Here is a 129,686-nt window from a genome sequence, read left to right as displayed (position 1 = left end):
GGGGGGGGGGAATGATTTTAGATTGTAACAAGCCCCACAAAAAGGTTGGTTAAATGCTGTCCCACACTGTAAACAATACCCATATTCCTGAAACTAACAGCTTTCCAAAAGCACTAATGAGTCTAAAGGAAAGCTTCTGCATAATCTTTACAACAATGAATACATTCCAGGTCAATATGACCACCAAATTAATACCCTGTATAACTTTATCCATAATCAGTACAGAAAAATACAAGTTAATTAAATATTTTTCTTAAACCTGTATGAATACCCCTATGGACTAAGAGCCTAATTAAGTCACCTTCCATGTGAGTGTACTTTCTAAGTAATTCTAAACCCATCTACTACTCCCCTATAGAAATCACCTACATGATATAGACTCACAAGTTATTCCCATTTCCTTCTGAAATTAATTATACTTTTCTGTTATGATACAGTACCGAGGGACATGAAGAAGGTGGAGAGTTTAATTTTAGTGCCCTACTGAAAAAAAGGTGAGTAAAAAACCATAGACTTAGGCAAATAAATTAACCAGCTTCTGTTGAACAACTTTGAAAACACTGAAAATAGAATAAGTGGATGTTTCATAAATTCAGAATCCTTGTAGTTTTCCTAAAGCAGCTCTAACTGGAAGAAGGATGACAGGTAATTATGGCAACTTCCACAAATACTCAGCATTTGCTGCATTTCTCTACTGGGGAAAAAAAAAAAAAAAAGAAAAAAAAAAAAGAGAAAAAAAGATTGATCTTTCCCAAGATAGAAAAGGCTGTGATTAGGAAAATTGCATGCTTCCACTAGAACTTTTCATTTAAAAGACGCAAACTACAACAACGATTTACAATACCTGTCTACAATGCTGCCTTATTAAGAATTTTCTGTCCTAAGTTTTCACAACACTTTGCATCAGAGAGCTGGGAGGACAAGCCTTTTTATTAGATCTCTAAAGGTTACTATTACACTATGCAACTATATATTATATAGCTGTTCATCATATATATAAAAAGATATATGTTGTATAAATATTTTATAAATATTTTCTACTGTTCTAATTCTTATTTCTTCCTTTTGCTTTCACTTTTTTGGTGGAATTTCCTCTCCCATTCTCATCCTTCCTTACCACATCTGTTTTCATAATCTGTCTACTTATGTTTTTCTTCTTTTACCACCATCTTAAACTGGATGTTTTGGATTCTGCTGTTGCCAACAGAGAGTAAGATTTCTATTTAATTTTATTATTAATGCATGGGACAGACTGAATATAAGAACCATTTGGTTTGAAATAATGCATGGATCTTGTATCTTTCTTATGTGTAGAGCATGACAAAAATTAGATAGTATGAAAGAAAATGATCAGCCACCAATTTTTGAGACAGAAATGCTTTTAAACAACTAGTAAAAGTTAAGGGTGGACCACTCAATACAAATCAATGTATTTCTCTGAATGTCCTTTGGTTTTCACCATCACGTTCTTTTATAAACAGTTTTAAATTGCCCTTGAATTTCCAGATTTTCTCAATAATTTACTGCTTTAAATTCCTGTTGTTATAGAAATTAGAATCAGAAAAATAATTTGCACAATATGCCTTCTCATGCCTATCAAATATGCACTGAAGTTTTGGTCCATCCATCCTTAAACATGTTAAGTGAGAGCATTAATGAAGTCACTTATTCCATAAATGTACAGGCTTATCTGTTACAAAACATTTCTTTTTATTCCAAGTTTCCATTGCTCACTATCATCCCATTACTCCAAGAACGCTTCTTTCTGTTCATGGCTTTTGGATGCTTATTCTGATTTTCCAGCTCCTGAAGATACTACAACCACTTGTCACTAGACTCATGTTGTGCAAATCCAAACTTATTCAGTTTAAGTTCTCATAACCAACTACCTGGGTGAATGCTGTTGTGAATCTGTGTTCAGTCTCTGCTCAGGTATTGATAACACTATTTATAAAAAGTGCTTTATCTTCACAAACACTACAGGATGATGTGGACATCTGAAGTAGTTTGGTTAGGAAAGGCAATAGAGCCACAATAGCCCCATGTTTCACTCAGGTTAACTCACCCAAATTTCATAGGGCCAAAAAAGGTACACAAGGCCCTCCACTATGCAATATGCAACGTATCCAACTAGAAGTGAATTCTGGCTTGGCAGTAACACTAGAACCACAGCTCTCAAGGGAGCCAGCTAGACGAGACAGAAAGAGCACCTATCAAACTTTCTGTAGCTGACATTGGTACCAAAGTTTCTTGTTTCATTATGAACCTCAGAGAAGTTTGAAACAAAAAGGGCATTAGAATTTTTTTTTTGTAATTCTAAAGTAGGGAAAATTTGCTTTCTGAACGATGACAGTAATCAAAACTGTACAGGTTTGAGAGCTGTAATAGAGTAGTTGTGCACACTAACTTCTAGAGAAAATGTAAGGCAAAAAAGAAGTGTTGGTCTCTTTTTAAAAATTTCAAGTAAATGGAGGCCCACATGATAATATTTGCATAATTCTATACAGTAACTCCAGCTGGAATGAAGTGCTAAGTATTGTGAGCTCTCCTCCTAGTGCCTTTCCCTCCTGCTTTCATAATTAGTTTTGAGCAGTGATAGAATTCTAAGAAGTGGTAAAAACTTCCAGTATTTCCAGAAATGTTCAATTTCTGGGTTTAACTAGTTCTTATTTGTTAGACTAGGAATATAATTCATTAAAAGAAGCTTATAAATTTCACTGCATTTTATCAGGTTTTGACCTTTCGTGACTTACAAATCTCTGTTTAGTAAATTCAAGCATACTGATAAATTCACTGCTGCTAGTTGTTTTTCACAGCTGCTTTAGAAGTAATTTCTGTATCCTTCAGGCTTTGCGTGCCACAGGTTGAAGACCGCTCCTATATTAATGAGAACTGATATGCATAAAAACTTATCATGGAATGACAGTATTCCCCATTAAAACAGAATAGAAAAAAGGACCTCATGCTGAGCAACTCTCAAGAGCTATGCAGATTCAAATAGAATTTTAAAGATTATTATTTTGCCACTTCTGTTTTGTCTCACCCGATTCACAAGTGCCTCTCAATCCAGAGGTAATGACCATTCCCACTATAATATAGAGAGCTTCATTTAATACTTTATCTCCTATCTGTAATTTAATTAACCGGTGTTGACATACAGATGTCATGGGCCAAGGAGAGGTCGTTGGGAAGAGGAAGGGAACAGCTGTCACAGAACTATTAAACGGGATAGTGAGCAGAGACCTTGAAGGAGGTGACAGCTGACAGGGTCCAATCAGTTGACAGTAATGGGATAGGGAGGAACCATCTCTGGGATGTACAAAACTATTTTTAACCCCTCCACATATGTTTAAAACATATCAGCTGCATATTCCATTTACAGCAGGTTCACTAAGCTGCATCTTAGTGCCCGCAAGTGCATAGTTAACCTATGAGGTGATCAATCTGAATAAGGGCCCCCAACATCAGGGAGAATAACATAAGGGTGGGAGAAATTTCACGAGTCCAAGTGCTCTGTTACTTTTGGTACACTGCTTAGTTCCTATGGTAGTGATAGAGTACAGCCTAACTGTGGAAACTCGGTGTTTTTATAGGATCAAAGAGAATGTTTTAACATACACAAACTGGCGAGGAGGAGTATTGGAATGGAGAAACTTGCTCAGAGGCAGAGAAACACTTTTTTTGTTTGTTTGTTTTGTTTCAGAATTCAATTAAGCACTATACAAATTAAAACCTTTAGCCTTTAGTACTATTTTACATGCAATTTACCAGCCTTTCCCTGGAATTAGAAAATATTAGTATTTTCAAGGCAGAAACTGTACTCTTGCTTATGATCAAATTTCAGCTTGCATACACCAAACCAGTATTGCCAGATATAACAATGGGATGACACTGAGTAATGGAAAAGCTACAGCAAAAATTAAGGAAGTCTTCTCAACAGTGAGATATACTAGACTGTGGAATTGCTTCCAAATTGGAAATTTTTTCTCATGATGCACTTAAAAGCAACTCACATAAAATATTTTTGAAAACTCCATGAATAATCCTAGCTGCAAATTTTCAGGTAAACTGGTATATACAAATGACCAGATGAGTAGGCAGATAGACAGAGGCCCCACCAATATTTATATAATACATAAGGGAAAATAATAACATTCAAATCTGTTAAGTTTTTCTTATTTTCTATGATTTCGTATTTCCTGTTGAGATACAGTTTGCTCCACAGAACATTAATTGTGCTAGTACAAAGAACTCAGCACATATTAGAGATATTACATATTCCTAGTTTTATGTACTTACAAATCTATTCCAGTTTATATGTATTTAGAAATATTTTAAAGTTGCTCATTGATATGATCAGAGCAAGTAGCCCTAGAGCCACTTATGTTAAAAAAAAATATCTTGGTCTATTTTGCAAATCAATTCAATTGTCCTGCCTTCTCTCAGGCAAAACTACAAACCAGTTGTAGCTGCCCCAAACTAAACAAGCAATATACAGAGAAGAGGAATCCTGATTAAATCCGTGGGTGATGTTGATGCACTGTTATGACAAAGCAAATACCCAGTAGGCTGCACTTATTGCAAGGAATATAAACTTCAGATCAATTCAATGAGCGCTGGTGAGGGTTTAGTGCTTAGTGAGTGCTAAACCACTCCAAAGACATAAGATATTGCATGTCATATTTCATCTCGAACTCATTGAGCTGAAATCCTCTTCTCTTATTTCCTTTCTGTTCAAGAGCTACAAAGGTGATGGAAATCCCAAGCCTGGACTGCAGTACTTTAATAAACGTAGGGCTCTTGTTACAAGCAAGCCTTTTTGGGCAATAAAAGGAGTACCAGAAATGTTTGGTTATACCTGCTGTCTAGACTGACAACAGTCACTCTTTCTTAAGTAGTAATATTTCTCACAGGCTAATATTTTTCCCGGGGGAAGAAAAAGATTAAAAAAAAAAAAAAAGGAAATATGCCCAATCATCATCCCCTTTTCTCTGCATTACCTGATGCATAACTCTCCTTCTTGTTGGGGTTTACCACCTTCATTATAAGGCTACATTCTGCTGCATTGGAATCTGCTTGGTCCTGGTGAAATGGGAGCCACGGAAGTTCCTTTACGTAAAGAATTTTTTAAGAAATTTTAAGAAATTATTTCTTTCATCCTTTCTCTGTTTACCAAAATGCAAACTGTGGCAGGCAACAACTCCATGACGACAGGGCAAAGTAGAGCTATTTGTTTCCCTGTAATGCGACCAGCCATAATTAGGGATAAGCAGAAGTGCTTACACTTATAATATAAATTGCATAGTGGAACTGTACAAAGTGTGGGAGTAAGTTTGGTTTCAATAGGGAACAGCATTTTTCTTAAGGCTATTTCAGAGCTTTTGCATGAGCTCCTTCATGTCTCTGGTACTGAAGCACAGGCTTGTTCTGCTAAAGGGGAAGGTGACACTCATGGCTCTTTTGTTTTAACACAATGCCCTCTTTCTTGCCCATTGGGATGCTGCATGTTTTTCCAAACGGTTCTCTGCATCATTCTGGAGTACAGCAGCTTCTTGCGCTCAGTAAATCGGTAAGGTTACACCAATTTCTTTTTCTATTCATGATCTTTTATACAAAAAATATGATGACAGAAAAAAGAATGCCTTTCCCAAAGCCAGAAAACCAAATTTTCACTTGATTTTGCTAAACCAAACATTAATGCTTAGTCACTAGTTCTTTGGTTAAACTATAAAATAAGTAGTCCATTGTAAATATTGTCTTGTTTGCCACTACTCACTCTTCTATATGTCTTTATGTTTTATAGATTACTATAGCCAACAACTGTCTTTACAAGAGATGACAAATATTTTAATCATCTGTGGTTCATTTTAGTGAAGTCAAAAACCATCCTGAGTAGAAAAGAACTTGTTTCTTATTAATATAAACCAACCGCCTTACTTCTAAGGCATTCTCAGGATATCAGTTCAGTTCCTTGTTTTGCCACATATTTTGTGTATGACCATCATACACAATAAGTCTCCTTGTGTTTCCATTACCCATTATTAAAGGGACGTTAATATTTATTTGCTTTGGCTGTTAGAAAGTAAACCCTTCAGTACAGCAACTGGATTTTAATCCCTGTGTATATAAATAGAACTATAACTGGTCACCAGTTTTACTCCATTATTTGGGGTAATATAGCAAAAAGTTAGACTGCTAAATTCTTTGTTAAGAAATAGCTTAGTCAAGCCAATATGTAGCTTGACGAGTCTATGGCAGTTTTTTAAATCCTCTCAATAGTGGCATTCAGATACTCTAATCCCTTTCTGCAGAGGTGAAGCAAAATCTGAATCACACTCTGATGTCGATGTCTGGGAAATCCTGAGGAAAGCTCCTCCTTCCGAATATGAGAAAATTGCTTTTCAGTATGGTATCACAGATTTGCGTGGGATGCTGAAACGCCTCAAACGCATAAAGAAGGAAGAGAAAAAAAGTACAGGTTGGCAAGCTGTATTTATTCCAAATATATGTGCCCGTATCTTCCTCTTCAGGAGTTCTTCAAATACTAACATCAGCTGGACAGCAGTCAGATGCAAGAGCATGAGAAATAGAAGTTTCCTATTCCGATTGTTACACAGATATGCCCAAAGCTCTGAGCTATCTTGCTCTGAAACTCCAGATATTCTGAACCTGCTCATTTTACTGGTTTCTTCTGCTCTGCCCCTTATCTTTCCCTGAACACAAAACAACACCCCTCATTCCCTTCACCCCCTGAACTGGTCAGTATATCAGGCACCAGTGATCCATTTAAAGAATTTCATTTCCACTGGGATGATACATTTGGAATTCTTGAGCATTTTCTAGTCTTGTGAAATATTAGTTACCTTATTTTAACTAACTTGTTTTAAAAGTCTGAAACAGAGAAGGCAAATTGCCATTCATTAGTACCAAGAAGACCAGTGTCATTTTCCAACATGGGTAGACGTAGCTGTAAGTCTGTTTAGGATGTGTTGAAGTACATACTCATATCCAACTTAGAATATTCTACTTTGCTTATTTTAGCTTATATCACATGCTATCATCCTATGTTAAGGAATAAGAGAAAACAGAACAGGATGAAGAACAGACAGAAATGGTAAAAATGCAAACAGGGATGCAGAAAGTGGGGAAGGTTTAAGATGATGGTAAACAACAGGAAAGGGAATAAAGATATACTTTGCTGACAAAGAATGTAAAAGAAAAAAAAAGTTTAAAAATCAAGAATTTTTGTTTTTAAATCATTCTTCATCATAGCATTCCTCAAGAAACTGGATCCAGCTTACCAAGTGGACAAAGGGCAAAAGATTAAATTAATGGTCGAAGTTGCCAATCCAGATGCTGATGTGAAATGGCTGAAGAATGGACAGGAGATCCAAGTGAGCGGCAGGTAAACTAGAAATATGGGAAATCCATGAAAGGATGGGATACAGCTTGGACAAAGTGGAAGAACTAGCTTTTCTTAGAAAGAAAGCAATAAAATAGGGAGAAATAGGAGCTGAGAAATAATCTACATATTTTGTAGTGCTTTGGCTCAGGATCAGTTTGCTGTTCTCATGACTGTTTCTTTTTCTTCCCTTTGCTCTATCTACCTACACGTGGAACTGGATGCTTACATCTGCCTACTTAGCAAGTAAGTCCTCACATTGTATTCTGATCTTTATGTGTATATCCAGTGTTCAAAATTACTTCCTCATGATATGGGATATACTTTGGTGTAGCTTGTTTGTAAGACCAATTTCCAGTGATTTTGTGCTGAAGCCATGACAAGGCATTTTTAACAGTCAGGTCTGTTGTACAGATAGATGTTAGAAAAGCATCCAACACCATTTACAAGAGTTTTTGTGTCTCACACTTGTATGAGGAGTTCTCCATAATTTCCTATGCTAGTTTTTCAAATGCTACTTCCATCACTGAGACAGGGATATAGGGCTTGAGTCTTAACAAACCTTGCCACTGATGCCAGAAAAAAGTAGGAATCTTTTTCTCTGCTAGGCAGGGGGAAACAGTGACTGAGTCTGAAAGAGTTACTCTCTGATTATTACATTCGGTTTCTCCTTTCAGATATATTTTTGAGGCTGTCGGAAATAAGAGAATACTGACCATAAACCACTGCTCTCTGGCTGATGATGCAGCATATGAATGTGTGGTAGGGGAGGAGAAGAGCTTCACAGAATTATTTGTAAAAGGTGAGCAATGGTAGCAAAAGGAAAGAGATCTCCCCTAACATTTAACATTGTACTACCGTCACCTTCTCTACTCGCAGATTAGTTAATTTTGTAGGAAAGGAAATTCTCAAACATATGAACAAATTCTGACATCTGTTGAAGTAGATATTTTTCTTATAGTTAAATGAGGGAAAATTTTCCGTGTAGCTGCAACTAAGAAAGCTCAGGAAAACAGTAATAATTACCATTAACTCTCATTTGGAAAGTGATTTGTGTCTTCCTAACTACAGGGCTAGAAACTTTAAAAATTTGATTGTGCTCAAGATAAACATGTGCCTCAAGCTCTACGAGCAGATCAAGTAGCATAGAAAACTAATGCCTCCAGTTTAGAATTTCAGAATATATATATGAAAACTGATTTTGTGTTTGTATTCTGCCTCATGAAGCAAAAACGAAAAGGTCATTTGATAACAACTATAATGTGATCTGTCATAGTAAATTTTAAGTTCCAACACAGAGAGCATCACCATGAATTTGGCATGGGGTTCTGCCCATGGAGTGCACAGTGATGAAATCTACCTCTGGTCTTCAGTCTTTCAGAATACTGTTTTAATAAAAATCTCTTCATTTCCAGAACCTCCAATCCTGATCACTCGCCCACTGGAAGACCAGATGGTGATGGTTGGAGAGAGAGTGGAGTTTGAGTGTGAAGTGTCTGAGGAAGGAGCTACTGTGAAATGGTAAGGGAATAGAAAAGGGAAAAAAGCCCAAACAACATCAAACCATATCCTTCTATGGGCCATCCTAGGACCAGTGTTTGTGGACAAGAATTGTGGAATAAAAAGGAAGAAGGCATCTTATGTAACTGTTTTCAGGAAAAGATTGAACCTCCTCCTATATGTCAAACATTAAGGAAGAACCGAGAGGCCAGAACATGGCAGAAAACAAATTAAGTATAGATATTTTATAGTGTCTCTAGAATTTCTTGTTTAGTGTTTATAGGATGCTACTGACTGTACCAAGCTGTTAGCTTTCAAGTTTTCTAAACACTTGACAAGTAATGTCTAGCTATTGTCCACATTAACCAGATCTTTATGGTGACTAGTTCGCTATACTTAATAGAATCTTCGGGTCTTCGCAATGAGGTTGAGGATTTTTTAAAGTATTTTTTTCTTAGGTAAAAAGTTAGTGTCTTAAGACAGAGAAGGGAAAGTCATTGACTTCTTTTAACACATCTGTTGTGGTAATCCTGCGAAGCTGGTCATTATGCATATGCAGCAGGCAGGACTAAGATGACAAACATCCATTTTGTTGGGTATTCCAGCTGAACGGAAGCTGGAAGGTTCACGCTGCTTGGGCAGGCACACTAGGCAGTGCTCACATACCAGGTCTTAGACACACTTCATTTCTCTACCAGACAAAATTCTCCTCTGCTTGTTAACAGCTTTAGGCCCATGGTTATCAACTGCTCCCACAATGCCCGTTACATTCCTGGAAAGTGCCAACCACTCATCTGCTCTTGCAAAGGAAGGAACTGAGAAATTAAATAGAGCCCAAGAGCATATGCATTACACTATTACAGCCACATGCACAGGCATGCTATTGTTCAGGAACTGCTTACAGATGCCTGGTCACAAGAGATGGGGACAACCAAATCTGTCCCTCTCAGAGCACAGTGCAGCTGCCACACTTTGATCCTACGCCTCTGAACAACTCCCATACATCTTGCAGAGCTGGTATCTGTGGGATGGGCATTTGGTGTGACAAGGGCAAGTCAGCAGCTGTCTCAGCCTGAAATGGAGCAAGTGGTCAGAGAAACTCTTCAAATCATAGCAACAGAAAACTGAGCACTTAGACATTTACACTGTATTTCACTGGGTTTATTCCGTGAGAGTCAGTCAGTGCTCTTTGGCAAGAAAGGGAGCATTTTGGACAATGGAGACAAGTGTCCAGGGAAAACATGAAAGACAATACGGAGAGAGTTTCAGGTTTATGGCTCATTAGGGAAATGCTCAACAGTTTAAGCCAAGTAACAGGCACTAACTCAGGGCACCTGTTACAGCTCTTGCACCCTTTAAACCTGGGATATGAAATCACAAGCACATGAATAAAAGCAACTATGTGACTTGCACAAGACAGAAATAAGGCTTACAGCCTCTTAGGCATGGCCATCAGATTAGGGCCTGGAGAATTCATTAGGTGGGTCTCTTCATAGTAATCAGGAAAGAATGTTCTCTTGATCACCTGGAAAGATCTCACATTGTTATTATGCAGTACCATGAAACGGTTATTTCTAAACTTCAGGTGGTCTTGGAAAAAATATAATTTTTGAAGAAAAAGATGTAATAAAATACATACTTTTGACCTGATTTTTCCATCTCTGAATGCTGGGTGTATCATCAGCTCCAAAAGAAAAGAAACTATAGTAATGAAATAATAATAATAATAACAACAACAACAATAATAATAATAATAATAACAATAACAATAATAATAAATAATCTGTGTGTCCCCATTATCACGTAGTACCTACATCAGTGATACCTCAGCAGACATTAACCAATTTATCCTTAGAATCTAAATAGAAAATAGGAAAGCCATTTCCAGAGTAAAAGAGGCACTGAGGGGCAAAGTTGAGAACAGATATTTGATCCTGCAGATGTTCAGGACTCAGGCAGACTAAACCATGGCTGTCCTACCTATTATTGCACTAGTTCTGCTTCAAGTGTGAGGCTGGACAAAATTACCTGTGGTGCTTTTTAAACCAGTACTTCTAACGGTTCTATAAAATCCTCCACTTAAACTTTAATTTCACCTGATTTTTCTACTTCATTGCTCTAGTTACCAAAGGGAGGCCTCTAATATTACCTTATATCAGGTTTTTTGCTTTTCACAGCAACAGTGTATTACTTTAAGCCAAATGATATCTAGGAGTTCTTTTTTGAGGTTTACAGTTTTATCGCTCCACTATTTGTCAGTACATCCCTCTGCAAACACTCTACTCATACACAGCATCAGTAATGTGCTAGTGACTAAGGCAAACACAAGTTAAATATACTATTCCCTTCCCAGAGATTTAAGACACTAGTCATTGCAAATAATCCATTTTCATTATTTAGACAAGATTTCAAGAGATCTCTTTCTTACCAGCGGCTGAATAGAACATTCAGATATCTTTGATGAGCCATGTGTCAAAATACATCACTGAAAAATAAATTTAGAAATTCAGCTTTGGAACACTAGCCACACTGCACGTGCCTGGTTTTGCCCAGCAGGACATTGAACTTCTGGATTACAGCCCATTCTCTGCAGTTCAGCTAAGGTTTATGCATTGCACTGTAATCCTTGTTCCAGAACTAATCTGCATGAATGAGAATATCAGGTTTAGGAGAGCATCTTGCGTGTGGCCTCAGGCTCTCGCCACTCCGCAAGCAGAGGAAGCATTACCCTGACGTAACACTAAGCACTGTGTTTTATGTCCTTGTTACAGGCGTCCTCTGTTTCCTCCCTTCTTAGTGCTGTAGTGCTGTGATCTGGAAGGGGGGAGAGTGTTTTCCTAAACCAGCTATAAATTCCAGTAAGCTGCGCTGCAAAGAACAGTTAGGAGAGAGTAACCTATAGGTGTTCTGAAATGCAGTTGCAGCAGGTACATCTGAATCACAAGTTGTAGGATTCCTGTCTCTGCATAAAGTTTTGATTTTGTGATTTACTTCTGCAAACTCTAGAGGCAAAAGGTTATCTTGCATATATCTACCCAAAATTTGGAAATATATTATTTTAATGAGTCCCTAAATAGCATTTCAATTTGCTAACCTGTAAGCTCATTTGTTAAGCTGAACAGTCACTGGTAACAAATAGAACAAATAACACAGGATAGAAAGAAAATTTTTACTCTTTTAAAAGCATAACTTTTCTATTTATTTTTTCACATGAGTAAGTATCAAATACATTTTCATTTACAAACTGATGCAGTATTCAAGTAGCATAATATAAATATATTCAAATAATAATGAAAATACAAAATGCTACAAAAGGAGTAAGTTGAAGAAACTACGTCATTTTCTCGCAGTCTATGTTACTTAGGATTAGGAACAGGAAATCTTTAAAATGTCTTATGTATTTTTGTGACCTTGACTAAACAGCATGAATCCTCTCTGCTGATTTCCCTTCATGACGACTGGAAATTACAATAATTAAATTTCCTCTCAGGCTGGAGAGTGAAGCTTAATTTAGTAATGTCTTAAATATACTGAAGCGTATACTTGAAGGGAAAGCACCACAAACTCCAAAACACATCTTCATCCTTAAATTTTCTTCTTTTACTGATGCCCACAAACCATGAATTTATACAGTTATAATTCATATCTGGAAAATTAAGGCCTTCAAGTCCTTTCCCAACAAGTCCCATTTACTTTATGGCAGCTTTTAAGACAGTAGAGTCCCTCCTGGTGAAGCATGTCTTCATCCCTGAATCTTCTAATGCATTTAACATACTTCCATGTTTATCTATAACATATAAACAGTAACAATCTAGTAATTCCTTGTGAGTGAACTCTCTTGAACCAGAAGTCAAGTATCTAGTGAAAATTAATGGTCAAGCTAGAAGCATTCTAGTTGTGGTTCCACTAACATTTGTGCAATGGTTTCTTTTTTACTAACTGAAATGCTACAAGGATTGATCTTGTGTCTTCCAACCTCTAGTAACATTGAGCTGACTCTTACTCTCCTCTTCCAGTCACAGAAAAATGACTCAACACTATTTGGCATTGCAGGGAAAAGGATGGAGTTGAGCTGACACGGGAAGAAACATTCAAATACCGATTCAAGAAAGATGGAAAAAAGCAGTATCTAATTATAAATGAGACAACCAAGGAGGATAGTGGACACTACACCGTGAAGACCAATGGTGGGGTATCAGTTGCTGAACTAATTGTACAAGGTAGGCACAGGTAATCGTACAGAACCAAAGAAGCTGAAAAATGAAAACAGGCTGAAGGTAACCTTCTCCAGGATAGTGCACAGGGGTAGCACAATCCTCACGCCAGGCAAAAGGAAGGCTTAATAAGGGGCACAAGGTTTGATAATAAAGGCCTCGGTGAGAACTCAGGCCTGTGTGCCGGATGTAACAGATACCCTGATGATAACAGGTGCTTCGCTATCAGTCCTGTTAAAGCCCTGCATGCTGTGGATTTCCCTTCGTATTTCACCTTTCCACAAACAGCTTGCTCAGCCCTAGCCTTTTCTACTCGGTAAATCCACAGCAACTGTTTACTTACAGAGCTATTCCCATTTGTTGATGTGTATATCGATTATTCTCACAATATCAGAGAAAAAGCTGGAAGTTTATCAGAGCATTGCAGACCTGACAGTGAAGGCACGTGACCAGGCAGTCTTCAAGTGTGAAGTTTCTGATGAAAATGTGAAAGGAATCTGGTTAAAAAATGGAAAGGAGGTGGTCCCGGATGAAAGGATAAAGATCTCCCATATTGGCAGGTTAGTCTTGTTTCAGAAAACAGGTACAGGCTTTGGTACTGAGTTACAGTCCACAGGAACTTTTATCTCAGGGGATAGGAATAAAAATCAAGACTTTGTCCTGGGTCTAGCTAAAAAGAAAAAAAGTTTAAAACCTCCTTATATGCAATCAACATTAGTCACAGACTTTCTTTGGCATGTTTGCAGTCTTTCTGTGTTGGTACCTTTTACGTGTCTGACATATAGTGGTATAACAGCAGAATTCATTCCCTGTTTTCATTAGGATTTCATGTTTGTTGGTGTTCAAACAATCTAGAAAACATATTGTTGTTAACTTTAAAATCAGCAGTAATATTTAAATAGATTAAGATAGCACTTACATAGAAACCCCTTCAGAAAAAACTAGGGTTAATACAAACACATACAGTTGCGCAGTTCTGTGCTTAAGTTACTCAGCAGTCTAGCTACTACTGGAACTGGAGACCAAGAAGCTTCAGAAGATGCCTAAGGAAAGATTTCTTTATACTCCCTTTCTGTATTCTGGTTTGAATTTACAATAATACAGATGTGGAGCATCAGTTTTTAGTTAGTTTCTCCAAAATTTATTGCAGTCACAGTCTGATGAAATTAAACCAGTCAGCAGTGTTACAACTGCCTTTGTAACGGTAGAAGACCGGACTAAAGCAGAGAAACTGCTTCCTCTATTCAGACTAGACTATGCATCTACCTTGACAAGAAAAATTGATTCATAAACAGCATGCTGACATGGATTTGCTTGAATACCAAAAGTAGAGCAGTCTACAGCCCTGATGGTAGGACAAGGGGAGTAGAAATAGTAATGTCTGTTAATAGCCTGTACCTTGTCTCTTGAGACAGCCCTGCTTCTCCTGGCGAGGTAAGGTAAGAGAGTGGAATATATCTGTTCATGTTTCCAGAATCCATAAGCTAACTATTGAGGACGTAACACCAGCTGATGAGGCTGATTATTCCTTCATCCCTCAGGGATTTGCTTACAACCTTTCTGCCAAGCTTCAGTTCTTGGGTAAGTTATCTTAGAACATGCAATGGGCATTCCAGAGGGATAAAGTGATGGCATTAATCATGGTTATACCAGGAAAGGGTATGCAAATCTCATTCCTCATACCTCAATATGAGCACGTTGCTTTTGCCTGTTATTGCGCGTTATCATTATCACATCGTTTTACAGAACTCATTTTCCAGTTTATTGCACTAGTCTGTATCTCAGAAGTGTATGACTTAGGAGATTTTAATGATGGATAGTTTTTAAATTACTTCGTCAATGCAGATGTTATGTAAATTCTGTTTTCTGATCTATTTCTCCTACTCCCTCTCCCTGCTTTTTTTTTCTCCCAGAGGTCAAGATTGATTTTGTACCAAGAGAAGGTAAGAAGTCATTATTTATATGCAAGTAAACATGTTTTCAATAGCAAAGGAAGCAGTGTTTTCATATTTAATTTAATGTATGAATATTCACTTTTTTTTTTTTTTTTCCTTCAATACAGAAGTCTCACACTATATTTAAAACTGATTTTCTCTGCCTTTGCTATAGAACCTCCCAAAATCCACCTTGACTGTCTGGGCCAGTCCCCTGACACTATTGTCGTGGTGGCTGGGAACAAACTGAGATTGGATGTTCCCATATCAGGAGACCCAACACCCACTGTGATCTGGCAGAAAGTAAACAAGGTAATGTGTAACCTGTCCCAATGTCCAAAGCCAGAAAGTCACAACAGGAATTTTATTTTCTTTCTCAAATCTTACTTTGATTTACAATTCTTAGCTACAAGTATTTCAACCTTCATTTCATTTTTTTAAATGTCAAGAAAAAACAAAAAAAGAGAGGAAATACCTGAAATGCAACTTGGGATTTAGTTGGTTTTGTGAAAGTCATCCTGAATTGTTCTTTTTCTGAACTGTTTGTTGTTTTTCTCTTCCAAAAGAAGGGGCTGAGTATATGTGAGTAGAAACATGTACATGTAGACAGTAGGATACCATACACGTTTATTCTCTTCCTACCTCAGACAAAAAGAAATACATGATGAGTCATCTCCATCACCTTCACCTGATAGGATGGACATGTCATAGGATTGCAGCTTCTTTTTTAATCTTTCTCAAGAATTCTACAGTCTGTGAAGAAAATGTCTTCTTAGCAGACCACTGGGGTAAAACTGTATTTGGTATAATGAAAATAGAGGATGCTTGCTATTTGCCTTATCAAAGCAGTTCCAAAACATCAAATAAATAATTTAGAAACTAGACACAAAATGTTAAGTGAGCTTCCTTTCTGGCTATCTCAGAACATCCCCACCCCTCACCATCTGTGGGCTCTTGAGCTATAACTAGCACAAAACACAGAAATACTTTGCATAATATTCTACAGCATCATTACACTTCCCACAGGCATAGATACAGGCAAAATAATATTGCCTATTATACTAATTTCCTCAATCTCATTTCTTCGTGATTCTGCTACATTCTTTGTTCAGGTTAGTGTATTTAATAACACTTAGGACTCTCTTCTGCAATGCAGAATTAGTATGGAAACAAACAAAAGAGCCATTTGTCTCTCTTTTGGGAACTAAGAGAAATTAACTCTCTCGTACAAAAGTTTCTCTGATAAATGATGACGGTGTATCAGAAAACCCCTATACAGTGTTAATTCCAAGGTGTGAGTTCTCAGCATATGAGTAAAAGACGACAGTCTTGATTTGAAGGATGTGTGACATACACTTACTAAGGAAATCCTAAACAAACAGCAGCACAGCTTCAGAATGCACTGTTTGATGTGTGTTACAAACCTGACTGTATTTCTGAGTGATAAAAACATTTACATCAATTTACAACCTCATTGTTGCAGGAAGAAGTAATCCTAATTTTAATCCTAATTTTTGTAGCTACACAAAATGAGTAACTAGTACCACAGGACAGAGATTCACAACCAGCTACAGTTCTACTGCATGCATGTCATGCGGCTTTGTTTGTTAAGCTGTAAATTCAGTTTTTGCTGATTTATCCTTCCCTTAATTCACTGCAGTCTGATACAAAAGTAAAAAGCAGAAATGGAAATAGATGTACCAGCTGATTTCCTTCCCAGGTCTGCTTGCTGCCTTACTTTGCTCTTTGCTTATCTCAAACCTCCCTATTCAACCCCCCTAACAAACTTACGGACTCTTCTCCTCTCTCCTGCAGAAACAGCTTTACTGCTCTGCTCAGAAAGACTTAGCTGACTTTCTGTGGTTTCTTTGCTTATCTAGAGAAGTGACCTTGTTCGCAGTAATGATGATTCCATGACTACCTCAGAAAACAGCAGTGATTTAAATACTGATGGTAAGGTAAGTCCCTATTTATGCAGACACACAAACATGCTTAGTGTTTTCCAGATAAAAGGTCATATTCAGAAGGAAATAAAATTAAAGTCAGTAGATATTAAAGCTGGTGAAGCAAACAGTACATCAGGCCCAACATCCTGCCTCACAATGGTAATTACAAAACATTTTGAATGGGCACAAGAGATCCGGTGAGTAATTTTAGAGTAAGATGCTGACTGAGGAAATCTCTAATCACCATCACATGGTGGCTGGATTGCAAGGAATCAAAGCAGTTGTTTGAAAACTTTAAAAAATATATTTATGAATGATTATCCTCCTTTTCCCCCTACTAACCTGTAAGCTTCGATAACTAGAGGAAAAAAATAGGACAAAATCTTACAGGACACAGGGAAAGATGACAATGGGTCAAGAGAGTGGACTATATATGGACAAAACAGTGAAAGAGGATTTGTTTTCCAACAAGTTTCCTTTTTGTCAAAATGAAAGTTATTTATGATAGACCACAAAAATATTTTACATTTATTATGCAACAAGAAACCTTTCTCAGGGTTAAGATTCTACTGTACTAGTCATTATTCAGGCACATATTCTTTCTAATGGTTCCTGTTCTAAGTCTAAAGATAGGCAGGCACATGAAGAAAAAAGGAGTTATAAATGTACGACAAAGTTGTTGTCGTTATGTTTAGACCTCAGCTCAGAGAAGAGTAGAAAGTTACCCCATATGACATTTTTGAGTGACAGAAATCACACGGATGCCATTAACAGTTACAAGAAACATGGTAAATATTTTGGAGGGAAATTCTTCAAATCCACATTATCTGATGCAAAATGTAGGTACTGTTGATCAGGAATGTTTGCTCAACTGTCTGAGTTTGAATTTGCAAACTTTCTTGAATTTACACAGTACCCAGCTGTTACCCATGAAACTCCTCACATAGATACCAGCAGCTATCCCAAGTAGTAATTTGTGGAGGTACTTAGTAACTTCTTTGAAACATCACTGGTTATGTGTAACTAACAATGAATCTCAACAACCTGCAGACTTTCAGAAACAAAAGTTATTTATGTGAGCCACTTAGTCTATATTCTCTCTCTTCTACATACAAATAGAACTGGAAAAACTTTATAGCTTTTCAATAATTTTTGTAATATTCGGTGATCTGAAGATTTTCACCAGCTTACATAGAGGTTTATCAGGCCATCCCTGGCACAACTTACAGTGATTTATCTGTTACTTTCATTGCCCACAGCTTCTGTTTGAATCTGAAGGCAGAGTTCGTGTGGAGATGCATGAAGACCACTGTGTCTTCATCATTGAAGGAGCAGAAAAGGAGGACGAGGGAGTATACAGAGTTATAGTTAAGAATCCAGTAGGAGAAGATAAGGCTGATATCACAGTCAAAGTTATCGGTAAGTGAAGGAAGCAAACAACCAGAGCATCCAAGCATCTTGAGTTCACTTAAACTCACCCTTCTCTAAAACCTGAGGCAAGTTCTGACTTTATGTTTAGAAAAAGCAGAAGAGGATCATAAAGGCAGGAATACTATCAATCACAAAATCTGGCAGAAGGATTCTCCACAGGTAGTTGCCTTCTGTGTGAAAAAGATAAGAGAACAACTCCCAGTAGAAAGCCATATATTTCCTTTTTATATATTTCCAGTTTCAGGTGATCCTATCATTTTATACATGACATTCCATTCTGAAGTACACACTTCATGCTTGTCTGAGATAAGAACCTTTTGTCATTTTGTTGAGGTTTATATTTTTAAACAAAGATTACTTCATCCTACAAGCAGTAAATGGTTAATGGAATGAAGAAATATAATGTATCTGACATAAGATAAACAGGTTGTCACTATGAGTCACAAAAGAGCTCAGGGGAATATGATTTTGAGTCAGCAATTTCTATAAAATTTTTCATAATATTTAACTTGCTTATACCCTGCCACACATATGACAAAAGCCCAAGTTATAAGCAAACATAGAAACGATGAACTAAAATTTCACCTACAGTATTAAAGTTTAGAATTCACTGCTTAGGTGAATACTAAGTCTCTTTTAATCTTTTATAAATCTTAAATTAGGATATTTACTACTAATATCTCCAAATTAATAAAATGTGAGATATGCATCCATTGTATTCTATATAAAGTTTATTCTAGAGAAAATAGGAAACCCTGGAGCAAGCCTGTTCTTACAGAACAGATCTACCTTGTTTTTGCAAAAAAAAGTTGATTATATCTGGAAAGAACAAAGGGAGCTGAATAATCAAGGGTATTTAAAGGAAAACCAACCTAACATAGAAGCCTCAAAGAGCAGGATTCACTTTAGACTAAGATGACACATTCTCAATTGTACCTACTGTTGCTCTCTGACAAAGCTGTAACAATACGATACGGAAGAAAAGTTACGAAAAAATATTCCATTGACTTGTATACAGAAATTCAAACAGTGACAGCTCTCATTCATTCTCACACTTTCTTCAGATGTTCCTGACCCTCCAGAAGCTCCCAAGATCAGCAACATTGGAGAAGATTGCTGTACCGTGCAGTGGCAACCCCCTAAATATGATGGTGGGCAACCAGTGCTTGGTAAGAAGTGATAAAATATAGGCTCCAGCTGCCTTGCCTATCTTTTTTTCTGCTCCTTTAAAATGGCACAGAAGGATTGTCTATGGTTATTCACTATAGGAAGGCTGACCCTCAGAAAGTAATTAATATAGTAAACCTTCAAAGTGGTCTAAGATCCTGGCCCTTCAATTTTAGGGAGAGAGTGCCCTCTACCCGTGCTGTTTGCATCAGAGAGATATTTCAGCAAATAAGTTACCAAAGCACAAGACGATAGCAAAAATAGTTAAAGCTAAACCTTGTCATTCAAGACTGAAATTTTAGGTCAGTATACAGGCCTTTGGATTTATGTAGGAATACCGAAACAGATCTGTGGCCACTTCAGTTATCAACTCCAGTTGTCTGCAACCTCAAGCACTCATGCAATACCTGTTTCTTTTAGAAAACTACTTCATAATTCTACTTCATATAGAACCACACACTACGGGTCACAAAACACTTAGCAATCACTTTAATAACCTTAAAATCTGTACTAAAAACTAGAGTTATCATGAGATACAGGGAATGAGCAGAAGCAATCAAGACTGTCACCAATACCTCTGTGAAGCATGGTTGGTTTTAGATGAAACTCCCTATGATCCTCAGAAGGAAAAGAAAGTAATCTGTGATCTTGGTCAATTTTAGGGAAAGTTCCTCTGGACTCCAAATTTATCAATTTGTTTAATAAAGATCACTGAGGTTTGAGTCTCTTTTTAAAAAAGATATACCAAAACCCACGTGGACTCCCATGGGAATTCCAGGGCTAGAAACATTCTAAGAATCTTTTCACCCACTGCATAATATCTGGAAGTGAAAAGTTTGTATTTGCTTTTGGATATTTGGGCTTCATCCACTTCCTCAAGACTAATCTCATTTAATTCAACAGAATTTATCTCTCCTGGAGTAAATAAGATACTACTGGGAAAGTACTTTGTGGTTTCATCTTTTCTGTCAGGAAGCAAGCAAGAAGTTAACAATTTAAACTATTATGTGCAAAGATATATACCGATAGCTGTCCCCTTAGTGTAACCAATGCCCCCTCCCCCTGCAATTATGCAAAGCCTGTGATTTGGTTTTGTGGAGTTTTCAGGGTACATATTTTGTAAAGTTCTTTATTTTGTTTTCACTGTCAAAGGAAGGATTTTGTTAATGGGCCACTAACAACCCTTTGCACTACATGAGGACATGAGGAGGTTTCTTCATCTAGCACTGGACTGTAGTACTAATAGAACTAGAATAGAGATAGAGTACTAATAGAGCTGGAATCCCCCTGGAGGGGGAAAAAAAAAAAAGCCGAGGTCCAGCACTACCCATTCAAACAGAGCTCTAAAAGCGAGTTAAAAAGGCAGGGGAAAAAGACATATGTGTTCTTATCTGTCTCCATATTGTTACAGATGGTATTGTAGGCAGTCTACTACAGTCTTTATTAGCTACATCCAACAGATATAGCAAATAAATTCACACCTCATCTTTACTGTTACACGAACGTTTCATAGGGTCTCATGTACTTTTTATATTACTAAAGCATTATCTTTACCTATCGCACATTCTGTGCATTTGGAGAAATAAACTGCTTTATGAAATGTCACCAACAGTACCGGTATTGTCTTTTTACATTTCTTTTTTTTTTTTTTAAGTTGCAATTTGGTATGCCACAGTGAAGTGTCTCAGTTCTGACAGGAAACTACGCATATCTAGAATGGCAGAAAAACAGACAGTGAGTTGCTGAAACTTCTCTCAGTTTCATAGACCCTGGTAAAGAGAAAAAAAAGCAGGAATATGTCAAAGGAACCATAGGATCTTTGCTTACAGCGTTTAACCCTGTTTAAAAGCTACTGAAGAAAAGTATGCCGGGAGTAACTTTATACATTAGAAGTGATGATACAACCCATCAGCAAAAAGGTACTTCCAGCACTGATTTCCCAAAACATTCTGTAGACTCCCATGCTGCTCTTGCTATTCCATGTAGACAGGAAAGGCTCCCGATGCAGGACATCTGGGCCTATAAAACATCAAACGTGCCTGTTGTTCTCCATCTCCCTTGAGGGAGTGTGAATCATACTTCCCAGGTATATGAAAGGGACATCCGCACGTTTGATAGCCACAGCCCTTGTGAGTGGCAGGGACCTACACAGCTCAGTTCAGAATTACAATGTGTTTGCTATAGACTTATGCTGTTGTAGCTGACCACTGCTAGAGACATATCCTCTGTAGACTGTGGGTAGAAACAGACATACAACATACAAATGCCCAGGATGTGTAAATCGCCATTCAGTGTATTTTCTGATTGTTCGCTCTGTACTTAAAAGATGAACAGCTTTCAAATCAAAATGTGTTTACAAGAAGTCTCCATGCATGACATCCAAGCATACCATCCACAACACAGAGAAGTAGCATCCTCCATGTTAAGGATCAAGAATCACAGATTCCATTCCTAGTTTGGGGAAATGTGAAATTTATCTTTTAATCTGATAACCCAGCCTGATTTAGTCATTTGGAAAACCAGCAGAGAAAACCAGTGTGAGAAAGGCCGGGAATGTTGAGGGGACGAGGAGATGTACTAAAGACCTGGATTCTGGGCATACAGGCTACAACAGATTTGTTCTGCAGTGTATCCAGCTCTCTTGGTTCTCTGTAACCATACAGGTTCACTTTCCTTAATAAAGGGAATCAGAGCAAGAAAATTGGTGCATAGCTGGGACTCACTCAATTATAGGGCTGAAGCAGAGCTGGGATCTGCACTGCCTGAGAAGCACTGCACAGTTCTTCCACTTAGCAGCAGATACAGATCTAACACCAGTTCTCTGACAAATCATATTAAAAAAAAAAAAAACAAAACACACACACACAACACCCACACACACACACACACCCCCAAAACCAAAGGGAAGTGTCAAACTGTTGTTCCAACTGATTTTGCTTTGGGATTTATGCTGTTAGTCAAGATTACTGAATTGCAGCGGAATGTAGGAGACAAATTATTTTTTTTAATTCTATGTTTCTTCTTACACATTTCAAGGCAATTTCTCCTTCACTAAAAGGGCTAGCTATTGAAATGCTGTTTCTCTGACATTTAGGAGTGCATGACTGCATTGTCACCAGGAAGGATTTGCATTTAAACCAGTTCTGTTAGTATGTCTTTGCATACATCTAAATACCTCAATAGTAGCACATAGCACATAAAATGTGCTTAAAGCCTAATACCAGACATAGACAAGTCTAAATAACTTCTACTCTCAAAAGTATCATTGTTGAGGTAAGAATGTCAGATAGAAGGAAAGTAATACAAAAGGAAACTGCAGGAAAATGTCAACGCTTCACACAATTCAGCTCTATGCAATAATTCTGAATCACATTTGCCTCTTTCATGCCATTGGAGAAAAAAAAAAAGTTTCTTTTTTCTTGTATGTGAGATGATAATTTGCAATTCTTTCACATCATAAGAGCTATCCTTTCCAGGCTATATTTTAGAGAGAAAGAAAAAGAAGAGCTTTCGATGGATGAGACTGAACTTTGACCTTTTAAAAGACTTAACCTATGAAGCCAGGAGAATGATTGAAGGAGTCATTTATGAGATGCGGATCTATGCTGTGAATTCGATTGGCATGTCCCGGCCAAGCCCTGCCTCACAACCCTTCATGCCAATTGGTGAGTTTTAGCACACTCTACAGTATTTCTAAGGACAAAAACCAAAGCAGGACAATTTTCGCCTCTTCAGCTGCCCTTACAGCTACAAAGAATGTGTTAGGAAAGAGGCTATCGATCATCTCTATATTCTATATTTAATCAACCTTTTCCTTTGTAATCTTCCTCTTCTCTATCTCTCATTCCCCTTCCTGTGAAGCACAGAGGTTCCAGTTTCATGAAATTGCTGATGAATTTTTAGTTGTTATAATTAGAAGTGTGAGTGTCAAGCTGGATCTGGAAAGGAGGAGAACTAATTGACAGAGATTTCCCTGTCCCTCTCAGCTTCCACCATTCCCTTATGGGTGCAAATATCACAGTATCCCAACTAGTACTCCCTTAATCCTGACCCTCTGCACAGCTAAAAGGAGAGCTGATTAAGAAAATATTTGAGGAATGATTTCCTATAAATAATCCTTCCCAACACAGCAGTGCAGTGTCTTCTGCAGTCCCTGAGGAAGGAGCAGACTGAAGGAGTCCTCAGCCTGCCTGCTAAGAGCTTTAAAAAGAAGACCCACAAAAATACAAATAGCTGGAGATTAAAATGACCAGAGTTGATAAATCTGCAAATATCAGCGAAGGCGGACAGCCTGCTGAAGGAGATAATGTAAAAACAGATGATGCAGTGAAGGGGTCAGAAAGAAAGGATGAACTGCAAGAAGTGTCTCTTAATTCTGGATTTCAAACACACAACGGCTGGTCTACCACAAAAGAGGGCAAACGAAAACCATCAAGAGGAGCTACTGAGAAAAAAGGTCCAAAGTTTTCATGGGATAGGCAGAGTTTTGCTTGATTAAGGATAAAGTTCACACTTACTGCTTCAGAGAAGAGGTTTGGGGTCTTGATCTTGTACTGTGTGGCTATGTATGCTACCAACTGCCTTTGCCTCCTGCGTGCTGTTCACAGTCCTTTTTGCCATTTAAATATGAAAAATTTTGTCACAGCTACAAAAAGGAAACCGGGTGATATTTTTTAAATTTTTATTTTTTTTTTTTTACAATAACTTTGGGAACCATGATCAGTTTCAGTCAGTTGCATTATTTATAAACCTGTATTTAAGTTATATATAAAATATTTCTAATATGTACAATCTGTTATATATATTCAAATGATTTTCAGTTTAATACATCTACACAGAGTATGACAAACATACATTTCTTTAGCATGATTGCTTTTATGTCATGTATACTAAAATGTATGTCCAGCACTCTAAATGTTATTTTGAAAAAGTTATCCTCCTGTTTGCTTTTTGGAATCAATGACTTTAGAGCAGCATTTGTGTGTATTTGGATTCTCCAGTAAGGGCTTTTTTTTGGTTGTTTTTTTAATTAATAGACAACACCCATGCTTAAGCCTGAATTTAGCTAGTGGTCTTTCTGAACTATGGATTTAAAAATAGCCATGACACTCATGTTCTGAAAAGATATAAAATAGCTATATATAAATCAAGTTAATATTTTTCAGCCCCAAAAATATTTTTCTCAGGCACGTCTGTATTATAAACGCGCAAAGCAGAACTAGTGTTTCCGTAAATATCCAGTCGTAACTTTTGGTCATTTTCTCCACTGTTAGAGAAAAATCAGTGAAGTCAGATTTAGCCACCGATGAATTTGGTCCTCTGGCTATGTGAATTTTGTCTAATTACAAATCAGGGTGGAAGTACAACATACAAATTATATGTGTTTTTATTTCTAAACTTTTCTGCAGACTTCTGCTGACAGTTTGACACCCCTCTACAGCTCTTGTTTTTTTCATTGGCTTTTACCCATAAGGGACCATATGTGAATACAAACTACTATCTTAACCTCTTGTTCCCCTCCCTATTATAGGAATCTTATGCTAAACTTCTACTGAAGTATTCGGTGTTACATTTTAGAACTGTGCTTCAGCTAAATTTATTTTATTAAACCAGACAGTGGTATATAATTAGGACACTAATCACTCCTTCTACAGACTTTGAATTCTCACAGTTATATTCCCAGAATTTACTTGTATGTATTTCCTTACAGCTCCTCCAAGTGAACCAACACACTTTACAGTGGAAGATGTTTCTGACAGCACCGTTGCCTTGAAGTGGAGACCCCCTGAGCGGATTGGAGCCGGGGGATTAGATGGTTATATTGTAGAATACTGCAAAGATGGATGTAAGTAGACACGAGTACTAGGCAGCAGCAACTGAACAATATTAAAATACTACAGTTGCAAGAGCTTCACTGCAATATCCCAATAAATTAACCATATCCAGTATCATTAAATTTGAACTCTAATCTATGACTAACATCCTTGCCAACCATCACCCAGATTTACCACAACATGACTCTAAAACCATGAAAGTCACATCAACAGTGAAGTTTATGGTGATTGTGAAGATAATGTTAATACAGAAAAGTACTACAAAAATACCAGTGCTGTTCTGTAGTCACTACTATACTTTCATAACATTCACAAATTTTGCATTCCTTAAAACCAATATAGCAACATGACGGTAACATCAAACTTTCAAGTAACTGTTACCTTATCTCTCATCTAATACTTGTGATCTGATAATAAAGAGTATAAATGCACCATTTCTACAACACACAATTTACTGTGATGGTACAACATAAATGTTATGTCATACAAATCAAAAAACAAATTTAGAATCACTTCAGTCATGACATTTTCTCTGACACTAACCTCAATTGCCATACAACCTAAACTAGGGTTTTGCAGGGTATCATTTATCCAGAACTAAGTCATAGTCTCTAATGAGATATCATCATGGAATTACCAGAATCCCTATGTTATCATCATAAAAGCATGCTTGTCAATCATACTTCTGTGTCGTTAGAATAACTAAGGAAGACCTAAGAATTCTTCTCTACAGTGTCAATTGAGAAGTTAATAATAAATTCCAAGTTATGTTCTCTAATACTGTTTTCAGCACATGTGGCTCTCACCAATCTATTTGGACACCCACAGGAGATATTCTAGGAAAAAATTCAATTAAGGCTTCATTTTCTTGCTAAAAATTCTTCCCAAATTCTCTCCACCTTGCCTATAACTAATGAAAATAAATGTAAACTCTAAGCTCTATGAAACAGAATGCCAAGGGAACTACTCAGAGATAATTCCCTTACCCATAGCTACAAAGTATATACATTCCATAACTCCATGTGTAAATATCTTCTAGATCCAGAGTTCTCTTTCCAGATTAGTTTGTTCCCTTTTAAGTGTGGTATTGCTCATTAAATTAATTTCACTCTAACACAAATTTACTTTCAATTGTAGATAAGGCATCAGTTTGGAAAAATAATATCTTATTACAATATGCAAATCCTGTACTTGCAGCTACAGAATGGATTCCAGCTCTTCCTGGCCTGACAGAGCGTACATCTGCACTGATTAAAGACCTGGTCACAGGGGACAAACTTCATTTCCGTATAAAGGCTATAAACTTGGCTGGCGAGAGTGGAGCTGCAATAATCAAAGAGCCCATTACTGTCCAAGAGATCCTGCGTGAGTATTTATACTGAATAAATTTTATTCATCTCTTCCCTCTGGTCAAAATTCTGATCATGTACACATGCAGGAAAACACTGGGACTGACAAGCCTGTGCCACCTTCTGACAGTAACACCCAAACAGCTTTCACTTTAATGAGGTGCCCAATATCTTCTGATTGTGAGAACATTACTACACTGTCCAGGTCTTATATTTCTAAAGCACAACTCTTAAAACAAAATTTTACTTTTTACTTTCAAAATATGGATATTTCACCTCTTGTAAGGGCACTGTCAACATTCATGAGACATTTTTTTTACATTTAGCTCCCTGCTAGAACAGCTATTACATTACTGAAAAATGACCGCATTGGCTACAGCAAGAGATCTCTTTAAATAAAAGCAGTTATCTGTACTTGATTGTCCTAGGTTATTAATTAACACCCTGTGTATCACCCGACAGCAGTAGATTATAGCTCATTTGACTGGAGTCCAAAAGATATCAAGAGATGCTAATAGTGGATTCCTCAGCCTTGACTCACACGAAGTGTCAGTCAGTGTCTCACTGACAGTAAAATGACTCACTGTAAATGAAATGAAGTTGCAATGTGTCTCAAAACCAAATGGACATGAAGACAGATACTCCAACTGTACGCTAAGAAATTCTTTCTGTAAATGACTTGGAAAAGAATAAGGAGCACATGGAAAACACAGGCAGCTTTCCAGTGAGGTAGAGGAAAGCAGGGACTGGATGAAAAAACATGCACTAAGGTCCTGTTTTTGTTAGTGAGAAGTGAGCTGCTACAATGAGACTCCACTCCTTCCACCTCAAAGAAAACATAAAGGAAATCCACTGACTGCTCTACTTTCTGAGTAAATCCATAAATATCTCCAAATGGCTATCTACAAGGAGCTGCAGTATCGATATAGCAATAGATTAATCGTAGTCTATAATCCTTCTTTTACTCCAGTACACCCTTTGTCCTATCCCTTCTACTGCACTGATAAAGTTCTCCAAAGAAACAAAGCCCTCATAGAAGGTTCATATTCAGCGGGCCACCCAAATCTGACATATCAGATGTGACAGTTTCATGAATTCTGCTGTCATTGAAACCTGCTCAGTTGTAAATATATAACTGATATCTGCTACTAAATTTGTATTCAGTAGCCAAACACATTTGAAAGTTCATAGAGAATTAGCTACTCTCTAACTGTATAAACAGTATAAACTGGTATAAACAGTATAAATTCTTTGCGCAATTTTCTTATGCTTGCAAGTATCCAAGCCTCTCCTCTTCGATGTTTTGTCTTATTTCTGCTAGAAGTAATATTTCAAATTATCAGAAGCTTTGTATTTAATGTACTAATGCTTAACTGCAGAGCGTCCCAAAATCTGGTTGCCACGCCATCTCAGACAGACTCTGGTGAAGAAAGTGGGTGAGACAATCAATATTGTGATCCCTTTTCAGGTATGTATCAGTTTATGTTTCGTCATGGTTGTTTATCATTACTTACCACAAGTAGTTTCCCTTATGCAAGTTCCCATTGCTTCACTGCTTAAGCAGTATTACATAAAGTATGGCTGATGATTCAAAAAACCCTCTCAAACATTAAAGAAAGGGGGAAAAATCACTCTTCTTTCAGTCACAATTTATTTACAGTAAGTTTCTTCCCTCCTTTTGGGGAAGGATTAAAAATAAGTGCTGTAAGTAACTGCAAGCCCATTCTTGCTTACTGACCATAGGATGTATCTTAGGAGAGAAGTACACAAAAACATAAGAATTCCACTAACTGCTCTTCTGGAGCCAAGGTACATGATGTTACTGGGCAACTTCTTTGCCAAAAGCATCTATGTTCATTTCTGAAAGACTGACCACAAAAATTAGAGTTGGTACATAAGCAGAATATCACAATTGGAGCTACATAGAACCTGTGTGTATACAAAGAATAGCTTGGGTATTACTGTACGTGAGCTTAGGGTGTAAAAAACAGAGCATGCCAAGGAGTATCTAGAGTGCGTGCATGTAACTACACATGATGCTATGGCATGCACGAAGCTGCTAAAATACACACACAAGCTGACCTAACCAGTTAGCCTGTCTTTGCATTTTCTACAGCTGTATGAGCAACTGTAATGATTATTTGTAAAACACCACAATCATTTTCTCTGACTCAAGGCTATAACATCAACACAGTGCAAGAAAGGAAAGAGTTTTCTGAGCAACATGTAGGAAAAGAAATTGTACATTTCAGAGTCTGGCTCTAACAGAGATAGTCTCAGTAATAATAGATATATCATTTAATCTAGTCCTCATTTATAGTTTGAAGAAACTAAAATTTCTCTGCTGTCCAGAGTTGACAGTTATGAAAATGTAATTACTGTTATTTGTGAAGAGTTTTGAAATTCTCATGTAAAAGATGCTGGAGATATTCAAAACAATTTTCCAGCAAGGGAGACTTATATGACACATATGCACACATTACTTATCTTCTTTTATTTGGGGAGTAGCAGCAAGGAAAAAAAAATTATGTAAGAGCAAAAATCTACGTAAAATAAAATATATGTGGCTTTTGCTCTGTGGTTACTGGGTTACATGAAAAGTTGCTTTTTCAGAAAGATGTATCTAATCAGTAAACAGTTGCAAACCAATACACGGAGTAACTGCCTTGAAGTGCATGCTTGCACTACTCTGACATAATCACACGCTTATTTTTTTCTTTCATCTTTCTTATCTCCAAAATTGCTAAAATGGACCCTCCACTGAGGTCTAGCCACATGCAAAATTCCAGATTTTACATCTGATATTTCTGAGTTATGTAAGTCTTTAAAAAAAAAAAAAAAAAAAAAAAGATATATTTTTGCTGCTTTGGTGCCCGAGTTTAAGAAAATTTGCACAAACTTGACAAGCTATCCCACAAGCAGAGGAACCGATAAAGTTCATCATTTTCTAGATTTGTGTTTTATTTCCCCTATATCACCATTTTCCTAGCACAATCCACCTCTTTTGCTCAGAGAAGCCACACTGCAATATTCCCAGAAATTTGCCAGTTCCTTGCCCTACTCCCCTAGGTGACATGTCCTCAGTTCCCCAGGCCAGAGAAAGCACACGTAGCACAGAGCTTCACTCATCCCGGCAGATCGTTCGGCTGTTGCCAAACAAAATGGATAAAGACCAAGTCTTCCCTGAGTTTTTCTCAGTTGGGACTCTAACTGAAGTTTTGGTATTTCACCCCGTCATCAGTTTTCACAAACCCAAGTTTTAGCCTGAGAGTAAAACCGGAGTATTTTAATTCGAGAGGTATGTTTTGAGTGAATTCAATTCGTAATAGTAGTGTTGAATTGCAGCTATAGCTACAATTCTTAATACTGCAAAAGCTGTTTGGAATATGCAGAACTGAGAAACTTTAAAAAAAAAAAAAATAAAAAGCAAAGCATAAAGAACTTTACACTTTGAAAAAGTTTAAATCACTGATGATTTCTACTGAGGAAAAAGACTTTAAGTAGACATGATTGCAATGTACAAATTACAAAAAGTATATAGTAGAAAATACAGATACTGGAATTACTTGAACACTGAGCTAGGGAACACAAGCAGGCAGAATATTATCTAACTGAAGTGTAAGTCGGTGTCTTACACTATTTACAGTTTCTGTGCAACCCTGCCAGTGATGTCTGTGGTCACTACCGTGTCATTTAACACTGAAATTCTATTAATTCTACCTTGTCAAGGTGTCCTGGGCTAAATGCTATTTGTAAATCTATTCAAGTCTTTAGATTAAAATGTACAGAAAAGAACAAGTACAACCTATGTCCAACCCTTTTTCTCTTGAGTGCATTAAGCAGGTGGGACATTCTGCTGAAAGGAAGGGAATCAACACATTCTTGTTTCACAATTAACCGACACATGACTGAAGGGATATTATTCATAAAATTCACAGTATTACTGAGCAGTCTTCTTGCCCATCATATATGGGTGAATAGAAATATCTAAAAGCCTTTAAATTTGTTCTTCCCTGGCAGTAAATTCCCTGAAGTTTCTCTGGTGTGCTATTTACCCACTCTGTCACTCACTGTTCTCTCTCGGGTTACCTATTACACATTGCAGCAATCCAATCCTCTGGGCTACGCATTAGGAACATGCTTTCTATCTGTTAATGATTTTCACAGTCTATAAATATAAGAGTATATGAAAACCAACACTTTGATCACTTGCAATCTTTCGCTGGCACTCACACCACCTCAAAAGAAGAGGTGCTGTGAGTGAACATATCTGATCAACCACAGCAGAATACCAGCAATAGCAAAGCTTGATTTGTAGCCAAGGTATTTCCTACGATAAAGTTAATCCTATGGTTTCTCATGCCCATTTTTGTGTGGCCCATATTTAGGGCCAGATCCTTGATTCACCTCATTACACAATCCATGAAAAACTACTAAATCTTGTAATCAGTCTGAAAAACTAGCCAAAGTATTTGTCTTGACAAATCAGAAATTTAAATAAAATTTCCATATAATTATACCATTTTAAGTAGATTGTTTTTATTTTGAAAGCATTCCCCTAGACAAAATTTTCAAGCAGAATCCTCATATTTTGAAATATGCACATATGTGCAATGTAAAATACAGTCAATTCTTGTCAAGTTCACCAATTATCAGACAGGGATATTGGGGGGGAACGGACGGGACATGACAGGATGACACAAACATCCAAAACACATTATTTGACTTGTTCAAGAATTTCTACTATACCTTCCAGTAAAGAAGGGAAGCCTCTAATAGATTTTTATAGGTGTTCTATGAAATGAGACCAGGGTAAAAGTACACTAGGACTGGACAAAATAATCTTTTATCCAATATTTCAGAGCTACAGGCTTGAGGTGACTATACTCGTTGGCAGAAAGCCGTAAGAAAATCAGTTACCAGATGGGGAAAATGAAAGATCCAAAAACATTATTCATTCAAGGTTTATTATCAGCTCTGATGTAAAATCAATTACAGTAATCCGATAACTTAAATGCCAGAGAAATTAGTAGATATTAAAGAATAGCAATTTCTAGGTATTTTAGATGTACTTTAAGTGTAATCTTGGACAGATCGTAACCTGACTCTTCTAAAAGAAGTTTTTTTCTAATACCACAGAAAAATAAAATGACACTGCACAGACTTTTTGAGCAAATACCAGACAAACCTGAAACAAAGGTGTAGCAAAACACAGATTTATTTTTATTCTGCCTACATTTAGGCATCTAAACCAAGAGTCTGACTCTCCTAATCTCCCTTTGTAGCCTAAAGAAAAAGATAAAGTCTTACAGAGTAAATTCCAGATACCCCATGAACTGAGGAGCCTTTAATAGGTGCTTTCTCTGCTGTTTACCAGACGCGGAGGGCAGTGTGTGTCCTAATTTCAGTGCCTTAGACTTCAGTTCCAGGGCAGCCTAAGCAGACCTGACTGCTGGCTTGGACTGTCCCACTTTCCCTCCCCACTCATTTGAGCTACTCCTGGCATTCATCTAGCCCTGCACTGTGTTGTTTCACCATGCTAATCTGGCAGAAAATTAAAAAAAACCACTGAGTTATTTTCTTCTAGACTGACTATAAAACCAGCAAATAAATATGATATGGCCTTTTTCTGTTTTCTTGGTTTTGGAGCTGTACTATGCAAGTAACAGTCAAGCACTTTTGAAGAACTAAATATTATCTACCAGTTTTCCTGGAAATAGCTGAGTGACAGTGATGTAAGCCACAGATATCTTACTGATTCCACAACGTCATCATCCACGGGTGTAGCAACACTGACTGTTTAGGTTGACAGTCACCGAAACAGGTTTTGCAATGCAGAAAGAATTATCCAGCAAGTTTCATATCCCAAAACTTCAGGACTATCACATTTTTTCAAAAGAGCTTAAAAATGCCTGGGGATCAAGAATCAAATGTTTTAAGAAAGGGAGGAGAAGGGTAGAAAAAGTTAATAAACTCAGATATTAAAGACTTTTGTTACGTAATGATCAGCTCAAGACAGACCAACTGTAGGCTTCGCAGATGTCTGGGGAAAAGTACCAGACCAGCACAGGCATATTTTTTCTGGATTTGTTCTCAATATAATTTCAGTCTCTTCTCTAAATATAATTAAATGGTATCCTCAGGGCATGGTGCCAGTAAACCACACAGACGTGAGCAAATACTAGACCGCAAGAAAACAGAAATTGTAAAATATTTAGACAGTTTACCATCTCAACTCTGCACATTAAATTAGGGTTTCTAGACTGAGAAACAGAAGAATGAAAAATGGAAATCTATTAGAGCCTAAAAAAAAATAAATACATTTTTTTTCTCTTCAGGGTAAACCAAGACCCAAAATCATTTGGATGAAAGATGGTCAAATTCTAGAATCCAAAGATGTGGGAATTCGGAACAGCAACACGGACACAATCCTTTTCATCAGAAAGGCAGAGCTTCATCATTCAGGAGCATATGAAGTCACTCTTCAGATAGAAAACATGACTGATAAAGTCACCATAACAATACAAATCATAGGTAAGAACCTGACAACATCAAAATTTTAAGCATATCAGACCAAACAAAATAGTGGCCATGTTGAGGCAATCCAAAGATCCAACTACCGCAGAATCCCTTCTCCGGCAATGATTGATGGCAGATGACTAGGACAAAGAGCAGGGCTAGCATGTCACTCTATTTTCCTAGTATATTTTCCTAATTTGAAATGATCTGTGGACTAAAGACTTTCAGAGGGAGAGGGATTATCTGTGTATCCCATAGCTCTTGAGGGATTTTTTTATTGCATGATTCTATCCAGTTTTTTAGTCCAGGTCTAGTTTCGGAACGCAAATATACTTTTGTAAGGAATTTCAGTTTAAGTGCATGTACAACCACATATTTGCTTTGTTTTGAGTTTCTCTCCTGATTTGATGTCCATATAGTTTTTATCAGAAAAAAAAACCCATGGATAATCATTTATTCACCTTTTCCATGCTACTCATGATTTTATAGCCTTCAGTCATACTCTCCTCACTTAAACTTTCTCAAGTTTTAGACTCTTTGTTTATCTTCATAAAGATGTCATTCCATACCTTTGATCATCTTTATCACCCTTCTTTCTACCACTCTGAGAGTGGTAGAAAAGAATTTGTGAGTTCTGGTGTTCCTGCCACATTGTCCTCAAGGAAGGAAATACAAATCCTGGAATGGATATACTCTCATTTGGTTTCTTCAGCAGATAAGGACTGTGAAGTTAAAATCATCGCACTAATTTACCTCTACTGCTCCAAGAATTAGAAATGACAAGATACAGTCCTGTCACTTTGGAAAATTCACATTTAATGCCTTACTCAGTGTTAAGAGTGTCTAGTTAGCCAGAGGCTTAGTGGAGGCTTATTCTCTATCATACAATTTCTAGTCTCTTTTCTAGTGTAATTTTAAAGGACTGCATTGCCAAAGTTTCAGTAACTTCCCTTGGGATTCTGTGAGATGTATTCTGGGATCTTGCGTAGTCAGGTTTTATTAATGTTCAGCCAGACATCTTCTACTTCTCCTCATTCCAGCGTTACGTAACATTATTGGTAACTGTTTTTATTTCTCATTCCTCACACTTTCACACTGTCATCCCAAATTTCCTCCAGTGTATCAAGATATTTTTAGAATATGTATCTTGGCACAAAGAGTATTTAAACATAACTCTCAATACTTTGGAATTAAAGATATAATGCTGACTGTATTCTGCTTGAAGTTTTATAAAATAACGTTGGAAGAACAGGTATGCAGTGGTGCAACAGCAAGCAAGAAAGGCGTAACAAATTGGAGCAAATATGTCTAAATACCATCAGCTGTTTATGTTCAAGAGGATGGCTGCAGTTCGGCAACAGCAAAATAAGTAATTGGCAGCTAAAATAAAGTAACCCCAAGGGTAAAGGGGAGTGGTTCAACCTACATAACAAAACACCTTTCTGAAGCTGGTTAGTGACTCTAGATTGTAGCACATTGCTCTTACAGCTTCCACCCATTGTTTGCTAGCGTAGAAAGGCATAAAAACGCATACATGTACCACTGACAAAGAGTTATTTCATATAGAAAATGAATGGTTGAAAAAAACAACTAATCTTATCAGATTAATATACGTCAGAATTGGAGGACAGGCATTAAACCTTCTACTTCTTGGGCACCTTGCTCAAATGAAAAGGAATGAATTAATTTGATTTAATTCCTCGCCAAGAAGAGAAAAGGCTTGTAACATACAGAGATACTTTGGCAAACAAGGTGTCTACTGTGATTCTTGATTCTGTCACTTTTTCATCGGAACTACTTCTTTTCAATTCCGTCAACAGCACTTTTTGGTCTCAGGATTTTATATTCTCTTTCTCAGGAATGAAATTATGGGTGATTCAGGGACTCTTTCTATACTACTATGAATGCTTTGGGTTCTTTAGAACATCGTGTTGAAAAGCCAAGCCAGCTTTCAGAGCTATAATAAATCAACCAGTGATCTTTTGAGGTGTCTGTTCATCAGTAAGCTTCCCCTAGCAAACATCTACTTGGTGGAGTAATGCTTGTAGCTTCAGCCCTCTTTTTTTTTTTTTTTTTTTTTTTTAAGGCAAGAATATAAGTAACTAAATGCTCTGCCTCTATGATGAGTTACCTATCAGTTCCAAACAGGAGGAAACACTCCTAGCACTGCCATCACCTGGCCTTATTGCCAAAACAATTGCTGCAGTTTACTTGAGACCTACAAAATATGGACTCAGAGAAAGGTCTTAGATAATGAAAATGTCTCCAACCTCTGAAAAACATGGTTCCTTCAACTTCCCTCCCTCTAGTGAATCTATAAATATTGCCTTCCATTATGCCTTTTATTCATCAAATCAAACCTCAGTTCCATATATTTAATTTTTTTAAAAAACTGGATTTATTTACTGTTCTTATTATTTATTGTTTGAAAATGTAAATTATCATTGCTTTTTGAAAGATAATTCACACTTTATCTCTTCTTCCATTATGTAAAATTCAGTAATATGCAAAAATCCTCAGATGTGCTTGTGCTGAGGGTTACAGAATATTTTCCCAGAATATAAACTCCCACTCTAACACAGTGTCCTACAAAAGAAAATCATTTGCTACAGATGCATCACTAGGATTAACTTTTACCATCCTCTGTTCACCAGTTAGAGATGTACTGGTTAGTATTATAGAAAGGAATATTCTACAATTCTATGAAGGAATATTGAACATATATTCTTGCAGGTTGCATTATCCTATCAAACCACAAAGATCAAGATTATAAAAATCCATTTATCAAATTTATCCATCTCTACTTTTTGTAAGATTTTCATTCAGAAAGCCTTACAAGTATTGAGGCTTTCAGTACACTCTTTCTCTTTATTGCATCTATACCACCATGGGTAGATGTAATAATTTATTAAAAACTAAAAAGGAATTATTTAATACATCGAGTTGTTATCACATTAATCTAATAGGAGGTTAAGTCTTAAAGTGTTTTTCTGAAATCGTTCCTCACCAAAATCGTATCTATGTCTATGTACATACAGATACATAAGAATGTTTTAAATATATATACACACACATTCCTGAAGTCTAATCTATTCCAGTAATTCTATTACTGAATTAACGAATGACCTGCCATCCTATTGCTTTGAAATTTGAAGGGGGCTTCCTAGATAATTGCTTTTAGGTAACTAGGAGCAATAAGGCACTGGGTTCAAAATCTTACTGTTCAGTAAGGCCTTCACTAAAAGTGGATTGTTTTTTTCTTGCACCTGACTCTATTTTTCTTCCATTTATCAATCCCTTCCTATAGTATTTGAACCAACCACCATCACCAAGATCTCCCCAGTTTTTGACAAATATTGTCTAAGTATCCCTTTAAAACAAAAAACAACTCTTGCGTAGATGTACCTGTAGGTAAGAACACAGGAAAAATACTTGTAAAACTAGACAGATACTGTGAAGGGTTATAATAGTAGGTAAAATTGCAAATAATTAACAAATTTCTAAACATCACAACATCTGTCTGCTACTAGATTATAATACATTTATTCAGGGATTGTAGAGCTTTGCTTACTGACACTGTTGCAGCTTTCATACCCATGCAGGTATTCATATGTGGTAACCAAAATTCTTCTCCTTAACTCAGAATAGATTAATTGATTTCTGTATAATGAAGATATGCATCTAGAAATATACATAGATTTTTTTCTTTTGTGATTCAAAAAAACAAGAAATACATTTCCATATCTTCATAAGCAATGTTGTTCATTTGATGATGCATTACCATTCCCTACTTCAGAAACAGGGAAGAAAAGGAAATAAGGCTTTACTTGAAGTTGGTAGCTGTTGAAAAGCACAGAAGATGGCAGCTTTTTCTCTGAAATGTTAGTGTAAGAGAGGAAGGAAGAGGATGATAAATGGAATGAGAGCGATGCTTTCCATATTCCTTATCAAACTTCATATAGTGTTCTAGTTGTCTCCAGTGTTTAACAATTTGAAGGAGGACAAAAAGGATTAAAATCTAATTATAAAGCAGTCGTTGATTCCAAAGTATGCCCGTGAAAAGAGTACATTATACTTTGACATAGGAAGTCACAGTTCCTCCAATAACAGTCAAGGCTGGTTGATTACTGCTTTGCACAACCTTTAAGGAATTAATTGATAAGTAATCTATAAATTACATTCATTTGTGCTTTGCTCATCTCAAACCTACATCCATCAGATAGTATTCTCTTCATTTTTCCAGTTTAGCTACAAAAAGGGAAGATCATTCCCATTTGGCTGTCTAGAATGATCCTGAACCGTCCTTCACTTAGTCACAAGACCATCTACCCTAATTATCACCTCCCCAACAGGCCCTGTAACTGTGAGCAACAATCTAACATATCAAAAAGGGGAACTAGCATCTTCAAGTTAAAACAGACAGGAATATTACTTAAATCGAATTTAAATGTTACAGCACTTGACTAAACAATATTGGTATAAATACTAATGATCCTTAAAAGAAGGAAAACTAAAATTAATATAATTTTATTATATATTCTTTGATATATTTCCAGGTATCTTAGAAAGGACATGGACTTCTCTACCTCTTCGCAACCAACTTTTTTTTTTTTTTTTTTTTTTCTTCCTTCCCTATCTATTACAGAGAAATGTCACTAGTGGGCAAACTGACAAGCACTGAGACAACAGGAAAAAGTGTCAGGTATATTACCAAATGGCCAGCCTTCCTTAGCTGAGAGGAATATATACCCAGTTGCCTTTGTTGTTTATATTACTCTCAGTGTACCTTAATGTCTGAGAAATTGCACCAAGGCTACAAAGCAAGCAATAAAACTGTAATAAGAGAGTTAATCAATCCATCTCAGAGAGTATTAAGAGGGTATTTGAAAGTTTCCCAACATTCCTGTTTACAGTTTCAACTTCACATATATGAAGTGCATGACTACAGAACAGTTATAGATTGCTATTAATTTCTATATTTTCCCTGCATGGGAGGAAATTACAAAGCTCTTAGATCTTGAACTAAAAGCTAAGGATTTTTTTCATGTCTCCTCTACAGACAAGCCTGGTCCTCCTCAGAATATAAAGCTTGTAGACGTTTGGGGATTTAATGCAGCCCTGGAGTGGGCACCTCCACAGGATGATGGCAATTCACAGATCATCGGCTACACAGTCCAGAAAGCAGACAAAAAGACAATGGTAAGAAATTGCACTGAATCAGCGACTTTGTATGGTGTTTAAACTACTACCTGCTCCAGGAACACAGAGACTTGAGCTAAACAGCTGAATTCATGACACCTTGTGTGTCCAAGGTGTCCTATGGCATATCAGATGCAGTTAAACATTGAAGAATAGAATCTAAAAAGAACCAAAAGTCTAAGTTTGGAACTGTAGAAAATGCCTGGTAGACAATGTAAAGAGAAAGACCTAGCCTGTCCCATCTTTGGTGGTGACTCAAAGTAGAATTATATTTTTTATTTGGAAATATATTTTTCATAAATGCAGGGGAAAACTGAAGGGGAGGGAGGAAGAGTTAAACTTGAACTCAGATGCTGGGCATACTAGGAAAAAGTATGTATGCCAGTCAAACTGGAATATGTCTTTCTCTTGGAAGTCCCCATCAAGTAGCCACGTCCTGGGGACACATCCTGTATCAGGTTCCCCAGGTATGAGTAAGGGTAAAATGTAAAGAGTTTCTTTTTCTCAAAATGCAAGTATTCATACATCTATCACATCAGCCAGAAAATAAAAGTAAGAAAACAGATCAGCTGATCTTCATGGGAAGCAACATAACGTTCATTTCTCAGGCTAGTTTTAAATACCTGTCTACCTGTCTTTTCCTTGTAGCAAGAAGGATCTCTCCATACCAAAACTAGCACCATGTGTGACCTCTCACAGCATCTTTCTAAACAGTATAGTCTTGTTACAGGAATGGTATACTGTTTTTGATCACTATCGTCGCACAAACTGTGTAGTGTCAGACCTGATTATGGGAAATGAGTATTTTTTTCGAATCTTCAGTGAAAATTTGTGTGGATTGAGTGAAACTGCTGCAACCACCAAAAAACCTGCCTATATCCAAAAAACAGGTAACATATTCTTCAAAACAAAGATCACAAAAGCCACTAAGTACCAGAAGTAATACATTGGTAAATGGAAAATGCAATTTTACTAGATGTGCCACTGGAGATATTCTAATTACTTAGTAACTAGCACTTATAAACTGCTTTAGCATCAACAGCCCTTACCTAGGTAGATCTCCTGTACTAACATGAACATATGTTAAAAAATATTTAATCACACAGTCTTTCTAAACTATATTATTTTAAGAAAATAATAAAACTCGGGGGTTATATTTGCATTCTAGGATTAAAAGTTTAAATGTCTGTGGTGAAGACTTCCCCTGCAGACATATGGCTTTCGTATTTTTAACGGAAGCTGAAAGCCCATGATTGCCAGGGCCTTTAACTAAAGCATTAAACATGAGACGTGTTTTAGAGTGAAGTGAATTTAAAGATTTGTGATAAATGCCATAGCTTTGAAGCTTCTCTAAATCAGAGAGGCAAATTAAATGACAACTAGGTTGTACACAAGTCAACAGAATTGAAAACACTGTTCTTAATATTTCGTTTCTTTGAATTGCAGGCACCACTTATAAGCCACCCAGTTATAAAGAACATGACTTCTCCGAGCCTCCTAAATTCACTCACCCTTTAGTAAACCGTTCTGTGATTGGAGGATACAACACCACACTCAGCTGTGCTGTAAGAGGAATTCCCAAGGTACAGGTTACATCAACTGTCATTGATAATGTCTCAATAAGCCAAGATGCTGCCTTAGAATTCACATCATTTCAGTGTGGCTGGAGTGTAACATAAATATTAAGAAAAAGTAAAGGTCACCCAGTTATTTCCCACCTCACTCCTAACTGATTCTTAACCAGAATGCATGGTACAAGCACTTGTGTGGTCGTGCACAGAACCAGGGGGGCAATACAGGAAAGGACAGTCATTGCTTATGGTAACACCACGCCACTGAAAATGTACCATGTGTACATAAAATCTACTCACTGAAGAAGGTAAACAACGACAACAACAAGCAGCACCTTCTCACAGTGTGTATTTTGTTCCATTCAGTCTTTCAAGAAAACAGCAGCTAAGGTAATATACTGTTCCATTAATCTAGATAATACATAGGAACACAAGTTGTCCTGTTATGTCAATACATCCACATAACTTCTTGAGAGTCTGTCATTTTGCAAAATTAACAAGAATAAGACCTGCTGTTGTGTGTGATATTTTGGGGTTGTTGTTGGTGGTTTTTTGTTTGTTTGTTGTTTTTTTTTTTAATTTCACAGGAATATTTTCTCAGTCTAAATATATTTGTTGAAGTCTCTTCAAAGAGTACAAAAAGATGTACTTCATTGTTAGTCAGGAACAAGCTGTAAAAACTGTATCAGCTAAGAGCTAAATTTAGGTTTCTCAAAAAAGGGAATTAGGTTTTTCTCTGCAGTGAAGGAGTTTACCATATTATGACATAATCTTGTCATAAATTTAAATTAGTACAATCACTAAAAATGCTGTACCCTTTTCCCTTCCTCTTCTGCCTGCTTATTTCCAGTTCCTCTCCCTTCCTCATGCCTACACAAGGATCTGATAGCTACACAGCAAAACATGTAAGATAATTGCTCAAATTAATTAAAAAAAAAAATTATGAATGCAATACTTTGTTGCAGTTTACTGGATGAAGAATGACCTCCAGACAAAATTCAAATATAAAAAGGAAGCATACCCATGCAAATACCTGCAAAAGAAAATTATAGAAGAAATACTAGCAACTGTTGGCATAATCATTAGATTCATTATGAAATGACAGTGCTAGTAATGATATTTTCTCTTGGTTAACTGACCTTTGTGTGCATCTGTAGCCACTTAATTCAGCTTCCATGGTTTTAAGATGATTCTAAGAAAATCTTTGGTTTTTTACAGCTGTTAAATATAGTAGTCACAGGGGTTTGAATGTGAGCACGCTAGCTTCCACATTAGCCAGAAGGATACAAAAAATCCTCACCCTTCAGTACACCTCTTACTCTTAAAGCAGCCTTTCCAGATACTTTTCTGTACTTGCACTGCCCAAATTAACCTTAACAAAAAGTTTCTGTACCTACTGCAGAACTCTGCAACAAGTCTTTTTCACTGAGAGTAGCTGTGTTGATAGAGCTTTCCAGTTCTGAATAACTACAGATTATCAAGCATACCTCAGATATGATCATGTATGACATGAAAAAGTTACCACTTCAGGCAGAGCCAATATTCCTGACCTGGTAGCAGTGATGAAATAAAAGAAAAATACCAAGAAAGATGAAGAAGCTATAGAAAAGAAGCTAAAAGTTTTGAGACAGAAAAAAAATCCGATCGGTAACTTTAAAGAAAATTAAGCATGGCAACTGGGATACACTGAATTGTGTATCACAGATCAAAGACACAACTGATTCAGCAGATTTGAATGCAAAAGTCTTACCTTTTTATGGGTGAAGAAACAGAAGATGTCAAATGTTGAAAGAAAAACAGATGAAAGCAGAGCTTGTTCTTCTACTCTTTAAAGCCTATTTCTTCACTATATGTACCAGCAAGCTTGAAATAAACAAAAGCTGTTTGCTTTACAATAGATTATTAATTTTCAAAGTTTCATTTATAAAAACTGAAGGCACATTTTTAGGTACCAGAAACAAAACACAATTGGCTTGAATTGGTACAGAGCCAACCACTTTATTGCTCAGCTGAAGCCAACAAGAACTTTGATTCAAAATTGCTGAAGTTGCTAAAGATACGCTAAATGGTTTGTAAAATCGTTTCCCAGCCTAAACGTTGGCATCCCAAGTTGGCCACTCAACATCCGCAGACCTGTATGACACTTCTGCTTTAATCATCTGTGCAGTTTAATTCCCCTTCTGTGAGATACTTTAAGCATTCAAAAATATTTCAATAAGCAAAATTAAATAACTCCTGACAGAATGAATTTGTAGCCAGTTTATAGGGGATTTAAAAAAATTATGATAATATAGGTTACAGACCTATTCTTTACATGCTATTTGAGAATTCAATACTGAATGTTTGAATTTTCAGTTTCATGAGTTTGTACTGAATGAGGAGAGGTTCCTTGAAAAATTAACACTGTTGTGTAATATATAGCCTTCATAATTCATAAACCTTTGATGGCTAAATTAAGGCTGTAAGATCAGCCGTAAGTCTTCCATTTTCTATCTTATATTTTAAAATTCTTCTTTTGTGTTCTTCAGCCAAAGATATTCTGGTACAAAAACAAAATGGACCTCTCTGGGGATGCCAAATACCGCATGTTCAGTAAACAGGGTGTATTGACCCTGGAGATCCGGAAACCCACTCCATTCGACGGGGGCTGTTACACCTGTAAAGCTGTTAATGAATGTGGTGAAGCTGAAATAGAGTGCAGACTGGATGTCAGAGGTAATCAGATGAATTTTACGGATAACACTAATACTGCAATGAAGAAAGTAACAGCTAAAAAGAATAAAAAATATCATAGGTCTCTCTTATCTGAGCCTGACTTCTTTGGCGATATATAAAAAAATCTGCTAATTACACACACCAGCAAGATTGTCTTCTTCATTCTAAACTGTTATGATAGAATTAGGTTACTGGTGACCACGTGATACTGGTCTAAAGGCAGACAATTATTACACTTCTAACAATATTGCTAGAGAAGATACTTAGCACTGGAATGGATGTCTATCTATAGACACTGCATTGTGGATAATTTTATTATCCTTTGTGCCGTACTCTGCAATTGAAATTAAGTCACTGGCCATTAGACATATGTAAAAGATTATGCATGTGACTTCACAAACATTTTTCAAACATTGATAATTTTGCTTGTTAAAAGGGGTGGGGTGGGGGAAAAGTCGCATGCTTATAACACAGTAAGAAATACTGACTAAATATTTTTGGTAAAGCTGATTAATCCTGTATCTATTTGTCAATATGAACCTATGTGTCACCACTTTAAATGCACATCAAACCCAGAAAAAGCTGGGAAAGTGACCTGCATAGCAGCCATTGATGGAGACCCATCTTCAGCACGGCAAGCCTGAAGGTGTTTCTACACGGCACGGAGTTCAGTATTTTACTCAGTGCTAAGTCAGGAACGTGTGCACAGTGCACCTTGCGGTGCTGAGCATCAACATCCTCATGGGGGTCCTGGCAGCGAGCAATAGAGCCGCATTAGTGCGGTGATGAACTCAGCCTAAGAACTCTGAAACGTCTGGCTAATCTATGCGGTGGCTTATTAAGACACGCTACTTGCAGTGGAATGGCTAACTCAAGTGTGTCCGTGCTATACCGTACAGCACAGACATGGCTCAAAGACTAATATTATCATCTTCCAAGGCTTGCTTTAGGAACATTAAATCTCTTTGGAATCATCACATAAAGGCAACTACTATAAAGTTTCTATATTTCACCTTCTGCACCAAGTTTGAACTTAAAATTAACATCCTTTAATATCAGATTTTTATTTTTTTTTTTTAATTCTCCAGCACCTCAGTAAAACTCTGAATCTCAACTCCTCTGCAAGTCAAGGTATGAATCAAAATAACTCAGCTGGATAAAGGCACAACGGTTGTTTGGTTAGATATTCATGTTAGAGATTTTATGAAATTTTTATGTTGGCGGGGGATGCGTGTACTTGTTTTGACTTCTTTTTGTTTCTTAAATAATCATACTAAGATCACGCTCCCGCAAGGTAATTAATTTGGTTTATTTTAGAGTTGGGGTTTCATGGGTCTCAACCTTTAATACGCTGTGCCAGTGTAAAAACCTGTAAGAATAACTGAACACTTTAACTTTTTTCCTTAACTCACTACAAGCCCTCCCTCTAGGAGACTATTATTATAGAGCTAACTAGTAGCACTAATCTGTGTGCATTACTTCAACCAAGCAGAGTTAAAATTACAACGCATCTGGAAGTGTAATGTACATTTTAGACTTAAAAAAAAATAAAACAAAACAGAATAGCTATAATAAACTATCAGGTAATGCATTTGACAAATTCTTCTCCCCATTCTCTGTCTCAGCATTGGAATGGAACTTGAAAAGAAGAAAACCGAAGACGTTAATGAAGGATAAGTTCAGTTACATTTAGGAGTCCTGCTCATCTTAAATGCCATTTAATATATGTGTACTAGGAGGTGGCAGTGTATTGTAGTGTCCTGCTTACTCAACATATTTTCAAACAGTATTTCCTCTTTTCATGCATCTGTTTTAGTCACATTGCCCCTATCTCCATGTGAAGAAATTCAGGGAAATCAAAATAAACCTTTCCCCCCATTACATACATGATATGTCTGAAAAACCCCTAAATATTCCAGTTATGTGCAAACCCAGACTATTCCTAATGTCTGAAATAAATTTCCTACTTCTACATTTCTCTCCATTTTTTCTCCTCAGAATTCTGACGTTCTTAAGAAGCAAGTAGCTCAGAATAATGAAACAAATAACTTATTTGCCATATTTAACCACTTTTCATTATACTGATCTCTGCACAATAGAAAGTAACCTTCGTTTCTACTGCTTTTCCTGTCAGGGCTTGAAATAGCCACTTCTGCGCTCTTTAGCGGATCTTTGCAGAACCATGTCCAAAACACACCATCTGGGAATCTCTGGCTAAAGCTACTGTTCTACTTTATATAGATAATAGTTTATTTCATAATCACTCACTACTGGTTTTCTAGCTTTTTTAAAAGACACCAGCATAGAATTCCAAGTCATTAGACATTTCTGCAACCAATCATAGACATTATACTAAATCTACAGAGATAATTTTGTACATCAGATGAAATAGCTAAAGATGTAGCAAAGCAGACTATTTGCACATAAATAAAAAAAAATTCTAAACAAAAAAAGCTTGTGATTAATGCAGTAAACTCACTGCCATCAAATATTATGGGAGGCTTTAAAAAATATGAATGGTATGTATGTATTTTTGCAGATAATTTTGTCTAATTGAATGACACAATAGCATTTCTGACTTCTCACCTACTAGTTTGAATAGTATTTGGGGTGAGGTTTTTTTTGGACCTACAGTAGGTGTTAGTAGTTTCTCACTGGAAAGTACTTTTTAATGATCACAGTACAAGAGAAGGTGGGAAGATGAAATTAATCCAGGAAGCGTTGCCTTTCGGAAGAATCAACACAAAGGAACTGAAGTAATACTACTCCCCTGCCTCCACATGCCAGTTGAGATGGGAAAGCTTGTTTGACACAGTGTGTTAGTTATACTAAACAAGCAAATACACCTTCACAATCAAAACACTGATGATAACGAGACGTTTATTTTGATTGTTTTATTATGGTATCAGAACAAAGAAGGGTATTTCTCTAAAACCAAAGTCAGTTTATCGAAGATTAACATTTGTTGCACATTGTTATTATTCAACAAATAAAGAAAAAAATATGGAAGAGCAAGTTTACATTGTTTTGTACTTTTGTTTTCTGACCAACACAATTATTAAAAAAAGTACCACACATAAAAGTTGGAGATTTTCTATAATATAGAGAACCTATGATCAGAACGCAGTGGACTCAGAGGATCCCCAGCATCTGTGGGACAACATCTATTGAAAAGCAGAGACTGAAAGTGCTTAGATTACAAAGGACAGTTTAACCTAAGGAACATTAGGTGGTCTATCAAATATAGTCTATTATCAGAAAGGTGTTTCACAAAGAGAGCAGATTTTCATGCTCAAATAGGGCACGATACTGAAAGAGTGCAAAATTAAGTCAAGAATCACTAAGTACTTAGCATTCATTGCTCAATTCTTAGCTATACAACATGAGTACAATATTTTTGTGAGCATTTATTTCACCTCCAAGCTGTGAAAAGCAGTATATTGCAAATTGATGCCTTCACTAGATGTCAGTCAATCATTTTTTCATGAAATGTCATTGTTCAAATAGTCTTCAAGTGTGAAATTCTACCGTATAGATAAATAAAACCGCTGTTTCCAGTGCTCACAAATTTGCTTTCTACTGTTTTGAAGTTCTCAAACTAAAGACAGTCAAAGAAACGCCTCTTCAAAAAAACTGTAAGTACTTCTGGAAGTACTTCATGCAGGGTAGCGCCAAGTAGAATCTAACTCTATAGGGCCTTTTAAGATAATGCTGTGCTTCTACGGGAAAAATACAAATTAGTTTTAACTTCTAAAACCTTCAATGACAAGGAGTGAACCAAATCCAAACCTGAATAGTTACAAAAAAGCAGCACACACTAGTTAGGTTTCTAAAAATTACTACTAAAAAGGTGAATTCTGAAAATTCAAAATGCTAACTGCTTCTCATACACTGAAAAGAGGAAAAGAACAAAGGTGCACCTGCAAGATCTGAAAATCCTGTGATTAGTTCTAGAAAGGTCTTTAGAAAACTGTAGGTGTTTATTGATATTTTGCAAGCATATAGTATTGTCATTTATCTGTTCCATGACTGATACTGATCCTGAATGTATAGTTCACTAGTTGCCCAATAATTACGTATTGTTAATAAATAAATAAATTACTTTCATCCCAATCTGATTAAAACTACATAAATTGAGTAGTTTCTCCCAAACTTAGCTGGCTGAGAACAACAAAGTATCTCCCAATTTTTTCCCATCACATCTAAAAGACTACTTGAAAAAGATGCTTTTGACTATCTCTACCTATGTGGGATCTCCTCTGATGGAAAAAAAATAAAAATCACGTGGACTTATCCCAAAACGTCATGGTAAATGTTCTTACCTTGTAGTTGTAAAGTTCTGTTAGAAAGAAGGGTGCATGGTAAGATCAATAGTAAAAAAATTATTAACACAAGCCATTAAGATAAAAAAATTCTTACCGACTAGCATTCTCTTTTGGCATATAAAGTGCCTTTCACAGCTGACAGCAGCTATCAAAGACAACATTCCTAATGAGGTCCTTTCAGTAGTTTACCCAAGACAAAACACTGTTACCAATCAAGTATAAGATCCTTCCATGTGAAAGTATATGTAACAAAGATGCCTCTTCAGGCATATTATTTCAATGCAGTTGGATGTGAAATTAACTTTTGATGCTACCACAATTTCAATTTAAAACCTATCAATTCAGCCTGCTTGCTGGCAGTTCAATGCACATGCCTTTCCTTCAAAGGAATTATTATTAACTCTATACCAGGGATGGAGATAGGACATTGCAGAGCATTACTAAGACACAGTATCACGTAAGCTAGCCCAGTGCTTCACTTGATCTAGGATACCACTTAAAAGAAACATCAGCTAACCAACTAACCCAAAACCCACGAGGCAGCCAATAGCACTGCTGGTACTCCTGCTAGCCCAGTTCTGTCAGTGCAGCAATGCCTGCTAGCCAGATAAACCCTTAGCTGACAATTTAGCCCAGGGTAACACATACTTCATACCACAGCATCCATTCTTCTGTGTTTCATCCTGTATTTCTACAACGTGTAAATACTGTAAGTGAACAATGCTTACTTGCACCTAGCAATGGAAAGCTTCACTTAATACTCTTTATAAAAGCCACAAGATAGAATTAAACTGCTAAATGCAAGGAAACCTCACCAGACCACTTCCTTTGGTTACTTGAGATTGCCCTAGTGCTCAAATCCTGACCATTATTCTATGGGCAAAAAATAATAAAATGAGTTAGTGGTTGATCAATACCTCATAAAGTAACAGTAAAAATTAAAAACAGCATATGAAAACCAGAAAGAAAAAACCTCAAAAGCCAAAGCATACCATAAATTTTGAAAACGTTTTCTTCAGGTATAATTCTGAAATTGAGTAAACTTCTTAAAGATGAAAAATCAGCTCCTTCAAGGCTGTATCAACTATTCCCTTACTAATCTGATTTTAAAGCATCTCCCAAATCTTACTTTAAAAGCACAGCATGCTCACAGACTGAACCTCAAAACAGAAATGAGGTTTTTGTGCCTTAAACACCAGCACCTGAATTTTGGGTAGCGGCTGTAGCAGGATTTGAGGAGGATTTAAATTCCACCCCTCCAGGCCCACAGATGAGAGTAGTTTAGGATGTTTTGGCAACATTAGTTGTCCCTCAGCACCTGGAGCTGCTGCTTCTCCCACTCGTCCCTGCTTGAGCCCAGAGATTATTGCCCAGGTCTGTAAAACCTGAAGAAAATCACTTTAAATTATGGTGTGAGTGTTGAGGATTAAGGCAAAGTGTGCTGGGTTTCATCCTGTTCCTCTTCTAGTTCTAACTCAGCAGGTTTAAACAGAAGCTGTCAAATGTTGTATGTGAATTAACTGATGGTTCCCCACAGAGATAATTAATTCTTCAAATGAGAAGTGCATCAGTTAGAGCTGAAGAAGGAAATAATACCTATGTCCACACTGAAGTCATGACAGTATCTGTGTTTGGTGGAGCTTCTCAGGTTGCAGCCTATTTTGTATTCTGCTATCATAAATACATGACTGTTAGTTTAAAACTAGCAGGGATATCCATGGTAACGGCTGCAGGATCAGCATGCTCACGGTTTCTTTCTTTCCTGAGCATTAGATTTTTGACTGGTTAATAAAAATGCATGTAATATTTCATCCCCAATCCGCTGTAACCCAGGTATATCCACTGTAAATCCAGGTACAACCTCTAGGACTAGAGCAATTCTTGTAGAAAGAGTGCCAACTACTAAATATGTTTTTATAGTATCCTCAATGCAGGTGGATCCTTGTGTGATGGAGGAAAGGTAACCTGTGTAATAAACCATGTTTCATCAATGTGAGTATGTTGTTGCAGATCAGGTATGATGCATTTTTAGATATTCTGGTTAGGATTAACTACACCAATCAATGGTCATTGCTGTAATTTAAGGTGCACTAGCATAATTATGCCGATACAAATATTGTAAAATGAAAAAGTCCTAAATTTTCACACATTCACATGTTTGCTAATAAATCATTGCTTGGAAGATAATTCTAATGTTAGGCAGAAATCAAAGTAACACAAAGAGAACTCCTTGCCTTCAGTAACATGTTTAGAAAAATCTCGCTTTTCTTAGTAGCTTGTAAATTCTAAATGTTGTCCTTGATGGATTGTTTCTGTTTAGATGATCGCTTCAGTCAGTGCATGACCAGATTTTAGCACAAACTGTCTGTGCCCCTGCTTTGCTGCTTGAATTACAACACTGAAGTGATACAGTGGGGTGAAGTGAAATTAAACACATTGAGCTCAAATTGTCCCAAAAGAACATTTAAAACAGTACAAAGTGCCTTACCTGTCATGAGTTTATCTTCCTGTTGAATGGCTATCTTTATTGACCTTTCCAGATTTGTCTAAGCTTATTATACAACATTATATATAAAAATTAAATTCAACTTGTTGAAAATCTCTGTGAGACGTCAAGAAGTTCCCAGGTATTACTGCAACAAAGCTTTTCAAAGCAGGGCAAGACACATTTAAGATTGCTTCAGCACACCTCACCTGTGGGTTTCATTCCTTCTAAGAAAGGATTATTGTGCTGGCTTTTCCAGCGGAGATCTGCAATTGAGTAGAATGAATAAAACCACAAGAAAATACTGGTTGACAGCATTTTTTTTCTCTTAATTTAATCATACAGTGGCTATTCAAATGATACCAGCAAGAGAAAAGACATTTCTGGAAGTCAGAAGTCATTCATGTTGCTTTTATCACAATTTCTTTGAACTAAAATCCTTATATCTGTTTAGGAGAGAGGTTTGTCACTAGCATATCATCTTGGAGCAGGTTTAGAACTACAAGCCATTCTTGTCTCCTGAGAAATGAATTTTGTAAGAACAGTCCCCTGAGATTAAAAATAGCCCCACTGATACCTTTCAAGTGCTTCCCAACCGCAGAACTCTATTTTAGGGAAACAAAAGCTGTCAGGGAGATATCCTCTACTTGTCTTTGGGCAGGGTCCCCGCATCAGTCTGCATAAACAACACGTCTTAAAACAGGTTGAACTGATGAAAGTTTAAAAGAAACAGAAAAAAACAGCTTCATTTATTAGGTCGTCATATGGAAAAAATAGTCTAGCATCTGCTTTCTGTGCCAGACAGAAATGTTGACAATAAGCAGCCCCAAAAGCACAGATAACTGTCACAGCTATGAACACATTTCTGCCATAATTCTGTACTAGGATAGCTTTGCAGAGGACAAATAATCAAAAAAAAATGACTAATCCAGTATGTATAAAATATCAGTGGATATGAAAATGCATGGAAATTGATGTAAGGTGTTAAAATTAAGTGGCAAATGTTCCCCCTTTTTCTTCTTCACCATAATCATCTGAACTTGATTTTACATTCATTATGGTTTGAAAAAAAAAAAAACCATAAAGAATATCATACTTAGTTTTCACTGTTTTGCTTGGAAGTATAAACTGTGGGACTCAAATATATGAAACCGGATTGAGGATGAATGTAATTTAACCTTCATTAAGGTTGCATTTTCTTAGTATCTCTCATAATGCTAATAATTGCCCCAGTAATCCAGATCTGTTCCAGGAAAAGTAAGATCACAAAAAGGCTAATTACTAATATAACTCAAATACAGTTTTGTTCTTTACATATACCAACACCCCCCACCCCCCCAAAAAAAGGCCAAAAAATCCAAGATTTTCTTCTGCTTTGTAGGTCAGTTCATGTATATGTTGCCTTAGAAAAACCCAAGTATGGTAGATTCTGATCATAGGAAAGTCCTCAAAAATTTCCACCTGGAAGCAGGACTTGTTCTTCCTCACTGGTAATAAGTGGGGGCTAACAGCACTACATATTTACAAAGCATGATGTTTCCTCTTACGTTTTTCCTATAGCACCGAAAAACTTGAACAATTTAGATAATTTGTTAGGTCACAAGTCTGTTTTAGACAAATCTATTTATTTTTAATATCAGATTAAATTGTTGAGACATTTCTAACAAGGAGCGTAGGGAAGAGCTGCTGGGAGCTATCAGAGAATGGCAGAACTAAGGGTGAAAACCTTCTCTGTTCCCTCTGTAGTACGCTTCAGCACTCCACAAAAAATGTTTTATTGAAACTCAAAGGGAGTAAGAGTGGAATGAGGATGAGGGATGAAAGAAGATGACAGACTGCTTGGTAAGAACAGAAGAGAGGAAGATGACTGTGACTGGAAGCTGGAAAGGGGCAGAGACTGGTTGAGCAGGAGACCAGGGAAGAGTATAGGTCTCAACTGTTTGGGCAAAAAGGATGGAAGATGATGATGGTCAGAGAGGCAAGAACATATGAAAAAACACTAAGAAAAACAGATGGAGATATCTGATGGGAAATTGAAGTGCGGAACTGAGCCTGACTGACCGAAGAGAGTGAAGACCAAGAAACTGTGAGGAATCCAAGCAGGGAGACAGGTCAAAAGGGAGAGAACACTTTGATACCCAGAGCTGTGGATAGACCGACACTCACTGGAGTTAATAAGAGAAACTGAAAAGGCAGAAAAGAGGAATTTTCTGGAAGAAGAAAGAGGCAGGAAGGAATGGAAATACAAAACTAGAGTTTTCATATACTTGAAGGAAGCAACTGTTTAGAGTTTTACTGGTGTTTTTCCTGCCACCATTTGTTCCTTTTTACGTATAGCTATTTTGGGAGAAGGGGATTTCTGTGTCTATGTAGGTTCCTAAACCACGTTTATCGCTATAGTAACTGTTGCAAATAGAAGCAGGACTGTTCGCCCTTGGCTGTTGTATGGATGATTCTTTGTTGGACTGATGCTCTGAACCAAAATTAGTCAATGCTAGAATTACTATGCTGCAGAAGTTTCAAAACACTGTATGCCCGTAAACAGAAAATTAACATAACTTACTGAAATTTAACTTTTGATATTACTAACATTGGCATAAATGTTGAGCTGATTTTTATCATATCTGATCACAGAATCTGCCTGAAAAAGGTCCTAAATCTGGCTTGTACTCAACTGCACTCAAACCTCATTTGTCACCAACATCAAGCTTTTAAATCTTCAGATACCATGCTGGAAAGAGGGGTCACATACCCACTATTATTAAAGCATCATCACATTTCTACTAATTTAGGGAAATAGCCACACTGGGCACGACTGTAGGATCTCAAAGCTTTTGCTTGCACTGAACCACTTCCAAGAGTGTTACAGGGTAGGGCTGTACGTGAAAACTTTGTTGCTAGCAGAAGCAAAGTAATAGCACGCATCTGTTGGGAAATGTCTTGCCTTTGTGAGAAGCAGATGCCTCTGGCTGAATTGTGACTTCTGGAAGGAGAAGAGGCTCTTTCGCATTGCCTTTTGTGTGGCAAGGTCCTTTGCGCAAAGCTGCTGCTGATCGGTCTAATTCTCACTTTTTTAGGGGCTAGATGTTGTCTTTCACCAAAACCTGGCTTGTCTAAGAGCAGTGACTTGGAACTCCTATATACCACTGGACTCAGGGCTGAACAGGAGCCTTTTTTTCTCACAGAAGGAAGATCTCACCACAGAGGCAACATTTTCTGACCTTCACCCATTTGACAATCAAGGGGAACTGGGGTGTAAATACTGCTCTTTGTGAGAAGCTTTGCTCCTATGTTCTGTCGAGTTCTGAATTCAGTGATAACAGGAGCCGGTGGCTGACACAGGGGCAAACAACCGGTCTGTTCCCATTCTAGGCAACTGCTTCCTTATTAAAAATACACTCAGTGGGAGCCAGAAGCCCTCCTCTGGCATAGGCACCATGATTTTAGAAATATCTTCAATACCTTTGCAACATAAAAGTTTCTAATAAGGCTTAGAATCACAGCCACATTTTTCCATCCACTTTGATCACTAAGATAGAACTTTAGTTGGAGCCAAAATGCTTCATGATTTGCATTTACTAGCAATTTAGATTTTTGAATACCTGGATGAACATTTTATCTTACAAACTCTGCTGTCCTGAAAGCGTCAAAGTAAGAGGGTAGGGATTATCTGAAGCTAGGAATCAGGGTGTAGGAAAATCTTACAATGGTTTTCTTAAAGTCATGAAATGTTCCTTCAACAGACATATTCAAAGTTTTTTCCCAGAAAGTTATCTTTGTTGTGACACTTACTGATGTTAAAATTTTCAACCTTTAAAATGTGGACTCACCATATTAGAAACTGACACTGCACTCACAAACAAAAGAAGGGTGTTCTTTTGAAACATCACAATGAAGACATGCAATCCCGAAGGCAGATCATTCAGTAACCTTGGTTCTACTTTGAAAACTGCCAGGAAGACTACTCACAAACCCCAGTGCTTGCAGAGAATGCTTAACAGTCATTTTAAAAAACAAATTCTACAAAAAAGGAATTGTAATAGAAAAAGAAGCTTGTTCAGGATAAGCAAATATCTTAAGTTTTAAGGCAAGTCCATGAATCTTTGTCACGTTTGTGTAAGTGCCTTAGAAATACCGCAAGTGTTAAAATGAAAAGGTCATCTTGGAATGCTCAAAAACTAAGACACTGGCTCCTCCTAGTGGTAAAAATGGAAGGATTAGTCATTTTGTCTAAAGCTTCTAGCACTATTTATTATTACCAATTATTCTCAGTTAGTCTTTCATCTGGTTCCGGAAGGTTTAGAAGCCTCAAAAGTTCTTACTGCTGCTAAGGAATTCTTACCTAAAGACCAAGATAAGTGGGACATGACAAAACACTTGCAAATCGCTTTATTTTTCTCCCCCCAAAGTAAAGTTTACACACCTCTCAATGCTTACGAGTGATGAAGATGGAAAGGATGAAAGATTACATTTCAAAAGACCGAAACTTTTATACCAAATTTTAAATCCAGCCTGCATTTGTGTCCAGAGAACAGCACTGTGTATTTTGTAATGGAAACGCTGCATGGTCTTTGTCTCAGATGAATATGCTCCATTCCCACAGTTAGCAGAGCACCTGCCAAGTCACCATCATCAAGTACAAGAAAAATTTTGTACATTTCAAAATATTCTTCAATTTTGAAGCCAAGGCAGTTGCTTTCACCTAAAGAGCAGAAGCCCAATGTCAGTTCACTTGCTGAAATTGTTATTCTTCCTTGGCATCGAACAGCAAGAGCTGTAACTACCTAGCCACACCTGTTCCTTAAACTTTTTTTTTTTTTTTTTTTTTTTTTTTATCAGGCCCTTTAAAGTCTTATTCGGGACTGAAGTGTCTCAGCAGTCTAGAACGTACAGTAGTTTCTGTAATTTATTACTTTAAGTCCCAGAAAAATACAGCTTCTATGGGAATAAAAAAGGAGCTGTATATAATAAGTGATGCTGTGCATTGAATTATTTTAAACTCTAATCTTCCCCTTAAAAGTTAATGGTTTGAATATGTTAATAGGCTTGCTAACATAATTACAATTTTTAAATTAAAATTGTCTAAGTGGGACTCAGTATTGCAGTAAATGGAACATCTATTGTAGACCAGTGATTTCAGTCTTAACTGTACTTGTAATATAGTAGTGTCAAGAATGCTGCAATTGCTAAAAATTCAGATAGTGCTCTAAGAAAATTTACAGTGTCATTAGACAAAGAAAATAAATTAAATGCAAAACAGGCTAATTTCAAGGTTTGCCAATTTCAGTTTTGCCTAAAGGCAAATAAATACTAGGAAAGGATGAACTCTACATGTTGCTTCCATTTGCATGTGTAAAAAAAAAAAAAAAAAAAAAAGTATTTTAGATGTGCCTGTTTTCCCAATTCATGCTTTTTTAGACTTTTTTAAAAGACAAATTTCATGGATGTTATGATAGAAGAAAAAAAATTACTTTCAACAGCTTATATGCAAAGAAATTCAGATCTTCCATTTACAGTCTTCTCTTTTCAATAATTTCAAATATGTATATGATGTATTTGGTACATAATTACATTAATTTCAGAATAACTTGCATCAACAGAAAAGCACAGGAGGATGAAAACTAGTTGCTGGTTGAATGACATTTTATTTTCACATTCAGACAGCTGTACAGTTTCTATAAATAGATGTGGTACTATATTATTTACATTATCTCCTCACCCGTTACTAGTGTATTCCATTCGAAACAGTAGATACCCTGACCAAGCCAAAACAGGGTTATTTCTGGGTGCATTTACTCAGAATTCTATGTCAAAACATACAATACATCAGTTTGCATCAGAGTATTTTTTTCAGGTATTTTACATGTAACATTATTTTCTCGAGACAGTCTCTCCTTTCAGCATCCTAAGAGCTTTCCAGACAAGTGCAGTACAGTTCAAGAACAAAAACAGGATGCAAAAAACATTCATATTCTGCCTAGTTAAAATAAGGAATGTGATGGATAGTTTTAACTGCGGGAGTTTAACTATACAGTAAAACACAGTATTTGCAAGATTCCTTGATATACAGGTACAGATTGAAAAAAAAAGCAACAGCTTTAAAAAAAATGGAGACAGCATAACCCTTTGGGCTCCTGAACATGTTCTGCAGATTGCTACAGAAATATCTTGTGTAGAGTACAGTTACAAACCCAGAAATACATGGGTCTGCCATGTGCTCCTTCCAACAATGTTTCCAAGTTTGACATTTCCTTATTCATTTTCTAATCCCTGTGATTAACTGCTTTAGGTAGTGCTTACATGCATCTGTTAACTCCACTGTCGGGCTATCTCCAAACGTTACCTAAACTCCCATTTGAAAATCCACACAATCCATGAGGAGTCAGGGTTTTTCACAATACACTGCCTTCAAAGTTTCTCTCTCCACTTCTTTTCCCACTTGAGAAGCAGTTATCTCCACAGATGGACCAATTTAATAGCCAAACTTCAACTGTCACATGGTATTTTAAGACTACAGTAGCTAAATTGTTCAGCTCTACCAAAAGGCTCTGAAGAACTATCTGCCAAGAACTACATGTTGGTGGGTAAAAATTAACAACACAGAAGGAAAACAATAAAAACACTACATTTAAACAATATGCAGGACCAGACTGCTTCCACTGTGCACATACCAGAGAATCTGAAAGCAGAAGCCTGCAGTTGTAAAGTGATTAATCTGTAACAAGTATCACTAGAAACAAAAAAACCAACCAAACTGAAGCTGTTAGTCATCTTAAGAGGAAAGGAATTCCAAAGGAATGGCCAGAGTGGGTCACTCACAGCTGGATGCTGATGCTCAAAACTGTCTGCTTAACAGCTCATCTAAAAACTCCATTAAGGATGAATTCAGAAGGAGACTGAGCAGTGAAGTCTTAGGTTTTTCTATGGGGAAAGACTTGCAGGGTCATACATAAATAATCAAGTTCTCATAAAAGACAGCAAAGAGAGCTCCAGTAACTGCAGTAAAAATGGGAGTACTGCATGTCAATGTGTCAAAGGGTAGGTACTTCCCAGTATCGTGATCAACTGGAAACCGGTCGAGGTGGTTTGTTTTTGTTTTCTGCCTCTTTCCCACGAATGGCAGCCACGTAAGAGAAGAGACACAGCACGGAGTAGCAGATCTCATGAGCCTGCAAGAATTTTGAAAAGGAGATAATGAAATTCAGATGATTTAATGGTTTACAAAATCCACTTCACACTTTGTATTTTGCTGCATGTCCTTCATGGGACAACTACTCTGGCTAAAGACAAAATCGGGAAAAAGTGTCTCATACTACCTTCTACCTGAGATGGATAGAGAAGAAAAGCCTTGTAACAAATTTACACACCTCTTATGGGATAAAAACATGAGTTGCTTGACAGTATGACTAATAATTTTTAAGAACAGTACGCTAAGCTAGAAAGTTGGTCAGCTGACTTCAGAAAAAATATCCTACATATTTGGGTTTGGTCTGTTGTATGAAGTTACAAGAAATTTTCTGGGAGGGGCTGAAAGAGCTAAACCGACCAACTAAATTTAAACATCCAATACTGTAGCTTGACTCATGAGATGGTGGGATTCTTCCTCATTCACAACTATCTTTTTATGCTCAAAAGTACAAGGACTGATAATCCTTGTAATTTTTAACCAATGCTAGTGAATCCATGGATAAGATTATTTTTTTTAATTAAAAAACCCCACAACCTAACATTGTATGTTTCATATGAAGAATACCAAGTAATTTTGTCACTACATTAAAGCAGAGGATTTCACATAGCATTAGCAAGATTTACAATTATTGCTTTTAACCAATTAAGTGTGCTATTATTTAACAGAAAATACTCTTTTAACATGCAGCTGGCAGCACAATTCAGTGAAGGTAAGACTTAGACTTGGTTTATATCTTAGTTCTAATACTGGCTATTCTGGTGAACTTAAAATTTCTTGTCCTGTAAATTGACATTTATAATCTTTGTAAAGGTAATAAGCATAACAACGTGTTTTGTTGTACTATAGCACAAGCTAAAACACTTGTGTAAAATATAATTAATTTTCATTAAACTGGCTTTTCTTTATTAAAAGATACAGCTGTCTGCTTTGAATTACATATGTTCTAAGCATTTTGTTTCTAAAACATTTCTAGCTTCTTCAGGTGATTTTTCCTCTGTTCTCCTCTTGAAGGACTGTGAGTTTCCATGCATTCACCAAATGTACACACTGCACTTCAGACAAAATACCTGAAGAAATTACAGTTCTGAGCATAATCACTGGCTTCTATTCCTTCCTCAGAAGTGCATATAAGCCTGATAGAGCTAACATGTGTAAAAGCACCAAGTATCTTTATCCACTGCTGGTGCTCAAAAAACGTTATAAAAACTGAACACTAAGTCACAGCAATAACTCACCTACATGGCAGGAATGAATACTTCTACTGTTCTCTTGCATTTCACTGCTCACTTTCATGAGGAAACGGGAAATTTACATAAATTCAGTTAGCAATCATTTTTCGCCCAGAAACTAGTCTCCCTTTCCATCTGTTCTGTGGATTAACAACTGTGTTCTGCACAATTTTAAATTTAACAGTTTCAGTAGCTCTTATTGTGCTAAAATTCATGTCAAAGCAGCTACCTCGCACCTTTACCCATCTTAACAAAAGAGACTGCGCTTTCTGCAGTACTACCTGTGAGTTCCTCCAATTTTATAGAAGTACCATTCACCGAGTTTTGTTGTCTTCCCTTAAGGAAAACTATCATACAAGAGCAACTGGTGCTTCACTGCAGTATTAGCATTGCAAATCCTGCAATCTCAATGCAATTCTTTTCGCCACATGAAAACGTAAAGATATATCCTCTAAAGAACTACCAGAAGGCATCACAGTTGACTCACCATTGGCGTCTTGTACTTGTGGCTCACCACTTCTTTAGTTTCAGGAACTAAAACCGGACGGGCAAGAGACAAAACAAAAAGTTCAAAAAACGAGAGGAAAAGGGGAAAGAAATAGCACAATGTTCCCATAGGAAAAGGAAGGGATGCACACAGACAGCAGGTGCAGGTACAGGGCACCTCACTATCCCTCACTTCTAGATACACTTCCTTCTCTTCATTTACATTACATATGTCCTCGAAGATACTGCTAAGGTCATAATAAATTACACAGGTTGGCAAAAACATTTCACTGCCTCTGTTTGGAAAACCACAGTAGATATTTGACGGTTCTTACACTCTGGCTTTTCTCAAACCACTTATTCCTGCTAGACAGCAGAATTAATGACAAAATACACTTAATGACAAAATACGCCTAATATCTAGTACAATAAAACATAAACCAACAATTCCATGGGAATTTGTCAGTATACAATTCCTAGAATTTTATCCTTTAGATGTTTGAATCCTTCTCTGTTGAGTAACAGATCTGAAAAGAACTGTTGGACACTCTGTAGTAGTTACTGAAATCCAGAAAAGAAAAAAAAAAAAGGAGCCGAGGAAGAAAATTTTCTCAACTGGAAGACTGTTTCCCAGCTCTGTTTAAAGTTTCTCAAGACGTTCTTTCTCCTGTCTAGGATGTGTGTGATGGTATTTACCTGACATATTTACTGAAAAGAGTAATTGCTTTTGAACAAGTTGCCTTAAAATAAAATACTGATTTCAGTTACACATATTCTTAAAATACCAGGGTTGTTGATTTCTAGAAGACTTTATATATAAAAGGATTAGGACACTGATGAAAAAAAAGTATTATCCAGAAATTGCTCCCTTGCACTGCCTCAAAGTAACATAAAGGAAACAAGCATAATATAGCTAAAGAAAATTTGCCTTTTGTTCTTATTGCAGAATGCATAAAAAAGCAAGCTGTAACCATCCCATTAGCGTGCATTGCATCTGAACTGTGCCTTTGACCCACACTTGGTCTACAAATATTGTTGTGAACAGATACCATGGGAAATCATCAGGAGAGAACAAAGACCACACTAAGAACATACAAATGGCAAATTTAAAATGTTAAGATCAGTGAAATACCAAAACCAACTTTGAATACTTCCCTTTCCAGAATAACTGAAATTTGCCATGGAATTTCTGTGTCACAACAAAAAAATTTAGAAGCAGCAATACAGAAATTATGCGAAACCAAATCATACCAGGTTCACAGAGGAAGGGTAAATGTTTTATTACACATAGTACTAGTGACAAGAAAAGAAACAGAGGCAGATGAGTTCAGTATGAGTAACTAGGAAAAGTCCACACCAAAACCTATCCATGCAGATGTCATCTTTTCAACTATGATGTGACACGGCTAAATGCTGGAGAGGGAGAAGGATCACACTCTAAGGGGCCAAAAGTAGGCAGTGCAGACTGGGTTTGAGAGAGTACTCTAAATATAAACCAGTGCCTCCTAATTCTTGTATGTCACGGTATTGTCATTCTTGAAAAAAATCTAGTGAAAAGTAGAGAGTATGATAGTAAAAAGTAATGTAAAATTTGTGTTTAATTTTTCAATTCTCTTTTCTTGGAGTTGGCAGTTACATTAAGGCCTGAGAAACAGGGCAAGTGCATACCCAGGCTGCACTGCCACAGTGATACCAGCAAGTAGAACTGGGGAGATAAGGAGGTGCACATCCAAGCTACCTTACCCGTTGGCACCAGATGTTCCAAATTAACTCCATGTCACCAGGGAAAAAAGGTGGGAGTGAGGCTGGTGCACAGCCAAATAGGGTAGGACTTTTACAGCTGTGTAAGCCTCACTGCCCACTGGATAACACACAACTGTTCATATACTCTTCAAAAAGCAGGAAGGGAAAGCTGTAAGGACCTTGTGCCACGAGGGAAGGAGAGGAGGGAAGCTGCAAATCCTGTATCATAATTGAGAATAGGAAGAGAAGGAACAGGAGACCACCTAGGCAAGGTACTGTCTCCCCACTTCACAGTCAGTAAGTTGCCTTGTCTTTAAGAAAAGTATTCCTTCATAGTCCTTCCAATGGGGAAAATTCTCCTGAGAGGACTGAGTTAGGGAAAGTAAAAAGGGTGGGTTTGGATTTACACTCAGAGAAGTCAAGGTACTAGTGCTGCAGAATACAAAGAAAAAAATTTAAAAAATAAAAAAGACCCAAGCCTCAAATTAAGAGATTAGCAGAAGCACTCTTCTTCTAATATTAGAAATTATTCCTGATGCTGTTGAACTAAGTGGTTGAAGGGAGTAAATTATTAAACACCATCCTGCAGCCTTTGGTCCTGTGAATGAAAATATGGCGCTAGCATAGCATGAGTTTAGGGGACAACACTTTACCTGCTGGAGAATGAAGGTTTTCATAGCAGCGGCGGTGAAGGGGCCACAAGAAAGTAAAGCACAAGTACGCAGCAGTAACTCAAATTCCAGAGGGAAGAGCCTTACATTTCCTCACTTACTTAAATCTCCACTTCCACTTGTGGGCAACAATTCCTGAACTTCTTGCATCCTGCTCTGAAATCACAATTCCAACTTTCATGCTGCCATCTAAAGCCAGCATTAACACAAACAGACCTTTAATTTCCTGACACAGTACTACTAAACTCAGAGCACTCATGCTTGGCCAAACCAGACAAACACATCTTGCACTGAAGTACTTCCCACCAGACTGGAGTATGCACGCTCACCACTCTACTTTTCTAAGAGGAGATAGTACTTCAGTGCACTCCTACTGAGTGCATCTGACTGCAAGGTTCATGATGTTTAGCACAGCTAAATAACTTCGTTCTTAAGTCCAAACAAGTTCTTGCTGAATGCCATTAGATAACTATTAATATGATAATTTCTCTTGAACAGGACAGGTTGGCATATCTTCTCATCTTTATAACAAAAAAGCAGCTCTGAGGCAGTCTCTCTTCTCTGCACAAGAAGAAAGGTTAGCTCCCCTGCAACATCCTTCTTCCTTTCATCTTTCTCTTTAGTAGCTGGATGGGCAAATTATAAATCTCACTTGGTACATTCAAATTGGTTCTTATCTGTGACCTCTATTTTGGGAGGAGGGTATTTTTAATTCAATTGGTTTAATTTCTCAGTTTTTGCTTGTAGTGTCCAACTCCCGGTTTATTTTTAATTACTTATTAAAATTACCCTTTCATAAGTTCCACATCACAATTCTAGATTTGTAATAGGCCCTTGATTACAAAATTGTCTGTAAAAAAGAAGTTATTTTTCTTACAGTTAATTCAGTCATTAGGGGCTAAACGCAGTATTAGAGAGTCATCAACAGAAGCTGACTGGAAATACTAAGTCCAACACTTTCTTTCTTCTTGTGCAATATAAACAAACTATTAAAAGAATTACTTTGAGTTAAAACCTCTCAAAAAACGGTCCAAAATTCATGTCTGATCCAAGTAATTTAAGTTAAGGATTTCAGGAGCTGAAGCCATTCTTTAAGCTAATTCTATGGCTTCTGAACACTCATCTTTATGAAACACATCAATAATCTTTTACAGCCTTAAGCAATTTCTTTAAGTAAAATGAATTATGCCTGTCAGGGTGAAAACACGGTATGAAAGGAATATGCAACCATAAAGTGCAGACAACTTCTGAACATCTAAAGTATTATAAAATTTTCAGGGTTTAAATACACTGATCCAACCATTTGAACCATGAACACTATTTTCAGAAAAGAGGAAAAAAATTGTTCACAAATTCAAATCCCAGACTTCTGGGAGATTAACTTGTGGCAAACTGCAACAGTCAGAAAGGCTGTATCATCTGAATACCTTATAACTTTTTATCACCAAAAGGAAACAACACATTATTATGGACAAAGACATTAATTTCAACAATCTCATATTAACTGGTTTTTATATTCTAAAAGAGAATCCCTCAGCCAGAACATTCTATTCACAGCACCAAAGAACAATGACAGTCATAGTAAAGGGGGCTGCTGATTTAGATTTTGATTAACGGCCAAAGTATGGATGCTGATCTACCACGGAAAGAATGTTGTAAATTTTATCTTCTTTTTAAATGGTTCATGCATGCACCTAAGCCCTAGACAAATGTCTCACAGATGGGTGGAAGAATAAACCAATACGGGTTTGGGGACTATTTCAAGAGAAGTATGTGATTCACTCTTCTGGAGACCTGCATCTGAAGTCACTCATTTTTTCAGACACTAGTTAAGAACAGCATGACCGACACTAACACTGAATAGTAACCCAGATTTTCTCCCACACTAGACTGTAGGCAGATTATCTGTAATAACTGACCAAAGTAGCATAAATTCTCTGTTCTCCTTAACCTTTGCTTTTCCACTCTTTATCAGTCATGCTCTGAAACAAAAACCATAGAATAAATAAAGTGGAACCTGACAAAACATCTTCTGCTCCATACAACAAAAATTAAATTCCGCATAGAGCAAAGAGGAAACTTTGCAATTAACAGCAATTCTTTTTCATGAAAGCATAGTGTGTTGAGAAAGATCAACTCTAAGTCCTGCTTAAAAATGTGGTTTCTCAGATGAAAAAGGAACATACCAAAGAAAATTCCTACACACATCCAAGGTTAAGTGTTGTTTTGTTTGCTTCAGGAGACTCAGAACATCTTCTCTGTCTATTAATAAAAAGCACCTAGGACACAAAACTTAATATGATGAAAACTGATGTTTAAATTTTTATGTTAAGTCACTCATCTTGGGTGACTTCTCACGTGCAATCTATCTTTCTCTCCCATCTTTGAAACTGCAGTGCAACTCTGAATCTGAAGACTGGAAATTTGAGTTACTGCCATGTGAGTACGGACCTAATATCAAAATAATGTAATTACCAAATTCCTCCAGGACAAAGACTCCTCGCACAGTATTGCACTTTTTAATGTGATTCAGCTCTATGAAAACCTACAGAAACAGGAGGAAAAGTAACATAAAATTAGTCAGGTTTGGGTTTTTTAAACTAAAAAGCCAAAATTAAACAAAAACATCACAGCAGATACAACCTGAAGTGTTATAGCATACACTACCAGTTCATTTACAGTTTAATATATAAATAAAGGGTGAAATAAATATTCAAAAGACAAACTTGCCACAATGCTAGAAATCAACAAATAACTTAAAAGTGCTAAGAAGCGAAGACAGCAGAAGATGAAGTACCTTCCGCTCCTTGCAGGAGGAGAAAGCATGGAAGAGAAACGAAGGAGTTAGTAACTGACATATCCAACATTGCTACCCCTTCAGGCACTCAAATGAGTTATTGCAAAAAGAATACCAACACACCTGAAATACAACAGAAGAGGGGGACGAGAAAAAAGCTGGCTCCCAAATTTAGCACGATTTGTAGCCTCTGATCCATCCCAGTCAGTTTCTGCCCCTCCATGCATCCTCCTCCAGCACAGAGGGCAGGTAAGGGGCACTATACTTCCCACCCTGACACTGATCCTCCTAACCTATCCAGTAGTCAGATTTAATCTAATGAGGAACCACTAATCTTCCTTCTCCCCGAGAGCCTTGCTGTTTAAGATTTTGCTACAATTTATGAAGCAGTTATTTAGCTACACTTTACAGTTTATTTAGCTACAGTTTACCTGCATACTTACTCTTGGAACTGTCTCCTTTATCAGTCAGTACCAGTTTTCTGCTTTAAGCAGGATGGGAGAGTTTGGACCCTTCTCTATTGTTTGCTCACTTCACATATGGCTGCTACCAGCTGAACAGTCACTTAGAAAACAAACCCGCTTTGAACTTACATTTTACATACGTGAACCCCAAAAGACAAAACCAGTTGAACTACATGACTAGGTTTTTCAGTCCAGAACCTAGATGTCAAGACTGCAGGAATAAACAAGTTCTCTGAGCATAATGAGTTTGTTGATCATCCAATCTATTTCAAGATACAAAACAGTCCCTTCTTACATGCACATCTCCAAAAGGGTCAGAGTCCATACACAGACATAAGAAGCTGCAGAAAGTGCTGTGAGGAATCAGTTCCATATTCCAGTTTCTAATGTACTTGCTTTCTCAAGGCAAGAGAAACACTGAGAGCAACAATTGCCCTAACATTCAGAGTAAGTCTATGTCCAGTACCTTGGAGGGACCTCTGCAAGACCATATTACAATGGTCTGGACTGATACTTTCAGTGCCTATAAAATTTACACCACCATGATTTCAGGACCTTTTTAAAAAAATGTTTCGAGAGAAACTTCATTGCCTTGGAAAGAAGAAAAGGGAAAACTCTGCAACCCCTCTTGAATCCAGTATTAGCAACACCCATGTAATCACAGATGACATGCCACCCAAGAAAGGCAAAGGAAGTCAAGACCAGAAAGTGTTGTGGTTTTTTTAAGAAACAGGCTTTCTGTATCAATAGAGATCAGTAAATGCACTGCTGGTTGATTTTCAAGTCAAAGGGGTTTTATTATTATTGTTATTAGCAGAGAACTAAAAAACAGACCGAGGATATTTTTTGCTCAATTGAAAAAAACCTGAAGTTCCACTTACTTAATCAGAAAATCTGAAGCTTGCTTTCTGCTTACATTCAAGCACTCAAGGGAAAGGAGACTTAATCCCATCTTTTTTGTTTGCCTGTTTTCGCCCATGTTCTGCATCAGTTTAGTCGGTCAAAAACATTTTCTTTTTCGAGGAACAGTTACAGAGTAAACAAGTCAGTAACAGAACACTTTCTTCATTGCACTTAGTTTCCTTTTTCTGTAATATTTTCTGTGAAAAGTTTTTGCTAGTAGTCTAAAGTATAAAAGTCAGAACTTCTATAGAAAAGCTCAGGTCAAACATTTGTTGGTTTATCCAGTAACAGTAAAGTTGCCTAGAAGACTTGACTGCCCCAGGTGCTCATGACCTGAGTATAATGTTAAGGAGTGAAGCATTTCCACAAGAGTTATGAGCAAGATGAGAATTTATCAAGTTTGTCACAATTACAGTAAGTTATCCACTTTCAGAAGACGTATGAGTTGATGGGCAAGTTCTTGCTATATTGTTTAAGGGACAGAGATGCTCTCCTCTCACCCAATCAGAAAACAAGCGTAAAGGAAATAACAGTTACTTACCCTAGGGAAACTGTGGTTCTTCAAGACAGAGCATTCAGTGTGGATCCTACTGTAGATGGGCATGTGCCTGCTGCATTTTATTAAATTTCCATCTATGTTTGACACAGATGAATTCATAATGGGGACAGAGTTACCAAGTCCCAATATTGCAACATAATTTTTAGACATAAACTCAGAATAATTTGCCAATGCCACAGGTATGTTTGATTCCCTCCCTATTCCAAAGGACCTGCTAGACACAGATAAACTTGAACATTTTTTCTTCTTAAGCCTATGGGTGCTGTTCGCATGGTGAGACAATCTGTGAACACTAAAGACAACTATCATGTGTGAACAGGCTGGCCCACTATGCATCTAAGACTTTTCCTGAGGAATTCACAAGGTTGTAAGAAAGTATACACGCTGCAAATCAAGAGCCTTAAAAAACAGATTCATGAAAGCAAGCATCATTCTAACACTGAAGCAGTACGTTCAGTCTTCTCAGGTAGGACAGAATAGACTCCATTATTTATCTATTTTTTAAAAGCAGAAACACCTCATCCTATGTTCTAAATTAATTACTTCTATGACATCCAACCAAGCTGAGCAACAGAAATCCCTCCTTTTAGTAAATTGCATTGCTGAAAAGAATACTTGGAAAGAGGGCCAAGAACAGGGTCTGTATGTGGAGTAAGGAGAGGAAGATGAAGAGAAAGCTGTGCCCAATAAGGTCCTGTAGGCATTTTTTGGTCAGTGTCCTCATCCAAACTCAGAAACAGACAGAGAGCCATTTTCAACACAGAGAAACGGCTGTAGGATCCTGGTTTTAAGTATGCTCATAGACATATTCTGAAATCAACTGCCATAGGGAGCAATTCATATAATTTATGTGAAAACTGGAAAGGACAATTCATCTAGAATAGCAGACCTTTTATTAAGGAAGCAGACTGGTTGATGAGTGTTAGAATAAGAATGCAAACATCCTTTAGCTCCACAGAATATGAAATTCAAGGGGATTTTTTTTTTTGTATGGTGCAAGTAGTAGGAGTCCTTTACGTAACTGTTACAGTCGTCCACTCCATACAAAGCCTTCAATGGTCGACTTTCAATATCTGTCTAGACACTTTGTTTTGAAAAGGGAAACAAGGATAAGTCTTAGGTCCACTAAATGGTACTGAATGCCCTTACCAGCTGGTAATGTAAATCTAAGAGACCAAGAATTAAACATGTCAAATAAATTAAGTGTATTTTCTAGAACTGTACTTGTTTCAATATCCTTCAAGTAATGGAAACTCATCTGACTACAGCCTCATTGGAACGTGATGAAGAGGAGGAATAATGTGATGAAGAGGGGGAGACAGCTGGCATGCTTCCTGGGTCTGACCTGCACAGACTACCTTCCAGAAAAGATGTAGTAATTGTCATCACAGACAGCAAATCAGAACACCCTTCTCTGTAAGGAAAGATATGATAAAGTTAGTACTCTAGGAGTGCTGGTGGTAGCAGAGGACTCAGCATTTCTGATAAGAAAGTCAACTGTTAATGATCCTGACATTCGTATAACAACCAGTGATGATTCCCCCTTCAGAATGTCATGCCGATCTTTCAGGGGGGGAAAAAAAAAAAAAATCTTTGAATTTAAGGACAAGTGTAAATTCTAGGATTTGGAGTTTTTCTTTTGGACAGCAGTATGTGTGTTCACTATGTGCTTAACACTGAATGTCTTTGTCTTGTCAAGATGCCTGTTACACTTAAGAAATCTTGATGATGATGATGTGGCCATCTTATAGATCTTTTCTCACTGCAAATGCATATATGCCTGGCTGTTCATTTATATAGACTGTTCAAGAGATTAGGAGTTTGAATCCAACATCATTTTTGACTTCTGTCAAAAGAACAAAAAGGAGAAGCAAAGAGAACATTCCCTATGGTGCGTCTTTACCTTAGGACGAAGTAGTTTCTATTACATCCAACTATTATGACATCAAACTATTGCTTCCAGACCAGGATTTAATTTTCAAATACTTTAGACCTGCCACTTCCAGTAACTATGAAAATCCATTCCATACTACTGATGAGTTCCTCTTGTGGTTGCTCATATTCTGGCATATCCAATAAAAGGTTATAATCTGTAACTAAACCAGGTAGACTGTTCCATCAGAGTAGGTTTGAAATACTACAGCAGGTCAGCTGTAGTCCAGGATCTACTCCGGTAACAGACAGGAAGAAAACTGAAGGAGGTTGACAACTCTCTACTCTCTATATTGGCAAATACAAACTCAGAGGCACATGGTGCTGCTGTGACCTTGGGAGAAGTATTAAAGATTCTGAGCATGTGTGTTTGAGATGCACGTGCACTTCCAGTGGGATCTACACTGATGTATCCTCAAAGGAAGAACAAAGCTTGCATGGGGAGAAAAGTCTAGTCAGGAGGAAAGGAAAAAACACTCCACAGAGGACTGACAGAAGCTTTTCTTTCTCTCTCTCACGCGCGCGCGCGCACACACACACACACTCTCCCCTAAAAACTGATTCTACTGTCTAGCATAGCATGCATTTAATATCATATGCAAAACAAAAAAACACAAAGCAAAATAAAAAACAAGGATCAAAGGAAGCAACAGAAACAACATCCAGAGAAAGAAAGAAATGGCAATTCTAGTTGTGTTTCCTCTATGCCCACAAGATCTGCTATTTGGAAGGAAAAAAAGAATTAGTAATTTTTTCTTATTTTTGTGAATTACAGCAAGAGCCACTTTCCTATTTTATTTTCATACTAAATTCTCCAGATGATTTCTCAAATTTTAAAACAAGACAGATTAAATATGACACAGCAGGTTGCCCTCTGTACCTGCAATATTCAAACACTGTATCTATAAGGTTGACTGCTTATACCATCAGGATATGTTCTGTATTATGGCAGTTTAGATTACTACTGATCACTTTTTCTGTTCCCTTAATATACTGGCTACCATTTGTTTTGTGCTTAGACAATTCAGACCACCAGAAACAAGAAGCTGAAACCTGTATCAACATTTTTCTTCAGTTGATTATAGTTTTCCTGAGGATATTTCATTTCAGTGTATTTTTACATACATATATATATTTATATAAGTGAGTCTGTCCGTGTGTAAATATACATATGCTTTTTTTGTCCTCGTTAATACTCTGGGAAGAGGAAACACATATACAAGCGTGCTGCAAAAAGCTTCATGCTCACAGTCTCCTCACAGATTTCCCTCATACCTGACTGTGCATAAATTTCAGGTTAATTCCTTCCAGTGTGACCTGAAGAAGACCTCCTTCACCGGTTTTCATATCCTGCACAGGGAATTCACCACCCAACTCAGGACCTGTGATATGTTAATTAAAAAAAGAAAACATCAAAGAAAAACAAACAAACAAAAACATCCAGAGAAAGTGAGTGAAAGAACAGAGAGCCATCAGCCACGTCATGATGTGCGGAAGGGAAATAAAAAACAATAAAAACATAATCTCCATTTGATGTGCATAGCAAGAGGACACTACTAAGAACAGTAGGGAGCGTTCCAGTAGAGTCCACTCACTAATGACAGCCTTCTGAGAACCACCAGACTTTTAAGTATCGTAACAAATTTCATCCTGGTTACATGAAGGGACATTGATGTCAGCTCAGTCTCTATTTATTGTAGTTCATATTGTGATTTTGTTCATTTGTTTTTAATTCCATGTTTCATTTCTGCATGGTAAGACACTGCAATCACATAATACCACAGACAGCCCAGTCTTAAGTACAGACACATAAGCAAGCAACAAACTAGGCTTGCATTTTGAGCTTGATGATTTTTGTAGGGCACTGTTTTATGCTTTCAGAAATGAAAAAGTCAACATGGTTTTAACAATGAAAATTTAATAGAGGACATTAATAGAAAACAATCCAGGTATTTTCATCTAGTTTCTTTTGCATCATTCAGTTCAGCTAGAAAATGCTTTCTCATAGTGATTTTTTTTAAATTATCATTTGTAGAGAACCAGTGAATTCTGGAGAACGGCTTTCAAACACATTTTTAATACTGCATTATTGCCCAATTCTTAAAATAGTTTTCATAGACACTTCAGTCTCCTCTACCCTCAGTGATAGTCCAGTCCTTCCTCCCCTTCCTCAGACTAAACTGGACTAACGGTAGGAGGAAGAAAATGGTGGCTGCTCCAAGCTCCCACAGCTAGCTGAGGGTTGAACACCTAAGAACTCTAGATTTAAACACAAGTCATTTTCTCATGCCAGTTATGAATATAAAATGTAAATCCCTTAGATATGGCACTGAGACACACCTAAAATAGGCTCGTGCCTCAAAGCATGGCTCCTAGAGCCCTAGCATCCACTTGAAAAAAATTGTTGCCACAAAAATCAAACTTGAAAACATAAAACCACAGTGATGTTACCCTGAACCTGCAAACAGACTCCAGCAAGGCAGAAAGCACCACCTTATGAAGGTATAAAATAAGCCACCTTCATGTTTGTTACCCAGGTACACAAAGCACATGCTGCTCTCTGGAGACTAAGCAAAATGGAAAATTGCCTTCCAAGATCTCAGTTTCCCAAAAATGCAAATCCACTTTTCTAGAGTTTTCGACTCAACAGGAAAAGGAAAGGATGTTTGCCAAGAAAAATGTCACCAGTAATAACTATACTACCCTGTCCCAGATTATGATGTGAAACTAAGAAGGATGTCTACACCGGAGAAGTTATACTGATGCGAGGACTGCACCAGCACAAGATCTTGCAACACAGAAAAGGTTTGTGCACTGAAAGTCTGCAGAAAGCTGCAGATTCATCACGGTAGATTCACTAACACAAACAAGCATATTTATTAACCTCCATTCTGAACACAAAGTGGACAACAGAGTTCTGTGACTCAATCGGGAATATAAGGAGTAGCTAGCCAATCACAAAGAGAAAGTGAAGCTGAAGTCTCATCCTCTTTTCTACTTATTATTTTACTAGCAGCTAGTCCTCCTTATATGTAACACTTCTTTATATGGGTGTTTTGGGTTTGTTTGTAATTAGAGTGAGGTATATGGGTGCAAGCTAACGGTAACACTCAGTCTGCTATGCACACAAAGATGTACAAAGCTACCCTAAGATTTCCAAGGAAAAGGAGATTTTGTTCAAAGATGTTATTAATAAGAATTTTTTATTGATTGCATTATTTATTGATCCCAACAAGCAAAATTTGTACCTGGTTTAATGCTTTGCTGTCTTGCTGCTGCTCGCTCCATACTGTCTTTTACACAGTAGTATAATTCCCGACACTAACATACAAAATAAAGAGTAATACAGTGTTACTTTTTTCCAAATTACTAAGGGAAAAGAACAGCAAGATTCTAAGATTCTGCAAAAAGAACAAGCCCCATGTGGTACATGATGACAAAAAGCCTATAAAATTCAACCACAGCTAATTACTAGATGGCATTTATATTTCTTTTGCAAGTTGACAGAGAAACTATTTCATATCATTTCATAGCACAATCTAGCGAAGAGTTCACAGCTTGGCGCACGCTCATGACCAAGTTTACCCAGTCTCCTAGTATAGAAAAAGCCTCAAAACAATATCACAATCCCCCTCTTTCTTCCAGCTTCCAGCAATCAATGTTCCCGGTCAGAATCATATCATCTGTCATTTTGTTATTCCTATCTATTTCCTTATGCCATATTCTTCCATTCATCTTCCTCCAACTCCCCTCTCTAGTATCAAATAATGGTTAAGCCATAATCTCAGAGTAAAATTTAAGAAAATTTTCTATCCAAAGTCCAAGATACATGCAATTAACTTTCCAAGTAACTTCTGTTGCACACTTCTTTTGTCCTCCTTGCTTTTGTATTCACACCTTCATTATGACACCCTGATCTATGTAAAATCAATTTTTTGAAGCAGAAATGTAATCCCTTTATATATCTCAAAGATAATAACCTTTCAATGTATTACTACTTGCATTTACAAATCTTTACCTTTTGTTTGCTGGTCATGGTGTAGGAGTTATCGGAGTTTTCCTGGTAGGTTTAAGCAATTTCTTTATATTTGCAATTAACCGTAAGAAGAAAAGGGCTTTCACATTAGTGGAGAATGTAGGAATATATTAAATAAAAATCAAACACAGGCCCATGGAGAAAAATTTTTACCTTGTCAGTTTGGGTTTGTTTAAAAATGCCACAATTAACTCAATTACTAAAGACAGTTTTATTTAGCTTTTTCCCCATAAATCTACCACAGTATTTTTACTACCTTTATAAGCCTGCAAGCTCATGCAATATTTAGTAATAGTGATGTTTTCCTTCTTCTAACTATAAAAAACAGGTAAAAGCTACCCACGTAATTTCTTAAATTGCATCCTGCTGTACTACTGACTTCAGGTAAATGACGAGGCATAATGCCAGCTTCAGATGTCGGTGCTGCTAAAGAGCTATCGCAGTTCAGTGACCAGTGCTGGAGAGGGGATGTTATTTTTTGATTAAAAACAGAACATGACACAGGAAGGATTTGTTTGTTCTCTTCAGTTTGCCCTCAGTATTGTGTATGAAACAAGATGCATACCTTCTTGGTGTAGAACTTGTTCAGTTGTGTCTCCTGACCGTTCCTCCGCCAGAGGCACAGCACTTTTGTTTTGGGACAGTAAGTCATGTTGATGAGTTTCTCATACCACCAACGTTCATACACAGTTCCAATGTTGCTTCTCAGCACAATGCAGTCATCACATACCTGGGAGCACAAAATATTACATAAGATTTCTAACATTCTTTATGGAATGCTACTGGTTGCATTAATATTATTCTTGTCCCTACCTCCATGAAAAATATGTCTCCTGTCGTGTCTGTCCCAGCATGTACTACAAAGGTCTGCTTCTTGATGTGGCGGCTGCCACTGGGTCTCACAGGTAGTTCCCGTCCATTCTAGAACAAAAATAATATGCAATCATTAATGAACTTTGAAACCAATTTCTCCTGATCTATTGAAAAAAAGTCCATTGGGTGACAAGAAACATTTTCAGCAAACGAAAGAAAAAATAAGTTTTTAGCACAGCTGATGAGAGGCAATTTTGGTCAAAGCCTTAAGCAAGATACTCTAGTAAGTTTAGTTTCAACTAGGATGACAAGTTCAGTTTCAGCAAGTGTGACTGTGAGAGTTACCACATCCTACAACAACATTCATGCTGGTACCATAGTATGAGATAGTGAGGTGTCTGGGTTCCAGTAACATTGCAGTAAACTGGTCTGCTTTTTCCCAATTAACTGTAAGATAATTTTGTGTCCTTTCTATGCATAAAAACACATTCCAAATGTAAAAATACTTCAAAAAATTAGCTTTCCAAGGGCCTAACTTGCATCCACCTTGCTGATGGCTGGGTTAAATATTGGCTAGTTTTAGTCACATAGGTGTTAGCCTACATTCTTAATGAGGATTACAGGATGTAAGGTTTATTCTGCATAAACAGAGTCACATAATCACAAGATTTATTTTATACATGTGAAAGCAGAATTTAGTAATTAAATTTAATGGTTTTTAATATTTTAAAATTAGTGTTGCAGAGCATTTATAGAAGAATTTTCAGATAGTTTTTTTTCCTGCACTGTAGCTCCCACAGATACACCACTCATCAGTGTTTTACTTACCAAATTGGCAAGTTTGTCTAGAATATCATTTATTTGCTGGCTGTGCACCAATCCAATATGTGATTTTCCCATCAGACGACGCACTTTTTTCCTAATATCATTCTTGTTCACCTAGAAGGCAAACATAATGACAGTTACATACTCTATTTGCAGGCGGCTACTCCTATATCCCAAAATGAACATATCTTGGTTTCCATTGCTAAGACAGCAAAACAACTGATCTCCAGCTCAGTCACGCTAGGGCCTCTTTAGCCCAGCAGTACAAGCAGAAGTTGCACATACACCACTTTTCCCAGCTACTGGGCAAGGGATACTGTGCACAACAGATTTCCTGCCTACTCTTGCACAAGAGCAGCAATCCCACTACCAACCGCTTCCAACTAGTTTAAAAGCCTCAGTTCTCCATGTTGCCACTTAAGTGATGAGTCTTATCTGCCAGGCTAGTTTCTCCACCTCTTCCTCTGAAAAGCATTGATTTTGTCAGCTGTGGAGCCCTCAGCACAAGAACTATTAACACAAAGGCATGATCTCTCTCAGAATTCTCACTCTTTCATGATCTGTTTCCTGGTCACTGGGCCAGGGCTCTAACAAACATTTCCAGACAGTCCTCAAACAGCAGCAGGTTCCTCCTGAAGATGAGCTGCAGGGAAGCTCAGAAGCAAAACATTTCTGCCTCAGGTGCCATTTTAAAAGGCTATTATGAATGCCAGGCATGATACTAAAGGATTCACGATACTAAAGGCTTCAAGACGGTATACCCATGCTTGAATGCTGACTTCAAGCTAGACTGGAATTTCTTTTCAATCATATTGTGATTATGACCTTCATGCTAGGGAGCATACAAACCAAACTCAACCCACTTCCTTCCTTTGGCAAGAATTCTTTGCACTTGAAAGAAAGAACTGTATTTTTCAATATTTTTTTAGGTAAGAACTACTGGGCTCTGATATCCCAAACCAAGAAAATAAATTAAAATACCAGGGTGTTGGGTTTATGCTTCCCTTGATAGCTCGGAAGAATTCACCTCTCTAGTAACAGAAGGCCTTCCAACTTTGCAGTTTCTACTAGAAGCTGGTCTAGGATGAGATACATTGATACAGTCTTTAGTCTCTTAAAGCCTTCACTCTAACTGCTTGGAAAAAAAACTTACATACAAATAATATATACCAAATTCTAGATCCACCACCTTTTATCCCAAAACTGGTAACTGAGGCAGGGGGAAAAAAGTAACCACCACAACAATAATGAAAAAAACCCCACCACCACTCCACAACCCTTCTCTTGCCCAGTTCTTCATCCCATCCTCACTTCTGAGTATCTCTGAAGACGCACTGAAAAAAACAATGTTTTTATCACAACTCTCAGATCCCCTGTATTCCCTTTTCATCTATAAACCAATAGGCCCAGAGTGATATAATTACAAAGGCTTAATATCCCGTTTGTCTCTTTATCCCTACATTCTATCCCTCTGGGACTAACTCTATCAACACCTCTCATGAGACAGTCTTTTGAAACCAGTATTAGTTACTCTCCTCTTTTACATCCTATGATGAAAGTAGCTGCACTGGTTATCATTAATTCTACTCTAAGTATTGCAGCAATGCAAGTCCTAACAGCCAAATTGCAGTGTCTTCTGCTGAAATAAAGCTCATTCCAAATATACTGAAATCACCTCTTAAAACTTACTGTCATATTCCATTTCTGTCAGGAAAAATCAGTATCTTCTTTCTTTCTCCCCACTCCACCCCACCCCAAAAAATAAATGACATACAGTAACTTCTTCCACTGTTTGGGTATCACATATATCCCTTTATCTAGGGAATGAAATTTCATCTCATTTAAACAGTGAAAACTATCATCTGTGTACAGCTATTCTTACTGCCAAGCTGTTGCACTGGACAGCACAATTCATCAAATCTGTTACAGGCAAAACCACACACCTAAGCTGGTTCTAAACGTGACAAGAAATTTTAAAAGACTGATTCTTCCACTGGCTTTGAGGGAGTATTTGGACTACCTAAGAAATTATTTAGACTAAAAGATACTGCTCACAGCCACCTGCAGCATTAAGGTGCGTTTAGACAGCCAGTGAATGAGAAAACAGGGTTGCTTACTAGTAACTGAAAATTTTATGTTAAGTTGTTGATACACATATTCACAATCTGCCCATGTTTGGAATTTGCAGCTGTGAGGAGATCAGATTAGAAGATGCTCTCTACTAATGTCCTCTAAAGTTGCTAGTAGAAATAGTAAATTTCTATTTCAAATGGCAATGTATATCATACCCATGGCATAGAACTGCATAAACTCAGACAACACATCTCAAAAAATCTCCAGGTACCAAAGCAATATTTTCATTAAGATCAGGAGATGTTTTATAACATTCTTTTATACTTCACTGTTCTGGGATCTATGAACAGAAATTTATAGTTTCAAGACAACACCAACAAATTACACCTCTTAAATCTGAGCAGCAAACTGTTAAAAAGAAAAAGAAGTCACCTTTATCATCAGCATATAAGAAATCATATTATGCAGCAGTGTAGCCAACAAGCGGTCCTCATCATCCTCCAAACGCTTTCGATCATGTTCTCCCAGGGATAGATACCTGCAAGAAGAGCCAGATCTGAAGCAGACTGACAGGCATTCTTCATCCAACACACCAAAGCACTGGCATAGAACAGTTTGTTTGTAAAGTATGTGGCAAATAAAACCTCTGAAAACACTACGCCAAACAGGCATTTTCCAGTAAAACACTGTGATCACTAACTAAACATTTCCATTAGTAACTAGTTAAAGTAAATAACATGCTTAGTGGGAAGGTTCTCAGTGGTCTGCTGGGCTTATCCATTTCCTCTTTTCTGCAGTCACAGCTCCATGACAATGACAACTGCCAGAAAAGGAACACATAGCTCAGTACAAGAGCTACTCGCCTTGAGAGCTTAAATGTGGCTGCAAGGCAGAAGTAAACTGATGAAGGAAGTGCATAGGCACTCTTTTTCTAGCAAGGCAGGTAGTTTGTGGAAAAATAAACAGTTTTCAAACTAGCACCCCACAAACTACTACTTATTTTGGTTACCAGATCCCACATTACATGATAGCAAGGGTGTGGGTGGTACAGCTGCAGGTGGCAGAGCAGAGAATAATCGGGTATTAGCGGAGCTGAGGGGCTGAAAAAAAAAAAGTGAGCAGGTAGTCAATTCTGACATCTTAGAAGTAGTCTAGCTTCAAGCAGCCAGGCAGTATTTCTAGAAAGTGGCTCCCTCCTGGTTTTTTCGTTTGTTTCTTTTAACACCAAATTGTAAAGCAAAAACACCTGTAAGTGACTTTGCATTAGAACCTTCTCAAAAAGCAGTTTCTGAAGACATTTAGTTCTTTTGCTTTACGTCAACATATTGATATCTTCCTTTATTCAAAAATATAGCCAACTTGCCACACAAATCTTTTGTTTACTACTGATCTAGTCTATTCCATCTATTCATACTATGATTATGTTTACATTACCCATTTCTCTGGAAATATCAACTTTCCACAAGAGTTAAAACCAGTATATGTCACAACTGCAGACAGTATTTCAGTATCAAGAGACACTGGCCAGCACAGAGACAAAAGGCTCACTTTGGAACAGTCAGGTATAGTACCAAGGTTTGCAAAGTGACAACAGCATGTTCAGCAGAATTAATTTTTTTTACTATTTCACCCCCAGATGAAACAATGAGGAGGAAAGATGTCTACTAAAAGAACTTTACCTGTCAATCATCTCCTGAGGTCCCTGGTCCATCCCCATTCCTTCTCTCTCTAACATCACAGCATCCAAAAAAGCATCTTCCCAGAACTGCATCTGGTCCCACAAAGTTGAACGCTCTTTGCCTATGCAATGTATACAGAAATTGAGCATCTATTCTGTTTACTCCAGCCAAATACCTTAATTCCTGTTCCTTCCCACTCTTTGAAAATACCATAAGCCAACACACAATTAATCCGTATTTTTTTTTTTAAAAGTTACTTTTAAACCACAAGCAGTACCACAACTGAAGAAAAGTGTAAAAGAGAACACAAGATATATCTCTCATTCTAATTCATGGCATAACCTTTACAAACCCTTACACAAAAGTACCTCTCAGCTCTATTCTTTAAGGATGCATATACAGTTCCATATACTGTTAACACTGCCTGAAAGAGACAGGAAGATCTCACACAAACACAGATCATGGCAAACACAGAGAAAAGTGGAAAGAAAAGATTATTACTCATAGAGAAGGTTTCCATTGCAGCATCCTCTAACTGGTCCCAGACAGATCCTTTATCCCTACCTGCACCATTCCAAGCAGGTAGGAACGATAAATGGAAAGGATGAAAAACACAGGAAGAGAGAGCTCTTGATTAACAGCAAGTCCAGACGAAATACGTTTCAAAAAAGCCAACATACTCCTAATTCAAGAAAACACTTGAAGGCCATTAGTATTCTGAGTTTAGTAGCCCCCTGTTCAATGACTTAAGCTGAAGGATCTTTTTTCAAGATCAGTGATATATTTTAGCCTTCCATGCTTAGCTAAGTAAGTTCCTTCTCCCCTTTTTGTCAACAGTTTAAGGAATTCATATTCAAGAATGGCAAAAGAATTGGACAAACTACATTTTATGCTAACTACACCACTCACACCCATCTCCTCTTACGCAATTTCCCCAGCAAATCTTTGGCTTTACTCTGAATGGCTTGATGCGCTGTCCTATTCTACCACTATGGACAACAGTTAAGTGGCTTTAAAAACAGTCTCTGGGAATGTAAAAATTCCAGTCTGCCCCAGCCATGACCCCACCTGAACTTCAGTCAGAAAGATCCTATCCCCACAAAAAAAATAGATTACCCAAGAGTCCTTCATAGAGATAGACACGTTGGTTCCCATCCTCTGGAGCCCTCCCTGGAGTGCTGCCTTTACTGTCCTTCACACTCTGCTTCAGGTTGTGAGACTTTGCCTGAAAATAATACAAGATGTGTCAGACAATTTAACTCTGTGCCCTGCAGGGCTGCTTCTTGCAGTCCACTGTTGTGCTTAACAGATGCAGTTTGCAAGCTATACTTCATAGATGCTTCTCCCACAGATGTTCCCAAAACAAATAAACCACTCCGTTCAAAGACCTGAAAAGTCCAGAGTCAGACAAAGGAAAACCAAAGAGAGGGACAAATCAAAACAGAGGAGGCAAAATGCTTCCCTGAAGGAAAACTGAAACAAAAAAAAAAAAAAAAAGGCAAATCTGAGACTAAGGGAAGTTAAAAGACCTTATGTTGTCCCTCATATTTCATGCTTATGCAGTCAGTTTGCCCAAATTCTGATAGTATATCTTTCCTAGTGGTCGGGAAATAGCTAAAGATCTCTCACAGTATGTACAATGAGAGTAACAGAACAAATACCCAGTCTTCTAAGGACTATACAGAAAATGAATATTCACAAGCAGAATAAGATTACTTGAGCTTTCTCTCACATTCAAACATTACAGGTTTTTCTTTCATTTACCATTCATAAAGGTCTGACATTAAGCAAACGATTACATATCATCTGGTCTGAAAAAATGTGTGCTGGGACTATCAGCCAGCAGGAATTGTGACAATAAAGCTGGTCCATCTATTTCTCTACAACCAGGCAAACTATGATGCAATACTTAATGTTCATCATACATCATGTACACCCATCATCTTTGTTCTAAATCTGTTGCAAAGGTTCTACTTAGTTTCATTAATCAAGTAGAAGAATCAGAAAACAAAGTGTTTACAAAAAAAAGTCTAACTCTTCAGAAACTGAGAATACACCCTCTTGCTTGCTAAGTAAGCCAACATGGTCGCATCACTTTCATGCTTTTAGAAGAAATCTGCAATGAAGAACAATGATTTTGCTTGTTGATTAAAATTTGAGGCCCTGTAAAGGCTTTTACAGTCTTATCAGTATTATAAAATAATGAACACAGTGAGATCAATCTTAAGGCATTGCAAGCTGTTTTCATATGTGGCTAACAGCTTGATTTAGCCAAATCGAGTATATCATTATTTTCTTGGGCAGATGTATGTTAGAGGTTATACCCAATAATCAAGGACTTTAAAAAACAAAATTAACAAAGTGCTCTCAGATAATCTGAATTTTACTGCATACAGATCTTCCAACTAGGAAAATACATTTAAAAGTTATGATTATACTTCAGATAGAATTAAAGTAATGTTTTAAAGAAACAGAAAGGCTGCTAAACCTGCAGTGGGTCATCCTTCTCCTGCATCAAACAGCTGCTCCTAACCAACTGGGAATCTGTTCCTCTTAGGTCGAACAATGCCTAAGCTGTTTTGCCTCTGAAGGGCAATGAAATGTCCATTTAACTGAGAGAAATATTGAATGAGGGGAAATTAAATATTGCTAGAGCCTGTAACACAGTATGAGATGTGAATCTACTATTCTCAAAGAACCGTGTATTGTACAGGAAATGAAGGAAGGTACGTGGATCCATACAAAACTACATTTTTAATATTGTAAGTCACTGCTGATTAACCCTTAGAACAGAATCAGAGATACTCCTCCACACATGCACACACATTGAAACTGCTACTGTACAAGATTTAATTATTAAAAAAAAAAAAAAGAAAAAAAGGGAAGTCCACAATGCCCTTACAAAGATAGAGCTAGTAGCAGAGTTTGTCTCGATTTCACTGTCTGACACAGTGCCTCTGGATCCTGTCAAATTGCCACCATTTTCCACACTCGGGCCATCACCAGCATTGCTACTCAAGTCACTGTCTGCTCCTAATGTCTCTCCAGAACTGTTACTAACCTGTGGAGACAAATAAAGCAGTTACATTCAATAGACAAAGACACTGTGGAGAGAAAAGTTGTAAATGTTTCTTCTTAAGGCACAAAATAAAAAGCAGTACATCTGAAGGCCACATTTGCCTTTTCCCCTTCAGTCTTTTCCTCTAATCCTACTCTGCAGAAAAAGATGAAGAGAGACAAAAAGCCCTTCAGAAAAATCACAGAACTGTTTAGGTTGAAAGGGATCTGTTAAGATCATCTATAGATGAGCGCCCCTGCTCAAGCAGCATCAGCTAGAGTACATTGCTGAGTACCATGTTCAGTCAAGTTTTTATAATCTCCACAGAATCTACAACTTCTCTGGGCAAACTACTCCAGTGTTTGACTGATCTCAAACTAGAAAAGCGTTTTCTTGCATTAAGATGGAATTTCCTGTGCTTTAAATTTTGTGTTGACTGCCTCTCGTCCTGCCAGCGGGTACTACTCAGAAGAGTATGGCTCCCTTGCCATTGTTCCCTTCCATCAGGTATTTATACCCATTGATAAGATCCCCCTTGAGCCTTTTCTTCTCCAGGCTGAAAAGTCCTACCTCTCTCAGCCTCTCCTCTCATGAAAGATCTTCCAGTCTCTCAATCGTCTTTGTGGCCCTGAGCTGGACTCACTCCAGTAAGTCCTTATCTTTCTTGTCCTGGGGAGCCTAGAACTGGACATAATGCTTCAGATACAGCCTCACCAATGCTGAGTAAAGTGGAGGGATCACCTCCCTCGATATCCTGACAGTGCTCTTCCTAATACAGCCCAGAATACTGCTGGCCTTTTCTGCTACAAGGGTGCACTGCTGGCTCACAGTCAGCTTGTTGTCCACCAGGATCCCAAGGTCCTTCTCAGCAAAACAGCCTTCCATCCCGTCAGCCCCCAGTGTGTACTGGTGCCTGGGGTTATTCCTCCCCAGATGTAGGCCTTGGCATCTTCCCCTTGTTGAACTTCATAGATTTCTCTCACCAGTTCTCCAGCCTGTTGAGGCCCCTCTGAATGGTGGCACAATCATCTCCTGTGTTGGCCACTCCTCCCAGTTTTATATCATCTGCAAACTTGCTTTGTACCAGCACCCAGGTCATCAGTAAAGATGTTCAACCGTACTGGCCCCAGTACGGACCCTGGGGGTACACCACTTGTCTCCAGCTGGACTTTGTGCCACTGATCACAACTCTCTAGGTCCAGTCATTCAGCCATTTTTCAGTCCACTTCAGTGGTCACTTATCTAACCCATACTTTGTCAGTGTGTCTGTTATGTTACAGGACTGTCTATGTTGCAGGAGGCTGTCAAAAGCTTCACAGATGTTGAGGTAAACATCTGCTGCTCTCTCCTCACCCACCAAACTAGTCATCTCACTGTAGAAGGCTATCAGGTTGGTTTAGCAGGCCTGCCCCTTTGTAAACCCAGGATGACTAGTCCCATTCACCTTCTTGTCTTTCATGCATTTGGAAATGTTTTCCAGGAAGACTTTGTCCATCACCTTTCCCAAGGACTGAGGTGAGGCTGGCCAGCATGCAGCTCCCCAGATCTTTCTTGTTGCCCTTCTTGAAAATAAGAGTGGTATTTGCTGTGTTCAAGTCTTCAGGAACCTCTCCTAACCACCATGACTGTTCATAGACAATGAAGAGCAGCCTCACAATGGCATCAGCCAGCTCCCTCAGCACTTGTGCTGCAACCCCTCAGGAAATATAGATTTACATATATCCAGTTTGTTGAAGTGCTCCCTAGCCTGGTCATCCTCCACCAGCCGTAAGTGTTTCTCAGTCCAGACTTTTCGTCTGGTCTCAGGAGCCTGGGATTCCTGAAGGTCAGTCTGACTGGTAAAGAGTGAGGCAAAGAATGCCCCAAGTACCTCAGCCTTTTCCACCTGTCACCAGTTCCCCTGCCTCATTCAGCAGCAGGGCCACGTTCTTCCTAGTCCTTTCTCTTGCTGCTTATGTACTTGTAGAATCCTTTCTGTTTCCATTCATATTCCTTGCCAGATTCAACTCCAGGTCATATCGGCTTTCCTAACCCTATCCCTGCAAGATGAGACAGCAAATGTGACCTCCTAGGTCACTTGCTCCTGCTTCCACCTCTTGTATATTTCCTTTTTATGCCAGAGTTCAGTTAGGAGCTCTTTGATCATCCATGCAGGCCTCCTGCTGCCTTTGCTTGGTTTCCTACTTGTCAGGATGGACCTTTCTGGAGCTTGGAGGAGGACATACTTGAATATCAACCTGCTCCTCTAGACCCCTCTTCTATCTGGGGCAAAATCCCACAGAATACAATTTCTGGGTCCATTCGCAAAAGACAGTCAGAGTATTATTCTTCTTACAGGCTGGGTAAAAATCATGGAAAACCATATATTCACAGCTATACAGCAGTTTAGAGAGAAGAAAAATCAACAACAACAAAAAGGAAAGTTCATTGGGTTCTATCCGTGGAATCTACCATATCAGATAACATGTGCTGGAGAGAAGGCTCATTATTTTTTTACTGAATTCATTCCCGCTGCCTTTTCCCCCTAGGCCCTATATTTGCTCTGAAAGCAAGCAGACATATTTTGATATGATTCAAGTGCTTTATGATAATACATCAGAAAGTTTGGTTTTGTTTTTAATACATCAAATGATCTGCCTTTTTGTCTCTCAGGTTACATTTTTAAACTTGTGTTCTTTATAGATGTTTTATAAGCAGCTAAAGCATATTTATAAAAGTAATGCAATTCACCAGTTCCATAAACACACCAATATGGAGGAATACATAACAGCAACAAGCACCATATATGAAGGCTGCAATCTGCCTATAAAGCACTATGTATGTATGTTCTGTCACACACACATGCTTGCCACCCACTCAGAGGCTCTGGAGAGAGAACTCAGATGTACATTATGCATGCGTGACAGTATGTGGCCGTACCACACAAAATGTAGGCACGAAATGCCCTCCCCCACTTCATCAAGCAGTGAATCACATCAAGATCTCACTCTGGGCATATCCTACCACTGTGCTAACTTCAGAATCCTGGCTTGTACTTCGAACCATAACTGCTGGTCCTCCACTGGGAACAGAGTCGAAATCACTCTTCTGCAATCAAAACATATAAAGGACACGAAGAAAGGTCACATTAGTTTTTATTGTAAGGAAAGAACATCACTTCCCATTCCTTTGGGGTGTTGAATCACTTGTCTTACACTTCCCTGGTTTATTTAGCCAGCCAAACAGAAACTGCTGCCTGCATGTCAAAAAGATTATAGGGTCATACAATTGAGAAGTTTGCAAAGATTAGCCCCCTGCAGGAAGGAGGGAAGAAATTTTACTGAACTAGCCTTTCAAGAATGCTCAAACCCCAGAATTCTTGCCACAATTAAGAAGTGAATAAAAGAATCTTCTCTCTTACCACACAAATAAAGCAAGCATAGGAGCCACTGACCTGAGAACCTGAGGCCAAACTGAGGCCACTGTCTGCACTGATTTGGGATTTTTTTTCATCCGTTTCTCCCAAATCAAAGTGTTTCACAGCTTCTGGCCCTGAACAAAGGAAAAAGTAAATCATTACTGTACCAAGAAAAAAACCAAAAAAGAATGGCAGAAAGCAGATGACAGACTGAAAGCAAGGAACAGTACCAAGAAAACAAATTTGCTTTCTCATTCCTTTGATTGTTTTTTATTCCTTGGTACTGTAAACAACAAGGGCAGCAGGACACATCTGCCATTCTTCAAACATTAGTTTGAAATCCAAATACTCCAAAGGCATAGTCCAAGAGTGACTATCACTAAACAGTACCTTTGTTAGCCATTCAAGAGAGAAAATAGGACAGACAAAGATCAAGTAGCTTCCAGTTACACTAACACATGCAGAGCAGTTGCCATTCAACTCTAGGAAGCCACTTCCTTTATTCCTGGTAAAATAAAGGATACCTATTTACTTAAAGTCAGAATCCTTTTTTTAACAGCTAATTTGCTCAAAAGTCTTGGACTGAGTTTGTTCAGTTGCCTGCAGCAGCTATCTAGGCAAAAGTCAGGCAACACAAAAACATGAACAGCAACAACTGGTGTTACGCCAGTAAGAATTTCAAGGAAGCAGCCTGTATGATGCTGTACTTTACAACATTCCCCAATTACATTAACAAATGGCTCTCCAGAGTTGGCAATCACATAGGTCAGTAGTGAGGGAGAAATCAGCAAGCTTTGTCATGCATTCATTAATCCGCCAATCCGAAAACAAAAAAAGGGGGGGAAAAAAGGATAAAGAACTTTATGTTCAATTTCCCATGCAGTTCTAGAATCATATCATCTATTGTCCTCTGATGGGATGGCAGAAGGAAAAGAGAATGATAGGGAGATAGAGCCTGAAAAGAAATTTGGATAAGCACTGAACGAGGTAAATTACGAGGCAAGAAAAGAATGTGTTATAAACTACATAGAATGTCACTACTCTCAGAACAGGGAAGAGACTGAGTGCAACACTTCTGCCATATCCATATCTGCCAACTATTCAGTAACAGGAAGACATGATCAGCAGCTGGAATATTTGTATTATATACCCATGACTATATCCAGTATCTCTAAGTAAACAATGCCACTATCTCTTATAACTGCTGACCACAACCACCTGGGAATTATGAACATGTTTGTACTATATGTAATATTAGAGAGGGTAAGACAGTGAAAAGGAAAGAAAAAGGGAAGGGAGGAGAGAGAGAGAGAAGGATAATATACAAAGATTTTGTGGGAGTGAGTTTGAGATGGTATGTAAACTCATGAATAGCAAAGCCATAAGCTGTGCAGACCATAGCTCACTACTCAACCACCAATTCTCCACGTGAAGTGTTTTACAGAAAGTGTTCTTCATTTGTTATAGTATTCTGCCTCTAAATCCACATGCCTTGGTTATTGTAAATCAAATCATCAAAGATTCTAACACAGCATAAACAAAATTTACAAAAAAGAAAAATAACTAAAAATATCCTAAGAATTTGGAATCTTATTTTCCACATTGCTCACTTCTGGAGGTCTATTTCCACTCGTTCAAATGGCCACCATTTCTAGTTCTGAATAACAATGCAGCGAAAAGGTTGTAACTCATTGTTACAGCAAGAATGCTAAATTTCAGCTATTCTGTTTTAAACAATTTCAGAGTTCCCTGTCCCAACACATAATTCAGATATATTTCTGGCAATTTGATTTTTAAAACAAGTGAAACTGATTGAAGCAGTTCAGTATCTGACAGCTGTGGGCAATACTGGTACCTCAGTTCAAGGAGCACAATAACCACAATCACATTGTTGTCGGTATCAATTTACAAACCTCCCTTTCCCTTCTTTATGGAGTTCTATGTCTAATATACAGGAACCACAGAAACCTCAATTTATCCCTCCCAACGCAGGCACCTATGTGAAAGGCCTGATTTGGGAGAGTAGGTGTGTGCATGTGCTATGAGTCTGTCTCACACACACTCCTACCTCAGCAGAAAGCAATTCAGGTTTTAAATGTAGGAAGCTGTACTGTGGAGGTGCCCCATTTGCCCCATTCTCTCTGAACTAACTCCAGATGCTCACTTGTACTTAACTGAAGTATTTAACTCAACAGCCTAAAATTAATGTGGCAAATCCAGGCCTAGTCAGAATGTCAGGAATGTACACCCATTCATCTCTGCTATTAATCCTCCCCAAATTTCAGTCTGTATAAGGGGCATCAGCTCTACAAAGTAGAAACTACACTTATGGTTAGGAAACACCTACCATATCACGGTTATTACAAGGTAGCTATTGTCCTTATGTCATATGATCTTATTTACAACAGTGATAACCAAAAGAACAAAACCTTGTACTATACCTGCAGATAATACGTATTCAATATTATATTCAATATCGTATTTCAATAAATTTTAAGATTTGTGTAGATTTATACTACTATTTAGGCTTTGCAAACAGCCTCAGACCACTTCACTCCTCCTTCAACATGGGATATAAAAAACAAAATTAGGTTGATTCCTTCTTATGAGGCTAATCTCTAACAGCTATCACTAAATACAATTCTTCACATATACCTTCTCTCTCCCCCTCGAAAGTATTTCTTGTTGCAGCCTGACTGTGGTCATAAACTGTTCATGGTTGATGACAGGTAACAAAATTTGCCATCCCACGGCTTGAAAGAATAGAGATTTCTTCTTTCCAGTAACATTCAATCAACCAATCAAGCTATTCACGTCAAAGACTTGTTAAGCAAAACTGGTCTTTTAACTTTTAAGAAAGGAGATGGAGTATCTTGAAATCCTTCCATATATATCTGATACAGTGAGGATGCAGAATATCTGCTTTCCCTTCTTTGAAGAAGGCAACATTCAGTGGAGGAAAAAAGACAGGAAAAAAAAAAAAAAGAAGAGGCATTTGAACAGAATTTCCCCAGGAGCAAACTGATCTGTTTGGTCTCCTCTAACGTAGCTTTCTTGATAGACCTTTGTTCTTGTGGGTATAAAAAACTGTGTGCCATAGATGCAAGCTCACCCTGCACCTGGGGAGTTGGCAGTTATGGGGAGGCTGGAGGAGTCAGTTTCTACATTTTTTAATTTCCTTACTCGTTTTTTCCAAAGATTTTTGCTTTTTCACTTCCTGGTGCTTGTTCCACAATTCTACCCAAGATGCATTGAAAGCAGGAGAGAAAGAGAAAGAGTCAGCGGCTGGTCAGACAGGTGAAAACGGGGAAAAATTTTGAAACAAAAAACCCCACCCCTTCATCTCAAAAAAAAAAAAAGGCAGAAATTTATGACAACTATTGAGTGAAGGGTTAACACCATTTTACAAGAAATCCATGTTAGGAATCCAGCACTGCATCATCTCTCGTTTACAGAATTCAAATGTTAGAGATGACTTCAAACAGTGACCCAACTAAGGAAAAACAGCTATTATGAACACGTATAACACAGTTAATCACCTTTCCTGAGCCTTTAAGACTGTCAGATATTTATTCCTCCAAAATGTAGTCATCACAGAAGCTCTAATTAACAGAAACATTTTAACATCTCTAGTTTATATCATTGAAAGGAAAAGGCACAAAACCAGCAACAGCAATTCCAAGAAAATTAAAACTGTAGGTTAACACAGTATTTAACCAATATTATATCTTAACAAGTATTGCAAATTTTACAAGCACAAGTTATTTTTGACCTGACAGCATTCTCAGTAAATGCTTGGCTCTGCCTATCAACCAGTCCTACGTGCAAAAAGCTGAACTTCTCCGCATCCACTTGTTCTAACAGGGTATAAAGAATGGAAAGTAGGGAAGAAGAAAAATGAGCAAGGTATCAGTCATGCTTAATGCCAGCTTCCAAATTCAAATTAGGTCACAGCACTCCAATCAAAGTCAAGGAATTCCTAAGACGATACAATGCAAAGAAAAGGAGAAAAGTCTGAAGTCTGCATGCATTCGTTTGGTTTGAAGCACAGCCCTGAGACAAAATAGCGATGAGGCACTCGCACTCTTCTATCACTTGCATTCCTGAAACCTCTGAAGCGCAGTCATCTTTTCTGCTCAGAAACATCAGATCATTCCAGGTGCTGGCTTGTTGGGCAAAGGAAACATTACAAGCTGACATGCTGAACTGACTCTGAACGCTGGGCACTGTCCTCTGGCACTAGCACAATTAAAGCTGGGAATGCTACACAGGAACATACTCTTAGAAAAGTGCAAAGGGAAGGAAAAAGGACTACAATATTCTTGTACTGCTCTTCAAGGAAACATGCTGAGCAACTAAAAGGTCACTTGAAGTGTGTCAGAAACCCATCCCACCCTGCAAATGGCAGAAATTAGGGCAAGACAGGCTCTAGAAAAGTTCTATTTAGCAAAATGTCTACTGAAAAAAACATTTTAATATTATAGCGTTATGATTGTGGAGGAAGGCTCCAAAGTATTATCATTAAACGTATCAGGAGCAAGGCAAATGTAGCAAGGGATAAAAAGCTAGAAAGACAGCTGCTAACAAACTGACTTCTTTACCTGCTTCATGATTGATGGATGTTCCTTCAACTTTCATAATACACAGATGGATAGGATAAAATTGCTTATGGATCCAAACAGCATCCCATAGGCTTATCTAGCTGAGCACACACTAACACAGATAACAACCTCTAAGATGGATTTTGTTTGTTAAAGGGCCTTGAAAACATCTGGCTTCTTAAGTGCTCAGTCTATATGGCTTTACTTTAAAAACCACCAGGCTGCAAGCTACAATACCTGCCATTAAATTACTTTTACCTGACTTGCCTGTTAATTCAGGATAGAGTATATCCTAGCACATTAAAATGGCCTAGATTTTATTCTCAACTACTCTGCCAAAGAAGAAAAGGAAAACCTTAAAATAAACTCAAGGAGCATAAAATACTATGCCAATGACTGTTACATGAGCCTGAACTAAACACGATAACAGGTCCAGAAAGGATATGATGCAGACAAAGCAGGTAGCACAATCTTTTCTGTTTCAAAAAACTGTCAAAATAAAGTGATCTGCCAACATTAAACAATTATGTCAAAAGCAGTAATGAAAACTTCAGTAGAGTACTGACATTTTCATTAACAGTTTCTGCAAGCATGCAATAAAACCAAACTAACCACTAATGTAAAGGGGGAAACAATTAACTATCAGCTTTAAAGCCACTAGTGTCCTAAAAAAAAGGCCAACACTACAGGTGATGATCATGGACCCTGGAAGACCCCAGAAGTAAACAAATACTTTGTTTCTTAAGAGATCATCAATTACCAGAAGCATCATCTTCACAATTAATTTCCTAGCTAAGCAATTAGGTATTAAAGCACAGTGAAGATCAACCCTCAACTGATAAAAATCTATCGCCCTTCAACTCAGTAGTAAGAAGTTTGAATACCAACAGCCTTCCCTGTTACAAGGAGCATGCTACATACTTCAGAGGTATACAAGAAACCATAAAGTTTCTGAAAAGTAAACAAGAACAAGAGGTCAAACAGGAACACATCCACCCTGAACTTTGGAAAACTCCTTGAAGCTCCTAGCTGGTTTTTCTGCAGTACAAGAAAACTGCACACCTTCAGCTACCATACCTCTAGATCTCAGAGACGCAGTTTAACCACCACACTAAGATACACTTTATGTGTGGCTATTGCAAACAGTACCACACGTGATTTTACTCCATCGTGCTGATGACTTGTTTTTCATTCTAGTATCACCCCTTGTAACTATGTCAAAAGGGCAGCAGTCCAACTTGTATTTTGTCCATACGATATCAACAGATTCACTGAGACTTCTACATCCATATTGCAACCTGAGGCAGTAAGCACCTTCCAAACTTCACAGAATCAAGGAACTGCTGAGGTTCAAAGGGACCTCTGGAGATCATCTAGTCAAACCTCCCTGCTCAAAACAGGGTCAACTAAAGCAGGTTGTCACAGGACCACATCCAGTCAGGTGTTCACCGTCTCCACAGACGGAGAATTCACCACCTTTCCAGGCAACCTGTTCTGGTGTTGGATCATTTTCACGTAAAACCATTTTTTCTCACGTTTAAATGGAATTACTGACAAATACTTTATTATTTCAGCAACATGTAAATCTTTACCAAATGTTTCTTCCCTAAAGAAGTTAGTTTTAATGAGAAAGTCTGCATTTCACTACCGAAGGAATTTTAGCCTGGCCGTGACTAACTCTGGAACTGTATATCCAAAGTACTGTCTTAGACTGAAGCTTCCATAAAAGAACATAAAGGAAGTATAACAGCCAAGAAGCTTTAAATTATCTTGCTGCAACACAAAAGAAATTCCCTTTACTTCTAGATCTCAAGAGTCAGCTAAACATGGAATCTACATTGTTTTTAGAGCAATTTCTTAAAGCCTGACTCGCATACTAGTTTGTGGTTCTTGGTGACAGGCAAAACCAGTTACCAAAAAAAACCCCAAAACTTCAGAAAAAACATTGAAGTCTTTTGAACTTTGATCAGTTTTGGTGAAACCATATCCTACTTCTAACTTAGTTCCACAGAAGACAAGGGGAAATCGTTAGAGCATCAGAACCACCAATAAGCATATATCTGTTGCCTGCCCTTGAAGACTGTGAATTGTTTAAAGCTAATATGCTGGCAACAGTAGTTAACATATTAAGCAGGACTTCTTTTGAAAAGCAATTCTTACAATGCTTCACAAACATGGACTGTCTAATCTCTATGATTTCCATGTCTATGAGGCTTTAATTTCATCTGAGGGAAAGGAGACGTCGCAGCAATCCAATCAAAAGATGTCTCTTCGTTCTTTAAAAGAATGCTGGCCTAATGTCTGCTTTATTCTTAGTTGTGTCAGAAGCATACTTTCCTTTTACTCGTTTCTACAAAAAATATATTAAATACCCAGAGCACACCAAACTACTAAACTGAAATGCTGTAAATCTGAATCTCTTTTAGCTCCCTGATAGATTTTCAAATAGAGTGGAAGGATAGTTTCTGAGCAACAAACTCCATAGATTACACCTCTTGAAACAAGAAAGCAAATCAAGTCAGAGGGGCTCAGAACCACTTCAGAAGGGCTCAACATCACTCAGCCTGCAGCTCTTACGTGGGTATAAGAATGAATACCTGCACTCCTGACATGTAAATGCCCAATACACACATTTCTTTGTTGTATGCCACATACTGCAGGTACAGCCTCATAGTAGCATGTTGCTTTCAGAAGATTAATCTTCCATTCAGTGATTCCATTAAAAAGTTGTTTTAAACAGGCTATAAGAAGCAATTGCTAAAATTTAACATGACATATTTTTGGAGTTGACAAAGAATTTCTCTCATATGCTGATGGTACATTTCTCTTGTTTACAATCCACAGCAGGTTGGATTCAACAAAAATACTATTTTTTCACCAAAATAAATAATATGTAAAGTCCTTTCTAGATAAACAGTTTAAAGCCTACCTCTAACTTTTTCCCAGACACAGGGAAAAGCCATACCAGCTAAGAAATTAGACTGGGAAAATTTCCAGTGACCAGCCTAGCAGATGCTGTTTAGAAGGACACGCATTCTATTTGCTATTGCATAGAAGGAAGATCCATCAGTCCTGCTCACTGAAACTGTAACACTACAACTAAAATCTTTTTGGCAGTTTTTATTATTAAAATATCCTGGGTCCCACTTCTATCAGGATGCAATCCAAATAATCCACAGGTAGTCAGCAATGACTAGAAAACTTGTTTCATGTGGTCCCTTCCACAGTGGCCCTTTCCAAATTCCTGCTGGCCCTGTTTCCCTTTTGCCATTTCCTGTTGCTTGAAAACATCAATCACAGAGCAAAAAATAAATTTGTCTAAAGTGTAATGAAATTCAGAAACAATTAAGATTAGAAAGCTTCTGGGAGAAAACTGCCCTGAATAGTTTATCCAAGCATAGAGTCAAAACACATATGATTGTTCCTTGTGATCCAAGGTGTAAATGAAGCATGTTACAGCAGCAATGTAGTGTGTTAAAATGGAGAGAATGCAGATAGAACCTAATGCCAAAATAGAAGTCCCTCCTGCACCTCACATGCCCCTCAATACACACCAATGGAAGCAATAAAATTTTCTTCCTTTAGACTCCTTGTGTCAAACTCCCTTGGCCCTTTGTCTGCAGGGCTTGGTGCCTTTGGCATTAGCTGAGGTACCGGCAGCTGCATCGCAGGTTTTGGCTCCAGTCTTGGGGATGATGCAGGATCCTTCCCAACCGGAGTGATAGATCCATCTGTTGGGCTTCGTTTTCTCTTTTCTGGTTTTTTTAAAAAAAAAAAAAAAAAAAAAAAAAAAAAGAAAAAGGAAATGAGAGCAGGAAAAGAAAGATGAGACAGATGGTCTCACCTAAATCATTAAGCCTGGCACTGAAACAGCTCAGTCTCACATTTGTTCCCACAGGTCACCGTGGCTTGCAGATAGTCTGACACAGTGGTGGAAACAGTAGAGGAGAAAGCCAGAGTGCTGTTTTGGGGATACTCAGATTATCTCCTTCCTGTATATTTGAAACCTAGGAATCTTCTTTGACACAGTAACTGTAATATCTCTTCTGCTGAGCTTGTAAAATTAAACAACTCTGCCTGAACTACCAAGAGTATCACTTCTAGAATATAAGCAAACTCCTCTTGCCATGAAAAGATGACAAATACAATCATCTTTGATGGGTAACACCAAATGAAACTTGTTAGGAAAAAAAACCCAAAAACTATCAGTTATAGTTCTTCCATCATTCTTTGAGATTTCCTATAATCATATGTCCCCACGGGCAGTTTGCATTAGTTCTCTGTATCAAACTTCAGTTTGAATTACAGCAAAACTTTCAGAACAGAATTAGGTTTTCCATAAAGAGCCTCCTGCAATCCTGCACAAACTGTTCCAATAGCTGATGAGGCTAACAGTCAAAATTTCATAACCTAAATTTGTCATACCACTAGAACGTGCGATGGCTTTGTCCAGTACATTAAAGGTTCTGCTATCAGCAACATCTTTCCATTTAGATAGTTGAAAATGAACAACACATAACATTCAACAGACCGACACCTCCATCTTTCAGAGCGAAAGTGTTTTCCCATTTCCTTGTAGGTCTTTTCAGAAATCTCCTCAATTTTTCAAGATGTGATGATCAGAACTGGAAGCAGTACCTCTGATGTGGGTCTTGTTAGCGACATATCCAGAGACAACACAATAGCTGCATCCCGAATCTATATTCCGAGGATAATACAGTGCCCCCCTCTCCAGTTTCTACAGACACAGCGAACAGTGGGATGTTCACACATAGCTGCCATTTTCAGAGACACTGCTTCCTAAGGACTAGTTCCCAATCCTGCTGTTCTTGTTCCTAAACACAAGTCCCTAGTTTGGCCATATTAAAATAAATTAATCACAATAAATTATGATTTATCAAGATTCAGCTTCCTCTAGTCAAATAATCTATACCTGTATCATGTCCTATTCAAACAGTATGCATCATACATAAACTGAACAATTTTAGGACTACTAGATCACTACTATGTTAAATAACTTTAAGATAAGCACTAATCTCTTTTAGTTTCTAGAATATCTAGAGTTGAAATATCTAGATCAACTCATTGAAAACAGGTAAAACATATTAAAAGGCTAAAATTTGGCTATAAATCAAAATATCATGCAATAAAGAGAGAAGTCCTTCAAAGATGTATTGAGGCTTTAAAAGTTTTTATCAGATTTTGTTTATTGTGACCACAATTAATTTACCAGGTAAACTCCACTTACCATCAAATTATGGTATCTGGCATTACATTAGCAAGACTTCACTCTAAAACCACTGAGTTTTACAGCAGCCACTCTACAGTTTTGCTTAGGATCAGTGTCAGGCTAAAATGCTTATAATTACCAAGATCAGCCTATTCCCCACATTCAGGACCGTGACACCAGCACAACCTTCCTTACCTCCCACAGCATTCTAAAAATAACTGGAAATGAACACCTGTAACCCACAGGGCATCTCAGCCAACTCATAAAATCCCTGATGCAAGCCACCCAGAACACTAACTATAACATGTTTAGTAGATGTTACTCCTCTGCTACAATGAAATAAATAGCTTTTCATCATTTGAGATTACAGCTGAGTCAGATATTAAGCAGGGAGGAAGCTTTTTGTCATCTTTTGCTCTTTTTCCTTACACATGTATTTTCTGATTTGGCATTAAGAATCAGATTTTAAGAAAAAGCTGAAAAATAAAGAGGTATTTTCAGACATCCCTCTCCAAGAGTATTTAGTGATATAAGAATCTGTGTGATGCAAGGTGGTTGGTGAGATGTAAGTCTCCTATGGTTCCACATTAGAAATATCTCCCTCCCTATTCAGGTTGTCTGCAATAACTTTCCAAGACTGTGGTTGGGACAGTGTTAGCTGAATGCCCACACTCTCAGAATTTCCACTTCATCTGTAGAAGTCCCAGGTTTTGTATCTTGCTTCATAGTTTCCATTTTCAATCACATTTCAGTATGGCCATTATTTTGTTTTGGCCTGGTTACATGTGTGCAAGAAAATGTAAGGTTTCAGTAACAACAGTACACTTCTCACCTATAAGTGCTGTAAAAACCCTGAAATATCAGAAGCCACAAGACAGCTACCTTCACAAAAAGGATCTTGTTTGGCTCATAAACACTGTATTCTCATAAACACTTTTCTTACCTTTGTTGTAATAGTGAGTATGTGCTATCTCTAGCAGGCCAAAAACACTGGCCATGCCTCCCAGGCCAGCATTTGCATATGACTGCTCCAGGCTCAACACGGTGCACTTCAGCAAGTCCAGCATGCCTTTATAAACCTTGCGGCTGATCTCCTGCAGTGAAAATCTCATTAGCGTCACTATTTCAGAAGTGAGAAAGTAATTCAAGAACATAAATTCCAAAACTGCTCTAACATCAGCTTTTAGGAGACAATTTATCAAAAACTTTCTACAAATTGAGCCTCAGCAGACACTAGACGTGAGGACCCTGATGAGTTCAGCACTGACCACATCCTGTATGACATCCTGTCGGGCATCTTCCTCTGACTGGATCGTGCGATTCAGCTTGCTTAGTACAAAGACACGGAGCTGCTCACTCTCCAGCAGACGTCGGACTCTCTTCATGTTCAGCCAGCCAACACCTTGCCCATCGAGAACATTGTGTACCACCTCCTTCAGAAACTGCTGGTTCTCACTGATGGATTTAAGAGAAAGCAGGCCAAAGTTAGCCCTCTCCTTATCTTGCCTTGCATGGGAAGAGAGATAGGGCTAGGACACACACAGAAACACATTTCCTATCAAGGCTAAGTTTACAAGAAAATAAATTCATATTTAGCTAAGCCTGCTAACATAACTGCATAGCTCAAGCTCTGTTCTGTTGGTGTAATATCAAATATTTTATTTTGTCCGCTATTTCCTATAATAAGCCATAATCAGATGTTCCTCTAGTCCCTCTAGCTACCACCCCACTCCTCACCTTCACTGCACTCCTCGGAATCCATAGGAATCCTCTATGCCACAACCTTCTCTCACCGCCACCTCGTCTGACCTGTATGCTTTCCTTGAAGGGGGAAAAGCAGCACTACTAATAGCACCACTGCACCAGCCTTGGCACACGTACTGCTTCAGCTTGTTTTGCCACAGGGGAGGGAATGGTAAGGAGGAGGAACTCCTGTGCAACCTGTTGCATTCCCCAGTCTGAGATGCAGTTACTGTTCTTGCTTTGCTTCCGCACCCAGCTCAAAGTAAACGTCACTCTACCCATGACTGTTACATAAGAAAGGGAGGACAAAGCGCAGACACCAGTCATGTAATGTTTACTTGCACCATTCTGAGTCCCTTCCCAAGGCTGAGAAAAGCATTTCACATGAATTCACGGAATCAAACTGCTTCATGTGACTCGGCTGATCCCCTCCATGCTGCACTAAAATTCCACGGGCTAGACTACCTCATTCAGAACAGACTCAATTACAAAGAATAAATACTGAGTTAAAGTAGGGACCTCGAATTTTTTGGATCTCAGACAGGAAGAGGATACATTTTGGAGCACAGAAAACCATGTATGTGCACTATTAACTGTAAGACCATCCATACAAATCTTTGCAGACAGTAAGCGCAAGCTTAGTGCCACAGAAACGTCCTATTTAGTTTTCAGTAGCGAGACTTCTGAAGAAACATTGGCCAAGCGGAAGACCAGTCTAACAACAAGTTATACTCAAAACCCAATGCAAACTATTACCTGGAATTGCTAGTTCGTCCCTGAGGTGATGGGGATTCTCTCTTCACTGTTGGGCTGTGCTTAATGACTGAAGACTTTTGATCCACAAGGGCTCGTCTGTTTCCTAAAGAGGAGAGGAAACAGGATGAGAGGAAGGGCTGGGAGGAAAACAACCTGATCCCAGGACAGTAACAAGCAATGCTAAGGTTGGCTAACACACCTATTTGAATTACAGGTAACAGACTTCAAACAAAATGGAAACTCCAAAAAAGCAGCAGCGTATATCATATTCTAGCATCACACATCGGCAGAAAACAGTAATGGGAGTAATGCAGAGAGAAAAAGAGAAGATGGTAATGGGAGCAGGAGGTGAAAGGCAGGAAAAGTTTGGCTGCTCTGCATGCAGTTCCACAACAAGAACCATCTTCAAATTAGTCACTATATGTGAAAGCATAATGCATTGGGGGTGACTAGTATAGATCATGTGGTACTGGTTACCCAGTGAGAAAGGTAGCCCAAAGTCAGGCATAGGGAATGCTGGAAATTGTTATATCATGCACAGCTCATGCTGTAGGGAACCCACCTTCATTGCTTACTGGGCCAGCTTCAGTAATAATCTCCATTATAGTATTTAACCCAAATACTGGGACACAAAATACACAATTAGTAGTGTACTACAATATCTACACTCCCCACCATCAGCATCAAAAGAATCCAACTACCAGCTTCTTCCCAGCCCTCCCTCAAAACAAAACCCAAATGATGCTAGATCAGGAAGGATGCTTGAAAGCCCAAGACAACAGGGCCAGCATATTAATCTCAGAGATAGTGCTTGACTTGAAATTTGGCATCGTGGAACCAAGGTATTGCATCTTCAAGGACATTACTGCACATACTGTATTTCAAGGGCACTATCAAAACCATCTGCATCACTGAGGAAAAAATATCAATGGATGTGCATGAAATAGAAATTAAAAAGGAAGATGGAAAGTGTTCAAACAGCAGCAATGAGATGGAGTCCCAGCACCATTTCCCATTACAGTTAGATACATAAGGTACCACACACACTTGGTAAGAGCAAGTTAATGCAGCAATTTTATACCTGTACAACAGAGACAAAAACATTTAAAAACCAGTGAAGTGCCCAGTGGGAATCCCAGTGAGCCAGCATGCACATGTAAATGAACACGGACACACACGCGCACACACACGCTTGCACATGCATAAAACAGACTGAGCTACTCCGCGGAAACCCCATCCTCGTATCTGCATAGTAGCATTAAAGGCCCTACAGGATTAAAATAGTCAAGAAAAGAACACCAAAGTGCAGAAGATGAGGTGCAAAGCATGAACGTGGAATGGCAAACCCCATCACTGTTTTCTTCCAATGCATGGAATCAGTCATTAAGTTTACCCATGGAAATAACCCTGACATGAAGCATGTTTCTTATCCAGTACAATTGGACATGAAAACATAACCAACTGGTAAAAGGTTGTCAAAAACAGCTGTGCAGAGTCTCTGCTAGTGTTTTCACCCTACCAGTCCTGTTCCTCCTCATTTTACACACAGGGAATGGTTACTTGTCTCAAAAACAAAGTCCAAAGCAGAAACAGAAAAACAGCTTTGGGCCTTTGTTTCTACAAGGTCAAAGGTCAGCAAAACATCATACCAACCTTCATCCACATCCCTTCCCACTTCCAGATTAAAGTAATCTTTACCGATGAAAATGATGAGGAGGAAAAAATAAATGAAAAAAATCAACATATTAAAACAAAAGCAGTAAGCTCTAATCAGATAGAGTAACGCAAAAGGTAAAATAAAACCTGAAAAGCTCTCAACACTAAAACATCAGCATGTGTTTAATCACCACTTCACTAGCATCACCCTTCTGTTATTACATCTGGTACAAGGATGACCAGGCTGTCCAACACCCCATGGTAAGGGTGACATTTCTCTAGTGCCCAGTCAGACATGTTACTTAATGATACTGTAGACAAACAGGAGATGTTCCAATGAAAAGACTGTGCACATGTTAGGATCGATCTTCACTCTGAATGAGCTGAAGTATGGTTATAATTTGATTTTGATCAGAAATGTTCTATCCAGTGAACAGAAAAGACTTTTGAACAAAAGACTTTAGAAACCCATGTAAACTGCAGTCTCCATGGGAGTTTGGCATTATACCCACTTACAGAGGCAACGAGTTTCCTAAGGCTAATCATGGGATAATAGTTTTACAAAAGCAGAACCTACCTCTTGGTTCCCATTCTTTACACTAAGTACTTAAAAATAAAATAAAACAAAACACAAAACAAAACCAACATTCACAGTGTATCCGCTAACACGGGCTAGACCAACCAGTCTCCCATCCCAACACAGCCCAGTTGGTGGGAAGAAGTCTGACTGAGAAATATGGAGACAATTTACTGTCTTGATACTTAAGACAGGTACCACCCAAAATACCAAAATGTGTCTCCCCCAGGATTCCTGTTTAGGGGTAAGACCTCAGACTGCCAAGTCACAAGAACTGTAAGGCTGTATAAGACAAAAGGGAAAATGGTTACCTTTCAGGCTGGGAAAGGGAGTATTCTTGTCTCTCCCAACTTTGGTTGGTAGGGCTAAGTTGGATAGACTGAAACTTGTGCTGTGGTTTCTGTACAGGCTGCCTATGACAGAAGAAGAAAACAATTAAATGCCTAATGCTCACTGCACAGACTCAAACTTCCTAAACTTCCTGTAATTCATCCTCTTATTCCAGCTCCTTAATGATCAGGTTCTTCCTTGTTACCCAGAAGTCTCACAAGCATAACACCATCTCACTGACATTTCAACCACATCTGTAATCAGACTATTCCATATTGTACAAAACATAATTCTTAGCTTTCATGTTACAACCACTGCTGTTGGTTTTATTGAGTCTTAAATGTAACAGCAATATCCACCTGTCTTCCTGCACTTAAACTGGTAACCTCACAGCAGCTGCATCTTCTAGTTTGATCCTCTTTTTATAAGCAAATGAATGGTAGGAGCCATATGAGACAACAGGATGAGGGAAGATCTCCAAAAAATGTAATTCTGAAGTGAGGATTGTGCACTGTGCCTTGTAAAACACTATAAATCTGCCACAGAAGCATGCTTTAAATAGAAGGTTTCCATTTATTAGGAGAAAACAAAAGTTCTTCCTAGTACAGACAGATCTTAAGAACACAATAATGCATCGTCATGTGGTTGAGCCTGCAGACAGCCTGAAAGCATCTCATGAGTGTTAATCAGCTCGTGGATCTACAAGATGTTAATTTAAAATGTCACTGTACTATTTCAATTTGCTGTTTCTTTTTTTAAAGCCTTATTTTAGTAACAATAATTTTACCAGAAACATCCAATACACATTCCCCACTGCTGCAAACTTCTTGCACCACTCCCCACTACAGTGCAAGACTCAACCGGCTGTATCTTCCTTCATTCATTAAAAAACTCTAGATTAGTTTTCCACACCTGGTGATTTTATTATTAAAATCTAATTGCAAGTAGGTGAGCACAGTCAAGAAATTGAATTTAGCACCTAAACACAGAAGATGGAAGGCACACTGCTGGTAAGATTTTTGTTTAAACTTCATGAAATTGCACAGACTTTTATTTATAAAACTGAAAGAATTTCTGATCTGTGCCCTAAAGTGCCATATAATCCACATAATCAAAGTCCTTCTTACTGAAAAATACATGAAGCAGTAGTTTTCAGTAATATAAGTAAAATAGGTCCCGTGGCTCCCAACATGACTTCTGGAGAGCTGGTAACAATCTGACAACCAAGTCATTCTCCTGACTAGCCAACCCTCTGTTCCACCTCTCTGCAAACTCTAATACAATATACATAAAACCAGCTTAATGAATGTATTAGTACATACTTGCAAAAGACATGATGCCCCCAAAACCTTCACTGCTGTTGTTGGAGACAGTAGAGTTTGGGGAACTGGCCCTGGAATCTGAATCTGCATCAGAATCATTGGCCAGTTTTAAACTGTTTGGACGGAGTAACTTCTGAGACCTTTAAAGAAATTAAGTACAACTGTAATTAGCTTTTCCCCTTCCTGCCCCAAATCAACATGTTGTATGATTGTGGGAGATCAGTGCTGGTCTCAATCCCCATCAGCTTTCACCACACTACCCTTACCTTGTGGGAAAGAAAAAAGAACTAAAAAAGAAAAAACAAGAGAATTGAAGCATCTTTGCATGCTGGAGGTTTTTATTACCTTTCAGGGCATGCTGAAAAGTTGTCTGCAAAAGGGCATTGGTGGATTTGGGGGGCAAAAGGGTCTGCTTTGAGAGCAAAAACAAGAAAACCCAATGTCATCAATCACTACAGTATCTTTCCCCCAAAAGACAAAGCTTCACCAAAAAAAAAAAAAACCACAAAAAACCCTCAAAGGTTTCCAGAAATCAGCAGGTGATATACTAGAACGTTTCTAGGAAGAAATGATAATGCTGTTCTTCCTACTGCTTACATAAAAGCGAGGAACTGAGGGAAATGAGCAAGTGCCTTTACTCAAACCATATTAGATTTCCATATTAAATGGAAGCAATCATCAAAACATTCCAAGTGCAAAAGACATTTCAATGCATGAGCGTTAAACTACATGAAGCAGATGGAAACCCCAACAGCGCAGAACAGGGCAGGAGACAAGGACTCGCCTGCTTCCATTGAGATTCTGGTTAAATCTTGGGGTGTAGCTCTCTTCCTGCTCATCATCTTCATCCTCCGTAGGAAAACCATATTGTGGTTCAAAGTATGGATTGTCATACTCTCGCTTCCTCACCACCCCTTCTGAGGAACCCATGCTGCCAGCTGCGCTGTCGCTCTCACGACGATCCAAGCTTATTTTAGGAAAGCTCGGTTGCAGTGGCAAGGAAGTGAGATGGTTTGAAAATCCAGCAACCAATTTCTCTTCCATTTCTGCTGAATCTGCTGACTCCTGTGGACCAGTCAAATCATTGATCTGTTCGCTAATTTGCGTTACATACAACTGAAGGGCAGGACACCCCCCCCCCCCCCCCATCTGTGGCTCTAATCTAGGATTTTATATATACACAGCAGTATTTGTGTATTGTTCTTGGGACATACCCCCCTGTAAAACTGATCTTACTGTTAAGTGTCAGATAGGATAACAGCTCTCTATTACTCTGTGTTGTGGTTATTCAAGCAACTTTCATTCTCCCTAAATGACTACAGATTCCTGAGTTTCCCCACCCCACTCTCTGTTCCTCTTAACGCATCAGGTCTTTCCAGACTCTCTAAAAGCAACTTCCTGCAGTCACAACCTGGACCACTGCTCTCTGTTAATGCTGCATTTTTCAATGCATGGGAGCTTTTATGTACAGGAATGCTCTATCCCAGCGTAAGAGGGTACCAGTAAACTCCACCTTACTCAGAAAGTCCAGAAAGAGCATGCAGTTTAATTTGCGTATGGTTTCACAGTCCTATTAGCTTTTGCCCTTCTCAGAAGGGCATTCTCCCATTCTTTATATCCTAATACTGATCTTGGGGCTGAACTCATCTCAGTACACACATGATTCACTCCATGGATGACAGTGCTGGGGCTGCTACTGGCTGTAGTACTGGAACTTGAACGAGGCTGGTTGTTCTCTTGAGAGTTTTCACTGTCCATGGCCTGTTCATCCAGATCCCCTGAATATTCTTGAAAATCATCAAATTCCACTTCACTAGCATCACCAAGGGCTGCATGAGTCAGGGGGTCAACATCTGCAAACACATAATTTTGCATTAAAGAACACTGTCTGAGGAAGGCATAGCCTTTATTCCCATCTAACTAAAGATCCCTAGCAGGTGAGGACTGCTCAGCAGAATAAACCTGCATAAAAATTGAAGTTGTAAAGGGCTTTTGGAGGTCATCTATTCCAACTCTCTGACCAAAACAAGGGTAACTTCAAAGGTAAAGCAAGCTGCTCAGGGCACTGCCCCACTGAGTTTCGAAAGACTTCAAGGCTTGACATTCTATTGCGATCCTGGAAACCTGTTTAACTGCACTAACCATGAAGATCTTTTCCTTATGTCCAAGCAGTTTCTTTCATTGCAACTTATGATTACTACCTCTTGTCTTTGGGACACGGGAATATGTTGGCTGTTGGCACTCCTAGATTTAGTTTACTGAAGAACGTGAGATTTTTCCTACTCTCACAAGAGAAGCTACAGCCTCCATGTAAGCCACAGAGAATGCATTTTCCTGTCCCCACTAGGACAGAGTGACTCATTAAAGCCAGCACTGAGAACCAATATGCAAGGGCACAAGAAAGCTCGTACTCTGCTGCCCATATGGCACAGTATCTACTGGCAGCAGCAGGTTGTTTCTAGATCTAGCCAGTTTTGTTCAGCAGCACCTGTTTCTGTTCCTCTTCCTTCCAGTGTCCTCTGGAGGGCATTGTTTATAAGCAGCAGAAATTACTTTTTTCAGCCTACCCCTGGATATTGAAGAAGGAGTATAGAAAACACTTTTACCTCAGAACAAGACTACAATGGAACAATACTTTGCTCTGATTCAGGGACTTATGGGAGGCATTCTTCCCACAGTACAGATGAACAGGGAAGAGGAACCTATGTGGACCTCATGAAAGCAAAGCTCAAAGTTACTCACTTGGGGTATCACCATTAATGTCACATTTCATCATCTCACTGACAAAGTCACCAAGGGAGGAGTAGGAGGAACTTGAGTCGTCATAGTCAACACTGTCACTGCCACTGCCACAAAAGTGAGAAAGAGAGATGAATGGCAGCATAACAGCAACAGAGGGCCTGATGTTTCAAAGATGTGAATCAGCATTGTTTTCATGGACCTTTTAAAAATATCAAGATATTACAGTCTCTACAAACAAATTTCTGGCAAGAGCCAGAAGCCAGCTTCATGAAAGGACAGAGAAAATGAAATAATTTTGAGGTACGTGAAGAGACAATATGGGAAGACATTTAAAGGCTCTCAGCAATGTTAATGAGGTCAAGCATAAGTGAGCAGGGAGCAGTGCATTAGTTCTCAATGTGTGTGTGTAGGACAACTTCAAGGGAACTGGAAATCACAATTAAGAGCGTTCCCTCTTTATGCTAATGATAAATCACACTCTGACAGGACCACTGGTGCTGTGTAGAACATAAAACATGTGCAAGTCCAAGCCTGAAAGATCTCACAGGCTAGCAGAGAATGAAGAATAATAAAACTACATTCCATACTCTGGGAAATATGGCCAAGACTACTATAGCAAAAAAGTTTACTCTCATTTTACTGAGCACAGAAGGAGGTCTCAGTCAGTGGGTAGTACTAACAAGCTTCACATAACTATGTGCACTGAGTAGAGATTTGATAGAGCGGTAGGATGGGTGGGAGTACTTGTAGTACTGCAATAAAAATAACCGGAAAAAGAACAGCATGGAAGAAAAAAGCATTAGGGTGGGAGGAAATACCAAATGTCAAGTGGTACACAGGTAGCAGAAGAAAACAGGAAAATACAAATGGAGATTCACATTAAATGAAGGCTTGAGAAGACACTAGCAAAGGGTTATAAGAAGTTGCTGTGAGGAGTGAGAAAATTTACTTCAGTGTCAGTATTCTGCCCAGACAGAAGAAATGAAACAGCAGCCTGGCAGGCTACAGGAAAAGGCTGCAAACAAGAAGTAGGAGAGGCCAGAAATCTGAAGTAACTATCATATGACTAGGGTCATACTCCCTACTAACCTGTCATCAGTGAGATCAGAATCTGTTTCTTTCTCTGCTGGGACATTCAGTGCTTCGGCCAGCTGTGAATTACTGTCATAGACACGATAGTGGATGGGCTGCAGCTGGTGAGCATACCACTTCGGTTTGTCACCAATCAGCGCTGGGTCAAACATATCTGCACAAAAAACAAGGGGAGAGTTAATCGTACTAATTTATTGGTGTCAAATGCTTCATTCGCAGTGAGGCTACCCCTACTAAGTCTTGCACAAAGGAAGGTACAATCCCTACTCTAAGATGCCTACAAGACTTCTCCGTAACCAAAGACGAGGTAAAATTAATTGGAGTGGCTAATAGCAAGGCTAACTTGAAAGAAACACATGATGACATATAAAAATAGAAAAATGTTCCTTGAACTGCATTTCCCTCCCCAGAAGGAGTAATATGATGTAAAACTAAGTCCTTCCCTAGAATCTCTCTGCTTCTGAAGTTCCTGCATTACATCCAAGTGCAGGAAAGGCAAGACCAAAACTTACTGTTATGAATTCTTTGGAAAGCATAGTTAGTAGGGTTGAGTGACCATTCTCCAAAGTATTCTACTGCCTGTGTCCTGGAAAGCTTATCTGCAAAAGGTGTTTGCTTTGGCCTAGAGGCAAGAAAAGAATTTGCCTGAAAGGCCACCACCGGTCGTGGGAAGAGACGAAGAGTTCGAGTATGCATCTGGAAACCTTGCAAAACATTTGGCGAGTTGAAGAACCTCACCATAGCAACCCTAAAACGAAACAGAGGACAATATATCAGATAAAAGCAATAACACCACAGAAGACAGAGAGCCTGTAAAAGGTATGCAGTAGGCAATGTTTCAAACCTTTGAGGAATGGCAACCCAGTATGAAAACTAATTCTTCTTAGAAAACAGCTGTCTTTAAAGAAAAAAAAAAAAAACCCACAAGAAATCACTTTGTTTTAATTCATCACCTCAACACCAAGACACACTAAATGAGGGACATCGTTCTCATACTCGCTAGCTGAGGCAACAACTGTCTCCAGCTTTTTTTTAGTTGAAGGCTTGTGATTTAAGCTGAGGATACAACATCAAACTGACAAGTCCAGGTAAACTGGATAATCTATATGAAAATGCAAGAAACAAAACACCCCCTCAAGACACAGAGTTATGTTCATGTAGTTAATAGATTGAGATAAACACTGTAATTTCTGCTCTTTTTTTCCCCATGATGTAAAGTAGAACCTGCTGTAGAACCTGGAAAATGCTGCTTCTACCACAGGACCCAGAGAAGTGTCTGTGCTGCCTTCAAGTGCAAACTTTATGAAGACTCAACAGCACCTTCCTGTTCAGCCTCACCTGGTAGCCACATCCACAGAGTCCACATCATTTCCATAGATCAGAGGGTTGAATTCTGTGGAAGGAGTAGACTGCAAATCATTCTGTGGTCTTCCCAGCAGCAGTGGCACCTCTTGCCCCTCGTGGAACTTCTCTAGATTAAGAATGGGCTGAGTATTCAGACTCATGCTTGCCAGTGCCTAACAAAGGACAACATTATGCACACATTCAGCAAGAAAAGTTATTCAAAGGACAAAAGAGAGATCAGAGCTACCCTGCCCCCTAGGCAATTGCAACAACTGTGCATGCTCCACTAGTTTGTCTTAAACCATCTCCTACATTCAGTCAACAAGTATCTCCAGGCCCTCCTTTATGTGGATTGTCAAAATGATCTCCTTAATGATGAAACAGTCCTGGAGTCAGGCAAGGGGTAGCACAGAAGTCCACTTTGATAGATGACTCATGACATGAAAACAGATAGTCCAAATTGGACCACTAGTAGTATGGCACTGTGTACAAATTATTGCAGTTATTCCTATGTGCAATTTGAAAACATCTTGGGATCTAGTGGCCTTGAAACCTGCCTTGCAACTTGGCCATTCAACCAGTGAGTTTAATAACCCAGGACAAAGTGGAGACACCTTAACACAGGCATCTGTCTGTATCCCTGCAAACCTCCACTTCCCATCTGAACAAGGTCATCTCTCTATAAAGCTACCATCCTCTTCAACCCTCATAACATCGTCAAGGATATGCACTGGAGCAGCACAAGTGGTAAATAAGTCCTGGACATCCAGACCTATCCTAAATCTTCCTCATTTCTCCCATTTGCCCCTGAGTTTTCATCTTTTTATTTCAAAAATAAATAAATTTATAAAAGAAAACAAAAACCAAAACTCCAAAGGAAAAGGGTAAAATGGAAAATTGAGAGGAAAAGAATAAAATAAAGAACCTTGTTGTCAGGAGTGAGCAGCTGTTTCTGAGTGATTGCAGTCATGCTAACCAGACACTGGAGGCAAGATGGAAGATCATATGATAACACCAGCAGCCCATCAGAGCCAAGACGGACACATGACCACAGAGAAACAGATGGAAGGAAAAAAAAAATATCTATTACTACAAAATATCACAAATGAGAGGAAATAAAAGGGACCACAAAATAGGCACATCTTGGGAGAGACTTATAACTGCCCCACCCCCAAACATTCACATCTGGCCACTTTGGAAAGTGGGAAGGCTGCTGTCCTTAATTGAACTTTCTACTGCAGTTGAAAAGCAGATATCCTGAATTTTATTCATTGACACTAAGACCCAAAGGCACACAAAAGCGTTCACCTTAATGATGTGGGCCACAATTTAGTCTCTCTACTTTGTACTGCAACCAGTAGCACTCTCCCTTGCCAATGGTCAAACCTTAATAATAATGCCTATAGGAATACATAAGGACGTAACCTGAATTTGGGTGAACACTCTGAGAATTTTAAAAATGTCTTGAAGGAAATTGCAATTTGTTCTTGTCATATCCAACTAGTGAGAGAGTTTTGCTGAATAGTGCCTGAAATTGCAAGGGGGTGAGGCAGAAGCAGGGGAAAGGTGGATCTAACGAAACTTCAAGCAACACATCGCTTCCATCTGCGCTGACAGCAGGTACTGGGGTATCACAGAGGTTACACACTTTGCTCTCCTGGTCTACAAGGAGAGAAAAAGAGCAGACCTCATCACATTAGTAACACACTTTACCTTTAGATACTGCATGCAGCGTGCACAAGGAAAACAGAAATAAAGAGATAAAACCTGCTTGACACGATCAGCCAGGATGACCCAAGCTGATTAATGGCTTAGCAGGACCTGAGAGGAGAGACTGAGATCTCACACACAGATCTGTGAATGGAGGGGAAACAAAGATGATCATAGCTTGATGGATCAAGTCAGAGTTTAAAGCCCACATGGCAAATGTAAAGGAAGAATAGGGAACTTTCTGCACCGACTGGAAACAAGTTAGCCCCAAAGAACAGACAGTTGTAACTGTCTGCTAAAGTAACAGTAAAACCAGAAACCATTTGTTGCATCCAGGAGCATTTCAATTTATCCCTCACTTTCAGAAATTAACTGAAGTTATAAGCCTCAGTGACCACTCACTTTTCCAAATTAACTCTCCATTAAGATAGAAAAGCAGCAGCTGGATACCTACCACTTAACATCTGTATCAACTGATACTGCTTTTCAGGCTCAAAATGCTGCTGTATTCTAACATGGGGCCAACTAACTGAAAGAGGCATCTTAAACAGGTTAACAGAAAATTCCTAGTCCTGTGCTTCCCCTACAAGCAACAAAGGTGGAAACAGCAGAGACAGCAAAAGATGAAACAGGTAACAAAAATCACAGTGAAGTCCTCTGGAGAAACTACAGAGAGATCTGAAACAAGATGAAAGTCTCGGATTTAGCTTAGTCAGGAGAAGACACTGTTAGGAAGTCATACAGCTCAGGGATCTCAAAGACATGCCTATAACTTTGTTTCATCAACCACCCTATTGATTAGCCCACCTCACATTCAGAGAAGGAAACCTCTCCCTGACTGACCAAGGGGCACTTTCTTGAACAGTATTCTAGTAGTCTGATACATTTTCACATCCGTTTGATGAGCCAGAATACACACCTGCTTTCAACACATTTTGCTTTACATTTGCTGACTTGCATTCTTGTCCAGCATAGCAAAAGAGTGCTGCAAGACTGCATGTGCTATGTTCTACTGAATCTGAGTCCTTTCCCCAGAGTGCTTATTACCTGTTTCAAATGCTTTTTCAGCTCTGAAGCTTCTGGTTCTGGCAGTGCTGGCAAAGATTCTGCATTTGTAGGAACGATCACCTGGAATTAAGCACAGCAACAGACTCAAAATCCTCCAAGTGTAGTCATTTCCAAACCAGACCAAACCAGAATCTCCTGAATCTCCACCATACCAGAGACAGAGGAATAAAAGCAATGAAATAAAATAATAAATTCAAAAAACCCACAACACAACCCCCACACCAGACACCTGCATCAATACTCTAATTTTCACTTCTTTATGGTTGTTATTGTTTACAATATCACAAACAGCGGAGGAGTTACTTTATCATTTACCACAAAAAAGAGAAATCTGAACACACCCACACTCATCCTTTGGAATTTCCATGAAGTAGAAGATGTTATATACATTTCCCTTAAATTAGCCTTGCTCATGCCCCAGTAGAAAGCGGGATATATAGTTCCATTTGAATCATGACAACCAATGCTGCCAGAAGGCTCTTAACAGACTGGGTTTCTTAGGTAGGACTATAAGAGATAGGGTCACAATTACTCAAACAACATCTTTATCATTTTTTTGAGGATTTATCTTCTAATGTTATGCCCAGATGGATTAACTGGAAAAGGTCTTATGAGGAAAAGAACTGGGGACCTTGAGAAACAAAAATGAACAGAATCGTGAAGTTAAAGACAGGAGTGGCAAAGGCAGACTGAGGCCAGGTATTCTTAAATTCTCAGTGGGTACACTGATGAAAGTGCACAGTTACTCGGAAACAAAGCCACAAGTCCTTATGGGCACCACTTACCCTATTGGTATCCAAGTCAATAAGCCATACATCATCAGGCATTTTAAAATCCAGTTTGTAAAGGAAGAAACTTGCTGGAACACCAATGATGTAAGGTGTAGGGGCTAGAAGCAACTGAGAGAAAGAGAGACTTTAACAAGGACAAGATCTATATTTGATATCACCATATTCTTCCAAAATATTTATTGATTAACTACAGTATGTTAATAGCAGAGGAGACAACACACAGGCATTGATAAATTAGTAATTAATTCCATACAATAGAAACATTAAAAAAAAACACAACACCCTCCTGCTCACAGAGCTTCTACTTTAATCTAGACGAAAATAAATTTCCACCTCCCGTGTCCCTCCACTACCAGGGATGTAATTTATATGGCTGCATGGCTCTTTGGAAAAAACTTAGCTTGTCTAACACCTTGCCACATCTATCATGGACCAAAAAAAAAGATGTTCAGAACAGGAGCCTAACTTAGAGAAGCAGCAAGTCACAGATGAATCACACTCAGCTCAAACTGAGTCTGTGCAATTGGAAGTAAGGCTTTACCCATGCAAGGGCTTTAGCCTTACCCTTGTAATGGTAGTTGGGTTTCAAAACAATAACATCTCTAGGAAGCAGAAGAAAGAGACACATTTTTTCAAATGTATGTGGAAAACCTAAGGGGAAATTCAGGTTGTTTGTGATAAAGGAAGCAGCAGGGAGAAAAGGTTTAAATCAATAAGCACATAGCGGCTTCATACAAGTGGCCTGGGAGGCTAATTTATTCTTTAAATCTAGAACAGCTGGTCACCTCCAAGTGTGGTGCAAGAACAAACCTGCAGCATCCGTTGCAGGATAGCACTGAAGTAGTGAGATGGCCTGAATTCTATCTTTCCAAGCAAAATAATGAGCTCCTGCAGAGAGCTGACTATTGGCAAAACCCAGGTTCCCAGCTGAAGTAATTCAACACTTCATATTTCTGAGGAGAATAAATTGCAGGCAATAGTTTCTAAACTCTGAATCAAGAGCCCTCAAGCATCCTTAGTATCACTCTGGACCCTCCCCAACAAACCCCAGTACTCAGCTGGGGGGAGGATGGGGGGGTAAATACTCATCATAATATTGTGGATCTGTGGCCTCTCAGTCCATTGCTTGTAAGCTACTGCAAACTACTGCTTTGAATCTTACTAAGCATGCTTTGAAGATATTCTAAGTAAGCGTTACCTACAATTTAAATAGTGGTGCTCAAAGAAAGTTCTATAATCCCTGAGAAAACAGCAGGGAAGAAAACAAGTACTACTCCTATACAAGTTTCAGACATCACAGAAACATACTTTGCAAAAGACCAATAAAGGAAAAACATGTACCTGTTCTGCAGAGGCCATGCAGGTAGGAAGCAGAGGGATGACTGGGAACATGTACTCTAATGGGTAGATCATAGCCACAAAGGCCATCACAGACATCGAGAGAGCATTGTAATCTCGGGACTGCAATACAACCTGCAACCAAAGAACCTCACGTTAGTGCTGCAGCAACCATTCACTTCTAATACTCACCCCTAGGGTTATACAAAGATCACAGCCTGCAGGCCTCTAATTTGATGGCTGTGAACTGGATGACCCTCCATTAATCTGACTGAAAAGAAGCTTCAGGTGCTTTTTTTTGAGTGAGAGCAAAACTTTTCAAAACAGAAACCTCGGAAGGAGCTATTCCTTCCCCCCCTCCAGACAAATCGATTCCAGGCAGTGCAGGGGTCAGATGTTCTACACATCCAGCCTACCCCGGTTTTGAAAAGGGCAGAGCTTCCTACATACCTATCAAAGATCAACTCTTCCCTTCTTACCTTGTGCTCCAGAAGGATGCAGGTCAGCACCTGCAGGCAAGCATCCACTCCCAACAACTCCAAAGGCAGATGTAATGGAAAATCAACTAAGGTGAAGCGGGATGGATCAGGAAGAGCAAAGGTCAAAGCTGGCTGCAACTCATGCGGCAAGACTTCCACATCCACCCGCTTCTGACCAGCAACAGGCATTGGTGAACGGAGCAGCCGGTATATCCAGGCCTCAATCTCCCGCAAGTCGTGTAGCAACGCGCTAGACTTTTCCTCCACCAAAAGCGAGCCCGTGAAAATCCGCCACATGGTATCCCTGTCCAGGGAGAACAACAAGGTTAATACCCCAAGAGCTTCACCTGACAGCCATTCCACAAGGCTCTTCCAGGGAAAGGGCAAGATCCACCGAGAATTAAAAGATGCAGCTAACAAACATCTGGTCACACAGAGGAATGGAAGGGAGGGTTTGAAGCTAACTGAAACAACCACCGTGGGGAAGTATAAATCTTTCTGTGGCAAGAATCAACACAAGTACATCACTTCCACCTGAGAGTTCATTCATTCATTCAAGGGTTCAGCTAGGTCCAGATTTCTGAAGATGTCTCACAGCCCTCATGCTTAAAATTCAGCATGCACATAGGATATTCTCATACCTTGTCCAGAATTGCAGCAGACTGACCAGCTGTTAGGATGCTGCTTCCAGCAGTTCTACAAACCTTTGCAAGAATAGGAACTACACCTAAAATAATAAAAATATGCCACACCAAGATCTCCCAGGTGTTTTGGCATGATAAAATACTCTCCTTCATCCTATCCTAAACTGCATTGTATCATTCTTGAGAGCTGAATAACCCATGGCAGAAATGGATGCATTTCAGTGGAGAACAGAAATTTCTAGAAAGTATTTAGGTATGTTAGCAAAATAAGCAGCAATTTTTCCATGCCTGAAGCTAGCAATCTGCAAACTCGTGGCTCACAGACAGGCTGTCCAAAACACATGTATAGCATAGCTCAAGGCCTTCAGATCCTCAAAACCTGAAACTGCATCTGACAAGGGAAGCTAAGTGGCTCGTCCACTTCAGTGAAGGCTACAAACCTGCTGTAGCCATTCTGCAAAAAACTTCAGTCTGATAAATATCTTCAGTTACTGTAATAGATCCCTTAGAATGGTATTGGTTCAGATTAGGGAAAAAAAAAAAAAAAAAAAAAAAAAAAAAAAAAAAGGAAAAAGATTATGACACTTGGAGGCTTCAGAAAGGAAGAAAAAGTAGAGAAATTTGGAGGGGTCAAAAGAAGGGCAATTTGAGATGAAGATGAGTAGGTGATACACCTCTCAGGAACTGTGATGCTTGTCATCCACCACTCTTCCTTCATCTACTTGTAACACACAGGACATTAGGTTGTTAACGGGCATGCTCAACCTTTTGCTGTAAGGATTCAGTTTCACTTTATTCTGCTACCTCTTCAAAACTATTCTACTTTTCCAGGTCACAGCCTGCAAACCACATGGTAATTCAAATTTGCTGCTTTACTTTTCCCAGAGATGTATGCTAAACATTCCTTCTCATGCCCTCCTCATCTGTCACTCAGTTCTTTTCTTTAAGAATTAGGTCCAACAAGAGCAAATTTTTCAAATACCACACGCCATTCAAACACTGGAATACTTTAGCACCAGATAATACTTTAGAATTTTGAAAGGATTCAGATGAGCTCACAGAGTTGAAGAAAATAATGAAATTTAGCTTTCTTCTGCCTCAGTAATTATCAGACTAAACCAAGTGACAAAATAAGCTCCTTTAATACATACTTCCATTGCAGGGCTGGGGGGAGAAAAAAATTTGTTCAAACAGAATCATTTTTTCCTCAACAGCCAGTGGATTCAGGTGACAAATCTGCTAAAGTAGGAGTCAGTCATAAGCCTAGGACATTCTCCTAGAACTATCTCAGGGTAGTAAACCAAGGAGTCTACTGCTCTGTGAACAGGACAGATTTCCCCTTTCATACAAAACGTAAAGGCTTATAAAGATGAAAATGATCAATGTCCTGTCATTTTTTGCCTTTGACAAGTTTAATTTGGAGTGTACCAAGCTATTTAACTCACATTATGAGCTATCTCACAGCTCCATCCCTCTTAACTATTGAGATAATCTCTTTCTCCAGAGATTCATTTTATATTTTCTCTTTTCAGTTAGCGTATTGGAAAGGAAAATATCATCCTGGAACGTAGGTGTCAGGCACAATAGCACAAACATAAATCCATGACTGATATACATAAAGACAATGTTCCTTCCGTACCCTACCAGTGCAAGAGCTTTTGTTCCATATCCAACATTGTAATAGCCGATATGTAAGATTACTACATTACATTAAAAATACACCAAGTTCCTGTTAATTTGCTGTTACCAACCCCCATTCCCATATGCTTCCTAGACAACTCCTTTGTTTTCTACCTCTCCTCCCTCTCCCCTTCAAATATTGTACTTTGAGCTCTTTCAGCCGTTCCAACTTCTCTAGTCTTTTCCCTCCCACGCTGAAGTTCAGAGCATTTCATAAGCTCATTAAGGACACTTTCATCATTACCCTCTTGTCCCAAGTGGAAATTCTGTTATTTCTTGACTGTTTCTAATTTGCCAGAGAATCAGTCATGACGTGCACTGCCACAGAGCTTATATGCCAAAACAATAACAGCATCAGTGCTCAGCTTCAGAAAATATCTTGCTTGGTCAGTTGTTAGCAGGATAGTGCCTCCTTAGGCGTATCAAAAATGAAAATCCTACCAGATTACAGAATCAGACAGAGGAATTTTAAAGAAATCATGACAAAAATTTCCTTTTTCTACTGTGATCCTGGGTTAACACAGCAAAAAGGTCAACCACTGGTGTTTGGCTGCTTCTGCAACTACACCATGCAGACAATTGCAGCCATGAACACAAACAGCACAAAAGAAGAGTTGTTTCTTCCCCTTCAACATACCTCTGCACCCCACGAGGAATCCCCAACTTCTTGCCCAACAATCGCTCACTACAGCAGTCCACAAGTCTCTTGAGGGTGTACAGACATTCACGAAAGGTGGAAAAGAAGGGATAATGACTAAGGATGCACAGAGAAGTCAGAGTGCTGTTCCGAGAGCGATGGCTGCCTTTGGTCAGACGCTTACTGCGCGGTGATCGATTCACATCTGGGGTAGACTCTGTACTTGGGGCCTGCAGGGAAGAACCACTCTCCGAACTCTCAGTGCCCACTTCCTCTGGCGGTGCAGATACGTCCCCAGATTTGGGGATTTTCTGTCCCTCCCGAGCTCGATGTCCCCCTGTGCCTTCTCCCTTCTCCTTGGGTACGCGCTTCTGGAAGGAGCGGTAGAAGTTGACACAGATTCCATAGCGAATGACACCTGTATCCTTGTCTGTGAGTGTGAAGACAAAGGAAGTGTCATCACGGAAGCTCATGCGTTTTTGCCGCACGCTCAGGCATCCTTCTGGCTGGCAGAAGAATACAACATCAGGTGGTAGAGGAAAGTCCACGTGGTCTTCTAGGGGGTAACGCCGCAGCAGTTCAGGAGTCTGAGCAACACTATCACTGCTTGGCTGCCTACAAACAAAGCAAACAAAAACCACATACATAGTTGACTAATGACAGTAAAAATTTTTAGTATCTCTCGACTAACATGTCAGGAGCTTGTTGGCTCAGATTCATCTTTGTGTCTTCTCTCCCCTACTATCCAGGGAAAGCAAAACTTCTCAGTCAGTAGCCACAATGCTCAATCACTAGCACAAGGCCACAACTGCAGAAAGGTTAAATTAAAAAGTCTGTACCATCATTATCAAGGCCCAACGAGGAGCCTGTTCGAATCTGACCAAGAAAAGGACTTTCAGGAGTATGTTGCTCCCAGGAGAACATCACAGTGTCATGTTTCCCTGACTTTGATTTCCAAAATTAATTTAACCGCACAGGTCTCTGGGCAACGCTTAGTTAGGGCATACACTGTCCCTCTCCAAATATATAGTCAGATGAAAACCCCCTGGATTTCAGCCATTTATGAACAAAATGAAAAATTAAATGAGAAAATCCAGTATCAATTCCTAACTGAGAAAAACAAGAATTTGCTTGGAAAGAACTCAGAAAAATAGTGGAATGATATGGACCTCATGCTATAAAATTTTCATTAAAAAGTTCTAGCAATCATAGATACATATATTTCTGTGTTTGATTTTCAAGTTGGATCTGAAGTGTAAGTTACCATAAAAGCTGGGTAGTAACATGCAGACTCATTTAACAGTGTGGGTCACCAACCTTTGTACCACAAATCACTAATAGAACACAAAGACAGAAAGGCAATACTGTTTATTCCTAATTTTCTATGAGAAGAACAGATTCTTTTATTAACTGTTTTTCCCTACCACTACTTTTCCATGAAAATTACTAAATAACTGCCAGAGAAATAGTATGAGATCCACATAGTGAAGGAAGAAAAGTATGTCCACAGAACAAGCTCTCTTTGGTTTGACCCCTTTGCTATAAAGCCTGATCTCTCACCATTTTCAAAAGTAATTAGCATTTAGTATCAAGTTTACTAAATGGGATGTAAGAGACCTGGCTCCACCACCACTCTCCTATGGGATCTCATACAAGACATTTTTTCACTTTGATACTTTAGATTTGCCCAGTTACAAAATACAAATGACACTTGACTTTCTCTGAGAGGTGAGAAAACCCAAACAAGTAGTAATAGAATGTTTGTTATTTACAAAAGAAAATCACTGGTGTAAATAGCTCTGCTGACTGATTCTCCCAAACTAATACTTTATTAAAGTAAAAATGTGTTAGTAATAAAGCATAAATTGGTAACAAAATTTATACTGCTTTTACAGTTAAGTACTGAAATACTGTATGAAAAAATAAACCCTAAAAAGCTTTTAAATATTAATGGACACAACTAATGCATCATCTGCTGAAGAAAAAATGTCAAGTAATGCTGGTACAATTTGGCAGTAAATGGTTTAAAAAAAATGCCATCAAAGTACTAGTGACTGTATCATCAGTTCATGCCTTTGCAGTCATATTAGCTACAGGGTCTTCTCAGATGTTTAGAAAATCTGCATCTAATAAAAGGGAATACTTCCAAAAGGCATTGCTATTTGTGCACGGTGGGTAACAAGATCTAATGGTAAAGGCCACATGGAGCTCCTAAAGACTCTGCAGTAGAAGCTACTTCAGCCAGCTCCATGTCTTATCACATGCATTTGTTGAAGTGCCTAATGAGACAACAGACCTCTGAGCATTAGCAATCTAGCTACCACTGCTCAGCAAAAAGCAAGAGAACTAACTGCAGGAGTCCAGAAATGATGCTAGCAAATTTCTAAGTGAGAACATCAGACACCATAAGCAACACAGCAGGAGGCAAGTTAACACTTCTTCCTCATTTTCCTAGCCAGTGACACACATATGGAAAACTTAGTTATTTTTCTACAGACAGTAAGAAGTAATTAAAGCATTAAATTATTCTGCCCATAAAATATAATAATCAAAATAATTACTAATTAGAATTATGTCACTGCCCCCACTGAGGCTATTTATATATTGCACTTAAAGTATTCTGAAAGTGGGAGGTAAAGTAACAGGCTGATGCACATAAACCACTGATATTTAGAAATGAAAGAAATAAACCCATTAAATAAGACTGGCAGAAAGCTACTGCATAAACTCTGAATGAAGAAAACCAACATTTACTGAGCACCTGTGTATATGACAAACAGCACACATGTCAACCCCACATTTCATATATGCCTGAAGTAAATAAGCATAACATTTTATCTAATGATAGTTAATAAATAATTTTAAAAAAGAAAACATGTCATTCCTAGCAGGATGAATGAGTATTAGAGGAAGAGGAAGAGTATTAGAGGAAGTCAAGTAAGTCAAGTCCAGATCATTTTTTTTAAATGAGTTTACAGACTACACTTCAAAAGTTAGAAAAGCAACCCCATATTTTACTTGCATGCAGCTTTCAGTTTGTGAATCCCCCTATCCTGATGCCAGTGGAAGCAGAGAAGTTCAGACACAGAGGCTACCAGAGAGTCATATATAAATTGGCTTTTCTTAGTCACCCTTTATAGACCCTTGAAAAGGAGTCTAAAGACCTCAAGTTAAAAAACTCTGGCTGCGCTAGCATCTTTCAAAAAGTGCCCCAGCCCAAGCAGATGCTCCTGTTACAATAGCATTCTGCACACATTCCAAACAGCTCTTCCTCAGCACCAAGCTTTGTCAGGGATGCTAGGCTATTTATCCCCACTCTACTGTGCAAGCAAAAGCAGTGCTAAGACTCTTTCACCTTACCTGGCTCCAATGATCACAAGATAGTCGAGTAACCGAGGGCAGATTTTCTTTTTCTGTACCATTGTCCTTGACGCCCCTCCCTATGTCATCTCAGTGAATTTCTGTTCATTGATCCAGTGGTCAGTTATCCAATCAGCCGTGATTGACTGCCTCCGGGAAGGGAAACTGCTTGGAACTGTCTAGCAAGTCCAACCTACGATCAAGAAAAGCAATAGTGTCAAAAGCACAATATCAGGAATACCAAACACATCCAAGCCACTTCGCGACCTTAATCACATTCCCCAAAAGCCTCAGTGTTCTGTGCAGTCATGGCCACCCACACGTCTCTCTTCATGAGTACAGAACCACAACCACAAGTCCACAAAAGAAGAGAGTGCTGAAAAACACACAAAAAAGTACAAGAGGATCTCAAGAAAGACCACAGACAAACAAAGCAGCATATCATTGGCAAAGAGCTATTCATGAAATGGTTCGAGGCAAAAGTATTGCTTAGGCAAATCCCTGGGATCCCTACAGTGCCTGGGAAAGGAGCTTTACTCAGCAATTCTGTACAGCAAAACATGACCCAAAAAAACTCCACAACTTGAACTTTAGCTGTCTGATAAACAGAATAACTAAAGAAGGGGTAATATCAAGAGAAATCCAATTTGATATAATGTACCTCACCCTCCCAAAACTGGAAGTGGCCTAGAGCAAAAACCACCTTCACAGTCCCCAACGACTGTGACTCCAACACTTTTTCTGTGAAGACGTAGAACTGCTGCTCTACAGAATTGCAATTTGCAATAGCAGAACTGCTTCTTGTAAATCTTACTGTTTCTTTCACTTACTTTATACAGTTCCGTTTATCGTGTGTATCTTCACCATTTAATCTCAATACCCATGTCTCCTCCAGCTACTTTCTCTGTCCATTTTATAATAGAAAAACCCTCTTGGCACAACTGATACTGTAGTGCAGCATTACTATTTGCCCATAAGTATGTTTAATAAAGATGCAGAATTCAGTAAGCACTGTAAAATTGTTTTTTCCAATCCCACCATTCACACTACACTGAATTCATGAGAGGAAAAGAAAAATCTTTAAAATTAATGAGGTTCCATATCACAATATTCCCCACCTACATGTGAAAACCATCCGAAAACAGAAATTTTCTGAAACAGAAAGTTCTCAAAAATTCTAAAACCGGAGATACTCAAACTGTACTACAAGTTTAATGAGCATACCAATGAAAGCATTAATAAAATGTTATATTTAAAAATATATATTTGATTGCTTTTTGGAACATATTTAGAGTAAGGTTCATGTTTACATCCGAAGGCTATCACAGAATTCAAAGAATTATTACTATTGTACTAAAATCTTTAAGTTCTGCAGCATAAAGTTTAGATTTTTCTTTGTATAAAAGTGTAAGAGATTTACTAACTGTAATTCTCAGCAAAATTATATCATTTTCCTGATTGTTCTCTCATTACTTCACAACCAAAAGTTACATAAAGTCACTGTAACTGTCAGCATCAATCACGTTCAAAGTCTAGCAACACAACTGCTTTTTTCCCAGTCCTTCACATTCCAGGTACAGAGATGGGGAATTCTGTTCATTAGTGCTCCAAATACCACTAAAAACACACCCAAAAAAAGTATGTATATGATTTACCAAAACAGGAAAATCATAGTAGTCAGTAAGCATTAATTATGAATTAATAAACTGAAAGAAAGCTTATCCTTCACACACACAAAACCCCACTTTGTGGCATGGTTTTAGCAGATCTTCAATTACAGTCACTGCAGGTTCCTAAGTGACAGCACTATGAATTATCTTCTCGGAGAAGCAATTCTTTTACTTTTATAAATTATCTTCTCTGAACAACAGACACAATACAGACACAAGAAGTAAAGCTCCTGTTTCTTCATTTTAGTATTACTGAAAACACTGTTTTGCAACAGCAATTGATCCAACATATTCTGCAAATATCTTGGTGTAGATAAACTGGAGAGGAACAAGAAAGTTGGGATGATCAAGTGGAACTTTTTGCCTTCAGTTTGAAGAACTACTTTATCTGTTTTCTTTCTAAATAGCTTTATCCAAAACTTTTTAAGGAACTCACTGTTCAGTTACAGACACGGGAACAGGAGCAAGTTACCACAAGGTAACCTAGAAGTATGACTGAGGAACTTCTGCTATTCAGTGATAAACAAACATTATGTTCTTCCTCTGTAACAGGGACTATTCTACCCCTCAGTGAAGGTGGAGAAAGTAAACTGTGTTTACAAAGGAGTTAAGACATATGCAATGACTAGAGAGTAACTGAGAGGCTACCAGACTATGACCTTAGCACACCTTTCAGTAACCTGTCCATACCCTGGGGTTTTTCTCCTATTCTCTAGGCTGGAGAACATCTCTTATGATTGCAATTCATTACACAGCTTTCCCACAGTTCTGCAAAGGAGCTAGCCAGGTATGCAATATGAAGACCTCCATCAAAACCATAAAATTTTCAACAGTGTAGCCAAGTAGACCCGTACAAGGAACATATGCAGGGCTTCTGGAATGGCTGAAGCTGCATCCTAGTGATACATCAAAGTTTCTGTCCACTTAAAAAAAAAAATTATCTGAGCACTTTCCAAGATTTCTGGTTTCTACTGCAACACAGGGAGACCAGACTGATGAAAATATCCTGCAGGGGCTTCTAGAGTCTCCTTTACTTGGTTACTTATTTTCAGCAAGGCCATAGTTACAGTGAGACATTAAGAGGAAAAAGGCTTGCTTCTGGAAGACAAAGTTTTGTTGGATTGAAGAAAGAGGTAGAAGAATTAGAACCAAGTTTAAGTTTTTGCCTTCCCCCGTTCAATCTCCTGCTTCTTCAGAGATCTAGTAACAGCTCATGACAGCAATTAAAGAGCAATTAGATCAGTATTTGCTGGAACTCGCCTTCCTACTCCTGGTTGGAATCAGACACCACAGTTGATCTCTATAAACTAACACAAACAGGCATTACAGTCCTGACTCTCTCTGTCTATCTGCCAAAAACTTGCTTTCAGGCCAGTGTCATTCCCTCCTCTGCGCTGGTAAAAGTACTCATACATACTCATACATGGTGAACCAGATGGTGGAACTGATAAGGACTAAAACTAACACTATCTCTTCTCCTCCCTTGCCACTTTTGTTTTTACTAGGTTATTTCTATGACTTGGTTCACCATCTGGCCACACAAACACGTGTGCAGGCACAAAGAAAAGGTAGGAGTAAGCAACTAAGGGAGTCTGGAAAATTTGATTAAACATAGTATGCTCACAGAACTACACATGACAGCTTCTCTATAGGCAATAAAGAGGTAGTTTCTTTCTCAGATTTGCTACCATCCTTCTAGCTCCTAGATTTTACAGACTGAGTACTTTAGAAGAGAAAGATATCAAACAAGCAAGAAATACTTCCATTTCTCCTCTTTCATGTTGGCATTTGAACCTGAACTGAAAGATTACCTTAACTCTGAGATGGTATAGGTTTTTACATTGATGGTCTCCTCTCTCTCTCACGCTGCTTTAACTCTAAGTTGCTTTTTCTGAAAAGGTCTTCTGCAGTGTGCTTTCTCTTTGCAAAACATCTTGGATTCAGCCCTTTGAAGACTGAATCCTCAAGCAGTGCTTGAGAAGAAACTTCCTGTAATTTCAACTCAAGAAAAATAAAGAAGCGAAGGCTACCACAGAAACATACTGCACAAGCACATCACATATCCAAGAACACCACAATTTAAATAAGCACTCACATGGATGGTGAACAGGTTGGTGAGAACTAACACTACCCACATACTGTAGCAGCTGTCAGCAATACTCACGAACTAGTAGAAATTGGCACGGTAGCCTAGACACAAAGGCAAAGGCCACAGCCAGCAGTAACCCACAGCCTACCAGTAAGTCAAGACAAAAAAGTGTTCAAAACAACACTTCTATTACTGGCACTACTCTACATTTCAAAATTCCCCAAACACCCACGTTTTAGGTTGTAGCACAACTTCTTGGAGGACGATCTGCATGGTATTCTGCCATTTAAAATCCTCCCAGAAATAAAAGACTATATAAACACACACTCATGAAAAGCACCACACCACAGAACGGATATGGTAGCATGAAAGAACACCGCTCTATCAGCTTAGAGCCATCTGTGTCAGACCAATGCCCAGAATTAGTTCCGAGACATGAATTGTGCAGTATACCCGTCTCATCTACCTGTTGGAGTCTTCAGTCTTTCTTTAAAAAGTCTCTTCTTTCTAGCTAAAGGGACAAAGCAATTTAGTCAAAGAACAACTTGAACACAACAAACCATTAATCCAATTTGGCTCACTTACAGTCATTTTCCTCACACAGAAGCTTCCAACTTTGGTAGGTCAGCCTTACACTCAACTGTGTGATAGTCAGCAGGTATTTAAATCATTGCTGAAAAAATGATATGATGACAGCAGATTATTTTCCAACAGGCAGATGTTAAGACCTGCCTTCCTTACAACTCTTCCATAGTTTTGGATGGTACCAGAGAGGCCTCTCCTTTCATTATCTCCAGCTTTTATCTGGTACAGGGATCATACTGAGCAGTTCACCGGTACATGGATACCTTTAGAATATAAATCAGGGTCATACAATTCAATTTACTGAGTGGAGAGCATACAGCGGAACATTAATTTCTAAGAGAAAAAAGAGGAAGCCATGAAGGAGACAGCAAGAATTACTGGAAAGAAGCCACATGAATTCTGGTTCACTGAAATCTCACCTTGCAAAAGACCAGATTTCCAGCCATGTCCAAAAGAAACTAAATTTTCAGTTCCTTGGAACATCCTGAATTTCTGTTTATTCTCAGCCAAGACAGTCTGTACTCAGTTCAGATCTACAACCACTATGCCTGACCTTAGTGCATTGTTTACTCTGAACGCAAGATCCATACCGATCGGACCAAACTGAAAGCTGAAACAAACACAAGTAGGGCCAGGAGTTTCAATGCCCACTTGGTTGATTTATGTTTCCTCTTCTCACATTACACCCCTTGAGTACGCCGAGACAGCTATCTGCTAAGCTATGAGAAATAGGTGCAAGTAGTTCAGGACCAGCCAACCCCCCTGTGTGGCCAGGAACCTCACTTAACTCACTGTAGAACTGGAATCAATGCAGTTTGAAGCACAATATGAGCTATTCATGGTAGCTTTGTCCCATCTTTAGACATTTTAATAATCCTTATGAAATTTTACCACTGAAATTTTGGTTACCACTTCTTTCAAGTCTGTTTCAAGTGGTTCCAGCCACTCTCTCTGGTATAGTACATACTATTTTTGCTTGTACTAAGAAGCAGACAAGCAGCCCCCATCTCACAGGAGCCATTTTACACTTCCCCTGCTTAACAGCTACATTAACATTAAACACTGCTAGTAGTTTTATACTTTAAAATATGCAACATTCTAAGAAGCCTATTATCCCTATCATCCAGATACTACAGTGGTTCTGCTAACACAAGCAACACAGATGACTGCACAGATGAGTTGAAAACACCACCCCTTCTCCAGAGCTTGAAAGAATATGGAACAATTTCTAAAGTCAGACCTGGATGGACTTGCTATACTGGTGCAGCTGCTTTGTGTGTTACCATTCACCTTGGCAAGGCAGCAGTGCATGCCAATGCCATGACTCCTAAAAAGATACTAGCACTTTGGCACAAAAAAAAAAAAACAAAAAAAAAAAGGAAGCATTCTCAAAGTATTGCAAGCATGCCTAAAACAGACAATGGCATATTTATCTAGTATGATAAGTCTATAATATAGGTGCGGTTCTGCGAAATGCCTGGGGATAGTTCCAAGCATAAGAAATCACCCAGCAGGGAACAGGACTGCAGGCAGATTCTAAAAGCATCCTCCCTGGAGCACATGCATCACTTGAGTCAGTAAGAACTCCTTAAGGATGAAACAGCTGATGCATCCCAACTGTTTCCACTTTCCATCTATCTGTAAAGCTCCAAGGAAATGACAGAATAAATGAGATTAAGGAAAATCAGAGAATGAATTGTGAAAACAATTTTTGGTAATACAAAAAGACATCCTTGGAAGCCCTTCTGAAGAATAATAATTTAAAGATTTCTTCCTTTCCTGCTACAGAATGATATTATCTCTTTGCCTTCTGAAAACAGTACTGACACAGGCAAACATCTTTAGCCTCCGCATCAGTATTCCAGAGCAAAATGGAGGTAGCATGGACAGAGATGCCAGCAAATAAAATTGAACAAATTAAGACCTGAACTAGTTCACAAACAGAAGTATGCCACACTGACAAGAACCTTTTTGCAGCATCAGAGAGCAAAGCTGGACCAATTCAGGTTCTCGGTTGCTATAGTAACAGATTTCCCCATCCTTGTCATATGCTGGCCCTTCAGCATCGCCTCCTCTCTCCCCTCTGCTTCAGCCAAATGCTTAGCTAAAGCCGCCTGCTGTACATGCAAGACCACACAGTCGCCACATGTGCACACACTGTAAAAGCAGACCCACAGGTAATCTGATTCAGATCAATCTCCATAGCAACCCAATCTTTAGTCCCTACATCTTAGCCTGTTGGGTCTATTTATAGAGCAGCTGCAGCGCTCCACCCCCTCCGCTCCACCACCAAAGCTCCCAGCGCTGCCCACACGACAAACAAGCTTCAGCCCAGCACCAGGACTGCCTGGAGCCAAGGCTGAAAGATACCCCTCCTGGCACCCATAGGCCCCCAAGCTAGATGCCAGCGTAGTATCTGCAACACCTGAAACGCCTCTCAGTCAGTGACGTTCTCCGTATCCACAAATACTACAAATATCTGAAGTCATTATTGCTCACAGAAAGCTGAGTACCAACAGCAGCTGACAAAATCTGCTTATCCAGGTACACGCAAGATACTTCCACAGACATCCACGGCAGCTGGTCCTTTAGTCTTGCACAAAAAGGACGCGCAAAAGGACGTGCAAAGTGTGCCAAAGCAAAGGTGCAATCCTAAAAGGAACTTGCAGGCAGCAGCAAACGCAAAGGAGCGGTCCCAGCAGTACCTGCCCCATAGAAGCACAGCTGTACCCACCAGTAGATATTTGAAAACCATGCGACTGGGACATTCATCTACCAATTTATTTTTTTTTTTTTAAAAAAAAAGAAAAACAAAAAGAAAAATCAAGACCGAGGCCTTGAATGAGCCATGAGAGATAAGCACATGAGAAACAACAGCATGCAAGTACTGTTATCCATTTTATTCTGCTACACTCTTGGGGAAACCCATCAACAATAAACTAATGGAGGAGAATCACACGCTTTTAAAGCACTGCACTTGCTAACAGGAAGAAGATGACAGATTTTAGCCTCAGCCCCAGTTCATTTCACACGCTTTAATTTAGGTTAAAGACCTTATTCTCCTCCCCGCCTCCTGTACTGCTTGAAACTCCTGGCTCATGAGCCCCCCTGCAGCTCCTCATAGTGCAGGGCATGCAGAGCACCACTCACCATCTTCTCACAGAACATAAATTCTGGCTTAAAAACCCTCTGTCAACCTGGGCAGCTCTCCTGCTCTACACTGTTAGGATTTAAACTCATCTTGTATTTAAGAATAATCTCCAAAGATTTGCATGAGAGAACAGTAACACAGGAGATTTGATTCCCTGCCCTTCACTCTTTTCAAGTCTGTCCTTTTTTTTTCCCCTCCTTGTGTAACGTCACCATCATAAAATACAAGAGCCTTCTCATCTATTTCTATCTCATCAGCTTTTCACTGATCCTCAAAACTCCAGTACAGCAGCCGTTCATAAACTTTGCAAGGGCGATAGGAAGGCAACCCAAAACCTCAAAACCTACACAACACCCCCGAACTGAATTAGTCTCACCTTCTGCAACCCCTATGGCAGTACATTCTTTTCCAAACCAGAACTGCTTTCAGCTCAAATTTTGAGCTGTGAGACTTTCTCGTTGCTTTTGAGCACAGCCCAGATCCCATCACTCACAAGATGCTTCCATTCCCAGCCCTCTTGCCCAGTTTCCCTTTGAGAAGTAGGCCACAGTTCCCACCACACAGGCACCAGCAGGTTGGTTTTTTTTCCAAAAGCCAAACACTGCAAATATACAGCCATAAAAAATTAACAAGAAAACAACAAAGCATGTGACATGTAAATTGAGAGAACTGCTGGATGCAGCTGCAACTGCTGAATTATTCAGTGCTCTCCCTTGCCACAGCACCTCCTCCAGCCATTGAAAGCAGCTCTAGGCCAGGAGCTCAGAGTAAAGACTTGTATAAAAGGACAGAAGGTAGAAAAGACACAACGTGGACAGAGAGGAGTGTGCCAGTGACCAGTGGCTTCTCCTCTCACATAGGTTTCAAGCTATTCACCTACTCATTTGACAGGTGACATCATTCATGGCACCACCATCACCAAATACAGGCACATTCAACTCTCTTTCCTGGAGATGGGCCACACAGGGACAAATGACAGGCTTGCTGAGATCCCTACAACAAATTCCATAAACAGAAAAGGGGGACACTCGCAATCAGTGTGGAAACACTGGAATATTTCTCAGGATAATGAGAACCTGAAAATAAAGAGAAGGATTTTAAATAATCCAGTTATTTGGCTGTCGTTAGCACCACAGAACTGGTACTCAGAGCCTCACATCTGTTTTGCCTCATCTTAGAAACACTCAGCCTGTCTCCCTGTGTGTGCCACCTGCCTTTGTTATCCATTCCCTCTACTCGCCTTCCTCTCCATCAACTCTGTGGAAGATCAGAAATTCCTACTCTCTAAATTTTGGTGATAAACCATAGTGCCAGCTGGTCAGAACTGAAAGGAAATCAAAGAAAAAAGCTCGTTTTCTCTCTGCTAGAGCTCTGGGATGTTAGAAGCACACATTTGGCAGACTCACCCACACGTAAACACTGGGGGAAGCAAGCTCTGAGCAAAGAGGGGTAGGAACCACCTCAAGCGACTGTGAGGGCTTGAGAGGACCTTCCAGACATCGGCAGTCACCACGCCAAAGGAAGGAAAGAACAACACCTGCTGGATACGTCTGAAGACTAATGAAGGAAAGAAGGGAGAAACGAGGTGGCAGGGAGGACAGAACAAGCATGTCCAGCCCATAACTCCAGCAGAGCAGTTTAACCACTATCAAGCGGAAACAGGCACAGCAGCAAAGTGGCTCAGTGTTTGTGGGTGAGGCAATTTTGGTGAATAACGGGTTTGATTCTTAGTCATCTTTATCACAAAAAGCACTCCTCTCCTCCTGCTATCTGCTGAGATGCAAACGGGCAGAGGCAGAACTCCCCATCTCCTTTCCAGAGCAAGTACAATACACCCAGGTAAGCAGAGATCCATGGAAGCTGGTGTCAAAACTACAGAAAAGACGACGATCAAACATTTGATAATGACAGCAGGAGATTCAATTAGAATATAAAAAGAAGCAGGGCACAACCGTGGCACTGAACTTGCAGACGTAACAAAGAAAAGGAACAGATCAAAAAAACCCCACAAACTAAAAAAGGCTGCTCTGCTGGTAAGATAACACACAGTTCCTGGAGGTCACCAGATACATTACTGTCAATCTGGGTATCTTTGCCCTCATTGTGAAAAAACAAGGTTAACTTCCTGACTCTCACAAATACCCCTTAACACAACTGTTTAGAAATTAGTTACAAACAAAACAAAAAGGAGAGATCCGACAAACGTTACAGGACACATCAAAGGCAGTATGATGACCAGCCCTTTTTTTGAGGGCTGCCACTGCTGTGAAATACTGAAAGCTGTGAAAGAAACAAAACCATGAAACTTTGTTCCTTGCTGCTACACTGATGCATTATTTCTCAGAGGCACCTGGAAACACAACAGTCTCTCGCTGAACTGCAATGCCTCGGAACACAGCACGAGAAGTGCCTCAGCATAGGTAATTTAGGCATATGCAAGCAGCGCTTCTTACTTTACCATCACTGCAAGGGTCCTGTTAGTAGCAGTAATTAAAAGTAAACACAACCTCTCACAATTCAGTGGTTTCTGAGCACCAAAAGGCACAGTCTCCCCATTTGGGAGTTCTCTAGTATAAAGAGATTTTTGAACTCCTGGCAATACGTAGGTCATTTCTTCACATTTTTGCTGGGTTTGGGGTTTCAGTTGGTTGTTCTAGTTCCAAGAGACAAATCAGGACTATTTTTCTCAATCATCAACAGTAATTTCCATGTGGTCATGACAGGTTTAAAGGCCTCCAAGTGACAGAGAATCTGATCACTCTAAAATTATTTTCTAGCTCAGACAACAGAGCAAAGACCAGCTGAATTATACACGCTGGGTTACAGAAAGTGAACAGTAGGTCGTCGTAACAGTTTTTCATAGCTCTTGAGGTGGAGAAGGAAAAGCAGCAAACCCTGCCATCAACAAAAGAAATATCACAATTATCCATAGATTAACAAATTATCCCACTAAAAAACATTCCCTTCTAATTGATGCCTCATGCTGCTCATTTTTATTTCACTAGGTCACTGACAATGCTTTTCCTTCATGAAAATTTATACCTCAAGATAGATGGAGATTGTTTAAACTGGGGAAGTGATATTAATCTTGCATATCCAGCTCTTTCATTCCTGTTTCTAAATCCTTTCCTCGTTGCTGCAAATCCCCAATCAGTAGCTGCATTCTGTATTTTCTACTAGTGCGTTGAATAACTACGTCAAAGCCTTTCTGCCAAGAGCTGCCCAGAAATCTAATGCAGTGTATCTTAAATGCAAGGCACAACAGGGCCGAAGGACACGTGCAGGAATTAATCTGGGTTGTAACATATGCATTGCTTGTCTCCAATTCCTTCCTAACGGAAAGTAAGTGAAACATTCAACTCTACTTGGTTTTAACAAAAAAGTATCAATTTCCATCTTGTGAGCATGATGGTAGTACCACCTAGCTAAAAAAACTACAGCGTGAAATGACAGCCAAGTCACTAAATTTTACATCATTTGTTATCCACTCTCATGTGCTAAATCTCTTACAGTACTTTTTTCCCCAGAAAAAGTAATTTCTCTAACAAAAGTATCTTTGAAGTACCAGAGAAAATCTATTACAAGTGCTGTAAATTAAAAACTGTGAAGAGATTTATTCCCTTAGAATTCAGCAGTACTCGTGACTTGCTAAGAATACCAAAAATTTTCATAAATATTTGGTTTTTCAACTGACTCACTGCAAAAGATATTAAATAGACCAGACTGAACATCTTTCCAGACGTACTTCTAGTATATTCTGTCTATACATAACTTGAATATTTGATACAGCTTGAGGTGAGAGGGAAAAAGCTATAAATGATGAGCCTCTGTGCTCCTCACCCCAAGTCAGATAAAATCAAAGCCAACATTAATTTAATTTAGGAAGATGATATGAACAAGTGTTTCTGGAAGACTTGAGATGCACTGATGCCTCTATCATTTCTACTGAACCATCTATCCTGATATTCCAATAACTAAAAAGCTACTTTGGCTAGGTGAACAAGGCTTAGTGTTAAACATCCTTGAAACTTTTATTACTCCATCTCCATAATCCTCCTGAAATAGACTGAAGTTGGTCTTCATGACATACACATCCTGTCTGCTTTCAAAAGAGTTACAGAATGGTATCAAGGCTGAAGAAGAAGTTCACCCTCTAAAATACTTACTTTATGTTTTTTCATGAAAACTTTAAACTAGAAGACCTATTTTGTGCCCATTGCTACTCAAGTCTCTCATGGCTTCGGAATATAACATATCATGAAAATCTAACTTGGCCAAATTACGTATTTTGTATGGGCAACATTCTTTCAGTGTGGACATTATTTTCCTTTTTATCCATCCAGTAAAACTAGAACTGTTTTAAAACTAGTAATGGTGTGGAAACTAATGCAGTAGGACTCTGAAGCTTACAGCCTGAAAGGTGCTAATTTGGTAAAACCACGGAAGTTCAGACTTGTGATACAACAGCAGCACCACTGGACAGGCATATACAAGATCTTTCAGTGCTGACGAAGCTATGCTATTTTTCAAACAAAAGCGTACTAGAGACTTGCTGATGATTTTACATTTTATTAAGCACACAGTAAGATGCTTAATGAGTGTATAATTAATTCCAGGGTATATTAAATTGGGTCCAAGAGCTATGCATTTTCTAACAATACAACAGTAAAGCAAAAGAACTATTTTACAGATGGAATAATCAATCTGTTCAGTATTACATAACATGCTACGAGAGGATGGCCAGATTAGATCCTGCAAAAACTATATTTCAGCTGTGTTAGATGTCCAAGGTGCTCTCTCTGATGTGTCAGGATTGCAGATTTTCATTAGTGCTGAAAACAGCAAGTACATCTTGTGCCCGTCCAAAACAGTTCCCAAGGTTTGAGCAGTATGAAGTCCAAAAATGGAGACACTTCCCAAATAACCTATATTTGGATGACTTTGGTTTGGTTACGTGACCCTCAGGACACCACAGTACATCTTCCCTTCCTTGCTTCTACCAGTAACATCCTTTTTGCAAATAAGTGATGCTGTAAAGAGCACAGCAAGGACACTTGAGAGGGTACCAACAGAAATGCTGACCCAGAGTTGCCCTGAATGTAGAGAAAATGGCTGGCTTGCCTAGGGAAAGCACAACGTATAGCCAGATTCACCGTCCTACCCCATCTCCATGGGGCTGCAAATTTACAACGTATGTTATTACGTCTGGAAACAGTGTGGTATAGGGACAAGTTCGGGAAAAAAGGGAGAGAAGCAAGCCAGACAACAAATCACTTTCCTCCGAGGCTTATCATTTCCCTAAGCACCTCTTCATCGTGACTCCACACAAAGAGTAACGCAGACCAAGCTTCCCTGCCCTCCTCCGCCTGAAAATAGAAGTGAGCAACACAGCAAAGCGGTGACACCCATTTCTAAGGGGAAAACGGTCTTGATTTATAGGTTACTTCATGAGAAATTGCCTAGTCCAAAGTGGATTTGCTATTCCATTGTCCTGGGGAGTAACAGGATCTGCTGTTTACAAACCGAGGAGTAAAAACACCTTTTCCAGTCACATCGCTGCAGCGACCGACCCCTCCACAACGCTGCACACTCACCCCCCCACCCCCCCAGGGGGGTCCGGCCGCCCGGGACCGCTCCGCCACCGGC

At 38.6% G+C, this 129,686-nt stretch overlaps 2 protein-coding genes across 30 annotated transcripts in view; one reads left to right on the top strand and one right to left on the bottom strand.

Moving 5' to 3' along the window:
• Positions 1–44,482, top strand: part of MYBPC3 (myosin binding protein C, cardiac) — a 63,206-nt gene extending 18,724 nt beyond the window's left edge. The window contains exons 9-35 of the mRNA XM_026849490.1: positions 438–494; positions 1,208–1,210; positions 5,546–5,569; positions 6,312–6,478; positions 7,273–7,405; positions 7,646–7,648; positions 8,080–8,204; positions 8,818–8,923; positions 12,956–13,122; positions 13,511–13,676; positions 14,591–14,697; positions 15,030–15,059; positions 15,226–15,362; positions 16,931–17,008; positions 18,256–18,415; positions 19,492–19,596; positions 23,071–23,259; positions 25,305–25,439; positions 26,626–26,793; positions 28,157–28,245; positions 33,116–33,311; positions 38,356–38,495; positions 39,226–39,385; positions 39,942–40,078; positions 42,595–42,781; positions 43,870–43,912; positions 44,407–44,482. Of these exons, the coding sequence (XP_026705291.1) occupies positions 438–494; positions 1,208–1,210; positions 5,546–5,569; positions 6,312–6,478; positions 7,273–7,405; positions 7,646–7,648; positions 8,080–8,204; positions 8,818–8,923; positions 12,956–13,122; positions 13,511–13,676; positions 14,591–14,697; positions 15,030–15,059; positions 15,226–15,362; positions 16,931–17,008; positions 18,256–18,415; positions 19,492–19,596; positions 23,071–23,259; positions 25,305–25,439; positions 26,626–26,793; positions 28,157–28,245; positions 33,116–33,311; positions 38,356–38,495; positions 39,226–39,385; positions 39,942–40,078; positions 42,595–42,781; positions 43,870–43,880 (2,980 nt within the window). The 3' untranslated portion in view covers positions 43,881–43,912; positions 44,407–44,482. The remainder of the gene's footprint in view (positions 1–437; positions 495–1,207; positions 1,211–5,545; positions 5,570–6,311; positions 6,479–7,272; positions 7,406–7,645; positions 7,649–8,079; positions 8,205–8,817; positions 8,924–12,955; positions 13,123–13,510; positions 13,677–14,590; positions 14,698–15,029; positions 15,060–15,225; positions 15,363–16,930; positions 17,009–18,255; positions 18,416–19,491; positions 19,597–23,070; positions 23,260–25,304; positions 25,440–26,625; positions 26,794–28,156; positions 28,246–33,115; positions 33,312–38,355; positions 38,496–39,225; positions 39,386–39,941; positions 40,079–42,594; positions 42,782–43,869; positions 43,913–44,406) is intronic.
• Positions 44,483–55,216: 10,734 nt separating this feature from the next.
• MADD (MAP kinase activating death domain) lies at positions 55,217–125,605 on the bottom strand. Of its 29 annotated transcripts, none has more exons than XM_026849792.1 (40): positions 125,447–125,604; positions 116,546–116,738; positions 113,186–113,800; positions 110,225–110,528; positions 109,749–109,880; positions 108,402–108,515; positions 107,596–107,676; positions 106,552–106,560; positions 105,764–105,820; positions 104,833–105,011; positions 104,007–104,242; positions 103,492–103,648; positions 102,403–102,509; positions 101,320–101,513; positions 100,445–100,776; positions 99,661–99,800; positions 98,320–98,421; positions 97,429–97,467; positions 96,338–96,397; positions 95,776–95,878; positions 94,545–94,731; positions 94,220–94,370; positions 91,601–91,807; positions 86,629–86,682; positions 83,482–83,579; positions 83,052–83,135; positions 79,893–80,051; positions 78,107–78,215; positions 77,492–77,554; positions 76,991–77,111; positions 75,744–75,849; positions 73,242–73,352; positions 72,414–72,521; positions 72,166–72,330; positions 70,813–70,885; positions 68,840–68,946; positions 63,707–63,715; positions 63,385–63,454; positions 58,497–58,543; positions 55,217–56,760 (listed from the first exon to the last, which is right to left on the bottom strand). In XM_026849792.1, the coding sequence occupies exons 2-40, from the start codon at positions 116,605–116,607 to the stop codon at positions 56,653–56,655; spliced, it is 5,160 nt and encodes a 1,719-aa protein (XP_026705593.1). In that variant the 5' UTR covers positions 116,608–116,738; positions 125,447–125,604; the 3' UTR covers positions 55,217–56,652. The 29 variants fall into 29 exon arrangements, with proteins under 29 accessions (XP_026705593.1, XP_026705599.1, XP_026705595.1 ...); XM_026849798.1 differs by having other exon boundaries at positions 100,445–100,725; XM_026849794.1 differs by having other exon boundaries at positions 102,403–102,506.
• Positions 125,606–129,686: the final 4,081 nt, after the last annotated feature.

Source organism: Athene cunicularia (genome assembly GCF_003259725.1).
Source record: "Athene cunicularia isolate RWA chromosome 5 unlocalized genomic scaffold, athCun1 chr5_part1, whole genome shotgun sequence".
In the NCBI taxonomy this organism is placed as follows: Eukaryota; Metazoa; Chordata; class Aves; order Strigiformes; family Strigidae; genus Athene; species Athene cunicularia.
The sequence above is the reverse complement of the archived record's forward strand: the minus strand, read 5'-3'. Positions and strand labels throughout refer to the sequence as shown.

Coding starts and splice junctions, on each gene's coding strand:
- MADD (XM_026849792.1), bottom strand. CDS start 116,607: ATGGTACAGAAAAAGAAAATCTGCCCTCGGTTACTCGACTATCTTGTG. Junction 94,732..95,775: donor GGACGAACTAGCAATTCCAG/GTAATAGTTTGC, acceptor TAAATCCATCAG/TGAGAACCAGCAGTTTCTGA. Junction 77,555..78,106: donor TCTCTATGAAGGACTCTTGG/GTAATCTATTTT, acceptor GGAATGGTGCAG/GTAGGGATAAAGGATCTGTC.